This window comes from Pyrgilauda ruficollis, unplaced genomic scaffold, assembly GCF_017590135.1.
Source record: "Pyrgilauda ruficollis isolate IOZ18807 unplaced genomic scaffold, ASM1759013v1 scaffold5, whole genome shotgun sequence".
Lineage (NCBI taxonomy): Eukaryota > Metazoa > Chordata > Aves > Passeriformes > Passeridae > Pyrgilauda > Pyrgilauda ruficollis.
Window position 1 is genome coordinate 5,616,241 of NW_024526599.1, and position 144,179 is coordinate 5,760,419.

Here is a 144,179-nt window from a genome sequence, read left to right on the forward strand (position 1 = left end):
TGGTGTTACTGAGAATGAATAAGTCAGTGCCATGCTTGGAGCCAGGGCAGGAAGGTCCATTTGGATGCTTTGAGATCCCTTCTGAAGCCAGTGAGTCATTCCAGCGGTTGCTTTACAGACCCTCAAAGAGAGGCTGGTACCCAACTGCACAGCACAGCCTACTCTAGTAACCTATTTCAGAACTCTCCGCTGTATTTCTACAACAGGACACCAACCCCTGTTTTTCTGATATTAACAAGAGGCTCTTTCGTGTCACAAATGACAAAATCTGTGGGACAGCAGCAGTTTATGCATTAAGGTGATTCATGAAACTGAAACAGAATTAAAGCAGATGGAGGGAAGTTGACCCCTGCTTAGAATTCCTATGCCTATGAGTTGTCTAACCCTGAGATCTTTTTGTTATTGTCAGCTCTTTGACAACATTAAGATTGAAAGAAAGGAAGAAATGCAACAACACCTCCATTTTGGCAATTCTAAAGCTGTGTCTGCAAGGAAAAAAGGATGATTATGGTTAATGTTCAGATTTTCAGCTCATTCATGAATGCAGTAAGTAGATAATATTTTTACCCATGAACATTTAGAAGCTGTTATAAATAATCCATCCATTATGGACTTGTCCAGAAACTGGATTATCTATCTGTACATGTGAGTAAAGGAACAAGAGTTTGGCTAAGTGTATGCTACACAAACAGGGAGAGCAGATTTTGTCAAGCTTTTTCCCAAGAGTTGGTAAGTACTGGGAATATACTATTTAAATGGTAGTCTGATTGTAGACATGTTTCCATCACACACAATCGGGATGGCTTGTAGGGTTGCCTAGTTCAATCACGTTAACTAGGAAAATTCACAGAGTAGTTACAACTTAAAAATGCAACCAAAGAGTATAAATAAAGCACAGAGTACCTGGGTAAAAAAGAAATGGACAAAAATTCTCAAACTACTTTAGAACATCTTTTGTTTCAGCTATTTCAGTATACAATATAAACCCAACAATACAAAAACCTCTTTTGCAAGAGAACCAGGTCCAAACGTTTCAGACCAACAACATAAGTTGTGGCCATTCTGTATACCAAAACAAACACTTTTTTTTTTTTTTTATCAGAACAATCCCTTCTAGAAAGTCCAGAATTTTTTTATTATTTTGACTAATAGCATTCAAGACATATACATTTTTAGATTTCAATACAATGAAATGTATTTATGGCTTAATTCAATCTGTAATTCAGTTACATATTAAAACCAAAAAAATTAAAAATTAAATCACTGACAAGGTCATGCTGTTGCAGCTGTTCAAACACATGTACCATCACCTCCAGAACCTGTGAAGTTATGTTTCATTCCAAAGCTTACTAAATTAAGCAAATTTTTTAAGAAAGAATGGCAGGTAAGCAATCTTTTAAATCTTTTCTCCCTGGTCCTGAAGATTCTTCCTTATTTGGATGCATGTTGGACAGGCTTATTAACAAGGTCTATTTTAGTCTTTTGACTGAAAAATCAAACTGAAGGAGACCAGGACAGACAGACCAGGACCATAAAATGATTCTTATCTTGTTTTGTTTTTGTTTTTGTTTTTCCCTTAGCTTTTGGTTGTTTTGTGGGGTGTACTTGTGCTTTTCTTAATCAGGAAAAGTAATTAAATACACTTCTGAGGTTAGAAAAGCTTTTATAAAGAGAAAATCTTTAACATACCACCTACAAATGATACTAGTTAAGCTACAGTGATATTTAAATAGATCCTTTCTAACTGAAAAATCCATAGCAATGTAAATAACTTATTACACAGTGATGCTGCCCATGATGTCTTTGAAGCATGCTCATTTCCTTAGAGGGAATATTAGCAACTGGAAACAGAACAAACCTTTCCTGAATACCCATCAAAGGGTTTTTCCATCATCCACATTTTCACTTTTAAAACAGGTTTTAAAGTAAATAATTTTTGTTTGTTTGTTTTAAATTCGGACTCGTGGTAAAGGAGCTGTGGTTCTGTTACAGGAAATGTCATGGGTGATGCTGATGGCGGCACGTGGGTGTGTAGGACAGCGAACATTGGTGCATGTGTCTGCAAAACCATGCATGTGCTTTGTGGGTTTTTGATTGCTAGTGTAAAGTATGCAATTTGAAATTATTGCAAACATACTAAAATGTACATTAGACTGCTTTCTTAATATCTTCCCTAAGGAACTACCTCAAGAAAATCATGCTAGATCTAGTGATACTGAATAAGTCCCAGGGGAAGCGATGAGGCTAATAGGTGAATATGATCTTTACTGTTTGAGGAAGAATGCCTTTTGCTCTGCTGGCTGAAGGATATTTTTACTTCTGATTTAAGGATGTATGATCCAGCTGTGCAAAACTCCTCTGTCACAGAGCTCTAACTTTCAAGACCCTTTTCATAAACTAGTTGTTATAAGAATAGCAAAATCAAAAACCACTTTAGAAGCTTTTTTATTTCTCCCCATCAACTTTATGAGTGTTGGTTTGGACAGAACAAGCCTAGGCAGTGCAGGCACACAGTTATTAATGCCTATCTGGCAAGCAAGAGCAGTGGCACTTGGTGTAATCTAGCAGTGGAAATTTTCATAGAACAGCTAATATGTATGGACTTGGAAATTCAGGGGCAAAAGAATAAAATCACTTAGTGGCACTTCTCTTTTATGAAATTCACAAATTTTTTTATTCTTACATATATTTTTTTCTTTTGCCAGGTAGCGTTTTTGCTGGCTTTTCAGAACTTGGCTTCTTTTTGCTTTTTCTTATTCTGTTTCTAGTCATTGTATTAAGTCAACTTCAGATTTCATTCTTTTGTTGTCTTATTATCATATTTAGCTATTCAAAACTGAGAGCATGCTACTTTGTACTGATTTAATACAAAGAATCTACTCAAAGACTTATTCCATGGAAAGGTCTACAGAACAAAAGGAGTGTCAGGCTCATTATAGGACAATATGCTCTGCAAGGAACTAATTCTTTATTATGAATACAAGTGAGAGGTGAAGGGATAATGACAAATGTTCTCATTTAACATAAAATAGAAGGTTTCTGCCAAGATGTAGAAAAAAATTACTGTGGGAAGTTTAACAATGACGAAAAGACACCCATATATTTGGGGGGGAGGCAGTGAGAAATCAACATTTTATTTTGTAGGAAATCAATGCTAAATATGTTTAATATGTCAAATTCAGGTGATAATACACTTTATTTAAACCTATAGTCAGTCTTAAGCTAGTTAACATGTGATTGTTCTTACACCATCAGTGCTCAGCTGACACAATGCACTGACCTTCATGAAGATTATTGGAATACCTCTTTCCTGGTGTTATTTCCTAAGAAGTGCTCTACTTCTGTGGAGAGATGCGGGAGGGGCAGTCCCTGTGTCAGTTCTCTGCAAGCCAGTCCATTTCTATCTCCCCATAATAAATGTTTTATTCCTTACCAGGGAAGGGAGAAGGAAATGAAAAAGCAATAAAAGAAGAGGAAAGCTACCTGACAGTACCCCAGTACCCTTCACTATTGCTGAGAAGTACAAGAAAAAAAATGGAAAAAGAAATGGGGGTTGAGGAGCAGGAAAGTAAAAAGGAGAAAAAAAGAAAGATCTGACAGGGAGGAAGAATAAAAAAAAATATATAGGAAGCTCCTTAATAGTGTAGTTTCCATTGTTTGAGTGCTCCCAGAGAAGAAAATAGAACTGCCTGCATGTGTGTCGTCCTGCAAACCCTGTAAGAAAGAGGTTCCTTCTTTGGTATTTTTCTATTTTTTCCTAAAAAACCCCATGAACAAACAAACAAACAAAAACAAAACCAAAAAAACTACAACCCAAACAAAATCCCAACATGAAAAAGACAGAAATTTCTTTTTCATTCCTAGGAATTATGAGCTAGGTTTTCATTATCTAGTCATGATTTGTCTGACTAGATAACTTGAGACTAATGAGGTCACTGTAGCTTAATATTTATTTGCATTTACTAATATCAAACAACACAGTTTAATAGGGCAGTGGGTGGGAGGTATTGCAGGCTTTTTTATGATGAATTAGAAAGCCAACTCCAATCAGTTTTTAGTAGTATGATGAGCCTATTTAAAATTTCCAGAATTCAGTGGCAACTGCTGAGAACTAGATTCTGATGATGATAACACCTTTGCTCTGTAAGTAGCCCATTATATTTTAATTCTGTGCAGACCATGCTAAGAATTTGCCAACCAAAATGATCCAGGAATAAAAACTGAAAAGAAGAAACCCATACCTACAGTATTGGTTTGCCAGACATTAAGAATTTGTCATGGTAAGTAAGCAGAATAAAAGGGAAATATTTATCTATACAAACTAACATTTGCAAAACAGAGGTCAAACTAATTTTATTTGCAAATGTTCTTGCTTTTCCAGTGATGAAAATACAGTACTGTATTCCATTTTCTTTTGACACAATAGGATTTCCAGAATCTACTCACAATAGTCCCCCACAAAATCAAGGATAGATCCAAATGTTTGCATAACAGTATCTAAAAGAGGAACTTCCTGAGCTTGTTCAAGAATATTTTCATGAGCAATAATTTCTATAGAAAATTAAGAGAGAATATGTATAAGAACTAGGATGTTAGCATATATATATCCTCTCACAACATCCAAACAAGTAAAAAATGGCTGGAATCCATCATACTTAATACAATGCAAACAGAACCTTCTTAATAAAAAGAAAATGAGCAATTTTTATAACTACATAAGTACAAAACTTTATCTAATTTAGAAGATCAGACACTGAAATATTGAATGAGAACTACTTTTATGCACAAGAATTATACTTGAACTTTTTTCAATATTGCTAAAACAGCATATAATTTAAATGCCTCAAAGGTGACTGCCAATTTATGCAGAGGTTTTTTTCTTCTCACATCATTTTCACAGCCGAATTAAGCCCATATTCAGAGACTGTGAGGAAAGGGTAGCAAAGAAAGTCCACAGCAGTGGACTACAGTATATAAATCAAACATTTCCCAAAACTGGGAAATTTATAAAGAAATATTGAAACTTTTGCTAGATTTGAATTCTTATGCCTACAGGAATCAACTCCCTAATGTGATTATAAAATGTGAAAAAGGCTAAAATATGTTGCAGCATACATGCACTTTGTGATGTTTGCTCCCTGCACTCCTAATTCCCTGAGCTTCGTGCTCCCTTTCGAAGCACTCTGCAGCTGCTTTCCTGCTGCCAGCCTGCCGGCCTGCCTGCCTAGGCTTCCTTTAATGGAAATCAAGCCTCAGTGGGAAAGAATCCATTTGCAGAGCTCGTCCATGACAAAGTCAGGGTGTTGCCAGGCCATGCACCTGCAGCAGGGAACTGAAAAGTTATTCAGGATCATACATCATAAGCACAGCCAATGTTTAGTACAAGACAGGACAAAGATTTCATAACAACTCACTGAGGACAGGAAGGATGCCATAACAATTTAAGTTAGAGGAGGATGCAAAGATTTTTTCAATTACCCAAGGTGGAACTTGTATTTAAAATTGCTAGTTTCCTAAATATGACTTCATAAATGAAATAATTTTATCATCTGGCCAAATATCACTGCTTCCTTGCCTAAAAAGTGGTATTAATACTTGATCAGTACAAAAAAGCATTACACGCATCTTTCTACTAAAAATAACAATGCTGGGCAAGAAAGCAAATCCAGCTGGAAGATGTTTCCATAGGAAGTCTGACTGCCTCTATCTTCCAATGAAAATGAAAACCTAGAATCCCATTTATCTGTCACTGCTGTTACAACTTTTGTAACATCCCTGTGACTCTCCATGCTAATTTACTATGAGAACTTCACAAAATTGTACTTCTGTACACAGAAGTACTGTGATACAGTCATACTGTTAGAGCACACATAGTAAATCTAATCTGCCCTCCAGGAAACAGCAGTTTACCAAGAAAACTTGCAACAGAAACAAAAATCCGTTTTATCCTCAGAAAGTTTGTGTTCCAGGACAGCTTGCTTGCAGGTGTATGAAGTCCATGAAAGAAGACAGAACTTGTGCTTTTATTAATTCATTGAAAAAACCCTTCTTCAAGGCAGACTTGAAACTGTGCAAAACTTTCTGAAAATATAGACATTAAATCCTGGTAAATACTCAGATCTGACTGATCATGGCTGAATAACTGTGAGAAAATGACAGGTACTATTTGAAAAGGGAGACTTTCAGTGAAAAAAACTGAAGGTAAAACACCTAACATTGGTACCCTTTTGATATATTTTCAAACAGCATGAGACACATTCCTGAAGTAAGAATTTACGAGCCTTAATTAAGAGTGATTTCTAACTGAGAATTTAACATTGTCCAGAAAGGGACATATTGAGTTAGGTGTGTATAAATCAATGAAACCTCTTCTGAATTTGATGTAATTTGGTGTCTAAAGGTGTCAGTAGTAATGTATCTTCCACAGTGTTTTCAAGTTCCTGAAACAAGAACCAATAAGAGAATATTAACCAGATGGCAGAGATATCAAAATCCCACAATTAATCTCAGTTCAGATGTTTTTTAGATAGTACAAGACTAAATTAACTCTTCAGCTGGCATCACCTTTTGATAAATAGATTGATCTTAGAAAGCTCTTAAAAAGGCACAGTGAATGATACAGAGTTTTTTCAGTTTTTTAAATTTTCATCCATCTTCAAGCTTAATTCTCACCTCCTGTTGTGTAAACCCCGATTTGATTTCTAGTGCCACGGATTAGGTGACTGTCCCCCTTCTGTGCTGTGTGCACCTCCTCTGCACTGGAGTGGAAAGGTAATGTGTTTCTCATGGGAGACTCCAACAAATGCCATGACATGGCAATCCTAAAAATGCATCATTACACAGTGGGATAGAAATTACAATTACAAAAAAGAAGCATGATGCAAAAAAAATAGAAAAACCCAAACAGCAGAGAAAAATAAAAAGAATCAAAGCTACAAAGCCAAGCATTATAGTTAAGGCAAGAATTAAGTTTGTCCATGCCTTGAAAAAAGATGCACAGCACAGTCACATCACCCCTGGGTTCAATAATCCATGAATTAGAGTGAACTGAGGCAGGGAATCCATGAGAACTCTGATTGACCAGATTGACTTCACAAATGAAAACACAAAGGAGCACTACAGCCAAGCAGACTTCTACCTGGAGCACTGCGCATTTGCAGCAGTGCAATTTCTAATGTCAATGATAAATGCAAATAGGATCATTTTAGGCTGCCATAAACATAATATGGCCTACATTAGAGACAGCACAGCCAGCATGGCAGGAGGTAATGCTTCCCCTCTATCAGTACTGGCAAAGCACATCTGAATTTCTGGGTCTAAGCCTGGGCTCCCCAGTACGAGGGAGAGACATGGACTTACTGCAGCAAGTGCAGCAAAGGCTGCTAAAATGGTTAAGGGACAGCAGCATCTGATGTTCAAGGTGAGGAGGACACAGCTGTGACTGTTCAGACTAAGGAAAGGGAGGTTCTGGAGATCTTATCCACAAGTATAAATATCTAATGGAAGAGAAAAGAATGGGGACCTGGACTCTTCCCAGTGGCATCCTGTGTAAAGACAGGAGGATGTGTATTTCACAAACTGAAATACAGGAAATTCCTTTTAAATATGGAAATATAACTTTTTTATTTTTTTCTTGTTTTATTTTTTCTCTGTGAACATTGTCAACGTGATGTTTAAAGACGTTGTGGAGTCTTCATCCTTGAAGACCCTAGAAATTTGGCTGGACACCATGCTGAACAATGTGTTCTAGTTCACCCTGCTGGGAGCAGCAGGGTTGGATTAGCTCAGCTCCAGAGGTAACTTTCAACATCATTCTTTCTGCCATTCTGTTATCTGCCAGCATCTCCAGCCCCATGGTGCTGGTGCCTGAAGCCATCCAGGCTGAGCCATCGGCTGCTCAGCACCACAGGGCTGCAGCTTTCTGTATTTTCAGAAATTTCAGTTGCCATGGGGGAGATGATGCATTTGAGAGGTGCTTCTTTGAAGACATCTGACTTGAGAACTTGAATTAAATACAGCAGATGCCAGTAAATGGCAGTTTAGGAATGTTAATTATGCTCTGAATTATGATGCCCTTATATTTGATTATACATATATCTTTGCAGCATTACATATAATACAATCTTTCCATCTTATTGGTCAAAAATAATGAACTTTATTTTATAGAAGAAAATTAAGAAAATGTTGCCATTTTTAAGTGTGACATAAGTGTTCCTTAAATAAAACGTGATATCTTTTTTGGTATTTGTAGGATCTTATGGATCTTATGGAAGGAATTTATCTAATCTAATTTTGTTTGGAGAACTAACTTTCCAATGACTAAAGTAAAATGATTACTGCCCCGTATTAATATTTCAATTAGTATAACTTGAAATATTATTCTCTTCCTTCAAATACTAACTGCAAAAATCCTATTCAGAAGCATGTTCCTTGTTTTATTTGGTGCAAGTTTGCAAGTTATTGCTAGTACACACATAACAAGTGACAGGGATGAACAGTGGCTTTCCAAGAACTATGGGAGACCTCGGTGTGCTGATGATTCAGCTCCTCACCAAATGTCCAAATTCGCCGTTCTTGTCCAGCATTTGTTTGTCACCCTGGTCACAGAAGGTTTACACTGCAGTGATCATCATATTTAAATCCGCATGGCACACCCTGGAATAGGAATTCTCTGTGCAACAGAAGCTCTTACTCCTTTTGGTACAAAAACCTGATAATGGAATTCACTTATGTCAGTTGCTCAGAAGCTGTTTCTACTTTTTTTTTTTTTTCCAGAAATGTCTGGTTCCCTGAGGCAAGAAAAGTGAGACTGAAAAGTGAGAGTTAGGGCAGTTTGCAAATGAGGGCAAACATTAGCAGGGCCACACCTTGCCTTGAGACTAATTTTTGTTTTTGAAGGCAAAACACTGCATCAATGCATTATCTATTAATACAGTAGTTTTATGAGCTACACAAAGTCCTATGCTATTTATCACAAGTTTCATATTGCTTGTCAGTGACTTCAGAAATGGCAACAAATTGGGCTTTGGCAGATTATTTTTGGTTGACTAACTGGTGGCTGAAGGAATTAATCACTTTTTTAGCTGACAGATTTCTCTTCTTTTAACATGGCAGGCAGGGAAGCATGGTGTGAAGCAGATATATTTATTAAACCATCTTTCAGTTCTGACAGTGAGGGAGGCAACAAAACATTCACACCTTAAATTTGATACCCTCTCTTGTGTAAAGCTGGTCTGTTCAAAACCACTTGGAGATGTGCTACTTTTGTTTTGGTTAATTTTGACACTTGCTTCCACACAAGCCTATTAAGGTACAACAATCAGTGAGCCACAAGAAATAACACTCTCTTCTCTTGCTGTATAGTATGGTGCTCCTCCAAACTCATCCTTCAGCTTACAACAGCTGTTTTTCCTGGTGAAATTTTCTGTTTGCTTCCATGTGACTTGATAAGGTAACTGAACTCAGTCACTGTTAATTGTCCAAGCCCCACAAAATCATTTATCCTCCTGGGCTTCCAAAAACTATCCATTGGTTCCATCCAGTGAAAAAAACATGAAAATGCTTTGGTAATGATTTAAAATTTGTTAACTTATCATTCTGGTGGCATGCAAGAATTAAGAGCACAACTTCAGACCTGGGCAACTCTACAAGGAGCGTTTTATGAATTTGTGCTCTAAATTGAAGTTGGCCATCTGATATGCTGATGTTGTGTAAACGATTCTTTTATTCTGTGCTTATCTGGAAAGGCATTTCCCGTCTTTCATTGCTTAGGTATGAGTTAAATAATAGCATTCCAAGGCTACAGTAAAAAAGGTATATATCACATATTGCACGCAATATCACTAGCAACAAGTAAATATAAGCCGTGGTAGAGAAAATACGAATAAAACAAAAATGGCAGCACACGTTTTCGAACAGAAGGGTATGTGGAAGGATACTGGTGTGGAAAAGACGTCAGTAACCACAGCGCCTTGCCCCCAGTGACACAGGCTCCTACTGGCGCGGAAGCCGCAGACAGAAGCCCCCGACTGCGCACACTGATCTTTCTCGAAGCCTTAACTCGTGGGGGCCGCGAGGCGAGGGGGCACCGGCGGGGCGGGGGTACCGGGGAGCCCGCGCCCCGCTCGCAGCCCCCGGCCCTGATTGGGCCCGCGGGGAGGCCCCTCCCGCCGGGCCCCGCCGCCGCCGCGCCGCGCCCGCTCCCCAAATACACCTTGGCGGCGCCGGGAGCGGCAGCGGCGCCTGCCCAGAGCCCCTCGGCGGGGCTGCGGCCGCGGGCACCCCGCGCCATGGTGAGTGACGGAGGCAGGGAGGGAGCGAGCGAGAGAGCGAGCGGCGCCCGGGGCGCGGAGAGGGGCGGCGGGGACCCTGGACAGCGCTGGGACGGGGCGCCCGGCCGGGACCGCGGGGCGCGGCCGGGGCCGGGGCTCTCTCCGGCCGGGCGGCGATCGGTGCTGAGCCCCGGCAGCGGGCGGGGCGCGGGAAGCCCTCTCCCCTCAGCGCCCCGAGCCCCGTGTGCGCCCTGCTCCGAGCCAGACATGGGCGTGAGCGAAACAGGGATCGATTCGGGGCTGGAAGCGCTCGGGGAGCCCGCTGAGGGCTCCAGCCACGAGCGGTACTCCGGCGGCCTTTGTGCATTGTGAGGCTTTCTAAGAATTCGCGAATTGCTGATGCTCGTCAAGCTAATTAAAGCCATCCAGGCTGGTGTTACTGCGTTATGCTTAGGTAAGGTTTCTTACCCGGTTTTCAGAGCAATTTCTATCATTCCACCTCATGAATCAGACACCAGCCTGATATTTCATCACATACTTGATGCTCTAACAATAACTTCATCTCTGCGTCTGCTATTCCAGTTATTTCTGTCTCGTAGGAAGAATAAATGAACCCCCAAACTGTGTTGCATTCATGACGATTAGCAGTTTTTCAGTCAATTTTCTCCCTCTTTCCATTTCTTCAAGACTTCAGGCTCGTGATCCGTTTTCTGAGTGAATAGGTTTGTTTCTGTGGCTAAAGCTCAGTGGGCATTACTAGCCTACGTTCAGTATTCCCGTTATAAAATCATCACTATCTATAATAATGAGACACTTGAAAACTTTCTCTCATGTAGAAAGGAGTGCTTTTATACATCTTTTAAACGCCATATGTCATGTCTCAAGCTTGCTCTAATGCTGCTTCTAAAATGGTTCTATTTTCAGAGCTGGTCACTTATTCTGGGGATGTAGTAAGATGGCTTTCTAAGTTCGAAGGATGATTTAATAGGGAAAAAGTGATAAGCAAGGATGCAGTGTATCTATAATGCTGTATTTGGGCTTTTCACTTCCACTGGACTACAGGTTACCCTGTGCTGCATGTGGGTTGCTCTAAAGAGAGATGTTCAGACATTTGCTGTTTGGAATACTAGTAGGAAAACCAAGATTTTTATTCACTTGGATTCTCCATTATTAAGTCTGAGAATACAGAGCTACAGAATAATGTAACAGAGGATTTTTTTTCATAACAAGTGTAGGAGTTTAATTATATTTGTATGAATAGAACAAAGTGTTTTACTTATTTGGAAGTGGTCTAATCTTAGAATTTTTCCTAAGACAGAACTCCCAATGGAGCCACTCCCTTTTCTTGCAGTTAGAATTAAGATGATTTGTTTCCAAACTACAAAAAGTAGTCATAAGGAAACATACACTTTAAATCATAAATGGGTCTACTACTTTTCTAGGGTCAGGAACAAAAGGTGGTGACAGGCTGTACTGGGAAGAGATTCCTGTAAAAGACCATTTTACATAATTAATCAGAGAAGATAAGCAATTCAGGCATCCAGAGAATGTGTGCAAATGTGTTACAAATGTTCTCTTTGTAGGGAAGAGAATTGTAGAGAAGTTTTTTGCTTGGATTGTGTTGCTCTGGAGTGCTACATATGGCCATACGTTCTGATGACTGTTCTCTTTGCTTTGCCAGTAGCAAGAACCTCAAATGAACCAGGTGGTTGTAAGGAAGCACGAGGAGTATGTAGCAAAGATAAAAAAACTTTATGCTCCCATTCTTAAAAAAATAAAAAAAAACACCTTTGCTGAAATCATGCTGATCCAAAGCAGGCAGGAAAAGTATGGACGGAGAGAGAAGGAAAGCACATTTTCAGATTTCCTGGTTGTACTTCCTTTTTCTGTGGAAATATATAGCTTGCAGCTATTCTGAGTCATGACAATGCAAGATTATGAGGCAAACACTGGAGGAGAAGGTAAGGAATTTAGTTCTACAGTGGTTTTTTTCCAACTTTTTGACATCAATAAAATGGCTCACCGAGGTCTTGCTGCCCTCTCTTCCACTGGTTCACTTGCTGACTACTCAAATTAATCAAATTTTTAATAAAACACTAAAAATGAGAAGTCAGGGTCCATAAAAGTAAGTACTCAAGTTGAGTATATTGGTTTTGCTGGGATTAATGCTTTTTTAAAAAAAAATCTATCCTTAGCCTTCTATGACAGTCTGTTTCAAAACAGATCCCATAGTAAAATCAAAACATAAGTAAGAGTTGATAATAAAATCTAATATGCCAAATATCAGTAGCAGTCAAAACCTGGTTATGTCATGCTATAAAAGATAAAATATCAGTGCTCTTATGAGTATGAATGCCATCTGTTTAAAATTCTAAAAAAAAAAAAAAACAAAAAAAAAACCAAGACTTAAAATAAGTAGTCCAAGATAGAATTTGTAGCAAACACAACTATTTTCCTCTTAACTGAAATGAGCTGTTAACAAAAAATCCTGTAAATCATATTGTACTTTAAAAAATCCCCAAAAACTAAAAATCAAGCACCTCAGTAATCTAAGCAAGCATATGCTACATTCTGAATTATCCACAAGGAAATATGTGTAAGGAGGTACTGGCTGTATTTTGTATCTATTTTGTAGACTAGCAACAGGTTTTTATAAAGAAAAAGATATATTTTTTCTTTATAAAAGAAAAAAATATATTTTTTCTTTATAAAAGCTTAAGCATTTTAGAAAAGTTCTGTATAAGTAAAAAGAAATCTTATTTTAAAAAATTCTTAGAAACTACAGAACATGATTTAAAGTATTTTATTGTAATGTTATTTAGAAATCATTACATTTCAGATGGCACATTTTGTTAACAAATGAAATTTTGGCCATTGGAGAGCTGCCATTAGAGTTTCTTTTCTGGGATTCCTTGCACTTTTTGTACTATTTACTTTTTAAAGACCTTTATTGTCTATGTGTCTTAAAATCTACTGCATTTACGTAGATGTTTGCTATTGCAATTAAGACTTTTAGCATTTGAAATTAAATTAGGGCCAAATCTCATATTTGGCATTACCTTGATGATTCTTTCTAGCATGTCTTCACCATTTGAGATGGGGCTGTATGAAGTTTGTATATTGTATGGCTGTATGTATGATGCATATTCAGTGTGTCTTCCATGAATAGTTGTATGACAAGTAGAGATTCAAGTTTATCATTAAACATATTATATTTTTAAGTCAGTTCAAGGCATTGGTTTTTGTTCAACAAAGCAACACTGTTCAGGGCAGAATGTTAGTATCTATTTAATTTTAAAATTACAATAGGATTTAAGCATGTGCTTAAATTGGCTAGGGCTTCTAGCTATGGTGTAAACAACAAATTAATTTTTACTAATAAAGGCAGCAAAATTTGCTAGAAAAAGCAGATTTTGTATAAGGGTTTTGTTTATAGATTCACATGCTTTGAGACAACTGAAAAAAACCATTTTAATATCTATAGTTAAGCCTTTTACTTGTGCCATAGGTACTGACTGCAGCTCATTTGGTGCTGTGCTGTTCTTCCATTTTTTTGGTTGTCCTAATCGGGTGATGGCAGTTGTAGGTCAGTGCTAGGAAGTGGCTCACCACACAGGATATTTATTTTTGTAGATGTGGTGTTGAGAGCAAGCTGATATAAACTCCCTTTTTGTAGGAGTGCACGTTTCACTGTTCTGCTGCTTCATGACCTAAGCCAGAGCGAATACGATCCCTACAGATTAATTGTACTTCACCACAGAGAGGCCTCACCACGTCCTGTTCATTGATGCAGATCCAGGCACCTCTGTGAGCTTCAGGGCCTCCACAGGCCTTCAGGAGAATTCCACCCTATCAGAGCATTTTGTGATACTCACTTCCAGTTGTTTTTTATTAATGTTTCCTGTTATATGATGGTTTTGTTAAGTGGAATAGATGCCCTTACTAAGAATATTACTGCTTTCAGATTTAATTGAGATTAATTGTATTTTAACTGACATTCTCAAATGCTCCCTTCCATGGTTCAGGCCTTTACTGCTACTTTTAAGCACTCTCCCAGCTACTTGAACTTGGCAGTATTGTGCTACACATTATTCTTGATTTTACTGCTCTGACTCTTTAAATTAGTTCCTTTGTATTGCTTAAAGTCAATTTGTGAATTGATTTTCTTCTTGCATATTCACTGTTCACACTCGAAGTAGCTGTTCCAAGAGAACGGTGTCCTGCTAGCAGAAGCATTCAAATGAACCCCCTTGTGCAAGTCAAGCCCAGGAGGGTAATTCCTTTCAGGGAGGGCACTAAGCCCAGATGATAACCAAGCTGTGACCTTGTGTTATTTCTTAGAGGGCATTTCCTTCATTAGAGCCTCTGTCTCTACTTCCTACACATATGTATCTGCCTGTGAGCAGAGTGCTCTGCTGTTCCTGCTTGAGTGACAAGGCCACTTTGTCCTAAGGCAAGGGGAGAAATGCCTGGAGACTTGCACTCCTGTGAGGGGCTGTGGGGCGCAGAGCTGTCTGGAGCCCTCCCTTGGGATGGTTTGGCTATGCCTCGCACTTCACGCATGGCTATGCCCATTGATTGTTTCAGCTAAGTCCATATAGAAAATAGGTCAGCCATGCAGTGGCTCAGGAAGAGAGCTTCAATTGTGTAGTTGTAATCTAGAAACAGGACGTGTGTATCATCTTGGAGGAGACTGGAACCACTTCCAAAGATGTTATCAAGCATCGTGGAATCTAGCCTTTGGAGAGCTATTTGTATTAGTGAGCTGCAGGGAATATCCCATGCAAGCCATCCAATTGCCTGCCTGTGAATAAAGTTAAAATTTCTTGTTAGAGGGCCACATGCTAAAATTCTTTGATTATTTTCCCCTCCACAAATAGAAATTGAAAGAAACATACATTTATGAAGTGAATCTGTTCCTCAGCCCAGTTCTGAGTTATTCAGAACAAAAATATATCATGCTTTTGGGAAAAATGTATTTTGTGGGAATCTTGCTGGTGTAATTCTTGGATGTCACTGATTCCAGAGAGTGCAGTAAAACTTGTGGTTTCTGTGATGCCGTGCACAGTAGTTGCTGCTAAACTCTCCACTTTTAATAAATAATAGCACAAAATCAAGTTTCTCAATAGTATAGTAGGCAGTCATCACTGCACAACACACTTTTGTCTTTCTAATGCTGACCAAAGTAAATGTGTGTTTAATTTCATTTTAACCTTGCATTTCACTTGGCACTTGATACAGATGCAGACTGGCAAAAATTTTTCAGGGAAAGCTGATTGCCCTCCTCGGCAAATACACAAACTCTTCACACACAAAAGAGCATTAGTAAAAGCCTGAATACAGAGGAACACCTCAGCAATATTTCTAGTTCGTTATTGGGAAAAATTGGGATTTTATGTTTACTCATAATGATTTCTATGATTTGAAAACACAAGACAATATGCTCAGGTGCTGCCTTCTGGTTAATAGGGAGGGGCATCTGCTTACACGAATAGCTGTGTTTCTCCCTAGTCCAGACTGCTGGCATCCAGGACCCTAAAATACTCATTGCCGTTCCTGTTTTAAATAGAACTGCTAAAAATGGCAAAATTTCCATGTCTTTAGAGAAAGCATGTATCAATCTAACTTTAAATCTCCTTTTTTGTTGTTTTTACCAAAATTGTCTTCATAGTTGTCTCTTGTCTCTTTGCACTAGCAATCTGAAAGTGCAAAACCGTTTGCCTTCACGATGAGAAAAATCTTTGGCGGACTAATAAATTTCTGAAATTTTAGTGAAAATGGAGCCATTAGTCCACAGAGCTCACAAGGCATATTTAGAGGTAGGATTTTAGAATTTCCCCATAGGAAGAATGTTATGAAGGGAGAGAGTCTTGTGGCTTAAGTAACTTAGCAAGGCTTTTGGTCAATGGGGAACTGATTTTTTTCCACAAAAATTGTGACAGAAATAATTACAGTTAATTATAGTTTGAATGAAATGCTTCTTTTGATACAGTTAAAAGTTCCCAAACAAGTTGCATGATATTAAAAACCAGCCAAGGGGAAATGCATTTCCTTTAAGGAATTATGAAGCCTTCAGAAGTAACAGAATGACATTAAACCTGCTGTGTGTTAGCCGTGAAGATTTAGTGTAAGGATACCTTCCCTGTTCTCCATCTATATTTAGCACCTGCATTCTTTTATGAATCCTATCTGTAAAATCTGTTACAATTTTACTGTTTAAAGTGTTTTAATCCCACTGTTGCTTTTAAAATCTGGCTGTCAATTTTTATAAGGTCAAACATGACTTTTCTAAGTCACTCAGATCTACTAAACTGCCCAACAAACTTGTGCAAACTCTTAACTTGTGCTAAGACATCTGGATTCACTTCTTAGCTCGGCTGCTGTCTTCCTTTTGTGATCTCCAGCATGCCTTATTTCCCCACTTACAAAGGAGGCATTGTTATGCTCCTTTCATATCCCATTTTTCTGTCTTAGCCATTCAGTGGGCAAACCCTTCAGGTCAGACATCATCTTTTGCTGTATATTTCTGTATGGCCCTGCTCTTAATTGGATCCTTCTGGGTTAAAATAAGCAAGTAATAGGACTACCAACAGCAACAGAGAGAGAGAGAGCAGAATGCAGGGTATCAGTGGCACTATTTGTCTGCTAAGCAACCTGCCCAAGGATGACCTCACAGAAGGTTAAATACCAGTATTTAAGTGTAAACAAAAGTTCTGTAAGAATTTTCACAAGTTGTGATCTTGCTGACTAAATAGTGAGACCTTCATGAATTTTGGAAGGTAATGAAATATTTCCCATTGCAGACAAAAACATCTGGTTGTGTGGTGGCAATGAAATAACATAGAGGAGACCAGTCTTCATCTCAAGTTAGGCAGAGTTTGCAGAACCTTTTGATGTGCTCATGAGACAGAGACCACATTCGTAGTGTGGCACTGAAAATCTGTTGCTGATCTGAAAATTAGTATCAGCTTCGATCAGGTTCGGACTTAGCCCTGTATGTCACATGCTCCTGATCTGCGGGAGAGGCAGCAAGATTATCAGCTATATGTGGAAAAAGTCACTGACCATAGCAACAGTAAATCTGAGAACCAACAGAGGCATGGCTAGTCACAGTTTGAAGTGTGCAGCTATACCATGCATGAGAAAGAGGTGGGTGGGCATCATGTCACTGACTATTCTCGTAGCAGATTAGAGACAGGCACGCAGAAATGCCAGTAAAAACTGGCTTTGATGGTTGCTTAATATATGAAATGCGGTTTCATATCTTCCTTTGAGTTTCTCTTTGAAAATTATTTGCAGTTCTAAGTAATCAGAAGTTCTAAGCAAAAGAGGGTTCAAATGATAGAGAGGGGAATTAAAAGGAAAAAGTATCTTTTCAAATAGGCTTTGAAACAGTGAAAAACAAGGACTACTGATAGGATACAGGGGTATGATTTACCCATAGTAAAAACGAAAACAGGACATCTATCCCTGCCTGTGTTGTGGGCAGAATTTTCTTAGCAGGAAATTGATATATGGAAAAATAAGATGATAAATAAGAGAGTGGTAGTGGCAGAAGAACACCTAAAATAGTTAGATTTTATTGCCATTGTTGTAAGCTATTATATTGTAAATGGCTGACCTGTTTCATCTTGGAATAAATATGCCTGAAAAGGCAGTTATATGGGCTTATATGACAAATACTCAATGTTTTCTTTCCCAGCTGTTACACTACAGTAATGGAAAACACTCATGATCTTTAGTAAAATATTAATAAATCCATTCCAATCTTTAAACTTAGGTTTGGCACTCTGTCTTTTAGCAAAGAAGCTGCATTACTTAGGAATGCAATCCTAATGTAAATTTAACATAGCATGGGCATCGTGGGATTTAGATGCTTGTCATAAACAGAGTTGAAAACCCAGAGCAAAGGTTTACAACATGAATATGCTGTAATGATGCTTGTGATACTGTGAGAATTTTAATTTCTCCATTGTCACAACGTACTTGTAAAGTTAGTGCTTGTGTCTCGTTAAAGCTTGTCAGGTACAAGTATTTAAAAGAAATGTTTTGTATTTTCCACATCACCTAAAGTGTAAGCAGAAAAGTCAAATATTTCTGACCCCATATAAAGGAAGACTATACACAGTGCAGCAGCCTTTCTTTCCTCCCTGTGTTATTTTTACCTGTTTAGAGTGCACTCTGCAAGATTCGTGGTGCTTCAAAATGCTCTAGAATGCCAAGATGCTTAAAAAATGTTGTCTTCATCTTGGCAGGAAATTCCTTGTAAAGGAGATACTACCTTTCTTTATCCTTAACCTTAAGTTTCTGGTTTACATCCTCCAGGAACTGGTGCATCACATTCCCTCCCTCTGCCCCAGCTATTCTCATGGCTTCTCAGCCTTTAGTCCCTCAGAAAAGAGGGAACTTGCAATGTAGCATCCTCTTTCTGTGCACATAAACAAGTACAGAGGTGAAACCCATTATTTGTTACATGATTTCTTTTTTCAATAATTTTAACTGTCCAGGCAAAGGAGCATACCTCTTCAAGATAATATTCAAATAACATGCAAAACCTATTTGAAGTATTCCTCTGAGTACCTATGCACTTGATATTGCCAGAATTTGATTTTGGTTCATTTTTAACTTTTCTGCCACAGTTCACTAGCCAGTTGCTCTGCTCTTTCACCTCTGAAACAGCTGAACTGTGTTCTTTTCTGCTTGGAGCTGTTATTCACAGAACTAGTATGCAACACAGCAAGTTGGAGACATCCTGTTATATGGCTCCATTTTTGAAATGAACCTAGTTTCTTAATATAATGAAAGAAAACAGGTGTTCAGTGGTGGATTTCCATTTTACAGATTTAAAAAACAGCACATAAAGAATTCGTATGTTATTTGTTAATGTTTTGGTGGAAATTATGCTTGAAGAACCTTTGGTGTGGTACAGCCCCTACACTTCAAGTGAGCCTAAGGTCTCTGGGTGGCTGAAGTGTTGAGACAAAGATGTTTATCAATAACATTTGATTTTAGTTTGGGCTCTCGACAAAGTAATCTGAGATGACTCTGTTGCTGCTTTTCTTTGGCTGTTGCTCCTTTTTGGGAGCTCCTTCTGACCAAGATGTATGCTGATTTTGCCTGAGGACTGAAGCCCAAAGCCTCCCAGCACTGAATCATAAATTGCCACACCTTGAACTAAGAGCTGGATGCCAGTACAGTTCCTTACCTTCTGTGGTGGCAGCAGGAGGAAGGTCTGCTTGTGTTTATGGGTGATTGCTGACACCAGTGCACTTCCATCCTGCCACACTGGAATGCAGGTCAGGGCCTTGAAGGAAGCTGGGTAAGTAGTGCTTCCATCCTGGGATCTCAGATACATGTGCAGCACTAACTGGTATTTCAGAAGGCCTGATGGAGGGAGAAAAGAGGTTCCTTATAGGCATATTATAAAACATAAGTGAAATATCCTTAAAAAAAGAAAATGTAAAATTATGAAACTAAACCTTACATTGGTAACAGTGGACATCTAGTCTTTATGTTCCAAATCAATGCCACTTAAAACAAAATACTAGAAAATAACACAGGAAATTTTTACTTCTTTATGAACACAGGGCAGCCTCATTGAACAATGCTACAAAACAAGGTATGTCATTCCCAGCCCCTCAATAGGAGTTAGTGCAGCAAACCAGTGAAACTAGAAATTGAATCTTGACGGCCAAGTCAAGGTAATAAACACATATCCTTCCTGAACTGTGCATCAGAGGGTAATACATAGCCAGGAGAGTTGATTGAAACACAGAAACAACAAACAAAAAAATTATTCTAAAATCTAAAATACTGCTGGAAAGTTCCATGGAATTACCATGTCAACGTATTCTATAGCCTATACTGACAGATTACAGAAAATTATTTGCATAAGAAACTACCAAACTTCAGTGGATTTGTAGGAGAGAGAGAAAGCACTTTATCAGTAAGAGAACTGTCCATTCCATTACAAATAGTTTTGCTCTATTGGCCGTGTTTTCCTTATTTCCTATGTATTTTTGGATCCTCGTGTTCTTCTATAGGTTTTTTTTCTGTTCTTTCCTCCTTAATCCTCTATTCTGTCTGTATCTCCCTTTGTTTTATCTTTCACATCACAAAGAATAGCAAAATAAATTAGAAAAAAAAGGAAAACTGCAGTTGGAGAAATGGAGACAAGCTCTGATCTTTCAAACTTCAGTAAGAATACTGTGATGTTAACATTATTGCAGCCAGTGCAGTTATACAGGTTGTGAAGTGAGGAAATGTGGGCAATTCTAGGTGCCCTGCCTAGAATAACTCCAGGAAGACTATCCTGTGGTTCATGCAATGCATAATAGCTGTATTTACCCAATGAGAGGAAAGACCTGAGGACCTTGCACAAAAAGTCACAAAAAAGCAGCAGAAGAATTATGGTTAAAATACATTTAATTTGCCTCAGTAATTAAACCCTGAATTTGCACCTTGAATTAGAGGCTGGCAATTGATACATCTGATCAGAGTTTCTGAATTGTTCTTTGTTAACCTTTTATTGGATTTCCATTCTCCAGTATCTCTTAATCTGTCGAATCTCTGTTCGTCTGAAACACCTGCCACAGAAATTAGTGAATTTCAGTGGAATTTGCAAGCATTGCAAGCTAAGCATCTATTTCTGTGCCAGTCTGTAACCAGTACTTTGGCACAAAAATATCCAAAACTGAAACAGAGTTTTAAAATACTGGATGGTATTATTTTTGTTGTATTTGAATATTCAACTTTGGTATTGTTACAAGGGGCTGCAATTCAACAGCTAATGTACTTGAATCTGTATAATGCTTAGCTTGAAACATGCTAAATTTTTCTAAATGTATCTGTTCTGACTGGAGCAGCAGCACTGACCAAGGCTTCTACTATTTGATATGTTTTAGCTATAAGGATGTGTCTTTTTTTTTTTATTGTTTATCACTAGTGAAGATTTCAAAATGTAGCATTATAAATATTTTCTTTTCCTTGGTGTCATGATCAATACCTCAGTGATCCTCTGATTTTTACTGTGTCTATTATTAAAACCCGAAGTGACATTTTAATGACTTGAGAAGTTTCTTTATAAAGGAGCTCACATTTCTACATCTCAATAGCCTTGCTATGGTTTAGATATGTCAAAGCTGAATCTCCCATAAATATTTTCAGCTTACTTTTCCATAGGGCCACATTTTTTCCTCACTCTTCCCCTTAAACTGCCACCAGGGCCAAGGGGAAGATATTACAGAATACGTGGTGAACATGGCAGTTCTCTCTGAGTTAATCTTGCATTCTTTCTCCCTGCTGCTCTCATTTACATGTGCTGACTTTTCCTGTGCAAAAGTAATCTGAAAAACACTCTGTGCAATTTGATTTCATTCACATGCTTAAAAGAAGTGTTGAATAAATGGAACGGAAGGATTTGAAAGAGCAATAGCTGTGGTAACTTCAGCAATTGCACTGGAGACAATAACAAGCATCTCAGATTGAACATTCAACAGGAAGCCAGAATCTGCTTCTGGATTTATTTAATCTTTAGTTTTGTTACACACATGGTATACACTAACAACAGGCTAATGTTAGTCATTAAGTGCTTATTTGTTGTGATTAACAAGATTAATTTCTCTTAATACCACATGTAAGTATTTTACAGAAGCTCTCATCTTTACTTAGCTTCATCATTTTAGTGAAAAAGGAAGCCTGTGCTTTTAAGTGCAACATAAATCCGTATATTTACCTAGCTTTCTCTGCTTTAAATGCATATCTGCTGTATTTTGCAGAAGAGTATTAGAAAGCACCTAAACAAGATACTCAAAGTGGTATTGTAATGTATTCCTAGAGCATACAGTCTCTCTGGATGTGCTGATAGTCTTTTCAAAGGTAAGATGATCTGCTTTTGTGTACTCAAATCTTTTTTAGAAGAGCAGATTTTGAAAGAGGTGGGCTATGAATAACTATATGTGCCTGTACCATTGTGTGCAAAATGACAGGCCAATCAGTGAAATAAAAAAGGAAGGTGCTAATTTACAGTGCACATGGGCTAAATCAGCAATTCCAATTATTTTTAAACATGTTTTGTAGCAGAAACCATCTGTAGTCATTTAATCAAAAAGGAAGGTGCCTCTTGGTCCTGCTCTGCAAATACTGTGGAAGAGAACAATTGGGAACGTAGCTTGTTTCTCTGCTTCTTCAGAGGTGTTTTTTTTTTCCCCAGGGACCTGCCTAAAGCAGAATCAGTATCTGTATGATGGCTATGAAAACACCCCTTCAGCCATCTATTTGAGTTTATTACACATCTTAAATCAATATTTTTTTTAGGAAAAGTACAAGGACATAACCTCAATGCTGCAGGACAAACCATTTTTGCTAATTAGAAGTTCCTGTTATTACCTTCCCATGCATAGTTTTTAACCTTTCTGTAATCTCAAATAACCTCCGTTCTGTGATTATTGCATCTGCACACTAGCTGCAAAAACCCTACATTAAAAAGCCAAGGTCATATTTTGGTTCAAAAATAAGAAAACATGCAAATCATATTTCAGTGACAGCAGTGACAGACCTTTTAGGTTTAATCCTATTCCTGCTGTATCCAGAAACCTGCTGTTGACTTCAACGGGAGTTGGCATGAGTGCTTAGCTATGAATAAATATGAAAGGTAGTTGTTAGTGATTTCCAGCATGAAAATGATTCTGTAGACGTTGTAAACAGAAGTGACAGGTGGCAAATACCCAGTCAGAAAACTCTGCAACTGAAATCTGCTAATGAAACACTTTTCTTTTTCAGTCCTAGTTTTCAGACACTTCTCTAAGATCTGTGGAATCCATGGAAACTTTTAGTACTTTTATTTATAATACTTTTAGTACTTTTATTTATAAAACTTGCTGTTCATTATAATTTAAAGCTGTGAACACAAAGGGAATATTTAACTACATGCACTGTCTTTAGACACTACAATCAATGTTTTATATTGCTCTACCATGCTCCAGTGTATTTGGGAAAATAATATTTATGCAAACCTATATGTCAGTTGCATAAACTGTTACATCAGCTTCAGCAAGAATATGTGCAGGTACAAATCTCAGCAAGATAAGTGTCTTTCAAGAAGTAGGGGAAATTTTTTATCATCTCTGAAAGATGCTTCACAGTTAATCCAGACCATTGTACTCAAACAAGAAGTTACTTCATGCTTTAGACATTTGGAGTTGTTAAGCAGTTTGTTGTTTCATTTATTAAAAAAGAGATGCAGGCTAAGTCATGAATACTAGCTAAAGATTTCACTAATGGTGTGGGATAAAAGGTTACTAGATTTCACTTTTATCACAAAATAATTGCTATATTTTCTAGTTTATTTGCTCTTTAAAAGCATTTTTGGTCTATGAAATAAACAAAAATCAGATTTTGCAGACATGTAAAGTTAAAGGTCAAGTTAAATAGTAAAGTGCTATGCATTGCTAAATTTGAGAGATTGAGCTGTAAGTAGGTATTTGGAAGGAATCAGTAAGCACAACAATTAACAATGACTTCATGTTCTAGACTGTCAGTGCTTTTCCTTCTGTGGATTCTAATTAAATTCCCTTGGCTATGGGCAACACTTTGATCTTTACATTTAACTCCTGCAGACTGTCACGACCACTGCATGTCCTCAGGATGAGGTTTAATTCTTGAAAAGAAGACATAAATTTATTTTTCATAGCTTTTCTCTTACAAGTTTTATGGAAGCATTGTACTTAGAGAGACTGAAAATGTAGATTATGCTATATTTAAAAATACATTCCTTTAAAGTGTGAGAATAATTTCCAGATGCTTTGGATTGCTTGCCCTCACTGCAGCAGCTCCTCTCCTTCAAATGCTTCATCTGGGCACCCAGATCACTCGAGGAGGTCTCATCAGTTATGTCAGTTCAGTATTGGGATTTCTCAAAAAAGCAAAACCAAAATGCAAGTCCAAAACCTGAATAACGCGTCACGGTTACACACAGCAGGTCTCTAGTTTTTGCTGAGGTATCTTTATCTCTGCCTCAGTGAAAATGGCCGTGAGCAGTGCAGCTCCAGCGCTCCTGCAGTGCAGGGGGGCCGTGGCTCTCGGGGCTGTCTCCGTCGGGGATTGCTCAGCTGGGGTTCCAGCCATGCTGCGGGCCAGGGGTGCGGATGTGCCACAGTCCAGGGCTGCCTTCTCATCCTCAGCGTGTGGTGGAGGGAGCAGAGGGTCAGGTGCTGTGAGCCTGCCTGGTGGGCTTGCTGGGGAGTGTTTTCACAGAAGTTTTGACTCACAGGAAAATAATATTTTTCCCACGCTGCCTTCTCAGCGTGCCTCCCTGTTATTTGGTCCTAGCATAGGAAAATATTTACCCTATGAAAGTACTTAATGTGATACTTAAAATGGCAAATATGTATTTTATCAGCAGCATTTGGGAATCGGTCCTTCCTTTAGCTGCATGCCAAAACATGGATGTATTAATTAAGGTTCCCCCTGTGCTTTTAATTGAAACCAGAGATGTGGCTGCAATATAACTTTCACATCTGGAGTCTGGGCTTCTCCCAGGGGTATATTTGGATCTGGGGACTTGCTTCAGACCATTACAGGGAAATGAGTCAGCCACAAAACCAGTATAAGAAATTCAGTGATACTTTAAAATGAGGGTTTTGCCCTGTGTTCAAGAACATTAGTTTCAATACTAAGATGCAGTGTTTGGTGTTATTACACAAATGCTAATATTTTTAAGCAGCAGAAATGTCTGTCTCATGACCTTAAAATAAGAGATATTAGTAGTTTTGAAGTTGACATGTATTCTGTGAAACTTGTTTTCAAGATAGATGACAAGAAAAGTAGATAATTTGGTTTTTTCTCAGAAAACAAAGGTAATTATTTTCTTCATCTCCTTCTTGGTAGCTGTCTAATGTTGCAAATCGCAATCTATTCAACTTGGAGCACAGAGGAAACACTTGATTGTGTTTCTCTGCCTCTTAAAACAATTTATACAGAAAAAAAAAGGTAGAAAGGTGAGGAAATTCCACTTTATCTGGGGACAAAGATTTCTTGTAAGCAAGGTCTAGATTTTTAACTTGCCCTAAGCAGTCATATAGTCATAGAGGACAGTAGGCAGGATAAGTTACAACACTGAACTTGGATTTACTAAAATGTTTGGACTGTTAAAACAATGATTGATTGGTGTGATTTGTGTTATTTTATCATAGCTGCTTTACTATCTTTTACTTCGTTTGGTAATCACTGTAATTTCATTAATTCATTAAGTTGTGTGGTGTGCTGTGGTATTTCCTTATTACCAAAGCTATGCTGTGACTTACACAAAAATTTTGGCTCTACTTGTATTAGAATAGCCCTAAACAGAGGGTGAGAACACTGGAACTGGGTTTGCAGAGCACACAATGGCAGTTTTAGTGCTTTGAAGAAAAATGGTAAAAGACTACTCTTAAAGGGCTCTGAGGTAAAGACAGATTGGAACAAGGATTGACTGGAAAGAAAGGAGGGTGGAAATTTTGGCTGAACAAGCAAGAAAGTTAATGCCTGGCAAAGCATATTCATTTTGGGAGCTGGAGTGGAATTTGAGATTGCTGATTCTAGTAATTTCTTGGGCACCAGTAAATTATTGTGGAGTTCACTGTTCCATATCATGTCTGATCCTGATCTGTAGAGAGGATAACAACCTTTTCATCAGTTACTGCCTTTGCTCAGAAATACGTACTGTGAAAAAGCCTAGAATCTTTCAGGAAAGAAAAGTACTACTTTGTAAATTAAGTAAAGCCTGTGTCTACACAAGGTGGTAATGTACTGGAATTGTCTTCCTAGGGAGGTGGTAGAGTCACCATCTCCGGATGTGTTTAAAAAAAGACTGGACATGGCACTTGGTGCTATAGTCTAGTTAAGGTGTTAGGGCATAGGTTGGACTCAATGATCTTCGAGGTCTCTTCCAGCCTTATTATTCTGTGATTCTGTAATGATTTAGGATTGAATGGTCACATGTATTAAGGGGTTTCTAGACCAATATCCAAACAAATTAATGCTTTGAAGGTGTATGTACCCAGGACATTTAAACTAACAGTGAAGCAAACAATGAAAGGTTAACTTATTTGCACAGGATTTAATAAGACTAATAAATACTTGCTTTGACTTCTTAAAATATGAGCTTATATATTGATGTGGACTTGAGGTGTTTTCTTAGTATTTTAGAAACAATCTTAAGATCCTTGGAAATGGACCAATGTCCAGGGCTTTGATTTTGTTGCTACCCTCAGCAACTTGAAGTAGAAAAAATAATATGCATATATTTTACTTGATATTACTAAGACAAAATTATAAGATTTAGTTATTTTAGCTGTGTTTGTCAGCTGATAGACACAGCAGCTGAAACAGAAATGAACTGCTACTGGTAGGGAGGGTGCTGGCTCCTAACCTGTCCCACTAGAAGCTGGTTGTTTTTTGCCCGTGCATTAAAAGAACAGTCCTGCCTTGCTCTCTTCAGAGGCACTGATTGGCAAGGGGCAAAAGGCAATGATTTCTGAACCCCACAGAGGTTAGAGCTGAGTGGGAATAGCAAACCCCTTTCTTATATAAAGGCAGAAGTTAACAGCTGCTTCTGTAGAGGCAAAGGCTTCCACAGCACTCCGGCAAGTGCTGCAATCACTCTCATACCAGGGAAAGTTAGATTCAATCAGTGATATATTTTGACTCCTGCAAAACAGACTAATTTTTTTTTAATTATTGCTCAACATGCAGCAGTTCACCTAACAAAGAGATAGGTATGATTTAAAATTAAAAAATTATATACCATCATATCATATTCTGTCTTACTCTGAGTGAAGGACTCTGCTTGTCATAAGATAAAACTGTTTAATGTTGCTTTTAATTTTTTGTGCTGTGTCCATAAATTAAGATTATAAACTACCTTTAGCTACTGTTGGCAAGTGGTATTGCTTAATTTTTATAAATGGCTGTGTTAATATTAGGGATTTTAATGTATGATTGATTCATTGATCTGTATCGCATGACAATGTCAAGAAATGTTGTAATAAAGGAAATATTCAGAAGCAGATAGTAGAAATAAACATGGAGGAATGCATTTTTGACTACGAGACATGTATAGATGTAAACTTAGAAAGAAATGTTTGTACAGAGCATTTTCAGCACTGTTACGTTATTCTGCAGCTATGACTATACTATGTAAAGTCATCTTCATTTTTCTGAGTGGCACAGTGCCATGTTTTACTCAGTCAGACACTAAATAAATTGGTTGCTTGTAGTTTGATCTCACAGCAGAGTATTTAATTTTAATTTTCAATTTGTTTCCCAAGGTAACTACAACATCAATTACTATGGCAGAGATGGAGAATTCACATTAGACACTGCTACTCCCCTGGGATGAGCTCTCTCAAACCATGTTTGGAGAGGAATCAAAAACAGAAACTATTTTCATGGCCTGCAAAACAGACTAAGGTTTGTTTTTTGTTGTTGTTGTTATTGTTGTTGTTGTTGTTGTTGTTGTGGTCATAAAATGTCTAAAGACATGGTGAACAGTGGGAGGGTTGGTGTTCCTCATTCCTGAAACACATCTGCAGATGTTTGACTTAACCTGTGATGTGTGGTATCATCTTTCTCATACCTTTTTAAGGTCCATCATACTGCTGAAATTCCTTCTGTTATCTCTACACTGGGGATTCATTATCTTTCTCTGTCAGACCTTTAACATCACTATCTAATTATCATATGATAATGAGTGAGACAGATTTTCCTGAAATACAATAAACTTTTTTTCTGAACATTACTTAAATTAAGTGCAAGATGCACTTAGGATACCAGATGCAAACTTGATGCTTTAATTAAAGAAGACACAGAGGGGAGGTTTTTTTTTCAGTATTTGAATCCTTTAAAGTATCATGGAATCAGGTTTTCCACTTTGTTTATTTAAATATGTGATTTAGGGGGTTTTGTCATTGCAGAGGTCAGGAGGAGTTTTGAACTGACCACTGCTTGAAAATTGTTATGCCTGTTAAATTGGTAATGGTTCTGAACTGGGATCTCTGTTATCAAAGAGCCATACACTTTGTTTCTGGGAAAACAAGAACTTCAGGATGCTTAGAAAATGGTTCTTAAGAAAACTCTCTTGAGGATCTGTGTCTTCATTATTTGGATTTTAAAAATCTGATATTGGTTTTGTACAACAGTATAATTGCTAGAAACATCTTGGATATCCACCTTCTTCCACATCGATTATGATATGTTCATAAATATCAACTGGCAGGAGCCAAAGTAGTGTTCAGATCAAGGACAAAGATTCCAGGATTCCAGTCCCCACCAGGGCAGGATGAGGCTGAATGTGGGTGTCCTGCAGCACACAGGGTGGCATCACAAAAAGAAGCTGCAGACACAGTAGCTGCATGTCCAGCAGCTTTGTCAACTCAGGGATATTCACATTAGTGCCTGTTTTGCCCCTGAAAAAGTCTTGTTCCATCACCATCTTCTGGGACCTCTTTTTCCCACTTGGCAGCTTCTGGAGACTTTTCAGTTGTAAAACAATGGCATCACTTCCTTTTCTGAACTGATTCTACCTGCCTGGATATTTTTCCTAAGACAATAAATGTGATTTAGTTAAAATACAATATGCTAGCATGGAGGTGAACCCCAAATACTTCCAGATTATTGTTTTCTATAAACGGAGAAATAATCAGCAGGAGAAAAAAATCCAGAGACTGAAAACTCATTGGTAATTGATGAAGGTCATTCACTTTCTTTCTTCTTAGGTTAGTGCAAATGCAGTACATGTTTGTTACTGTCTAATTTAGCCATTAATTCACTCTTACATTCTTCACTGAGAAACTTTTTCTTAAGTCTGTTTAAATAGCAGCATATGCATTTGCAGTGTTGCATTCCCTGGGAGATGTTTAAAATGTTTAATTCTGCATTCTTTTACAAAAATATATTTCAGAGTCTTTTTTCCCTTTCACACTGCAGATATACTTAAGAAATTTTAGTAGTTATTTTATTAATTCAGAATTTATCTTGAAATTTAAGGCATAAATCCAGCAAAGCATGTGAATATAAATGTAAGATCCATCAAAGCCATAATTTTTTTTAGGTTTGACAATTGTGTATATATATATGTGTGTTTAACTTCAGTATACACATCAGTCCAACTGCAGAAAATATGCATATCTTTTCTGCTTTTCTTTTTTAGTGTAGTAATATTGGGTATGTAATGGCTTCTGAATAAAGATGTCTATCTATGTATGTATAACAATGCTTACAGTATAAAGTATTGTGTATATTTATGTATTTGGAGTATGGCTCTTGCTTTAAATTTTTCACTGCCTTATTTGCTACCCAGTGTTATTCAGCAATAAAAAAATGAAGTATTGCTGATGTCCATGCAGCAGAAACAAATGAGTTTCTGTGTAAAAACTGAAATCAGAAATATAAAATGCTATGTAAACATTCTTCAGCCTCTTGTTCTTAGCATTGTGTTTATTGATTCTTAAAATAAGTCATTAATTTTGATAGATGTCCCCTAGAGCCTGACCTGACACCATCAGTATTACAGCATACTTTAGAAGGGGCTTTTCTGCCAAATATTCTTCTCAGCAGCAGGTCCAATCAAAGTAGTTCCTGCCTATTTCTCCTTTTATCCGTGCCATTTATGCTGTGTTTGCAGCATTCCTCTGCTGTGCCATTCATTCCAGCTGTTTCAAAAGCAGCAGCTGATAACCTGTATCAGGGAATTAGTTATTTTTAACCCTGATACAGTTGCAGTGTGACCCCAAATGCCCTTAGGGTGTCTCAGGGGCAGAAACAAATGGTGTAGTGCACAGGCTTATTAAAGCTGTAGTGCCTTTGAGAGAAGTATTTGTTGTATCTCCAGAGAGAAAAATGTAATACTTAGCTGCTTCCAGAGTCACCAAAAGCTCTCGAGGATTATTTTTAAAGAGTATTATATGAGGATGAGAGGATCTGATTCAATGAGATACAGTCAATAGAAAATGAAAGAAAGAGACTTTTTCAGACTATCTAACTGAAATAAATCTTTACTATACCGTGTCCCTAAGTGCCACATCTACACGTCTTTTAAATACCTCCAAGGATGATGATTCTACTGATTCCCTGTGCAGCCTGTTCCAATTTTTGAGCACCCTTTCTTTGAAGAAATGTTTCTTAATACCTAGTCTAAACCTCCCTTGTTAAAACTGGAGGCTGGTTCTTCTCATTTTTAAACTTGCTACCTGACAACTTGCTACAGCCTCCTTTTAGAAGCAGTAACACTCTTGGCTGAGCGTCCTTTTCTTCAGGATAAACACTCTCAGCTTCCCCAGGCATTCCTCATAAAACTTGTACCCCAGATCCTTCCCCAGCTCCATTGCCCTTCTCTGGACATGCTTCAGCACCTTCTTCTGTCCTTCTTCTACTGAGGGTCCCAAAACTGGACACAGGTTTCAAGGTGTGATCTCACCAGTGCCGAGTACAGAGGGACAGTCACTGCCCTGCTCCTGCTGGCCACACTATTGCTGACCCAGGCCAGGATGGCACTGGCCTTCTTGGCCACCTGGGCATGCACTGGCTCATGTTCAGCTGCTGCTGACCAGCACCCCCAGCACCTGATCCTTTTCTGACAGGCAATTTTCCAGTCACTCTCCCTCAGCCTGTAGCACTGCATGGGGCTGTTGTGACCCCAGGGCAGGAACAATCACTTTGCTTGTTGAACCTCATATGATTGGCCTCAGTACATAGATCCATCCTGTCCAGATCCCTCTGCAGCAGACCAGCATTCCCACTCATCTTTATGCTGCCTGCAGACTGACTGAGGGTTCACTCAATTCCCTTATCCAGTTCATTGATAAAAATATTAACCAGGTCTGGCCCCAATACTGAGCCCTTGGGAGCCCCACTAGTTACTTGCTGCCAACTAGATGTAACTCCATTCACCAATAATTTCTGGGCTTGGTCATCCAGCCAGTTCTTTGTTTGGCAAAGGGTATGTTTGTGAAAGCCATGAGCAGCCAGTTTCTCCAGAATGTTGTGGGAAATAGTGTCAAAGGCTTTAATTGAGTGTGGGTAGACTTTATCTTTTTCCTTCATTCACTAAGCAGATCACCTTGTCATAGAAGGAGACCAGACTTGTCGGGCAGTGCCTAAACCCATGCTGGCTGTGCCTGATCCCCTGGTTGTCCTGCATGTGTGATGCTACTCAAGATGATCTGCTCCATGACCTTCCCTGGCTGACTGAGCCTGACTGAAGTCAGGCTGTCAGGTGGTATCCTCCCTCTGACTTCTTGTGGATGTGTGTTCTTACGTGACCTCCTGTCAGCTGGGACCTGCCCAATTAGGCTAGACTGCTGGTAAATAATGGAAGATGATTTGTTGAGCTCTTCTGCCCATTGCCTTTAGACCCTTGGGTGAATCCCATCCGGCCCCATGGCCTTGTGTATCATAAGTTCTGTAGCTGATCACTGACCATTTTCTCCTGGCATATAGGAGCGTCATTCTTCTCTCTCTCTTGTAATCCAGCACAGGGTCTTGGTGTCCTGAGAGCAACTGTTCTCACTATTAAAGACTGAGGCAAAGAAGGCACTGAGTTCCTCAGCCTTTTCCTCATCCATTGCCACTATGTATCCTCCTGCATCCAGTAAAGGATGGAGATTCTCCTTAGCCCGCCTTTTGTTGCTGACGTATTTGTAAAAACATTTTTGTGTTTTACAGCAATAGTCAGATTAAGTTCTAGCTGGGCTTTGGCCCTGTAACAAATGGAACCATTATTAAAATTAAAAGTTTAATGTGTTGTTTGGAAAATACCACCTTCAAAAGCATAAAAATCCCTTAGTGTTTCCAAGCAACTGCAGTTGTGTGGTCAAATTCCCAAGATGTGAGTTGTCACCAGTCAGTTGTTTTTACAAGAGACTCTAACCTTTGGTCTTGGATAGTTTACTGTTTAAGAAGTACACACACTAACTTAAGTCATACGTTTCTCTGTTACATAAAGGATATATTGGACATAAGTAAATTTAGATTTAAGTATTCATAACTGATCTGTTTCATTGTGCCATATGAGATAGTTTTTAATAGCTACTTATAAAGAATCAAAAAGATTTCCTCATTGGAATTCCACTCTTTCAGAAACCTCATCCATCAATGTGACCAAATATGTTTTGGGTAAGACAAGTCCTCTGCCTTAATCACTTGAGTCCCAGCTCATATAAAACTTAACCATACAGCTTGAGTTACCTGAAGCACTGAAGTTAATAGATATTACATGCTTAAAATGGGGCAAGAGTAAGTGCTTTCCTGAGCTAAGTCTTCAAAAAGCCATTATTTTAATGTACTTAAGATAAAACTGACACATCATGGGAATTTAAAAGAGAAAATAAATGTTTGTAATGCTTTTTTTTTCTTTCTTGTTTTGTAGGGGCAGAAAAATTTTTCTGTGGTGATTTATAGCTACCAATAACCTTCCACAGTGGTTGCCTTATCACCTTATTATTCTGGCATCTTCTGCTCTTGTTAGTAAACATCGAGCTAAGTACTCCTAATCTCAAGAGAGAGACTTCATACAGTATGTTCTGTACAAAATTGAAAGACTTGAAGATCACAGGAGAATGTCCTTTCTCCTTACTGACCCAAGGTCACATTACTGAGGAACATGACAAGGACTGCACAGAAAACAGCTCTAGAGCAGCTTTGCCCATCTGCAAAGAAGTCCATGAAAAAGATGGTCAAGGAAACCTTCCACAAAGGAAAACGAGCAGAAGTAGAGTGTACCTGCACACACTAACTGAAAGCATCTGCAAACTAATCTTTCCTGAGGTAAGTAGATATTAAGTAAAACTTTAATAGCATTTAACTATAAATGTTAAAAAAGCACTCTATGCCTGCCTTTAGATATAAACCCTTATAAAATTGCTTTGACTTAAAAGTTTGTGTTCTTATGTAGTTCTCCCTAGTTTAAATCCACTTCCATTCCTTCTGGACATAATTTTCCCACAATCTGTGTTGTACACACCATTCCTTCCACTGTATTTCCCTTACTTTTGCCTTGTATTTGCAACCTTCCACTGATCTTTTTAATTGCTCTTTTTAAATCCATCCTTTTTTTACCATTTTTTTAACATAGAGATATAGTAATAGAAATTCTGCCTTGTTACCTAATTATGTAAATTATGTGGTCATCTCGTCAGTACACCTAACTAAATCCAAACTGCTAAGTGCATTAATCATTATCACAAAAAAATTAAAATAGATGTTTCCATCTGCTGTGATACTAACCTCCTGTCATACTATTTTTAAAACCTTTACTGTTCGTATTTACCACAAAGATATTCTTATGTCTCTGCTCAACTTAACTGAAAACACACCCAGGCTTGCTTGAGTGGAGATGAATACCATGGTTTATCTCTGTAAAAAGAACATGAAAAATGGAGCTCTCTAATATCCAGCTCTTGGCCTTGTCTCAAATTCAGTGGGAGGTTTGAAAGAACTGACTGACATATTGGGACTACAAATAGCAAATGGACAATTCTGTACACTCATTTAATTACAAATCCATTACTTGGACATACAGTGTACCTTACTTAAAGTGCTGGAGTTTTGTTAAATCTATTTTCAGATCTGATTATGCAGATCTTTTTACCTCTGCTGCATTTATACAGACGGAATGCATCCCTTTAAACTGATCTCTAAATTTATAAAGGAAAAGACTTGCAACCCAAAAATGAACTGGCAAAGCAACCTTTCCAGGATGTCAGGATTGCTGTATTGCTTTTCTAGTATACAGTTGTTTGTGGGATTTTTAATAACTGGTATTTTTTTCCCCCTTTAAAGAGTGGTATAAATGTATGCAGTTGCCTATTACATAATTACGATAGGCTAGTCCATCATCTGGGACAAAGCCTGGTAATGAGAAGATATTATGACCACGTACCCTAGGAACCACTGAAATTCAAGGTTGTCATTGTTACTATTTATATTTATTCAAGTCATATGCATCACAACTTTGTTCAAGTCTGTTCTCATGCTGATTTGGGGTCAAGCCCTAAGCATCTTCCTAATCCTATTTTTCCATAAAAGGGCTTTGCTTGTTTAGAAGCATATTTTTCATTGCTTAGAACATTTACATTACTTAAATGTCATTGAGTAACATCATCTTCTTTCCAACTGGAAACTCCAAAACAGGGCTGCATCATGACCCCTATGGAACTGTGAACTTCTCATGGAGACAGGAAGTTATGCTTGGAAGTCCAGGACAAAGTGCTTCCAGACCACTTTTTGATTAAATTTGGGATATAATGTAGTGCATGTTGTTGTTTAACTTGCTTCTTTCTTTACAGAAATATGGAGAACATTGCTCATTTGTAAGTAATGGATTGAATGGCAATCCACTTACTGTATCAGTTTCTACACAGATGTAATTTATATTGTGTTCATATACATGATATATGGTATATACATAGATATTATATATGTATCTAATTCACTTTAGATTTTTTTCTTGGAAAACATTTCCAGAATGTGCCTTTCTTTCATGTGATATTTTCTTTGGCTGTGCAGACTTTCCTCCTGGAAATACAAAAAGTAAAAGATGCAGTAAAATCTGCATCTAAGATGCAGTAAAAGATGCAGTAAAAGCTGCCTCATTCCCTGCTTTCTTCAGGGAATGAGGACCAAAGAAATACCAGGCCACAGGAAGCCTCACAGCTGAATTCTGTCATGGCAGTATATGACCCTGTCTTCCTGTGTGGGAAGTTTGGGCATTGAATATCAGAGACTACATACATATGACAGCTTTACTGGCCCTAACAATTTGAAATACACATATTTGGAAAATGTTCCATCTGTTCCAATTAGGAACTGCAGAAGGGATATGGAATCATGGGATTGAAGTATTTTAAGGCAAATATTCGTTATGCTCTAAAGTTTCTTTTATTAGAGAATCCTTTCTCAAAGGCTGTCTACAATGACTAGATTTTCATCTGGCATACACAGCGAAATTATTTCCTTTAAAATAATTTTCTGTTCATGGTACTTTGTGGTTTTTTGGGGGGTGAGATTTGTAATAATAGAGAGCTGTGTTAGTTATACGTATTTCTTAGCAGCACTGTCTTTATTGCCATCTGAAAACTTGGAGCTGAAGAACATCACTGTTTTTAAAATACACTACCACCGGTGCACATGGACTGTGGGTATTAATTTCAGTGGTACTGGAGCTGAAGAGATGAACATAAAGTAAACCCCATAACCACAGAAGTGACATGCTGCTTCTAACAACAATACTGTCTTGGAAAAAAGTTGTTAGTCCCTAGGATGGCAAAGAAATTCTGTGTATAGAAATGTTACCTCATGATTAAATTTTCATCAATGAGATAGATACATATGACATACTTATTTTTTTTCCCCAGTTTGAAAGGCTAAATCTTGCACTGCAGAGAACACTTGCAAAACACAGAATAAAAGAAACCAGGTATGTAAGTGTTTGTAACTAATGGGTTTGTAACTAACTTCACTGCAATAATGTTTTTCATAGAGAAATGTGGTGGTGACCAGGAATCAAGACTTCTGGAATTTATATTCAATTATCTTGTCAAATTGGTGTGTAACATTTCATGTAATGTAAGCTAGTAATGATTTAGTTTATTTGAAAATATTCACAAATATTTACATCACTCACAAAGTTGACTTAATGGGCAAATTGTACAGAGAATCAAAGCAGGCAAGGTCTGTGGAGGAGCTTGGAGACTGCTTGGCATAGATGAAACAATAGATATGGTTGTATATGGATCTAGCCCAGTGTTTCTAAGATCCTGGGGAAAGAGTCTGAAATACAATCAGTAGTATACAAAAGAATTTGGTTTCTGATACAGTGAACACTCATATACTACAGATACTGACTTGGATGTTTTCCTGAGCTCATTTGGCTTCTGGTTTCTGTTTCTGAGGAACTCAGCTCAATTTTCAGCACTTCTTAGTACTAATCCAATATTAATCATTTGAGCCTTGTAGGGAGTTAGAATTTCTTTGCATGTCATGATACACTGAGGATTCAGTTTATTGAATGCATCTGAAAAAATAAGCCCATCAGTTTAAATCTGCTTTCTGAAGTGAAGAAAAATAATCAAGTTGGAAACTACACTCTGGCTCACCATGATAAGAATAGATAATTGCTGTGTATCTTTTAAATGATACTTGATATTTTTGAAGCACTTTACATACATTGGCTGAACCAAAGATAGCGGGTCAGATGTGCTTTGCAGTTGCTGACTGGCTTATTGCTATGAATGTTTTCCCATTCTTTAATTATGTGTTGCTTCCCTGGAGTATCAGTTGTAAAGAAAAAATTACTGTGATATTCTGAAGGAGGCAATAATGCCAATGTAAAACAAATCTAAATGTCTGTGTTGCTTTTGCCTATAAATATACCTATGATATTCCCAGTGAAGAAATTCAGAAGGCATGTATCAGGAGTTTATTGCTTATATGAAGATGAATCTAAGCTATGTCATTCTCATAACTTGGAGTCAAACATTCAGTTTGACATTTATGGTCCTCAGAGAACTCAGAGGGCTGCAGTTTTGTGTCAAATATCTACATTACTACCAATGAACAAGTAATTTTGTAGTTATTAGTTGTTATTTGTTTTTACTCTCAAAGCAGAAATACATGCTGACCTCTTTTGAATTAAATGTACTATAATTCCAAAAATGTTTGAATATAAATTCCAATTATATTTTACAATATATTAGGAAATGTAGTTTTGGCTTCAAGCAAAAAACACAAACCAAACAAAAAACCAGGACTGTTACAATGATAGGCAATAGCATTTGACTGAAATCCATAATCTGAGCTCAGACCACCAAAACTTGTAATTTACCAGAAATGCATAGGATAATCTAAGATCCTACCAAGACCCCCTTTTGAATTAATTAAGAACTCCCTATTTGATCAGCAGAACAGGGTCAAAAGACAAGGTTTAAAAACAGGGTTAAAAGACAAGGTAACTTCTGTACTTACTGTGTTTGCCACATTTATCTTGATAATTTAGGGGTTTTATTATATTTTTATGATCTTTGCAGAAAAACTGGTGATAGAGAAGATTTTGAAAAAATAATCAGTGATCATGCTAATGCAGCAGGTAATTTAAGCTTGTTTAATAATATATATAAATAAAAGAGTATCTATTCTATATGTATATATAATAACATATTTTTTATAAATTTGTCTTGTTACTAATATGTTACTTCATATTCTGAGGACTGTGTCTCAGAAGAGAACTCTGTAATATGTAACTCTGGCTACATCTGTAATAGTAAATTAACATTTCCTGAAGCTGCAATATGGTCTTCTGTACACTTAAACTGTTAAACGGTCCAGGCACACAGCTGGTCTGTGAGAGACAATACTTTTTCAAAGGATTCCCAGTAACAGTTTGAGAAATGGAACATTTCCAACAGTCAGTCTGCATGCAGCTATCTGGATAAAACAAATTTACTAGCAATGATGTGAACCATTCAGTGCCAACTGGCCTCAGTGCTCCAGAATATTCCCAGGGTCATTTGATGTACTGGACCACACATACTACTTATATCTACAGATCCCATGTTATTTGTATGTTAGTTTTTAAACTTCTCATTTTACTCCTTTAGATCAAAATAAGGGAGTTCAGTTAAATCTTGTGCCAAAACTTGCATCCATTTTTTCTACATCTCTACAAAGAACACTGAATCGCTGATCTTTCTAAACCACAACCAATTAATTGTCCCCCCATTTCCAGGCTTTGTTTCCAGGACTCCCAAATGAGAATCCCTTCAGGTGTCAATGCTGTATCAGGCCAGGATATTGATTGTTTGTTTTAGAAAAAAATGTGGAGGTTAGCCTGTGATTCAGGATGATGAGTGCAGTTCTGACTAAAATGTGGTTCTGTGCAGGTGTTCCCGTGGAGTCACTACGGGAATCTCTTGGTGAAGAGCTATTCAAAATATGCTATGAAGAGGATGAACACATATTAGGGGTTATTGGAGGCACCCTTAAGGACTTCTTGAATAGTTTCACTACTCTGCTGAAGCAGAGTAGCCACAGCCAAGAAGCAGGAAAAAAGGACAGACTTGAAGATGCCTCCATATTATGCCTGGAGAAAGATCAGGACTTCTTAAATGTTTATTATTTCTTTCCTAAGAAAATCACAAGTCTTATTCTACCTGGTATCATTAAAGCAGCAGCTCATATTTTGTATGAAACTGAGGTGGAAGTGATGCTCATGCCTCCTTGTTTCCATAATGACTGCACTGAGTTTGCTAATCAGCCTTATTTGCTGTATTCTATACAAGTCAAAAGTGCAAAACCTTCCTTATCTCCGTGTAAACCACAGTCTTCACTTGTGATTCCTGCCTCTGTGTTCTGTAAGACTTTCCCATTTCATTTTATGTTTGACAAGGATATGTCAGTTCTTCAAATTGGAAATGGGATAAGAAGACTTTTGACCAGGAGAGAATTTCAAGCTAAGCCAAATTTTGAAGAGTATTTTGAAATTCTTACCCCCAAAGTAAGCTGCACTTTTAGTGCAATAATGACCATGCTAAATATGCAGTTTACTGTACGAGTTAGAAGATGGGATAATACTGATATGAAGCCATCCATGGTAAGAGACTTTTTATCACCATTACTTCTACAAAGAATTTGTTTTCATCAGATGGACTTAAAATAGCCACAAAACATGGTGCATTTTGCATTCTCTACATCTGATACAACTGTATAATAATGATTTAATTAGGGTAGTCAAATGTTATTCAGATTCTTAAGCCAATGTTCAGTCAAAACTGCTTTAGGACTTACACAGAAGTAAAATCTGATTGCAAATTTGATTCATTTTAATAATTTGAAATACTGACATGAAGCCAGTGATATGCCATGCTGCTGAGAATAAGGACATCTTCAGCACAAAGACAGTGGCAGGAAAAGCTTTAACAAAGTGCCCCTGAGTTATTTGGGAACAGCTCTAGGTTTGGGGAAAATAAAAAGGTGTTTTCTGTGCTCATTCAACCTTTGGTGTTTTGGTATCTTTGATACTCTGATGTTTTCATCAGATACAATCACCAGAGGTTCCACTTAGTTTCATCTGATGGGATTACAACTATCTTTGCTGAAGCTGGGTCTGTGACAAATAACCTGGGACAGTAAAAAAACATTGAAGATGCAATGGCTGTTTTTATTAATTCCTGGTCCCAGTTTATATACATTCCAGTTTATATACACCTGAGGCACTCCAGGATGAATTACCAGCTCAGACTCAACACTCCAAAAACTTCAATGAGGAACAGTTAAGAACTTTTACCCAGTTGCTAATGTAGCTACTATTAAAAGCTGTAGCTACTTCATCTCAGATCCATTTCTGCACTACAATGATTACAAGGGTAGTAGAGTCAGGTTTGATTTTGCAGGTACTTGCATATGCAAATGTCTATTAGTAAAGAACTGATTTTATTTAAAAAGTGGTCTTTCAGAGCCATGTTAAGCTAAGCTCTGCAGCATCTTTCACATTGCACAACTGACTACAAAAGGGATGTAAAAACACTTCACACAAAATATTTTTCTTTTATAGACTATTAAAATTGGATATTCCTGCAATTTCTGCCTTTAATTTTAAATTTCAGTGAGTACTGAACATCCTATCATAAAACTGAAGCAGATTTTCTCACTTTATCTTATGGAGAAAGTGGTGCATGAACTAGTTATTAGTAGAAATTCAGAGGCCACTGTAGTAACACATTTTATCAACTGCTGATAATACACAAAATTATTCTTTTCAGTTTTCTTTTCTTCCTAAGATAAACTGACATTTAGACATAATTAGGTGTTTATCCTTAAGTTGGGGTCCTCTTGTACCAGAATAAAAATGATCTTACTTGATGGCTCTGTGATTCAGCACCCCATGTTTTCTCTAAGCAACTAAATGAAAATGTAAGGACTGTGGACCAGCCTTGATTTTCTTACATTTTAACAAAATGTATTTTCTCTAAAATTTCTTGCTTCTAGACCATTGCCATGCATGTTTTGCATGAATTCTTGTTTCTTTAACTGTTTCAGGTAATGGATCTTAAAGGCCAAATGATCTATATTTTTGAATCCAGTGCCATTCTCTTCTTGGGATCTCCCTGTGTGGACAGACTAGAAGATTTTACAGGACGTGGATTGTACCTCTCTGATATTCCCATTCACAATGCTTTAAGAGATGTTGTTCTGATAGGAGAGCAGGCCAGAGCCCAGGATGGACTGAAGAAGAGGTTAGGAAAGCTAAAAGCAACCCTTGAGCAGGCCCATCAAGCACTTGAAGAGGAGAAGAAGAAGACTGTAGATCTTCTGTTTTCAATTTTTCCTGGAGAGGTTGCTCAGCAGCTGTGGCAGGGACAAGTTGTACAAGCCAAGAAATTTAATAATGTCACAATGCTTTTTTCTGACATTGTTGGATTCACTGCCATCTGTTCCCAATGCTCACCTATGCAGGTTATCACCATGCTTAATGAGCTTTATACTCGCTTTGATTACCAATGTGGAGAGCTAGATGTCTACAAGGTACACCATTCATTGCTTTTCTTTGGGATTCTGGGGCAGAAAAGGAAATTAAGACTAAGTGGGACAGAAGATAATAGAGGCCCAAAAATTATTTTGCCATAAACCTTTTTTAAATGAAAGACAAAATAAATCACAAAACAAACAAACAAAAAAGTGAACTCAAACAGCTGTTCACTCAGCCAAGAAAGAAACCCATCAAAACTTAACAGTTAATTTTAAAAATTAATTTCAATGACACTGCTGTGACTCTGGAGTAAACAGGTGTTTAATGCAGCTGGGAATGCCTGACTGTAAATGAAAAAGGAAAACTATTTTAGAATTATGCCCAGCAATAAATAAAAGTTGTGGAATTTTTCCTTTTACATGATACTGCAGGATTTGTCCAGTACTTAATTTTGCAGGAAAACTAAAATCTAGTCAAGAATTGAATGTAGGTAAAATTCTTACTGAAGTTAGGCAGTTTTTTATGTTTATCAAACAGTCTAAGGAACAAATATGCTTGTTTTAGGTTGAGACTATTGGAGATGCCTACTGTGTTGCTGGAGGCTTACACAAAGAAAGTGAAACACATGCTGTTCAAATAGCACTGATGGCCCTGAAGATGATGGAACTGTCAGATGAGGTGGTGTCTCCCCATGGAGAACCTATCAAGGTCATATATTTTATTGTATTTTATTTGTTTAAACTGAGCTTTTTTGTTTGTTTTTTAGTTGCTTTCTGGGATTTTATCTCAAGGAAATTTCACATCATTGCATTAACATAGAGAATTTGGGGAATCAAGTGACTGTGGCTGGAGAAGCTGACCTTTTTAGATCTGATGGTGAGAGTTTCATGGAGTGGTAAAAGTGAAATAGAGATCTGAAAATCAACCCAAAAGACAAAGGCAGTGAAGTCAATAGATGCAATCTGACGTGCTGCAGTTCTTGTCTCAGTAGCAATAAAACTGTCAGTGGCATGGAATATTCTCTTTTCTAAGGAAATGACTAATCCTCTTTCCAAATTAGACTTCCAAGTCCTTTGACGCAGAAGCTATGAATATGAATGCCCAAAGACGTTCTGATTGTAGTAATCCACACATCTTTAGAGGATTCCATTGCTGTTCTTGTTTCACAGTCAGATACTGAACCACCATAAGATAATGGTGTTAATGCTGTCAAAGCAACTGTTAAATTCAGTGGTAATTATATTTATGGCTTTCTTTCAGTGAGAACTTACACATGTACTGAAATTTTCATATAGGATTATCTCTTACTGAGAAAGAAAAAGAAAGGCTTGTGTGCATGAAAAATGATGTGGACCTTCAATGTAGTTCAAATGGCCTGGAATGGCATCCTATTATTTTTAATAGAGGTGTCTCTGTTCATTATGCCTTTCATTTGTTAATTTTTAACATTTATCTGTTCATTTGTTCCTCCAGAAAGCTTAATGGTTTTGGGGTTTTTTAATTTTAGATTAAGGAATACTTGTATTCCAAGAAAAAGAAAATGGCTATTAAGAGGATTATATGTTCCACATTTATCACACAGAACAACAGTATTGTATTATAAATAAATGTTGTTATTTTTGTATTTTGCAGTATCAAATTAAGTTACACTTAAAAAATCTGGAAACATCCTGGCAATATTATAACAGGTGTATAATTTACATGCAAATACTACTACTACATTTTTTAAACTATTTTAAAATAAGGATAAAATGTAATATTGTGTAAGTACCTGACAGAAGCTTCTTAGAAGGAAACTATCTGTTTTTAATGAAAGCATGCATCTGTTTTAATTAAATGCTTCATGAAAACATTGACTATTGTGGAAAGCAATAAATTTGTCACACAATCTACTGTCATTGTACATATCAATTGCCAAGAAAAAAAGGTGTGACTGCAAATGGCGTACTTTGAATCAGGCTTGCATTTTGATGAACATATTTCAGGATTTTGGTTTTGTTGCAAGTTTTTATGCTTTTACACTCAAAGTTAGAATCTGCAACTTCTTCATAATGGTATGATACTGTCTTGATATGTAAAGAGTAGTATGCAGAGTAGACATACAAGCTTTCTGACATCATGCCATTATTTAGTCAGAATGCTGTTCTGAAGAAAACACCTCTACCTATGTATAATGCGCATGAGAAAAAGAACACAGCTCAAAAAAACACCCCACCAAAAAGAACCATGGAAAGCAGCAGCAGCTAAGTAAGAGTCGAAAATCTGAGTATGATCTATGTTCACAGCAGTTCACAGTCATCTTTTGATATGGTAGGATTATTGACTAAAAATGCAGCACAAGATAAACATCAGCTAGTTCCCTCTCCATGAGCAGTAATGACCAGAGTACAGCTATTTCAAGGAGACTCTGCTAACCCTGTTTATTTTAGCAGCTCATTCTTTCTTTCTTTCTTTTTTTAAATGAAGAATAATTTATAAAATTGACCTTACCAATTCTATTTTACCTAATAGTGCTGTTTTCTTTCTTTTGTTTAAAGATGCGTATTGGCCTTCATTCTGGATCTGTCTTTGCTGGAGTTGTTGGGGTTAAAATGCCTCGTTATTGCCTTTTTGGAAATAATGTGACCCTTGCCAATAAGTTTGAATCTTGCAGTATACCTAGAAAAATAAATGTCAGCCCAACAACTTACAGGTACAGTGCAGTCTGTAAAATGTCCACCTGCAGTAGTTACTGTAGTAGTCTGTTATCTTCCTGGGTTTTTTTTTTTTTTTTTTTTTTTTTCTGTCTGGGTAAAATAAGCAAAATTATTATTGCTTTTTAAGGGAGTTCTGGTACCCTCACTGTAGCCTGGACTGTGGTCTGTGGTTCCTACTCAGCTTGTACCCACTGCCACATATCTGATAATGCCTTGTGGCAAGGTTCTTCATCCAGCATCAGACAGAGAATTTGGCACAGGATCCTTCCTGACATCCCCTGCAGCATATGTTATGTGACATAGATGGTGCCAAGCTTTAGATGATCTTGGGTAGGTGATTTAGAAAAAGTAGCACAGGTGTTAGAGGACAGAGAAAGTAACCCTTTTGATCATGCACTCTTAAAACACAGAGAGAGCATTAGCATCACCAGTGCTTATGTCAACATAAGCAGTGCTGGCCAACTGATTGTTTTTCCATTCCACTCATATGGAAAATAATTTTGAATCATACCCCTAGAAAATAGGCAATTTGATTAATAGGTAAACTATAGTTGTTGTGGACTTGTTTTTGGTTTGTTTGTTTTTTTTTTTTTTTTCTGAGTGTATGAGGTGTTAACCTGCTTTTTTTTGGTGGTTTTCTTAAAAATTTTGATTCATTCACCAATTCTAAACACATATTGATAACGTTTTGGCATATTGCACAACTCCTGTATGTTGCAAATTGTTTGAAAGCTTTGGCAAGAGTTATCAACATTTATCCCTACAGACTACCAGTCTCAGTTTCAACCTGTGAAAAACCAAATAATATTAGAATTGATAAGAGGGTCTGAATAGTTTAATTAATAATGTTCACAGTATTCCCTTCTTTGAAATACTAATTACGATGCATTTGATGTGTGGATGGATGTGAGTTAGCTTTCAGCATTAAATAATTTTTGAAAATATTTACAACAAACATAGCATCTACATGCAAAACATTGACAAGATAAAATAAAAGAAGAGATACTGTTATTTGCATTGATGCACAAGTTAATAGGTTGTCAAGGTTACCACGTAAACATTATTTTTTTATATTTCCGGTAAATAACTGTAAAAATTAAGTTGGATTCTCCCTGCCATACATGAAGAATTATTGAATATCTGCAGTTCTTAGTGACTGATGGATTTTTAATTGATATGTTTAATTTTTGTTTTAGGTTGTTAAAGGAATACCCAGGTTTTGTGTTCACACCACGCTCAAGAGAGGAGCTTCCACCAAATTTTCCAAGTGATATCCCTGGAATTTGCTATTTTCTGGATGCTTATATTCAAGGAACAAACTCACAGACTTGGTTTCAAAAGAGAGATTTGGGAGATGGCAATGCCAATTTTTTTGGTGAGGAAACAGGAATAGACTAAGTTGTACATTCACAAATGTATAAAATAAATTTATAAATATTTGGAATTTTTTTTTTGGTATAAATTGAAAATTTTTAAAACAGTATGAAACATGAAAGCACTTTAGATTGTTAACACCTGAAAGCCAGTATTAAAATTTCAGGAAGTATGTCACTGACTACTTTTTATTTCTCCTTTGCATAAGGAACATAATCGCTAAAGTAATGTTGCAACGTCACTGTTGGAAATGCTACTATAAACTGTATTTTCCCTGTGGTAATTTGTAAGTGCTACAGTTCTCTCTATACTGAGAATTCTAGATGTATTGTATATGCAGTTTGTCAGGAAATGTAATGTGCAAGTGATGCAGCCACATGCAGTGTTGTGAGCTGGTGCTTATCAATGACTATGAAAATGTATTTTGTTAGAGATTCCATAAGAAAATGACCATTAAAATATTGTCATTGCCATCACATACTCCTTCCAGTGCATCATTTGGGCCCCATCCTAGAAGGCTGCTGACCATCTTCTCACACTGACTGGTCAAAGTATGAGGGTGCTCAGCATTTTCTGGATCAGGCTGCTAATTGTAGCTAATACACATGCATAGCAGAGTTGCTGCTTACTGTTTCATGAACTTTATTTTGTGTATAAAATGGATATAGATTAAAACACTGTATAATCACATACTAACATCTCTGTAATCATCAAACTGTTTTAGTTCTTAGGGTTTTTAAAGTACTTAAAAATAATAATATCCACTTGTTATTATGTATTACAGCAATAAATGTTTTCTTTTTGTTGTCATTTAAATTTGAAATGTTTTAACAGAAGTGTAATAAAATATGCTTTGGAATGTTTGCTTAGAAATGGAATTCCAGTCAGACTGTATGGAATGGAAGCACACCAGCTTAAAGCTCTGATCCTTATTTGAGGGTGCAATGTGGGTGTGAGGTGCTATGGAAATGCCCATCACATGCTCGCTCTGAAGTTGCCAGGGGAATTTTCAGGTGACAAAAGATGCTTTTAAACATCTGAACACGTTTACAAAGATTAATACTACTACAGTACAAGCTTTTCTGTTGTGGCTGATGGAATATGAGTGGACAATTCTAAAGGCTTTGCCTGTGGAACTGGCAGAATAGAGTTAGTTAGGAGTTCTGAGTTTAGGATTCCTCCTCTCTAACTAGCAGATCCATCTGCCCAGAAATTCCTCTGTGCTGTACAGTTTGATCCCAACTGCAGGCTGGAGAACTGCACTGCTTATACACATACTACTACTCCCATTTGTATCAGGTATTATTATTCTGACCTCTTCAGCTCCTGGGGTTTGGCATATCAAGTCATAAATGTCTCTTCAAACCACAGACCACTAAATCAGATTTGGTCTCTTAATATTTACAGGGAGAAATTACATTAGACTAAGGTGCTATTTTGTTAATTTTCTGATCTTGACTGGTATATTCTGAAGCTCAATAAACCATTTTATCCTACTAGTTTGGTAGAAACTCATACATGTAGCATCAGAATGTTGAGAAAAGACCTTAGAAGAGACTAGAATTAAGAATGTTTTAAAGCCATATTTCAATTCAGATTTCCTTTAAGGAGCATTTGAACAAAACTTGAACCATTAAATCCTTCTTCAGGTCTACTATATCCATCCAAGATGCTTAGAAATAGTTCTGTGGCACAAAAATGGAACCAGAAAAATCTGTGTATTATAAGTAAACAGATCTGTCTTGTACGGATCAGATACATATATACACATTTATATATACAGGCACATGTATTTGTAACACTTTAGACTGCAGTGTTTCAAGGAAACAAGAACTGTGCAAATCTTGGAGACTGATCTTTCCCGTGTTATATTGGTCAGACAGTTCTGTTCTATTGAGAGAAATAGCCAGAGACTGCTAGCAGTCCTATGTGGGTACCCCTGGATATAGAAAATGGGGGAGTGTTTGACTCCTGACAGTTCAGTAGGCTTATGTTATTAAACCAGATTACTGAGGTCAGTATGAATCTATCCATCCCTGTTAAGAAATAAATAGACTTTTAAATAAAAAGGATTTATTTCTCAGATCTACCAAATGGGAAGTACATTTGGGAGGGAATTTCCGTTTGTCCCTAGAAGACAGCTATTGCTGACTGGATGAGAACCACGCTCAAAGCCAAATTCCATATAAATCTGTCATTAGATGGGATGTTCATCATGGCAGTTCTTGATAACCTTCCTTAGGTGACAGCCTTCTGGGAAGAATTCTGATGAGGTGCACAGTGTACACAGAAAGCAACATGCTTGAGTCTAAGGGAAGTAGGCACATAGGATTCAGGCACATATTTAAGAAAAAGATTCATGAAAGTGCTTTAAAATGTACTCGTCTTCAGACCTGTTCTACCATAAATCCCTTATAAGTCGGTTTAGCTTTAAACATAATTTAAGAATTTAGGTCTCACTGAAACTGTTCCTCTGTTTAAATACTTTTGCTGAATAAATATGTATTTCATAAGGGACAAATATTTTAATTGATCTTTTCACTTAGATCTAAAATATTCCTTTCACCTTTTAATTAATCATTTCATTTAAACTGAAAAACAAGGAATCAGAAAGCTAATAAGCAAATTGTTGAGATAAACACAAGGAAGGCAATTTAACTCATGCAATACTGGGACATTTTGGAAGAAAATAATAGAACTGTTTTTAAGTTGATCTCTTCTGTAGTATAGTGTATGATATTGTGAAAATTTTCAGAGACTATGCAATGCTATTTACATGAATATAAAAATACCTTAGTATTATGTCCAGAAACAGTTTTGTTATGTGTGAAATTTTATTTCATTAGTTCATGAAGCATGGCTGATTCCTGTTCACACTTGCACTGTGTGATGGAAGATACATTTTTATCACTGCAGTTTCTTTGCCAAAGAAGTGTAAATGGCCCTTGAAATAAAAAGTGGGTCCTTTGAATCTTCACACTGACATAGCTAAAGTGAAAGCTATACCAAAGGAATCTAATTAATTTTATTTCATTCAGGCATGACCTGATAAGATTTCAGGGGGATGTCAGAAAAAATTTGCATTGCTGGTGTCAGAGGAAGTGCAATTAGTGTGGAGCTGATGCTTTCTTTCTCTCTGAACTACTGTGCAAAACCAGAGCAAAGGGAGTCACGGAAACTGACAGAACGGTGAAGCGCACGGATAATTGAGCCCCTGGGACAGATCTACTTCTTCCTGGGAAAACTTGTGAAGGCAGAATTCAGACTTCCCCCAAACCCAGTTTATTTCTCCTATCATTTTCTTTTGCAGTCTTTCCAGAAATAGCTGCAATTAGTAGTACAGGGGGCAAAATCAATATTTCCAACTAAAGGCCATCAGAATTAAGGGAATTGCTCTTGAATCTTGGCAAGGGGGCCCTTTTTCAAACCCCACCCATCCTACAACCTAGCAGGCCACTCCATCTGCTAACATTTTTTTTAATGCCTGCCCATTGTTCTGCAAAAGTGGTGGGAGATTTGCTTCCTGCAACAGCAATGACTTTCGTGGCTGTTTGCCATAGAGTGTATGAGGTACTGAGTTGCTTTCAAAGGTCTGCTCCAGTTTATCTTAAGTCAGCTTGGCAGGAACTAAAAAACTTTCTGAAATGAGAGCTAGGACTTGCTTTTCTGCCTCTAAAGTCTGCAAGGTGTGTGCCATAAGTCTTTAGAGACTTCTAAAACCACCTCAGTTGGTGTGCCTGCTTACAACTGCATAGGAAGAAAATAATCAGATGTAAGGTTTGTTTGATTTTGGCTTTATTTTAAATTTTCCAATCCTATTTGCAAATGTTCACTGGCAGTCCTTTTCTTCAGAGCATGGAGGAAGAGTAAAAGCCACTGTCTTAGGTTACTGACCATTGGTCTGATACTGAAACACAAATAAAAGAAGAGAGATAATCAATGATTCTGGAACCTTTGCTATGTCCAGATGCAGCAGTTTAAAGATACGTACTCTCCAGAGCACAAGCAGTAGGATCTGAATGTTAAATATGCAGTTAGGGTGGAACATAATCTGGAAAGCCAGTCAAAGAAATAATAAACTGTGAAAGAATCTGAAATGAAGTAAACAACCTTATAAAGTTGTGTGTCTCATCTGCTTCGGCAGACTTTTGATGCTGAAAGCAAAGTCAAGCCAGTGGTTTCCTAATATAAATGTAAATGAGCACATTGCTTTGCAGCCTTGTTATAAAATGGCCTTTGAAGATCTGGGCTAAAATTCCTTCTATTTTTTTAGCAGTACAAAATTGCAAATTTTTGTGCCACTACAGCAAATGCATATCCTGCACACACAGCAGCACATAGTAATTATTGGGAAATAACCAAGAGAATACATGCAGAAGCATCCCAAGGATGTGAAAAGAGCTGGATTCAAGCATAGAAACATTTCCACTCTTCTGATTTTTCAGTCCAAACAAAACCAGCCAAAGAAGTATCAAGGACAAAGGCATTCCCAGGGGCTTTGAACTACAAGCACGTGAAAACGAGCAGAAGTCTTTCCACTGATTGCAGATGACGTTGGGGAAAATTTGAACATATTATTAGTTCACTCTGCATGGCTAAGATTACATTCCTCTAACAGGAGGATGCAATGAAGCTCTCTGTTTCTCAAATGTACACATGTTAGTGCATTACAGAACTGCATGGGAACATTTAGGGCTGGCAAATCATAGCTTGTCAATACCAGGACTGAAAAATTAACATAATGGTATAGGAGAACACTGTATAGTGGTACAGTAGAAATAATGAATCTTGCTGAAGTGAACTTACACGGGTGTTTCTGAACCTGAGAAGTATTGTTATGACAATTCCAAATGTCAGGTCTCAGTCCACAACCAGAAAATACCTATAATACATGTCAGTAAAGTAACTCCATCTCCAGGAAGCGGGATCCAGCAATACCATATAAGGCAGTCTTTTTATTCAGGACTTCAGTAACCAAATAAACTGTAAAAGCAAAGTCCAAGTAAAAAAATGCAACTTATTAAAATGCTTCCTTTATTTTATTGTGCTTGTGCATTAACACAAACCATATTGAGCTGAATGCAGATGTTTTTGGCCAGCTAGCAGTTTTCCTGAAGTTACTGTCTCAGCAGCTGCGCTTTCACAGAGCATAAAAGGATCCTGTGCTACTTCTTACTTTCATGAATCTTACCAAGAATTGCCAGATGAAGTCAGCATCTCAAATCAGGAAGAAACTTGTTAAAACCTGTATAACATGTACCTAGTGCATGAGGGTCACCAAATGGGAATATGATTGTGTGCTACAGTGGAATAAGCTGAAGGCTTTGTGGAAGTGCCTCAGATACAGTCCAAATGTTTGTGTGATGTGCATAATGCATGTGGCACAACAGTCCTGGTACTGACTGGTTTGGCCTTGGAAACACAGCTCAGTATTAACAGCTTAGTTTGACATTTATCTTATTGACTTCAAGCTTCTCCTTCAGATGAAAGCAAATCTTCTTGCCTAAGACTTCCAGACAGTCTTGACTGAGCAGGTATCCGGAATGGAGGCATGTCCTTCTCAGCAAATCATTTGGGTGAATTCTTTATTTCAGCATCTTCCAAACTTTCAAAAGGAGACCCCTGTTTTAGAAAACAAAATCAATCACTGCCTGCTTTTACTCTGACCTTGCCATTTTCACTTCACATTTTACAAATCTAACCTTGGCTAGAACTTCCATTTGTATTATAATGGGTTAGTCACAAGAACAGTCTGCAAATGCAACCTACCAAGCCTGAACCAAATCAGAAGAAAGGCAATTTCATATTTATCTAAGGCAATTTTGACCCTTGTAGATGTCAGCACTTTTAAAAAAAAGTGTCACTCAGGTACACAAAATCAGCAGATAATCCACCTTCTGAAAACCATAACCAAAAATATTTTCATATAATCTCTCTAATACTTCATGGCCATGACGGCTTACCCCATATACAAAGTGGATTCCCTTGACCCCTGTGAAGAATCAGAATGGTTTTTTACACCTATTCTCCATACAGTCAACTTGTTTCCTGCCTGGGACGTTCTGCCAGGAATTCCTTGGCATTTGTATCCTCAAAACTTTTATAAATGCTTGAGGGAGAAGACTAACCACACTGGAGGCCAAAAGTCCCAGGTGTTGTCTTTTCATTACCAGCAGTAGGCACACAAAGATGTAACTACAACATTTGTATGGTAGGATCAGTTTTCCCATTTTCCCAAAATTTACTTCCTACCAAAAACGAAAAAGCAGATAGTGACCTGACGTGTTCAAATCATAGTTAATTGGTGACAACCCCTCTTTAGCTGCAGCAAAGCACAGCCCTTGGTCGGGTTCCAGCAGTGTGATTTATTACATTATCTCTGTCGCCAGTTTCCTGGAAAATGAAGAGATTTTTAGAGATTTGCATCTCTTCACTTTTTGTTTGGTTTTCTACACAGAGATATTCAGCCAGTAGTTTGGAATAGTTTGGTTAATTTTCTTTCTCCCTTCAAAATTAGCATATTACTTGTATGATTTTAACTGATTATACTGAAGCTTTTGTTCTTGGTCATTCTTTTAAAAAACCTAAAATTGGTTTTCCCAGTAGATTAGGGCTGTGTTAAGTAGAATTGATGACTATGCTTACATGACCTAAAACTAGAGTTTGCTTCTGCTGTTCTAGGAATGTCTACTGAGATGACTTTGCCAAATTTCTAATGCCCATCCATTTGTGTCCACACTTACTAGAATTTTTACAAGCTCTTAAAACAGATTTAAAAGTTCACCAGGCAGTAGGTGAAATTTCAAAAGATTTTACATGTCACCATTTTAAAACTTATTTACATAGAATATCCAACATCAATGCTTCATATTTTTTTTTCAAGAACTGTGTGAACAGTTCAAATGTTAAACCTATTCTGCACTATTTTACTAAGGTCTGAACTTCTGTAATTTTACCTACATTTAGAATCCATCTGGTCTGACTAGTGCAGCAAGGTATCTGCCCAAGAGCTACTACACTGGTAATCCACTAGGTACTCATCCCCTTGTCCTCCTAGATAAACTAATTATATTTTTAACATATTTTGATTCTTCTTAAACAACTTTTAAAAAGTTAGTGGTCTCCTTAGATTTTTTTATTTCACACACTGGGGCCAGGTCTTTTGATTGTACAAAAAGCTTTAAGCTATATTATCTTTTTTTATTCCTTGTATATGATAACATATGGTAGCGTGTGTTATTTCCAAACTGGCCTTGGCATATTGTCTCTGCTCAAAACCTCCTGTTGCAAGGGTCATATCTTACCTAGAGGACTGTCTAAGAATCCATGTTCAGGAGGTTAATGATACAGCACTGTTTATTCACACTGACACCTGGAAGGACTCAAAAACACACAAAAACCCAATTACTGAAAGCACTCAGTATTATGCTTTTAACTTCACTGGTCTTTGAGAAATGAATGCACAGGAGCAGAAATGTCTGGGATAATTTTATCGCTCAGATTCTTCCCTTTTTTGGGGACATTTTTCTTCCTAAAAACTAAGCGCTTGCATCGGTACAAGAAACAGCTGAAGCATTCTCGTGAAAGCAACCGCTGCACAGGGAACTGCCCTACAGGTTCCCACCCAAGCACTGCGTGCAGCACGGGAGCGAGCAGGGACGAGCCCCGGCTCCGGGCCGGGCACGGGCAGCAGCCGCCCCCCAGCCCCGGGCGGCGCCGGCCGCGGCCCCCGCGCGGCCTCGGCTCCCCGCAGCCCCGCCTCCGCCCCTGATTGGACGAGAGCGCGGCGGCCGCGCCCGCCATTGGCCCCTCGGGCAGCGGTCGCGCTCGCCATTGGCTGCCGGCGGGTGCCACTCGGGGCGGCGGCGGCCGGGGGAGGTGGTGAGGCAGCCGGGCCCATCCTCTGCTGGCGGCGGCGGCGGCGGCACCATGGTGAGCTCCGCCGGGCCGCCCGCCCTGCCCGCGGCCGGGGCGCGCCCGCTCTGCCCGGCACCGGGCCCGCGGGGGGAGGGAAGGGGCTGAATCCCCTAGGGAAGCGGGAAGCCGGGCCCCAGCCTTTTGTTTCGGGGGGAGATGGGTGATGTTTCGGTGGGGTCGCTTCCCGGCGGGGTGATGGGAAGGGTGGGGTGGGATGCTGCGGGGCGGGGGAAGGGGCTCCCCTGCCGCCCGGGGCCTGACCGTGCCACCGCATCGTCCTGCCCCGCAGTACGGCTTCGTCAATCACGCCCTGGAGCTGCTCGTCATCCGCAACTACGGCCCGGCCGTCTGGGAGGACATCAAGTAAGTGTGTGTGCGCGGGTGTGTGCGCGTCCGTCCGTGTGTCTGTCTGTGGATGCGTCTCTGCGTGCGCGCCTGTCCGCGGGGCCGCGCAGGGCCGGGCCCGGCCGGGTACCGCTACCAGAGCTCCGTGTGTCCGTGCCGGGCGGCTCTGCGGGCCGGCAGGGGCTGGCAGCGGCACCGCGGCTCTGCGGGCCGGCACAGGCACCCGGCACGGCTCCCGGCCGTGACAAGAGCAGAGGCTCCGGCCGCTCCTCGTCCCGCTCGCGGCCTCCCTGAATGCCTCCGAGAGCCGCCTCGTTCCATCTTTCCCGGTGTCCGGGAGCCGCAGCGGGGATGGCATGGATCCCTGCGGTTCCCTCGGTTACAGGGAGAGTGTGGCGGGAGTAATGTCCTTGCATCAAGCCAGCAGGTGAACCGTGCAACAGTTGCATCCCTTGGCATCCCTGAAGGAACTGAGATACAGTGTTTATTGAATAAACACTGTCTAAAAATAGTGTCAGATTTTGGTTATGTCCTCAGCTCGAAATCAAAACAGTCACTGATTATTAAAGAGAAATGACTATAAGAATGTAAGTAGAAGAATGGGTTTTGGCTTCATTTCTTGAACCTGGTTTCTTGTGCCCAACCATTGCTTTTCTGGTGGTATAATGTTTTTCTGAGGAGCTGACTGCCTTCACTTTAAGCCTTTGATCAGTTGTGAGATTGCACTAAAAGTTTTAAATGAGTGGGCAAACTACTTAAAAATAGTAGTATGAATCACTGGGCAAAACTACAACAAAAATTTTTAAAAGGACATGAAAGCTTACAGAGTTGTAGGCTTACTTCATCAGGCTTTAGGCAACATGTGGTCAGAATAAATGGTTTAATATGATCTCTTGATAAGGCAGAAGTCGATTATCCATCTTGGAGAAAGTGATCCTCTTTCAGCTGCATGCTCTGTATGCCTCTTCTGTATGCCACTAGCATATTTTAACATGCTAGTGTTGATGTTGATTTTATAATATATTGCTGTTGTCTTAATATAATTCAAAAGGCCAGTTTTGATTGTGAGGTTTTTTTTACCATGACCTATTTTTTTCATAAAATCATTTGTTAAGAATGTGGTAACCTTGCACAGTACCATGAAATCAGAGAATCATAGAAATGTTCTCTGTAAGGGTCTTCTGGAGGTCATCTAGTCCAGATTCTGTTCCAGCCTGGATTGCTACTGACACTGGATCAGGGCTCAGCTATGACTTTTGTCTGGCTGAGTCTTTAAAATGACCAAAGGTGAGTCCACAGTTGTGGTTCAGCAGGCATTCATTGTTCTGTTGATCCCTGACAGGTACTCTGTAAATTACTGTTTGCAAATACAGTTCTGTGCATACCACAGATGAACTTATAGTGTACGCCACAGAGTTTTGTGCTATAAGTGAGGCATTTATTTTCCTTACATACTGAACATTTCTAAACACAGTGATCTATTTTGAATTCCTGTTTTGATTTCTTTAATGACATATGTTAATTAAGAGGCGATAAAATAGTGACACATGCATAATTTCCCATGAAAATTAAAATAAATAAATAAAATAATGTATAAATATGATGTTCACTCTTTCTTGCCATGGCATCCCTTACCAAGATGCCTTTAAGTATCATGGACCACTTCTTGTCCAGATTACTCACTGAATATGTATTTGTATTTAAGATCAATCCATCAGAGAAGGTACAGAGTTTCATCTTCTAGGGTAAGACCATGCTGCAGACTGGCAGAACACAGCCATAATTCCTGATGCATCCTGTCTCTTTAGGTTTTGGAAACACCTAATAGAATACTGTAGATAACTAAAGCCCATGAGGAATACTACTCATATAACATTTTGGAGAAATTTAATAGAAATATACAAAATTCTTTTCTAAGGTCAGCTGTGAAAATACAGGAAGCTAGTACCTCCTGTTTCTGCTTTTCAAATGAGAAACATTTATGTCTTGTAGCGGCCCAGCAGGCAGGCTCTGCTGTTAGCTCACAAGAAGATGGCTCTCTGGAAGGAAACCAGCATGACACCACCCAGCAGAAGACTGGAATGGGATCTCCAAGAAGGAGCCAATGTGTTTGCAACAGCTGCCATAGCTCCTTATGTGGAATCGGTCACCATGGGGTCTTTATTCAGCAGGATTTCTCAGTTGTCTATCCTAGAGTTCAGAAAGCAGTAAAACAACCCTCACTGGAACACATTGTAGTGGTGCTGATGTAGGGAATCATAGTGTCAACTGGGAGCCAAGTGATGTTGAAGAAAAACTTGAATGTTTTATCTTTTATAAGCAGATACAAACTTCTTACAAAGGTTTTTTTTTGTTAGAACTGTTAATTGTTTAGGAAACAGCAAGGAAGTACAGAACAGTGTTGTGGCATGCTGAATTGAATCAGTTGAATCACAGATGACGGGAGAAATAATTATTGAAGTCAACAGTCCTTGGCTGTTTCAAAAAAACCCATGAGGAACTTTTCACTGTTAGTAAGGTTGAATTTGCAATAGAACTTCAGCATTTTTATGAAATAGAGAGGCCTCTGGGTAGTTCAGCAGAAAATTTCATATCTAAACGTTTTTGATTTTGTTTTTTTTTAATGTTGAGCTGATCACATACTGCTATTTTGTTCTCTCTGAAGTCACCACAGAAGATATGAATCAGCATTGCGGAGTGGTGGGTTATGATTGCTGAGTGATTCTCAAATGCCAGCAGGTGAATTTGTACTTAGTGTTGATAGAAGGGGAAAGAAAACATGGAACTAAATAAACTGAAGTAATGAAATATGGACATTCTTCAAATAAAGTGCATTTTAAAAAGTTAAATGCTAATTGAAAGGTTATTCTTCATATGAAACATGTAAACTGTTTTGTAGCTTGTTCAGTCAAAAGTACTGTTGAATGGAGTTCTTACATTGAGAATTTGGGTGCCCAAATAGTTGATTTTGATGCTCTTACTAGAGTGGTTTCAGTGCCATCACTTACTGTTACCTGAGTTAGCGTGATGATTTCAAGTCTCTGTGCCTGCTGTTTTTTTAATTTTTCAGCATTATTGTAAAACTATGATCTATCAGAAGAAGACTCACGCTGTTTTTTAATGGCCCAGAGTGGAATTCTTGGGAAAGTTAGCCTCCAGGTTATTTTCACCCACGTTAAAAAAAAGAATAACAGAACAACAGACTCTTTTACACATCATATAATCAGGCACTAAGTTAATGGAAAAATGACAGTATGTACTTTGATATAGGGCTTGGCTTTCCTGAAGAACTAGAATTAAAATGCTTGACACACAAAATGGTTCAAAGCCTTCTATTTCTGAACCAGCATTCTGGATCCCAAATCAGTTGAATTTAAAATAAGTCTAAGAAAGTCTGGCCCATAAGTAATGAAAGTTAATCTTGATTTATGAAGGCTTTGCTCATTTTCTCAACAGCAAAGTCTCAAAAATTTGCTTCTCCTTAAGATTTTCTCTGACTGCCACTTGCAGAGTGAGAATTTGAACTAATAAACAGGATTTTTATGATGAAACAAGCCCTAAAATCATTAAAAGGATTTAGCAAAGCTGGATGAGCAATAGGGAGTGAGAGGAAAGTCCTTCTGTAGTTGCTGAATTCTGCAGTAGCAGATTTTTCTTGGTGGAAGGCGATGATGATTGACCATAGTCCTTTCTTTTGCTTACTGGCAAAAGCTGCACGTGCACTGCTCATTGTCATTCCCTATTGCATCCTTGGAATGGAGACTTAGGACCTGCAGTACAATGGAGACAGACTCCTTTGATCAGCACTTCACTAGCTCTGCAAAGAGTTACCAGTGCAGAAACAGTTAACATAGACCTGTTAAGCTCACTGTTGCTGAGAGAACACTTTTCACTTGTTCCTTCCATACTTAAGAGAAAACCTCTTCTGCATCCTTTATTTTGTACTCGTTGCATCCAGAGGCTGGTTTAGGCTGTGTGGCCCCAGTTGCAATGGCTGGTTCTCAGGGGTGGTTCTCAAGATTCCTTTGGCATTAGATATCTTCAAGCCCTCTGCAGCCAACATAAACTCAAAGTTGTCGGGCCTGGCCATTCCCACATCCGTGCAGTTCTGTGCTCGTGTCTGTTTAAGGCCAAATTTGTACTGCTGGGTGATATGGTAGCGTGTGCACGTGACTGTAAGTAGTGCACATGGAATTACTGTCCGTGTACCTGTCCAAAACAACACAGAGACATTACTCATATTGTCAAAATAAATAAAAATTTCCAGGGCTTAAGAAATTGTATCCCTAGTATGTTTCTATGGTGGGCATATTTTTATGGTGTGTGATAGTACATTTTTAAAAGAGGCCTCTACCATAAAATCTGAGCTCTTCTGCAACAGGTATCACCTGTGGCTCAGCTGAACAGCCAGTGTATGTGAAATTCTGATCACTCCATTCAGCAGTTCTAAGGGTTTAATTGTGTAACAAGCTTTGACAAGGATGTCTTCTTGAAACAGCTCCAGGTCAATATGTGGGAGCTAGAGCAATGTTGTCAGCAGGGAATATGTACAGAGTCTTTTTCCTGTGTTTCCCAACACTGTTCCTCTGTGTTTGATTAAATGAATACAGGATTTTCCCACGGGCTCCTAAATCTGAACTGAGGCCAGGTTAGATGCTCAAACTGTGACACTTTCAAACATACTGCCAAGAAAATGAATGAGAACTCAAAAATCTAATAAATGCATTAAAATGCTTCATCACAAGCCCATATAGTTAATTAGTATTTTTCTCACACAGGTAAATGAAATGTCTGGATTTGGGAAATGAAATGGCACAGCCAGTCAGCCACAGTATTCATCTCCCTCTGTTTTTATGGTGGGAGTCCCCACAAAAACATGTAGCATGGAAAAACTAGAGAGGAAGTTGAAACTCTGTATTTGCTAAAATCAGCTACATAGAGGTGAAAACACTTTTTATTTGATGCTGGACGAGTGTTCAAACTTGGACAGTAGAAAAATAGGCATTTTTTTTGCCCCTTTGCTGTTTGGACCTTAGCATGGGGATATATTAATCAAGTAATAGCCTTATATCCCTGGTGCTCAGTGCTTAATGTAGAATGAAGGCATCTCCTCCTGCCTTTGCCCTGTTTTATCCTTTGGAGGGGTTAGGATGGCATGTGCTGTCCACACTTTTAAATGCCAAGACTCCAGGTGTGGGGAGCCTTCTGGCCAGCACAGACTCTACAGGGACCCAGTGGTCTGGAAGTGCACGCTATGGAAGAGCTAGGAGGAAGGAAACTTCAATTGCTTGTCCTAGGAGGAAGGAAACTTTCATTCCCTAAGTTTCACAGATTATCACCTACCAAGGCTCCAGACTCTTAAGAGCTTTTTTTTTTTTTTTTTCTGTAAATCTCCTGTTATGGTTAAAATGTGAAATTGAGGATTGAGAAACTGGCCTGGTGCAATGTGGAAAAGGAAAGTGGAAAGCTCTGCTCAGTTTGAAACTGGGTTCAGGTGAAGTGGGAGAAGACTGTACCATTTGGGGACGTGAAAGAAACTGCAGGGACTGAAAATGAAAACTGAACTAAACAGACAGAAACTTCTACATCCTGTTGGTGAAGGTTAACATGATGTCAGACTGTAGTGACTTGGTGTGGCTTAAGCAGTGAAATGTAGGTGATTTAAGAGTACATATTATGGGGTAAATTTTCAAAGGCATTCCGAGCAGTTAGGTTTATTAGTAGTGTTGTATGTTGCCTGCTTAAGTCAGGACAGGTAGATGCTTTTATTCATTTACCTATCTAAAAATGGTGCTCTGCTGATTTCCCTAACATTTAGATAATTAGGAACTCATTGACAGGATGTGCTGTTCTGATTAATTATATTTGTGATATATATATATATATATTTGTAATATATATATACCTAGAATTTACTATTCTAAAATAGTAAGTTATATAAATAAATAATATAAAATAAATATTAAATGCCTTTGAGAAAATATTTTCTAATTTTTTTCTGCAGGAGATGGACTTAGATTGCATTGTTTCTTGGGAATTTCTCACAGCAAAAATTGTCTATTTTTATGCTATTTAAACAAAGCAAATAATAAGAAACTTCTTTATCTGCAGAATGAAGGTCCTATCTTGGCTTTCTATGTCTGTATGCTGGGTTGAAAATGTCACTTTGTCAGAGATGTTTTTTTTTTTTTCTTTTTATTAATAGAGCAAAACACAACTTATATTTCTTGGCAAATCCTGTGAGAATCAAGATTTTGGCCTACTGCTATTGCTTAGCACAGTGTTTAGATGTAGTAATAGCTCCTACTATAGTGTAGTTTGCCTTTTCATAAACCTAGGAAAGTATGCACAACAGCTCTAGTGAAAGACTTATAAGTTGCAATAGTAAGCTCTTAAGATTAGATTTAGAATTTAGATACTTTGTAGGTCTGATGCTGGTAGGCTGTAAAGTCCATGAAAGTTGTGTTTTGAGCATAAAAAGTGCTTAGTATCTTAAAAAACCAGAACCGCTGGTCACATACTGGGCACCCTAAATGAATGAAACCTTTTTGATCTGTGGTGTTCCTGCCTATTTTAAATGGAAATGGTATAATTGGCCTCATGAGATTGTTGGAGACCTAATTAATGCTTCTGCATGCCATTAGTGGAGATCAATTCCACAGGAAAACTTATTAGAAAGGAATAATTCTCTCTACAGAAATGGATTTGAAAACTGCTGTAAATCAAGCCTGAGGTTATATATTGAGGAATGGGATAAAATAAAACACGAAATAGTTGTGCATTAGTGGAGTAGGATCTGGCTTCAGTACTGAGGGAGCTGGAAACCTGGAGGAAAAGAACAGGTTTTGAGGGCTCATGGGTGTGGCTGGGATGTTGTGTCATACAGGCTGGGAGGCAGACAGGGAAATGTTGCTTGGAGCAAACTGCTCTAATGTTGCTGAGTGGACCCAAGTCCATCTTTCCTGCTTTTACTAAACTACAAAAAAAAAAAACAAAACAAAACCAAACAAAAAAAAAAAAAAAAAAACAACCACCAAACAAAAAACAACAACAACAACAACAACAACAAAAATCCCAAAAAAAAACCAAACCAAAAACGCAGACATTTATGGCTCTTTATGAGAGATATTTCTTTGTAATTGTTCTGGAAAGTGTTTTTCAAGTTTTCAGTTCTATATATAGGGCAGCCCTTTAGAAAGCACGTAAAACAGTGCTGTAGTCTGTAACAGCCTGTCTGCAGCGATAACAGCATCACTGCTGGTAGGAGGGAAGTTGGATAATCATCAGCTTAGAATGTAAAGTTTTTGGAGAAAATCTATTTGTGTATGTAGGTACATATGCAAATAAATGTTGATGTGCATGCCTATGTGTATGTGCATATTATGTCTACATAATCACCATATGGCCTGGGCAATAAAAATGCAAACTAAACAGGAAATAAGAATCAAATATGTGTACAAATTGTGAGGTGAGGCACTTCAGTTAATAATCATCTGTAGTGGAAGCGAGTGAAAAGCCTTCCAGTTCTCTTTGGTATTTCTTGTTACGGGGTTGAGGAGAACCTGGATGCCAACCTCCTTGTGAATTTCTAAGTGTAGGTTTTGGTGTGTCTCAGACTTCTAAAATTGTATTTTATCCTATTAAAGCCTTTTTATTTATCCTATTAAAGCCTTTGGGATTTCTCCTATCAAAATGCTGGCTTTCCTGTTCCTTTCTTCTGTACTTCTCCCCCCAGGAACTGTAGAATTCTGGCTGGTGAACAGGTGAGCTATGGAGTTCACCACGTAGACACACATACATACCCGTGTGCTGCAGTGGTGGCAGTCAGTCCCTGTGAATCCTCTTTCCTTCCTTGTTAAACTGCTGGGAGTTTGCTCAGTATTTTCCTTTCCCAGCCCACAACTAATTATTGTAAAGAATTATTGCTTTACAGTTTACTTGAGCTTACTGATTCTTTCATGCTCAAAGGTGTTGCAGACATACTGTGTTAATTATTTTAACTGTCTTGTCACAATGAACACTGGTGAAAAAACTGAGGATTTCACTAGAGTTTAGATTGTGAATCCATTCTTATTTTGGATCATGGTGTTCTCAGTTGTAAATAGATCAGTGATCTGTTAAAAAGCAAGAAAATGGAGGTTTGGCTGCCACTTTCAGTACCATGTATTACCCAGTGCTGAAGGCAATGTTCTGTTTGACCAATCTCAGCAATTTTGAAAAAAAATACAGATTGCCTACAAATAGACATGAAAAAGACACTTTGGAAAGCCATTAGTGGTGAAATGGATGATTTCTTTTTAATCCATACCCCTTTTAACATTACTGAGATTTTGTCCAGAAAGTTTTCTTTCTGTTTTAAAGTCCTTATTTCATACTATTCCAAAGTTCTAATCAATATTTTTAAATTTTTTTTTAAGTGGTGCTGACTAAATGATTCTTCATGGGTAGGGAGGTTAATATTTACAAGCTTCATAGGGTCAGAGCACTGTAATTCCTGCTATTTCAGTTCCTCACAGCGGAAGGATCTGCTTGAAGGTCAGGAGTTAAACTGAGTGGATGCCAAATTATTTAATTCCTCTGGGTAAGGGTTGGCTAAAAGGAAATACTGGCATGTTATGAAACTTGGTGTGAGTGTTCTTGCAGTATCTCTCAGGTACTTTGCAGTTTTCCCAGAATTAAGAGCTTTTAAATGTGCCAGGATAACCGGTGTTAGAAACACATTGTTCACTCCTGTTAATAAAGTGCACGAAAGAGTATTTTGTAAATACCACTCTTTTTATTCCACTTACGTAAAAAGAAGCAAAATAATACTAGCTGTATATTTTTAATAATATTTTTAGTGTTTGTAGGAGCAGTAAGGAACTTGTACTTTTGTTAACTGTGTCTTCTAGTATTATCTTGTTTTGAAAACCTACATTAAACACTCCCGTATCCAGCCTGTAAAACTGGGAAATAGCACAGAACTGTGAAGTCTATAAATACACCTATTTATTTTACCCAGAACATCATTTTCCTGGACAGATTCCCATTTTTATTTAATCTTGTAACTTAATATAATTTATGTTCTTCCCAGCTGGGTATTTTAAAATATCCTTGGACCATCCAAAACATGTACAAGCCTATTTTCTTATTTTCCTTTTCGGAATACTGGCTCAATATTTTTTTAATAACTTTTAGTAAAGCGTCTTTGTGAAATACATGAAAAAAAGACAGGAAACATTTTGAAAAAAACAACTGTCTGTGAAGTAATATGAGCAGTGAGTTCGCCATTTTCATGTAAATGAGATGCAAAGGCAATGATTCGGAGTTCACAGATACCATCTTTTGGTCTGACCCATGTAATCCTCTTTAAGAGTGCTACTCTTGGAACGGAATTAATCTTGACTTGCTCCTATCAGTGCGATCAGAGCCATGCTGTGTTTCTAAGTGCAGTAGAGTTATTTTGTCATTAAGATTGTTTTGACTGATCTCTTCAATTTAACAAGCACTTTTCCATCCTTGGTACACCAAGAATACTGAAGCACAATGGTGGCAAAAGTCCCAACAGAAACAATACATATCATGGAAGAAGTCCTGGAGGTGGTCTTGGAACTAGCTGCTGTTTTTGGTGACAAGGTGACACACCCAGTGTGCACACTTTGGGCTGAGTTTTGGTAGGAAGAGATCCAGTTGTGCTTCTAGGACCCTGGATGATCTCTTGAAGTGACACCAGCAGCTTCTAAGTAATAATGTTATATCACAGAGAAGCCAGTGCATCTTCAGGATGCAAAGTAATTGTTCCATGCAGTCTTCTATCATATTCTTTGTCAATATTTGCTGCATGCAAATGGGAAAGGTTCTTCTTCTGTAAGAATTTCTTAAGATTCCAGCTTTTTGACTGGCTACAGAGGCAGGATAGCAAGCACAACTTTACAGGAAAAAAAAAGATTTGTCAGCAGCAATCTTCTTGAGTAGGATTTATGCAAATTCACTTTAAGTACTACAGTCTGACTGCAAGACTACATTAAAACTCACCTTGTGCAGAATAGGCTGTATATAAGTAAGACCAGCTTGATGTGGTGTCTTGTCCAGCTGTGTTGTCTGTAAAATCTCCAAAAATGGCAAAAGAAATTCTTTCTACATCAAACCTCTATGAGAAATAAAAATGTGTGCATCCTATGGTTCAAAAATCTGAAGTGCAGGATCTGTTCTGATTTTAAGAATAGTTTTTCTCAGAATGCTTGTCCACACATAGCATTTCAGCCATTTCTGTGAATTATTAACATCACCTTTGAACATTAGTAGTGTGTTTACAAATACTAAACTAGTTGCACAATGGGAAAGATTTTCAAAGGGACCATTGTACACAGATGTATCACCTGTAATGCTGTCCTGTGCTGCTAAATCAACAGCAGTTTTGGGGGTGTTAGCATGACTGATAGAGGAAAGGCTGCTTTAAGACTTGATCCTGCTTTGATCTATTCAATAGGAATTTTTCCAGTGATTTCAAGGCCAAATCTTTATGTGAAAAATATCCTTTGTATAGCTGTTATTTTCCATGGTGCAATGGTTTAAGTTCTTCTCTTGCCCAAGTAAACTGCCTCACATTAACCTGGATAATAGAAACATTCTGGAGGAAAACAAAAGCATTTTAGAAAAGTCTGTGCTGGAATCTTTGTTTCCCACAATTGAAATAGCTCTGTGTAATCATTCAGAATTAGTCTAGAGTAAATAAAAAGGGCTGCCAGACTGTAGAAGTTAGGGCAGGCATGTCATAGGATGTAAGTTTTGAACCATGAAATATCACATCTCATGTGGCAGGAATTAGTTTGGGAAGAGCATTAAAATCCAGGGGTGTTTTAACATTTTGAACATAAATTTATAGGGGAGCAAAACCCACACTTATTTTGTCACTATAAATATAAATGAGACATTAATTGTAAATTCTGTTCGATTTGACTTGAAACTTATTTTGAAAGAACAGCCATATAAAAGTTAGAAGTTTGCTACTGTAATACTGCTTCTTCACTAAAGAAATAAGCAGGGCTTGGGAATTTGCCAGAGTTTGTTGCTTTTGGCTCATTTCCAGTCAAGTTCTTAAGAAAGCTACCAACATGTTATTGCTGTTAATGTCTCTGTGATCAAACACCACAGTCTGCAGAAAACATTAAAACTATGCTAATTTCCTCCTCCTATTTTATCTGGTCAAAAACTGTAACTTAAGATTCCAGCAAAACATTTCAAGGGAAATGCCACAGTTTTTTTTTTTAAAGCTGTGGATTATGAAGTTTTCTTTAAAACGTGGTCAGCCAAATACAAATGTAAGGAATTACAGATGATGGACAGCTAACCACAGCAGCTCTGACAAAGCAGCCTCACTCTTAACATTAATTCTAATTATGACACTATCATACATTTCTTCCTATCACCCTTGTTATAAAACCACGTTCTCAGTGTAAGTGCAGGCAGCTTTGAGAAATCAGATAGGGTCAGGTAATTAGGTGGGAAAACTGCAGCCATGGGGAAACAGTTTTAGGTATTCACCTGAATGACACTGCCCTGTTTCCTGGGCTGCTGGAGGTCAGTCATGGTGCTGATAGCTGTGATGCTCTCTCAGACAAGTTCTTTAGAGGCCTTGCTCTTTTGTAGACTTGCTGAAGGACCAATGCCTCTGAAAAAATGGGATTGCTTTCATTTTGCAGTGGCCATTTTGGATAAGCTCGCAGCAGATTTTCCCATCACATATAGTCTGAAGAGTAGTATTTGAGAGAGAAAGAATTTGGAAGCTCTCTCTGCTGTTAGATTACTGAGGGAAGCAGAAGGGCTTTGGAAGCCTGTCCACAATCACTCTGCCTGCATGTTGTCTGTATGCAGAGCAACTTCTGTGAACTGGTGATGGAGCAGATAGGAAAATTCATCAAGCAGAAAAATAATAGAGAAAAACAGCTATCTAACTGAATTTTATTTCAGCTCAATACCTATCTAAATTGCTGGAATGCACCAGCACAACAGATCTCAGAAGTATGAAGGAATGGACTTGGAAAGGAAGAAGAAAGTTCTGAAATTTAATAATTTTCAAGCATGCATCTTAAAAAAGCAGTTTATCTTTTGAAACAGGCTTAGATTAGCCATTGTTGTGGTATTTGCCATATTTGTAGAACAAGCAAAGACATTTTTGCCTGCATGATTTTAACTGAGAAGTGTAATCCCCTGCAGGAGTAAATATTTACTTTGACAAATTTTCTAGAAAATTTTGCTCAACTTAAAAATATTTTTAATGGGAAATATATCAATAAGGCTACAGAGAAGATGGCTGCTGAGTGATCCAAAGCATCTAGAGTAAACTAGAAAAAAAACCAGTTAAAATAATTAAGTGGAATAGGATGAAATAACTGAAATAACCAGTGGTGATTTTAAAAAGTGGTAGCTCAGAGAAATTGCAGATATTGAAGAAAAACTTTGACAAAGTAAATTAAAGACAAATAAAATAAGAAAAAAAGAAGCATGGCTTGGCATAGAGAAGTAAACAGGAAAAGTTCCAGCCAATGTAGTTGGAAAGAAATGCAAGAAGTCTTGAAAAGAGATACCAACATCTTCAAACTGGGTCAGTTTTTCATAGGGGAAATTCTCACAGAAAAGCTGTGTCTACTGGACTGTGTAAGTATGCAGTATTTTTGAGGATGTTCATTGCTTTTCCAGATGTGTGTATTATCCTTTGTGGTTTGGCTCAGATCAGAGAGACTAAAAGAAAGCACAGCATGTATTTGAGATGTGGGAAAGTTTGTTCACCCTTTGCAAACATCCCTCGAAACTGTAACTGGCTTGTTGTTACATACCATGTTATGAGAACCAAAGAATCAAGATGGTTTTCTTTCCTCATATTCATTTCAGTTCTTTTCTTAGGAGATGTAAACTTTACCTTCTTGTCCCTGACTGATCTCTTATGTTTCAAGACATCATTTCCCACCTCTCCTCCTGCTTAAGACTCTGCTTAATTAAGGTTATTACAATATTTTTCATGTCATTGGATAGAGAGTGATGTTTCTTTTAGGTGGAGTTATGAGGCATATTTAGTCACACCTCCCTTATAGCCTTGTCACATTTCTTTAGGAAAATTGCAGTGCTTGTGTTCAATTCCTCATTCTTAGAGTGAGTGTAAAGATGTTTATGTCAAGTAACAGTTACAATACTTCCAGAATTAATAAATAATATATTTTTGAAATATAAAAACAGTGTTGTGTAATTTTTGGACAGTGGGAAGAATGTGAGGAGCAAGATAAAAGGAAGATGAAGAGGAAAAAGAAAATAATGGGTTCCAGATGTCCATTAAGTGAACAGATTACCAAAGACTGATGATTACAAACTGGAGGGTTACATGACAAGTAATTTCACTTAGGTCAATAAAATACTGCCATATGAGATGGGAAGCAGTTCTTCCCAGCAGTACCATTTGCCATCCAGCAGTTTTAAGATCAATGAGAGTACTTAATTCTCACACCTCTCCCCTTTGAGTACCTCAGGAAATGTTTCTGTTCCATGAATGAATAATTCTACTACATCTGTAAATGCTTGAATTGTTCTGCAGGCATTATTATTTTGTATTAATTAACTTTTAAAATCAATGACACCACTTTAGGAAATTAAAACCTGAGTTACAGTCAAATAATTTGGTTTTAATTTATGGGGGATTATGTTATGATAATGGAAAGTGTTTGATGTAAAAGGGGATGCAGGGTTTTACATAACAGATTTAGAATTTTTCTTTTTGTAGATCTTTATTATTCTTCTGGTATCCAAGAAAAATTCAGAAGTTAGAAATATTGGCTCTGTAGGCTTGAGCCATATCTCAAAGAGCATTTCTTTGTATTTACTCAATTTACCAGTCATACTCTGTTAAAAGCACTTCATTACCAAGGTACTAGTAAATAATTGTTTACTCACTGTCCTCTTTAATTTGTACATTAGAAAAATAATTATACTACTACCAAGTTGAGTAATGTCTTGATTTGCATCCCTTGTCCATAGAATTTAAGAATCTACCTCATAATCTGCCTTTTTAATAGTTTTTTTCTAAATCTAAGGGTGTTTTTCTGAAGAACCACATCGTATACCTATTTTTTTTTTTGTTTGGTGTGATGCAAGATGTGATTCAGTAATTCACTTCAAGGCTTTCCTGTCTCTTGGCCTTTCTTTTGACTTCCTGAAATGAACTGCAGCATGGAGATACATTTAGATGAAAGGGTATAATTTCTTTTTAATGAGGTAGCTGTGACCCTCCACCTGCAAATATACTAATGATGCCATAATCATATTAGCTTTGCTGAGGCAAAATATATTCTAAGTACATCAATTAAAGCATGAGTACTTACAAATGTCTCCTCTTTCATCGTTATTTCTGCAAAGCACACTGTCTCTATAGAGAGTCATAGTAGGCAACACCACAGGAGGTGAGCACCTATTTTCAAAAACATACTGAGAAAGGAGGCTGTGCTCATTTTCCAGATGAGGACTTCAACAAACAGGGCACGGCTTCATCAGAGAACACAGCAGGCCCCTCTGCACATCTCCTCATTTGCTGAAGGAAAATTTGCAAGGCAAATAAGAGCAAATACAGACTACTGCTTTACATGAAACTGGGCAGAGACAGGGCTATGTCCATTGGCATGCTCTGTGCACAGCAGGACCAACCCCATGGGCAGCTGCCTCTTCAGTGTCCTGGGCTCTGCCTGCCCATGGGGTGCTCCCTGTCCCCTCCCAAGAGCTGGGACTCACCGGTGCTGCGCACTCCTGCCTGCTGTGCTGTGCAGACAGGGTAAAACAGGCAGGAAGGCACTTGTGGGTCCTCCCTAGTAACTCACCTGTGCCAAATGCAAAGCTTGGAAGGCACGACAGTTCCTTCATTGTCTGGGGGATCAGCTTGTTTTCCTCAGTGAAAAAAAAAAGAGCCTACAGATTTGTGCTGCCTTTTGGACAAGCTGCTGACTTGATGTTCAAGTTGAAGAGAACAGTAAAGGACCCGAAAAACAAAGCAGTCATTTTGTTTTGGTTTTTACTTAGTGTAAGTGTGCACAGGACATATATATCTTGTCTTAAACCTGGGGTAGAGTTGTTTCCTTTAGTGAAGAACTGTATATTTTTATTGTGCTTTAGCTAAGTGGTGACACTTTCCACATGAGAATCAATGTGCGATGTGAGAACAAGGCCTTGCAAAATCCTAGCATCCTTTTTCTTCCTATCTGCTTGGCATGTGCACAGTTCTGAAAAAAGATATTTGATTTGGTACCTGCATCTGTATTTTAAATTCCTCTTTGGACATATGTGCAAATGGTTGTTAGAAACATCCCATGCCTTTTGTAAATAAAGTGTAATTAAAATGTGATGGAATGAAAAAACAAAAAGTGTTTAAAGAGCCCATCGTGGGCTGCATTATTGGATAGTCTTTTATTTTAAAATGCAAATTGTGTCTTTATTAGCATAGCAACTTATTTTTGAGCCTCTGTGCTGAAAAATCATGTTTGTTTTCTTGTAGCTAATTATTATTTTCAGAACACTTGTGGTCTGAAATATTTGTATTGTACACTAATGACTGGGATATGGAACGAATTTATTTCTAATTTTTTGTCTTAAATAACTATACAAACTTATTTGTTTTAAAAGACTTTTATCCATATGGTGCTTTTTCCTCAAGCAAAAAGATTTTATTCTATTTTCTTTTTAGGAAGGAGGCTCAGCTGGATGAAGAGGGACAGTTTCTGGTCAGAATAATTTACGATGATTCCAAAACCTATGACCTCGTTGCAGCTGCAAGCAAGGTCCTTAGTAAGTAATGCAGATATCTTCTTTACCCATTCATCACAAAAAAGGTAATGTCCTCCTGCCCCCCAGATCTGTGCAGCAGAGAGGAACAGGATTTAGTACGGAGGAAGTGAAAACGGAGTATTGGTTAGAGAATTTTTTTAAATCTTAGGAGAGAGAATTGCCTTTATTTCTCTAAGAAAAAATTACTTCTTTTATTGCTTGAAATGATTTTTATTATTTCCAAAGTATTCCATCTTAAACTGAAGAAGTATACCTCATCCACACAACATGGGCAGTGCAACAAGCAGTCGTGAAGTAACAACATCCTGCTGCAACTGCAAGTTTTAACCACTGCTGCAAGAGCAGTGAATGAATAAATGAATGAATGAATGAATCCGTGATCTCTGCTGAAGAACAGTGCTGAGTCACAGAAATGCTTGTGGCATGGACACATTTCATTTAATTGCATATCAGCCATTGATTTGGGTTGCATTCATTTTCAATCATTGCAGCTCTGGTCTGGAATTTAAAAGGTAGAATTATGCCCATCAGCATTATTTTATCTGCAGACCCAAGTGCGGTATGAAATTGTTCTGCATCAGTAATTAGCCAAAAATCTGTAAGACTGATGACTGTAGTAATGTTGAATTGGAGCAGCTGATGTGGTTTCATGCTATTGTAAATTGGAATTAACTCTGCTGAGGCGAGCACTACTAACAACCAAGTTCCTCTATTTTCAAGAAGTGATTCATTTTTCTGTATCAAAATCTGAATGCTATACATGTGTGAAATGCACAATGTGGTGAAATAATAGTAGTAATTGGTAAATCTTAATGAAATTCCTGTATTGGATACTCTCTATTTGCCATATGAGCCCTGAATCTTGCTTTGTTCTTGACCTACTGGATCTGGGTAGTGTTTAGGTACTATCTTTCTTGTTTATGAGTACAAGAGTAAGGAAATAAGTAAGTGCATGAAATACAGTGTTTGGACTGAATCATATTTTCCTGTTTTAACTAGATTTAAATGCTGGGGAAATTCTTCAAATGTTTGGGAAGATGTTTTTTGTGTTTTGTCAAGAATCTGGTTATGATACAATTCTACGTGTCTTGGGCTCAAATGTCAGAGAGTTTTTGCAGGTAAGAATTTTGTGCAAAATTGTTCCAGATATCAGACAGAATTGTGGCCTAGTCAACAGAAATTTAATTTTAGATTCCAAAGAGAAATTTGGAACAGGAGTATTCATATGCAACAGATTGCAGGGGTGGTCTGTGTTAAGTGGACTTACCTTATTTATCATAACAGAAAATGTGATCTTCAGGTTTTATGATATTTCTTCTATTATCTCTGACTAATTATAGATATTGGATATTTCTAATAGTTATGTACAGAGGTAGGGATCATAACAGCTTATCTCTTAAGATGTTACCCTTCATCCATGAGCTGAGGGTGGGATACTGCAGAACAGCATGATACTGCACTGTAAGCACAAACAAAATGAAAATGATTCTTTAATAGCATGGAAGAAATGTGGGGTCTTCTCTAGAGTGTTATTTCTAGGTGTAGAAAAATGTCCTTTTTTGTCACCTGAAAATTGCTCACTTCTGTAAGCACTTTGTATTTAAGATTTGTGATCTACATCACTCTTGGAGAGAACTGTGTACTGTAATGAGGTTAAAAGAATTGAACTGGAGAGTGCCCAAAATCTGACTATGAAAACTTTTAATTGTCTCTGAATATATAGCAGCCCCTTGTCATCTGTACCCTTAAAATTTCTCCAGCATTAAGGGAAAAAGCAGAATCATAATTTGCTAGATTAGTTGAGTATTTACTTGGGTGTCTTGCTGTCCCAAAACCTGCATCATTCCAGAGCATCCTAGATACAGTCAACCCAGACTTCTTGTACAAATCCCACAAACTGTAGTTGCTGGGCAGAACAGGGTATGTGGATGTTCCCACTTGTGCGTATCATGAGCAATCTGTAAACCACTATGTGATGTGCCACCCTTTATATTTCATAGCTTCATTCACAGCCTGCTCTCAAAGCAAGCCTTCAGATACTTTGGTTTTATACAGGAGTGACTTTGGTTACTCATGTATGGGCCAGAAATACAGTTTCTATTTGCTTTCCCTCATGCACTTTTCCATATAATATACTTCTCTTTTCCTTCCTTACCACATGTGCTGGTGGAAGGACTGGACATGTTTGTTATACAGACAAAACATTATAAAAGTGAAACAGCTTACATTTATATTCTTCTAAGGGCAGTATTTTAAGTTGCTTTGTTTGAATTTCAGTGTTAACAGATGACATTGGCTATTATATACTTCTCTAAATGTTAACAGGACTAACATATTAGTAGCTGTGCCAGAAGAGTACTTTTAAGCTTTTTATTGCAATGGAAAATCAACATTACCTGTTATTTATTAGTTTTGCATCTTGCAGCAGTCATGTTAGGTCAGGAGACTACTTTATATACCTGTTACAAAAATAGGTGCAGATTGGGTTTAATGTCCCAAACTTCTCTCAGATTCTTAACATAACAGAGTTCCAAAAGGTGCTTCTTGAGATGTATACTGAGTACAGGATATATCCAAAATATTTGAGAACTGCAGCTTTTTAAAATATATAAAAATAAATCTCACATTTATATTCCATTTCCTTTGACATCTCAAGAAAATTTAGTTTATTCATAGTTGAAACACACGTACTTCAAGCTTCATGAAAGAGGAAAATAAAAAGGGCAACTAAATCAAATATTTATACTTTACGTGAAAAACTCAAGTGTGGAAAATTTGCAAATCATGTTGAAAGACACTGTACCAAAGAGAAGGAATGTGAAAAGAGGTACCTCCTAAGAAACCCAAAGTGTGCTTTTATGTTCAGTTTAGTAGCTTTCTATTGAATGAAAATCAAAGTGGTTAGTTCTCTCATTTAAGGAATTGTTTACATTGCTATTTAGACTTTCATACTTGCAGTGCATTAAAATTCAGGGGATTAACTCCTCTTTTAGATGTCTCCAGGTGCTGTGTACCACATAGCAATGTTTGTGGTACATATGTTTGTATTTCATGTGCCAACCACAACTCTCACTTTTAGACAGACCAGGATCAGCCCCATTTAAGGACAGACTTTAAGACTGCTTGTTATTTCAAGGAGATTCTCTTGTGTTTCTCCATGGAGCTGATCACTGTTCCTCATAGCTCTGGAATAATTCTTTGGTCCCAGCACAAGCTCTGGCATACATCTGAGCAGTCTAGGAGCCAAGAATTCAGGGAGAGAGCTTAGCCTATGACAAACTGTACCTGACCTCACCTCTGGCTCACAGCAGGTGAACATACAAGAAAAAAAACACTCGTTCTTTCAGAATCTGCAATATCAATTTGGAATGGATCGAACACAACAAAGAAATAGGAGTAGGAGTAACAATGACAATGTCTAGGCCTAGGAGTGATTTCAGCGCCATGATCTGGAAAAAAACATGTCTACTCCTTGACTGTGTGTCAGAGTGAGGTTTTGAATACAGTGAGCTGTAAGTCCCCCACTCTGGAAGATTAGAGAGTAAAAGCTGAAGGACATTTCACATGGACTTCACCTGTGACACTGTTTTGACAGAGTTGGCCATAAAGGAGTGGAACGGTGCCAAAGTGGTTTTGCAGAATGGGGCTACCACCAGTTGGTAGTCACCATTGTGCCAGACTTAAATGTTAATACTTAGACAACCATTTTACAAAAATGCTGTCCTTGACATTGGCTGTTCCCTGTTTGAAATTCTTCAGCTGGTGACTGTGTGACTGAAAGATGATCATCTTTTCCCATGTATCTCCCTGAGAGTTTTTCTCCAAAAGGTCAATATATCCCAGCTGTTTCTGAGGCATATCTACTGAAACTGCAGTTCTGCATCCATTGAAGGAGATGGTGGGGCAATCTTTCTGAGGCAGTCATCTCTCTTGCTCTTTTCTCATCCACACTCTTTCAAAGCAGTCTCCTCCAATTTCATTGTCTTGAACCCTGCAAAGTTCTTACAGAATTTGCCTTCTAGCATTACAGTTTTTTTGTCAATGCCCACTAACAGCTGGAATGAATTGACACCCAGATTGTTGCCTCTTCATGTTCTAATTTGGAGATGTTGATATAGCAACAAAAACATGAATTGGAAACAAGCTGAAAAACTGAAGGAGGAAATTCCAGGCTAAGTGCATCCCACAGAATTCATTGCTAAGTGTCATTTTGTCTGGAGGTCTCCAAGAGAAAAGGCAGCTGTTCAAGCACTTCACAGCTCACATGAAATCAAGTTCAATATGTGTGCACAAATCTGATGATCGACAGATGCTCATGAAAGGTGGAGATTTTCCCAGACAGCACACTGAAAATATTTTCACTTCACTTCCTATGTTGGCAGTAAACAATATGCAAAGCCTGGTGGTAGCAGTCACTTGCAGGGCAGTGAGAGAACAACATTTAAAACATGCAGTAATGTTCTGGACTTAAGATGTAAGGCGTTATATGAATTTTACAGCATAAATAAAAAATTGTGGCTTGCAACTCTATCCTGCAAACTAGGTTTCTCCTTCTATGTTAAATTTGCAGTAAATAGCAACTTGGATCCTTGATAATTGCTTCACAATCAAAGTTGAATCTACTGTTTTGCTTTAAGTGTGATTTTGATCTCACTGTTCTCTTTAAGCCTGTCAGTTTATAATTTAGCTTACCTGTCCAGATCACAATTTGTCTGGTTAAAATTTAAAGTTAGAAAAGATCTCTTCCCTTTCTTGAACAACTTTTTCTGATAAATTATTATAGCAGCTGTGCTACTTCTGTTTATTTTGTGGGTTTTTTCAGTTATTGTCAAAAGAAAAGATATATTTGAGTTTGGTCTTTCAAGCATTTAAATCTTTAAAAATTAGAACTTTGTCAGGCCCTGTAAACTTTATGTTGTCAGAACTAGGCTTTTTCACTGATAGTAAGGACAAAGATTTATGTTTATTCAGACATTCTTATTTGTATTTGGCTCCTGAATTAATATTTGAAGAGGAGATTATAGAGACTGTAATTGGAAGGAATGAAACTGGCTGTGGTACCAGACTGAGAAGCACACAGAAGGTCTTTAATCATCTGAGTGTTTCAAAATACAGCATAATGAAGCACGACTTCTTACTATCTGGAGTAATTTATAATAGTCCTTATTTGTATGCCATTCATTGTTCAAATGTTGCCATGGTAGATAGAACATTTCAGGCTACCTGAACAACCTGCTGTGATGGCAGTTCTACAGAGAATAAGGCAAGTGTGTAGAAGTATGAGCAGTAAGAGAAAGGGGATGTTCAGATTAGACAAAATATGTGCTTACTTTCTTCATAAATTGTAAGTGAATGCCTTATAATCATGTTTTTAATTTCTTCTTCCAGAACCTGGATGCTTTGCACGACCACCTCGCTACTATTTACCCGGGTATGCGAGCCCCTTCCTTCAGATGCACTGATGCAGAGAAGGGAAAGGGACTCATTCTGCATTACTATTCAGAAAGAGAAGGTCTGCAGGATATTGTCATTGGCATCATCAAAACAGTAGCTCAACAGATCCATGGTACAGAAATAGACATGAAGGTAATGTCTGAAGCAATATACTCATTGAAAATTTATGTCAATAGAAAAAAACCAAGAAAATCAAAAGTGAAGTGATGGCAAACAGTAATTTTCACTGTTGCTGTCTTCTGTGAAGAAGTGGCATCAGTACTGGCTCTCAGGAAGAGCCATGATCATTTGTGTTGCTTGAAGGACACAGCCATGTGCTGAGAAGGTCAGCTCTAATTGGCAGCAGACCTGACTAGGAACAGTACAAAACAATATCCCTTTATTCAGAAAAGGATTGTAAAGAGCACATGTAAAGAAATTTATACTGGCTCATTTGGGGTGCTTTTTCCCCCCTTTATTTTATGTTTGACATATATCTCTTACTGTCTACTGTGTTCTCTGAAAACACAGGCATTTCCTCTTTGTCCTGTATTCTTCATCTCTGTGCAGACTGTGTGGCTGATGTGCATTGATGAGGCCTGGGCAGCAAGAGCTGTTTTCCTCCCAGCCAGCATGCCAGGTTCATCTCAGAAATAAGATCTGTTTGTGGGTTTCTTGCTGTCATTGCATGGAAGTGTGATTGGCACCTAGAGCCCCAGAAGTTCCTCAGTGAATGAATGAATGTGAACAAGAATGTTCCTCAGTGACAGAGTTTATGTAATGACATGATTGCTCAGTCGCTTGTGAAATGGCAAAGAGATTTCTTTGCTCATACAGAGCAACATAAAGATTTAATTGATCAGGTCTTGTATATGTAATAGTATAAAATCAGAGTTTGGTCTAAGGTGTGGGGAGAGAAACAAAAAATGAAAGCTTTTTTCTATTAGAAATATTGCAACTAACATAAATTTTTTTCATCAAGTAGAAAAGAATCTAAGCAGATACCCCAGTCATTCTTTGGGTTTTTGAAATATTCCCTATTCATACTACATTTCTAGCATGGTTTCATTCTATGCTTGCTGAGGAAATGCTTTCTTTATTTTATCACAAAAACATGATCTTGCTCAGGTAAGAGATTTGCAAGCAATCCAGTCACAAAGATATTTTTACTGCTGAATTGGAGTATTTGCCATTTAGGTTTCCTGTTCTAAGCTAGCTCAGGTTTATAGTAGATGTCTAGTTGTGTATAGTGTGGTGATATACTTGTGTCCTTGTTTAGATTCTATTTTGTAGAAAACCACAGTTCAAACTTTTGCAGCAGGTGTTAGTAATCAGATACAGAAGGATACAACACAATCAAAACAATCCTCTTTTTAGATCCCTGTTTATGTGAGGTGTTGAGACAGACAAGGAGGACCGTGTTGGAAAGTTGGCTGCAAAAGTGCTGAAGCTGTTGCTTGGCAAGTATTTCTTTTGGTAGCAGCTTAAGCAGTCCCTGTTCTCTCAATGCTCAGGTTTGTCCTTCAGCAGGTTCTTCAGCTCTGCCTTCCAGGTACTGAGGAAGTGAACTGGGTTCAAAACAACAGGGTTGGTTTTTTTTTTTTTTGTTTTTTTTTTTTTTTTTTTTTTTGGTTTTTTTTTTTTTTTTTTTTTTGTTTTTTTTGGGTTTTTTTTAACTTATTTTTTTATCTTCATATGTTCCTTTACATGGTTTGGTGTTCTGTCTCTCAGAGGTCCACACAGAGGCAAAAGTGTTCCATAGGGCATATGAGAAATCTGGGTTGTCCAAAGCAGATAGCAGCACAAACTTTTCATAAACTGCCCTCTCAATCTGAAGGTTACATTGCTGAGAAAATTGTATTAATATCCACCTAGAACTTCTCACAAATATTATATGTTCTAAGGAGGTTTAAATATTTATAATGTATTTACTTCTTATTTTAATTTGACTGTTTTAGGCTTTTCTGGAAACTTTACAGTTCTACTGTATGTAAGTAGATACTTAATAGTATTAGTCAAACCTAAATGAATGCAAAGTCTAATTTAAATCTACACTATTCTTCTAGACTGTCTGAGGTAGAAGCACATAGGTGCCTAAAAATAATATTAACCTCTAAACTGAAGAAAGTGTATATTGTCTTATTTTGTCTGTTACCCCAGTATTAACCTTTTCCCTGTTAGAAAGTCATGTACCCTTAACCCTGAAGTTTTTCATGTCTCTCCTGCTTAATAAAGCCTATGTCTTGACATCTCTAAGACATTACACGCTGCTGTACTCCCCAGGTACTCAGAAATTTCAGTGGTAGATAAGGAGAGAATTTATTCTCTAAAAATGAAAAAAAAGCTGAAATTTGCAGCTTATCCACAGACACTGAAAGTCTTCCTCCATTCCTCCACAGGTCAGATATTAATCACGAATGGTATGGAGTAAAGGTTTTAAAGTAAAGTCTGGCATTGTTATAACTAGGTAGCTTTACTGCTCAAAATATTGCAAATAGAAGAAAAAATAGATGAACTTCTTTCATCTCCATTCTTTGCCTCTTAATTTAGTGAATCAGTGCTTTTGTGTTTTAGTCTGTTAGCAATGCATTGTTTGAAACAGCACAGCACAGAAAAACAGTGGAATTGCTTTTAATTCTTTCAGGTTTTGTGGACCAATCAGTGCCTCTACTGTAAAATTTTTGGTTTGAACCTCGGTTAGAATTTTGCTTAAGGAAGAATGTTTTTTGGTTTTTTTTTTTAATCTGATAAAAACCTCAGTGCTTAGCTCAAAGTTTCCAGTGTTATTACAGGAGTTTTCTGACCTGCAAAAAGAGATTCTGATGTGTCTTTCAAATTTCTTTATCCAAACCACTTACATGACAGTTCAACACAGGACTAACTTACTAAGTCCTGCAGTTCTCTTTATATTAGTATAATGTTTATATCTGCAATTTGATGCAATGTCTACTCCATCTGTTTTGAACAAATGCTTATATAACTCTGCTTGAGAGAATACATGCTTCGAATTCTGTATTTTCATGAAACTTTGGTTGAATTTGTCTAATATATTACAAGTCTCTGTATAGGTGGTAGCAGAGATTAATTGTTTTGATAATGCTGGTTTTGTTTCATTAAGTGGTTAGATTTTGTTTCATGGATTACAGAATGGCCGAGGTTGGAAGGAACTTCTGGAGGTCATTTTGTTCAACCTCACCTGCTCATGCCTGCCTACCTAGGGCCAGTTGTTCTGGGCCAAGCTCAGACATATTTCAGCTGTCTGTAGGGATGGAGACTCTGAAAATTCTTTGAGCAGGTGCCAGTGCTCCATCTTTCTCATAGTAGAAAAGTATTTCTTGATGTCCAGACAACAGGTTCTGTGTTTCAGTTTGTGCCCATTGCCTCTTCTTTGTGCACAGGACACCACTGAAGAGAGCCTGGCTCCATCCTCTTTTCACCCTCCCTTCAGGTATTTGTGTGCATGGATGAGATCCTGCTGAGCCATCTGTTCTCCAGGCTGAGCAGTGCTGGCTGTCTCAACCTTTCCTCTTCTGAGAGATGCTCCAGTGCCTTGATCATCTTAGCAGCTCTCCATAGAGGGAGTGGACTCTGTCTCGTAGCTCTGTGTCTCTCTTGTACTGAGGAGCCCACAGCTGGACACAGCACTCCAGGTGTGGTCTTTCCAGTGCTGAGGAGAGGGGAAGGATCACCTTCCTCAACCTGCAGAGAAAACCAGCTAATGATCACAAGAGGAAACTAAAACTAAATATAAAGAAATATTGTTCTTGTTTTGTCTCACATTGTTTCTTTTGGTGGAAAAATAGCTGAATAGAAAAAAAGTTTTAATTTTGTCACCTTTCTTCAGTCTCACACAGAACAATTTTGTGTGCGTATATATATGTATATATATGTGTGTGTGTGTGTGTGTGTCTGTGTGTCTGAAACCATACATCTTCTTCTGAAATAAAGTAGGGCTTCCTTTTTTACAGAATGGTGTCCTTCAGGAAGTGTTCATTCTCTTTTAACACCTAGAGTGTGTATGTGCAGAAGGAAAGGGGAGACAAGGTCGGGGTGGGGAAGTGTAATTTTGATGCTGTTAGATGTTGTTAGCACTGAAAGGAAACCAATTTGTTTTGAACTTGGATTCAAAATTCCAGTTGAATAGTTCAGGAAAGCCCAAGTTGACATTAACTGATTAATTAGTTCAAATCCAATTTGTGTTATCTTCTCTGATATGGTAATCCATTTTTAGCAAATAGAGCTAAGACTAAATAATTTTTGCAGCAGGTATTGTCTCAGAAATTGTTGCTGACTTTTTGTATACACTAAGAATGTTCATGTTCTGCCAGTCTCAGTATGAGAACTAAAAAAGCAATGTCACAATGCTGGTGACAAACTTTGTCATGAGATCTCTGTTAGCAGCCTACTGGCTATGCTTTCTCTTGCTTCACTTGTCAGAGGTTGTTTGTATATAAATGAGGGTGACCTGTGAAGGTGAAGTCAAGACAGGGATTCCCTCAAGGCTACTAATGGTATGGGTCAACAAAGAGTGTTTGTACATAATCCAGCAAAGCCCAAAAATCTGTTGGGAGAGCAGACTTCTGCAGTTCTGTTATTTGAGAGCAGACTATCAAAATCTTTTACGTAGGGAAGATGTTTTACAATAAAAAAAGAGAAAAGAACAGGGGAAGTCCTTGACAAGGTGGTAATTTCAGGCTTACTAATGGCAGTATGAAAAAACAAAGTGAAGATGTGACCAGCTGGAGAGCTGATCTAAAAACTACTTGGGTACTTGTCACGGAAGACAAGCAGTACTGGTGCACACATTACAATGCTTACTGTGTGTGAAGATAAGTCGGTCATGGAGCATGATCAGTCTCTAATTTTGGCACTGGGGCAGCTGTAAACTTCATTATCTCCAAGCACAGTGGTTTGGTGAAGTGAGACAGTCTGCTCTGAAGCCAGCTGCCAGGGACAGATATCCCCATGGTTCTGTCTTTGGGTATGCAAAACTGAAAGTTTTCCGCTGCCATTTCCGCAGTGAACTCCTTTGTCTTGGGATCATTCTGAAGCAGCTACAGTGAACTTTGTTAAGCAGCATTGCACAGTCAGTTTTGATCAGAAGAGATCAAAAATTTCATGCTGTATTGGTCTTTAAAGGGCAAAACCCCCTGGTTTTGTATTAATTTTCACAATCTCATCAAAAAAGAGCCCTGTCTAAGGACATTCTATCCTGCCATGCTGAAATATGAATGTGTCCTGGGGATATGCTCACATCTACAGAACTGAGTCTTGTAGACACATAGTGACAGCTTAACAGATAGCATGTGCTCATTATATATTCTGTATCACAGAAATACTTCTTGATTTAATATCTTGTGTGAAGCTCACCAAATACATTAAACCACATTCATTTTGAAATAACTTCTCTGAATTATCATTCCCTGAAATATTGGTGTGACTTTTCATTTGATTAGGCAAGGACAAACTCTGAAGCTACATCTCCTGGAAGGCACAAGCAGGTTAGCAGTTAGATGTTGTATATTCTCTTTGAAACCAAGAGAGTGATTTCTCCCTTCAGTTTTAACTGCAGTTGCTATGGTGATTGAGCTCTTAGACATTGTGAACTGATGTCACTTCACCAGCAAAGACTGCAGGGGGAGGAAGAATTAGACTTGATTGCTGGCTTTGTTGCTTTGTGACTGAACTTTGATTTGTCAAGCATTTATCAGAGGCTTCTTCAATAATATTTAAATGATACTGAAATTGTGTGGCTTGCAAACTTTGCTTGCAGAATGAAACAGTAGATAAGTTCTATTCTACTTAAGCTTAGCAGAGTATCCAGGGCAGGTCCTTATGCCAGACAAATATCTGGCCAGTTAGGTTGGATCTATAGGTGCAAGGTTGAAGGAACAGAATTTAACATCTTATCTTAACAGTCAAAAGTGCTTATTTTAAATTTGCTGACAAGGCGGATGATGTAATGAGATAGGAAGATTAGATAGTTCATAAGTTGTGTGAGCAGAAAAGGCATCATGAAATTGTATATCCATTGGGAAGTTAATTAGGGATGCATCAGTAGATGTCATAGCCTGGAGAGGGGTGTGATTAAAGCAACTGTTAATAAGTGTCTGTGCATGGATGATCAGAATAAAATTGCATAAACCAGCCATGTCCACAGCATATCATGTTCACCAGGAATGTGCTGCTGGCACTGTGTCTGTCTTGTAGGTCTGACACATGTCCATGTGTTTGGCCTGGTGTTTATTTCCTGCACTGGCATGTTGCACTAATACAGCAAGCATTTCTAGATGCCCTGGAGTCTGGTCAAAAATAGTGTTTCAAATGAACCTGAAGATGCTTGGGAAATTTGCAGCTTTTCACATTTACTGGCACAGTTCTAATCTGTAAAGGTTAGGAAAATAGCACAGCATGTGTGAGGACTGACTTTGTCACTGTGTGAGCTTGCAGAGGGTCATGGCTCAAACTAGCTAGAGTCTTGAAGCATGTAGCAGTTCTATTTTTATATATAGTTTCCTTAATCTAAGCCTGAGTTTTGTTTACTGATGCATCATTCATTTATAATAAATGAAATTTTACAAAAAGCAACCTGTTAAATGCTGCATTGTAACAGGAAAAAGTCTGTAAGTTGGTAACAGAATACTAGTGTGCAGTGAGTAAGATAGCTATAAGGAGATAATATATCTGGACGGTGATGTGTTGTTAATATGAACATTTTCTTAAAAATTATTAGCTTATTTAAAATCAGCTTCGCTTCGTTTTCATCCAAAATATGCAGGTTTTTTTTTTTCCACTTGTGGCAAGAGCATAACTTTAAAGTAACATCCAAGACTGGAAATAATCTGGAAGCCTATATCTGTTATAGAGATAAATCTTCACAATTTGAAAAAGATTTCTGTGCATAATCTCAGATGTCTCTGGCCACAATAATGGTACTGTTAAAATAAAACCTGTGGGAGTGTGCATGAGTGATAGAAAGTAAGAACTAAGACTCTTGACTATCTTCTGATAATCTTCAATATTACCACAGTCTCTCACAATTTCAGGGATAATGATTTAAAGGAAGATGTGGAAAACCTTTAAATTCTGAATTCAGAGGAAAGCTAGGTGTTCATCTACTATGTTCCATTCTCCTAGACAAACCCATTTAATGTGTTTCCCTCAGATGACCACCATTTATTTTTTCTGAGGCTTACCCCTTATTAGGTCATAATTGCCCACTTACCTTTGTCATACACTGGCATGTGGATTACCAGTACAGTTTTTGAGGCAGTTAGCTTATCTCATCATCAACATTTGAATTTATTTGTTCATCCAGCTTTGGGTACCTACATTAGCTGGTAAATTTAGTAGGCTGATCTTTCTCTAAGTTACTTACATAAGCAATAGAAAGAGGAGAATAATGCAGCACACAGCTACAGAGCACCTAAATTGGGCTCTTCCTCTAAACTGTCCTCCAGAAAAGCCTCTCTTTTCTTGAAATGAGCAATTTGTAGATCAAAGAACAATGCCACCTTAAATTAATAATCATTCAACAATAAAATACTGTTTTGTTGTTTTATACTCCTTCATTTGTTTAGAAGCAAATAAAGGCATCAGCACTCCCTAGCCCATCAAGTACTATTTTTGGCAGTTTTGGAGATGAAATATTTAATAAACTTAACATTTTAGGGATCACTTGCAGTGTTTGTGCATATCTGTTCTGTTTTCAAATTGTAATTGTTAATCTCTGTTAAGACTACATGTAAAGGGCAAAATCAGGATGCTTTAGAAATTTTAAGAAATCTTTTTTTTTTTTGCTTCAGTGACTTTAGGATCAGAGTCAACATGAAAGTAGAGTCAGGTGGAACATGTTCCAGAAAATCGCTGCTAAACAATACCATGTAAATAGAATTGTTCTTTTCCAATCATTAAGTCTAATTAAATTTGAAAAGAACTGAATTTGGATTCTCATGGTAAATGATGTTATTCTGCTAGTTATTAGCTTAAATTATATTGCCATACACGACTCTCGCTGCAAACAAAATAATCCCTATTAATTTCATATTTTTTACTAACTTGGAGTAATATTACTGAAGAGTGTAATGGTGTGTTAAGGACACCTTTTTGATATTCCCCTGATGCAGATGATTCTGGTTTTGCTGTCATTTCCTTTAATACGGAATATAGCCCAGAGGAGATTGCTTTTAGTTTTGTCTTTTGGCCCTGATCTTGCAGTCTGCTGGAATGTATAAGGACTGTATATCCTAAAATGTGCTCCATGCACTTTCCTTCTTGCTGTCAGAGACATGCCCACCCTTTCAGCACTGTTTAGTCATCACTAAACAGTCAGCACTATTTGCTGTTGTTATAGACCTTGCAAACAGCTTTGATCAAAATAAGGATTCAAGGGTTCTGTGGGATTCCAAGTTCACACAGGTTCATTTCAGGGGAAGGGACCACCCTATTTCTGGCAAGAAAAAAAAGCAAGCACAACCTCAGCCTTGACCCCTTATTTCAGGATTTGCATTTCATTCAGGCTTTAATAAATTGTATTTGGGTGATCTTCAACATGTTGCTCTTGCAGAGAGCAGCTGTGGCTAAGCAAAGGCGTAATTATTCACCTGTAATTACAAAGACTATGAAATAAGAAATTCTTATTAGAATACGGTATTTTTCACGTTGTGAATATAATTCTTGAATTTATCTTTCTCCTTTAAATACATTCCTGTCTCCATAGTAGCACTCCAGTTACTAATGAGTAGCAGAGATTTCAGTTTTTCCTTTTTTCTTCATTTCTCTAGGTTATTCAACAGAGAAATGAGGAGTGTGACCACATTCAATTTTTAATTGAAGAAAAAGAATCTAAAGAAGAGGACTACTATGAGGACCTTGACAGATTTGAAGAAAATGGTACCCAAGAGTCTCGCATCAGTCCCTACACTTTCTGCAAGGCATTTCCTTTCCACATCATATTTGACAGAGATCTGGTGGTCACACAATGTGGCAATGCTATATACAGAGTCCTTCCACAGGTGAGATGGCTCTTATGCATGGATAGCCATAGAAAATTCATATTGATAGATGCTTCACAGGTTAATTATAAAGATGAATAAAACAGATTTAGGATTCTCTGTCTTAAGAGCGTTCCAATGTAAGTGTATAATATTTACTAAATTGTGCTTCTATTGTTAGGAAAATAACTTGAAAATAACCTAATTCTACAACAGCTTTGTTCCTTATGGTCATGTCTATATGCAGTAAGAGAATAATTCAAAAACCTTGTGATTCAATGGAGAGATGCATAAAGTATATATTCTCTTCTATTCAGTATTGTCATCTAAGATAATGGAATATAATTGCTCTGTGTATATTTTTATTATAAAGCATAACAGTTGGGGTTTTTTTCTTTTTTGTTTTTTAATATTCTAGCTGCAGCCAGGAAATTGCAGTCTGCTGTCAGTTTTCTCCTTGGTCCGGCCTCATATTGATATTAGCTTCCATGGGATCCTCTCCCATATCAATACAGTCTTTGTACTGAGGACTAAGGTAACTAGAGAATATTTTCCAGTTTTTCTTTAAGGAAGTGTGTTTTGGAGAGATAAGAAGTGCAGAAAGCTCAGAAGTCTTCAGAGAAAATTCTCTGTAGTATGCTCAGACCTTTTTGAGTCTTGAGCCAAGCGAGAGTCACAGGTTTGAATTTGTGAGTAGCTGTTAAGCAGAATGTTTTATAGGAATGATGAAGTAAACGCACTGATGCTTTCTCTGCAAGGGGCCAGTCTAGTTTATGGTGTTGTTTCAAAGCAAATGTAGAGATGTAATTACATTTATCTTACTTTATAAGTGTGGGAGACAAATATGGAATATGTTCTTGCTTGGGCTCATATATTCATACAAAAGTCTGTGTCCTGTTGTCTAAAGAGGGCAGGAGACAAGGCAGGTGATACATACAGATTCAGTGTGTAGAGTAACACCTACTACATCAAGGAGCCTGTTTATTTAAAGAAAACTGTACCTGAGAGAAACCAGATGATTTCTTAGAGATGGTCCCAGGCACAGATAGAACTTCACGGAACGGGCAATACTATTATCAAAACTATTGTTAAGGAGCAAGGTGGAAGAAAACAAGAAGTTATAAACATGAATGTAAAGAAAGATACCATGCTTTGTGTCTTCAAGGTAGGAAATTCAAAGGTAGTATTAAAATACAGCCAGTGCATGGTGTTCAAATGAGAAATTAATCAGGGTTTAATGTAAGCTGTACGTCTATTCCAAATATCCTGACTGCCTTTGTAGTGAATGCACTTATATACTAGGCCTGGTGCATAACACACCATTGCCCTCACACAGTGGTGGCTTTTCATCACCAGGAGGGGCTGTTGGATGTGGAAAAGTTGGAGTGTGAAGATGAACTGACTGGCACAGAAATCAGCTGCTTACGCCTGAAAGGGCAAATGATCTACTTGCCTGAAGCAGACAGCATTCTCTTTCTTTGTTCACCAAGGTACTTCAAACCTAGGGAGTTCTATAATATTGATTTTCATTTTACAGTTACTAATTTTAAGAACACTTATGAGAGTAGTACTACAGAGACTAATTGGTTTGAATATTGATTTAATTGGTTTTGATGTGTTTATACTAAAAGAGATAGGAGCACTTAAACATTGGAACTTGACTGAGTATTAAACACTCAATATAAATATTGTCTTGCTCTGGCCCAGTTTGTACAAGTGGTTATTCCTCATATTCCATTTTTTTAGCAAGTTTTATCTTTTGTTTTTTACTCAGAGAGGGCTAAGAAATGTGACAATGATTTGGTGTGTTTATACTAAAAGAGATAGGAGCATTTAAACATTGGAACTTGACTGAGTATTAAACACTCAATATAAATATTGTCTTGCTCTGGCCCAGTTTGTACAAGTGGTTATTCCTCATATTCCATTTTTTTTAGCAAGTTTTATCTTTTGTTTTTTACTCAGAGAGGGCTAAAAAATGTGACAATGATTTCTATGTGGATTTATGTATTTTTGCAGTAGTTTTAGTGTAATAGATTGGTGATGAGGAAGTGGTCGGAATGGAGGATGGAATAGAAAGATTCTTTACATAATTTCACTTTGTGTGCTGAAGCACATACATTTGATATATTCATGGAACTCTTTGTGAGAATTCTGTATTTAAACACAAGAATCAAGAGCTGTGGGTTAAAATGAATGATCACAAATTAGGTGTTTCCTAGAAGGGATATGTTGTACAGCTCATCAGAAGTTCAGAAGCTTCATCTGTCTACTGTTATTCAGAAGACTGCTGTTTATTTGAGTTTTAAGTGCTCCTTTGGCAAGTTTAATTTTACCCATATTATTGTATATTTCTCTGCTTTGCAGTGTGATGAACTTGGATGATTTAACCAGGAGAGGATTATATCTGAGTGATATTCCATTGCATGATGCTACCCGTGATCTGGTTCTTCTGGGAGAGCAGTTCCGAGAGGAATATAAACTGACCCAGGAGCTTGAGATCCTCACTGACAGACTGCAGCACACACTGCGTGCTCTGGAAGATGAAAAGAAAAAGACAGACACGTAAGATCCAAATCCCAATTTTGGGCTGAAACACTCAAAGCAATATATTATTTATAGCTACCTTCTTTAAAGAATAACAGAATCTTGTAAGGAATATCAGAGATAATCAGGACTGGTAATTTTGGAGTCGAGAAAGAACATTTAATAGGGTATTTCTTTATTTAGATTGTCAAATGTCACCCACAGTCTAGGCCATTGTATGCCTAGATGTTTTGATGGCTCCCTGCCTGACAAGAAAAGTTACAAAAAATGAGCTGACAATTCATTTTCACTTGTGAATTACCTAAAATTTTGGAAACTAATATGCAGTTACTGTAGCGAAGGTGAATTTGATGAATGCCCAAGTGCTGTTATTTGACAGAGTTCAGTAAACCAACTTTTGTCTTTCTGGCACAGGATAATAGAACAGAAAAGCATATCTTACAAACCTTGAAAACAGTTTCTGTAAAGCTGAAACTTTGCAATAGCTTAATGCTATGAATTTGATGTAATAGTTACTTGTAGAAATGGATTGGGGTTTATCTAGATAAAAGTACATAAAAATAACACATAACAGTAAGTGTGCATTGGGCCCCAAATCCAGTACTACAGATAACTATAAAGTCAAATTCAAATGTCATTAGTCTATGGCATTTCAGGTCAACAGTGACTGGCAAATTGAACAAAAGCTTGTGTGAAAAGTAGCATGGAGTTCATGACTGACTCTTATTTATAAAACACAGTCCCATCTCTGTATTAATTCTATTGACAGATAAGTTTTTTCTGTAATGGAGTAATGGAAATTTCTTTAAAAATACTTGAAAGGGATGGACAGGAGAACCAGAGAAAATAAAGCCTAAGAAGTATTTTTTCTCTTCATTCCTGTTGGCTTACTTTATAAAGTCATTTTATCTTCAGGAATTCTAGCCTTCATGGCAGCTGCTGGAACAGATAGTGTCAGTTACTGTGTGATGTGCCAAAAGTATTCACTAATTATAACTCAAGTAGTGAACTTGCCAAAAATGCAACTAATGAGGGTTTGTGCAGGAAGCTGTGTACAAGATGATGTTCAAGATTTGTGAAACAGTCAGAGGTCTTCAGGAGGGAAATGGACTTCAAGATAGGAGTTAGAAAGTTGAAGGAAGACACATGAGAATAGGGTGGATTTCTGTGTGTGATTGGATTTTATTTGCATAATTTATAATATGAACAAGTGTTAATACATCATATAGACTATTAATTAAAAAAAGGCACTCTAGACCCTGAAAGCAGCATGCTCAACAGAGAGGAAGCATCTAGAAATGCATGAATTGATCAAAGATGGAAAACTGTTTGATCTCTTCATGGTCTTTTTTGCAGTTTTTATGGTTCTGTGAGCAAAACCGTATTATATGAGCTGAGGATGTGGCAGAAAGAAGTAAAAATGATCCAAGACACTATTAACAAATCATGTCAGAAGAATTAATAATACATGTCTCATTTTGTTGATAATTTAGATGTATTAATGTGTTTGAAATGGTATGCTGGTGTAGATCAATTCCTGTTTTCCAGATATTCTTCAGTAAACACCTTTTCTATTGCTTTTTGATGGTGGGAGTACTTCCTACCTGTGGGGGGTAGGAAGTTAATATATGAAGAGTGCTGCTGTAAACACCTTCCTCCAGATTGTCTGTTTTGCTTTTGCCTTTCTTTCCTTACCTGTGTAGGCTGCTGTACTCTGTTCTGCCACCATCAGTGGCAAATGAGCTGAGACACAAGCGTCCTGTTCCAGCCAAGCGCTACGACAATGTCACCATTCTTTTCAGTGGCATTGTGGGATTCAATGCCTTTTGCAGCAAACATGCCTCTGGAGAGGGAGCCATGAAAATTGTCAATCTTTTAAATGATCTTTACACAAGATTTGATATTCTGACTGATTCACGAAGGAATCCATTTGTTTATAAGGTAAGCATAAGATTTTTAAAGTTATCTAATTTGTTACTTTTCTATAATTTACTGTGGTGTCATTCTTTTCCAAAAAAACCCAAAAAACTTATGTTCTCAGTCTGAACTGCTGAACTGTGTTACCTGATATTAGATAGCTACAGAAGAGTATGTTGGTTACCTCTGAATGTTTGAAGGAACATAAAATGCTAAGTTCTCATCTCTTATGCTTTAAGTTTTTCAATTCTATTTCTGGGTCTCCTAGTTGTAAATTATATAACTTACTATTCAGTTACTCAATGTGAATTTCATTCCTTCATACACTTCAGGAGTGAGGTGCAATTGCAAATGTGGCTGGTAGCAGGAAGGTACAGAGATAGATACATATGCATCCCATGTATGTTTATATCTTTGAAGTTCTTTATATCTTGTGTGTTTATATCTATGAAGTTCATTCCTAGGCTTTGCTAGAACTGAATTTTGTGTCCTGTACCATGTGAATTAAGGGAGTGAGTCAGAACAAACATAGAGCTCAGTTTCATTCAGAAGACACCAGAAGAAAGACTCAGGTTTACACAATCACAGTCCTTGTAAGTGCTACATTGTGGGTTTACAATAAATTGTCTTCAATAACAAGCAGAGATGACAGTAATTAGGGTGATTTGAATGAAAGGGAAAGGGAACTCTTTAAAGGAGAAGCAGTGTTGAAGAATTACATCAATTCTAGTTCTGTAAAAACCATAATAATGAAGTAATTGAAAAATATCTATCTTGATAGGTGGAAACAGTTGGGGACAAATATATGACAGTGAGTGGTCTGCCAGAGCCTTGCATGCATCATGCACGATCTATCTGCCACCTGGCTTTGGATATGATGGAAATAGCAGGCCAGGTTCAAGTAGATGGTGAGCCTGTACAGGTTAGTAAATGTGGGCTTGAATGAAAACCCATTCTTTGACAGCATGATAATGTTTTGAAATAAGATAATGCTCTAGCCCCAGTCCATGCAAGGGATGGGCCTTGTTATTGTTAGATTTTGAGACTGATGTATACAAATAATATGAGAAGTCACATGTAGCTGTGATATGTGCAGTTTCCAGACCTTAAAATGCTTATTGTGCTTTAAAAGGTAAAGGACTCTAGGTCCACATAATTTATGGCTGTTTCTGATAATTTCAGTATAATAAATGAATTCCTATTGTGCATCAAGTATAATCTGTTAACTCTTCTTCAACTCAAGAAGCAGAAAAATAGTATTCCCTCCCTGATATTTTTGATCATGGCTCAGATCCTCATGTCAGAATGAGACATTATTGCATTAAAAAGAGAATTACAGTTCCACAGACATGTACAACAATGATTACTGACACCAGTGTATATTAGTGGAATTTCACTCATTGTGGGAATTTCTGGAGATGTTGTAGCACTGATACAGAACTGGGCAAGCAGCAGTGACTGTTCTCATGAGGAGGCTGTGAGCAGAAAATGATTAACAAGTGCAATGCATATTTCTGTTTACATCAGTGTTGCTACTCTATCACCTGGCTTAGAGCTGTGTACTTCACTTTATCATGGAGAAAAGCAGTGAGAAGGTTTGATTTGGGGCTTTACAGTAACTGTAATGTGCTACAAGAATGAGCTTCTCCAAAACTCTGTCCTATCTCTTGACCTTCTGAATACAAAATACCATGATTTTTCCTTTGAGAAACATCTCTTTTCTTGAGCTCTGCCATCCTTTTCTGCACCTTCTGAGCACTCATTAAACACAGACCTGCAGAGGATGCCTCTCTGCCCACCTCTTTTTTTATTTTCACAGTACATAATAATGGCAGGGTGCATGCTGGAAAATTACAGAGTTTGATTATTCATGTGGAGGGCAGAGGCATGACACTGTACCAAAGTGAAAAACCAACGAAGTCACAAAACCCGCAAAATGCAAGGCTTTGAAGAAGCAGGAGTAGCACTTTGGAAAAATAAACTCTAGTAGATATAAGTGGCATGTTGCCTGTGTTTTGTCAGAGGCATCAGATTAGTTACATTACTTTTGGATATTCAAACTTATTTTTTTTTCTCTCTAAAGATAACCATAGGAATCCATACTGGTGAGGTAGTCACAGGTGTCATAGGTCAAAGGATGCCACGGTACTGTCTCTTTGGAAATACAGTCAATCTTACAAGCAGAACAGAAACTACTGGAGAAAAGGGAAAGATCAATGTATCTGAATATACTTACAGGTGAGTGATGTGTTATTTTTATTGGTATTGGCATCTTAAAATATATCACTTTGTCAGCATACCATAGAGGTTTTTTTGCAGTTTAAAGTGACAGTCCTCCTGCAACCATTACATGAGTTCTCATGAAACTGTGTGACAAACTGCCTTGTGATACAGTTATTGGTCTGCACATATAGTAATGATGTAGAGATAGATTTGAATCTTTTGATAGTCTGCTCACGTACATGTAGCATGTTTAATATCTTACATAGTGTGTGGCATGCATGCAAAGTCCATTCATTTACCTGTTTTCTCTTTCAATTTTAGGTGTCTTATGACACCAGAAAATTCAGATCCTCAGTTCAACCTGGAGTATAGAGGTCCAGTTTCTATGAAGGGCAAAAAAGAGCCAATGCAGGTTTGGTTTTTGTCCAGAAAAAGTACAGAGACAGAGGTATGAGTAACTAGAGTGTAATTTTGTTTTTTTCCAAACATAAACATTAAAAATTTTATTTAAACCATGGAGATCCATTTACATTTGCAAAACTAAATGTTCCATAGAAAAAAATGGAAGAGTTTTGTGCAACACTCTTTCATTAACACATTTATTATCTTGACAGTACTTGAAAATCCTTGATTATTTTTCTCTGCAGTTTGTGCAGTCCCTGAAAGAGTACTTCTGATTTCAAAAAGTCCTTGAGGGAATGCCAAGTGTTTAAATATTTATATCTCCCTCTTACAGATTTCTACACTGTACTAGATTTTGCAATATAATGTCAGTTTCTGTTTAGCTGACATGTCTGGTTATCAGCACTTCAAAATTTGCCATTTGCTTTCTTGCAGTGAGTGAAAAAATGTGCTTTCAAATATTTAGGCAGCAGTCAAGCAGCTATTTGCAAGCAGGTTCACACGTGATGTGTATGGTGGTCTCTCAACCCCAGATGGCACCTGCTTGTTCAGAGACTGGTGCATGGCAGAGGTCCTGCTTTAGAGATACACAGGGTGAAAACTACTTCTTGTAAATGACACATCAGCCTAAGGTGTATTCTCAAAATGAGGTGGGGTAAAGCTCTTCAAGCACTGAGGGACCTTTAAGCTTATGCCTCAGTTTCAGAATTCCAGGCATGTATTATCCAGAATTTCAGTAAAAGCCAATGAGATCTAGACTCAAAGTGTGCCACAAACTTAGACAATGAGGTTACAGTATGCCAGATGATTTGCCATAGCTGAGCAGGCACATAAGTTCCATCCAACATGTCAACAAGAAAAAAAAAAAAAAAAGATAAAAGTAATTTACACACATTGAATTTTGCCCCTAAGCAATATAAAAAGAATGAGTTTTCTGCTATGTATTTAATCTTAAAAACACCCTTGACTAAAATAATGAAAGTCATCAGTATATGTCTGAATGCTCATGTATTTCTGAAAGTGTAATTTAGGGTGTTAAACTGTTTAGGCGTTTTAGGAGATCTAATCCAGATTTATTACCACTGGTACCCAAGTATATGAACTTTAACTTTTTAGTGGTAACCCCCAGTATTAACCCTCTGTACTTTAGCTCTGCATTTTAATTCTGTATTTGAATATATATTGCTTACAATTATATTCTGGGTGCCACTTTTGAGAATACTTTTCTATTCTTATTCTGCAGTAAGATAACTATAACTTCACATAGCTACCATTATTTCAAATCTATTGTTGTATTTAAAATACATTTTAATTAAACACCTTTCACTTTTTTTCTGCCTTATAAATGTCCTATCATTTGTTTCAAGACACATTATAATTTTAAATGTAAATTTCAGAGAGGTACTGAGTCAGATGGGTATTTTCCTTGTTTCAGCCTAACACATGTTTAGTATGAATATAAGGTTCAGGTAGTTTAAGACTTTCAGAGATATTGTACAACAGCTGGTTTTGTTAATCTTCACAGCAGTCCTGAGAGACACTTGCTGATACTATTATTCAGTGATTGAGCTTTGTAGAGGGAGACATGGGGGCAGGAATAAACCTGACTGAGAAATATTGTGAGCCTGGTTTTCAGGAGCATTTAAAACTCACAGTTCAAGCACACTGAAAAAGCCTTTCTAATTTTGTTAGTTTTTGTTAATTCTGAAATTCAGATATCGATGTAATTCCTAGAGACAGAAGGACTTTACCCAAGACAGGTCTCTCTTCTAAATTGTAATAAGTTGGGGAGCATAGGAGAATAGAAAAATACACTGATGTGATGATGTGAACTGATAATCATTTTGTCAGAAGTGATTTTGAAAAGTGAAAGGATATGGTCTTCTAACCTTTTTTATTCTTTTCCACTGCCTGCACAATTTCATCTGTCCATATACAAAAAATGCACAGAATTTTATTCCTTTAAGATTTTCTGAACTATTTCTTCTGTGAATGTACTCTTCATGTTTTTTTCTGGCACTTTATAGGTTGTGCATAATTGTTTTAATCCAAAAGCAGAAATCAGATAACCAAATTTTAATGTTTGATCACTTTAAAGTAATCACTTTGCTTTATGCACACATGTAGTCTTGTTTTTCTTTCCAGAATTTTTTTCAGAATGCTAATGTATTATTTTGTGCAGTGCCATTTATTGTTAAGTACAGGGGGACTGTACATGACGATAAAAAAGGGCATATTTAAATATATTCAGAAGCTATATGGTAAACTTCCTGAAAGGTTACTGCAGAATATTGCTAGAAGTAGCATGTAGAAGTAAGCACGAAAATATTTCTTAAATCATCCTGAAGACACTTCTGCTAATTATGCTTTTACTGTATTTTCTATCTCCAATAACTTCAATCTAGGATCAGTGCACATTAGTGATCTATTTTTGTTTTCATTATATCCATTGGAGAGTTACTAGCTCAGCATTTGCAAATCTATCAGCATATTTTACTCTGAAGACCAGTAATAAGGACATGGTGAGGAAAAAGGGCAAAATATTTACAGATGCCATAAGACATGTGAAACCAAGGCTAAAAATATGCTGTTTCTGTACTAGGCCAGTAGAAAATGATAGGGCTGAAGCAGCTCAGCATGCCTCAAACTTGATTCCTGGGTTGACATCTCTGGTATCAGTCCCCATGAGCAGCAGTTACTTCTGAGAAAGACCTAATTTGCAAGAATAAGTGTTGGTTTGGAGTGCTGCTCCTTCACCTTTTTTCTCTGGTATCTGTTCCATGATACCAGTACAGCAATAAGTAGAATTGCATCAGAAATGCACGTAGAACAAAACAACTGTGACCGATTATTCACTTTGCATCTGCTTGTTTGCATAAAATTAATTATTACTGTCTTCATTATTTTAATGGAGGTTCAGCTGAAGTTTCTCTCTTAAGAAACAGATTTATTGTAAAAAATAAATCTTGCCAAGAGCCTCAGATGTATGACTGCAATTTTACTCCCTCTCCAGCTTTTAATATCTTTCTCTTCTGCCCTGTTCCCACATTACTGGTGGGACCAAATTGAAATATCTCAGGCAGACCTGGTAGTTCACCAGGGCATGTAGGAATTATTTCCTTCCTACATATAATACATATGAAAGAAATACATGCACTATCTATACTTTCTGGGGTTTTTTTTAGTTTTTACTATTTACTGATACTGGTTGCAAGTTGTAAAATGTATTTTGTCACTGCATTAACCCACCATGTTGTTGCTTCAAAGAAAATTCCTTACTTCTCAAATTCTGCTTGCATGCTCTCAAGGAAACAAAGCAAGATGCTTTCTGAGCTGAGGGAAGAGGAAGAGGACGCTGAATAGGGTGCAATACTGTCTCCAAATAGGGTGCCAGGCAGTAAGGTTATGTTATGGATGTTCTTTCACATTGTATCTCCCACTGCCATGTGCAATACCATTGTCTTTTGCCCTACTCCTGAGGTCATACTTACCATTTTTCTCCATGATTGCTTGCTAATTTTTTGTCCTTATTATTTGATACTGTTATATCTCTGCTATGAGCATGTATTTCAAGCTTTCCTTTTTTTGATATGCATTTTTGCATGTCAGTTGTGTGACCATTCCTACCACCAGATAATATTGAATGAAACCATGTAGTATGCACGCCACAACTAACCACTTCAATCTGATGCTTCACATCTTCATCTTCATCTCTGAAGTACTGTGGTTATGTGAATTGATGACATTTCTTGAAAGATAGGTATTTCAGTTGATAGGCAGAACAATGAACCTAGGGAACTATATTTAAAAAAAAAAACTAAAGCAGTATTATGGAAATTATTGCATATATGGTATCACATTTAGTTCTGCTATTACCATGCTTCTCATTCATTTTGTGAATAACACTTGATGCTCTGTAAATTCCTGGTTAAGAAAAAGGTTTCTCACTTGTTATCATCCTGTATTTTCCCTTTGTGGACACTGTAAACATCTGTATTGGAAGGGGGGCAGCTGTTTTTCTGATACTGCCATTTGAAGCATGTGCCAATGTACTTCTGCTGAAATGCTGTTCACTTGCAATGTATTTCTCATTGACTCATGTGAACTAAATTAAATTGTCATGTTAATAATAGATTGCTGGACAGTTTTAGACCACTCGTAGTGCATTGATTCTCATCTGATATAGCCCCTGGAGTTGGAAGGCATGCTGCTAGGACATGGTTGATACAGTTGCCTTTTGATTTGGTCTCTCTAGTTTCAGAAATGATCTTATTTTATTCCTTGAGAGGACCTGGTAATATTCTGGGCATCATGACATAATTAAGGGATGTGAAGCTTGGAAAGGGACATAGTGTGTTTCATCAGCAGATACAGTTAGTAAAAGTGGACAAGTTTTCAGATGCATAGACCTTCCATAACTTTAATATATTGTGCATTTTTATGTGAATAGTATCTGTTCTTATCTGATTGATCATTTCTGAATATTTGCATTATAAAATAGAATAGTGCAATTACTTTGTCTATAAAAATTGTCTATATCAAGTATATCTTATTAGCACAGAATATATATGTATAAATGTTTCATGTTAATGTGCAAAAGAAATTGCAATAAATTATTTTTTCCACGGACTTCCAGAAATCTTGTGATTTTCTTTTGGTAGAAAACTTTATTTCATTGTTTGATACTAAAAAAGTATTTTCTCCATTAAATAATTTGCATTTCATATTTAAATAAATTGTTGAGGCATTGTTCCAATGTTTGTAAATGTCCAAGTGTCTCATATTCAGGTTAATGAATCACATCCTCAAATTAAAGTAGTGTTCAAAATGTTGAGGTTAGTGCTTCAAAAATAGTAGATGAGGTGACAAAAATGCATAAAACCTTCCTTTGAAACCCTTGGGCAATGTTTAACAATCAAACATTATTAGCTGTGCGCTTTGAGCAGGATATGCATTAGCAACCCAAGCTTTAGCAATGGGAAGTGAAGAGAGGAAACCTCATATTTTCTTCCTCATTGTCTCACTGCCAGACACATTACACATCCCAAGACATCATCAGAGGTTTCCCTCTCTCAGATAGGTACACAGCAGCAATTTGGATTGATCAAGTTGTTCAACCTTACAAAAACTTTATGGTTACTTCAGAAGACATGGAATTTGTGACAGCTGTGGTTGTGTATTGATATAATTCCTGTGCAAATGGTTCTAAAGAAACTGAAGTTCTGTATCACACTTCAAGTTGATGGAAGATGGCATGCCAGAAGACTTAAGTAATGCTCTGGGTTTATATTGTGTCTTCTTAATAATTTCAAAATATTAAAGCTCCCATTAAGCTACTTTGTAATGTAACCAGTTCCTTAAGGCATAGAATAATAGCTCATATTGTGTTCATGTAAGAGCTTTTTATCTCAGTACAATTTAGGCACTTAACCACTTCTGTTACTAAAACTGGTCTTCACTTAAATGCTGCATTCAACTACTAAATTTATGGTTTGGTTAAATATTACTCTCAGCTAACAGTTAAACACTTCTGCAGGTATTTAGTTCTTTTATGTGTGTTCTACTGCCTCTTTTATTTAACTGTAATGATTTGCTTTTTCAATAGAAGCTCTCTAGCTGAAACATGAGGCAGAGTAATCATCAAAGTCTGTTTCAAAGATCTTTATAAATGGATGTATTTTATTCTGGTATTTTTTGTTTAAAAAAGAAAAACTGGAACAAGGAGAGAAAAAAGGGAAGATCAGCCATGAAATTGCAAATTATGGAATGCTTAGTTGTTTGGAATCACCAGGATCACATGCATTCCTTTGAAATCACACAGGCAAGGGAAATTGATTTTTGGTGGTGTTTGTGCTTTGGCTGTGCAGGGGACTCTGTGACTGTGCTGCTGTCTTAACGTGGGCACTGCAGTTGGCTTTCAAACTGCTGGGCCAGTCCTTGGTAGGAACAATCTCTGGGGACATAACTTTATGTTTGATTTTTTTTTTTTTTAACAGAATGATAAACAATTGATGAGATGCTCATTTGGATATCTGCTTACAGGATTATCACAAAAATATCTTTACTGAAAGGGTAGTCAGGCACTGGAACAGGCTGCCCAGGGATGTGATGGAATCACCATCCCTGGAAGTGTTCAAAAGGCACATAGATGCAGCACATGGGAATGTGGTTTAGCAGTGAACACAGAAGTGCTAAGTTAACAGTTGGACTCGATGGTCTTAAGAGTTGTTTTGCAAACCATGATTCTCTGTAAAGGACTTCCTCCAGGAGGGACACATGAAGACAAAACCAATAAGATTGTGTGAGATTAGGTAGTAGTGGAAATCATATCTGGTTGGTTCCAAGCTCACTTTTGCAAGACAAACATGGGCACAAGAAGGAAATAGGAAGGGATGTGCTAGCATCTGATATGAATAAAAACTGGGTGGTGCTGGAGGCCCCAGACAGAACCTTTGCTTTGAACAAACCTCTAGTAAAATCTAAAGCTAATCAATGAGTGTGCTGCAGGCAGTTGTGCCCTACAATGTACTCTGCAATGACTACGACGTTGTCAGCAACACCTCTCTCCGTGGAGCCAGAGCAAGGCCTGAGGCATCTGTATTCTAAAATGTGTTTTTCATTCACCGTGTAGACAGGCCAACACTTTGCTGTATTGTCACAAACTGTTAAATGGTTATTCCATGCATTTCTAGAGCCATAAAATATAATTAAAAAAAAAAAACAAAAAAAACAAAAAAAACCCCAACAAGTTGGGTCATCAGATTCTAGCACTATGAGAACTTGAAGAGAATTTAGTATTCAGGTCCTCCAGGCAGTCAGCATACTGGTACAAATGGAATCTTTTGGGCAATTATAAATGAATCCTGCCAGTCACTGTGTTGGCTTGTCATATCCAAGTAAAGGGAAGTTACTGGACTTATAGTCCTGTTTTATTTTAACAAGATTTTATTTTTTATTATAACAAGATGCTTTCTTTTCTGGAGAGAGTCTGAAACTCTTGTTATTTCATGCACCAACCTAACCATGAGTGCGGGGAGCAAGTAATAAACCAATAAACAGAGCTGTGCTAATGTAAGGGGAAAAAAAAAAAAAAAAAAAAAAAAAAGAAAAAAACCAACCAAAACCCAAAAAATAAACCGAAAAAAGAGGTTCCATTCCCTGATCTATAGCTGCACATAGAAGGGACTGAGGTTTTTTCTACTGTTCTTTAGATGTCTGTCTGACTTTGGGTGACACTTTGGAAAAACTGCAACAACACATGCTGTCTCTACCAATTAGTTCTTTGTTATTAACAGGAAAAGGCTAATGTTCAGTTTCATCATAATCAACGGGACTTTTTGCCAGTATAACTGTTTTGGAGATAATTACAAGAGTGGAATGTGAAACAATATTGTGATTGTTATTCTGGGATAAAGATGTGTGATCTCTGTTACGAAGGTTTTGTCCCAGACTATTTCCCATATCCAGCATTCAGATTGGCATTGTTTTCCAGAGGTGATTATGCACCTAATACAGATTCAACATCACAGGACACATGTGCTTTCAAGGGCAGCAGTTTTGTGTGCTGAGGTTCTATCTGTTCATATGCTAGGCAGCTCTGGCAGGAAACCTGTGTGCCTTTTCATATTGTAGGTTGTCAGGGTCATTCTAGCCTTTAAAAACTGATTTTACACTTTGATAAATGTGCTGTCCTGTCTAGTGCTCTAAAAACTGACTTGTGATTAAAATGACAGAACTTAGCTGAGCTCCAGCAAAAGGCTGAAAATGTTCACAGTTTCTAGCTGGTGTTAATCATAATCCTGAACTGCAGACCAATTAAGCCAATAGTCCTTGAGCCTTTGTTTAAAAATAAAATCAAACAAAACCTCCCACAAAAACTACAAGGCCATAGTTTTCAGATGAGGAGTAAAACCCTGCATTCAGTGTTAGCTGCCTTCAGCCCCTGTGTCAGTATAAGCGTAGTGCTCTAATGTGTATGAAAAATAAACCACCTTCATAAATCACAGTGAAATATGCAGTGTATTAAGTGAAGAAATGCACGTCTGTTTCTTACAAGTCCTAAACACTGGGTGTAACGTTCCTGGAAAGAAAAGACAGCTTGTTATGCCTTGTTATTTTCAGATATTTTGTGCAAGTCAACTTAATAAATGTAAGCTTTCCTATACAAAGTGCTCAGAAACAACCTAATTTCAAGAAAAATCCAAAACCTTCATATAAGGGTTTGAAGTGTAAGTATTCTTTTTCCACAGAGGCCATAGCGAAGCATTCAGAGCTTCAACTACCTGTACAAGAAATCCAAGCCTCGCTTTCTTGTCACATTATATATGTGTTTCTGGGCAATTTTGTAATGATTTAGGGGACAAGAAACTTGCCCACAAAATAAGGATTCATGCCTTTTCACACAGCCTTTCCCACACCATCCTACCCTTCAGGCTTTATAGATGCATGTGTATATATATACACACGCATATTTGAGTGCTGCATGCTCTTGCATAGAGTGTCATGAGTGGTGTACAGACTGCAAATTCTAAACTCAGCAGCTGTTGGAAGAACTTGCTTTCCTGAGGTTCTCAATTCTCCAGAGGAAGACTATGGAAATAACTACAGTTTCGCTTTCATCACTGGAAGAAAAGAAAGATCAATTTTATTTATACAGATAAGTATTTCATTTTGAAAGCGATTGCTTTTCTCCGTTGCTCATTTTATAAGTCTTAAATGAGAGGTTTTATGGCTTAACCCTCACATTAAAAGTGCTGGGTTAATGGTAACATTTCTACCTCCATGAGAGACGAAATCTCAATTTTCACTTGAACCTTATTTTCCAAACCATGCTGCATAGCTGTCAAGGAACATTGTCCATCCTTTTAGTTAATTGGTTTTGTTTTTAACAAGTGGTAAATTTTCACCTTAGACTTGACTGCCCCTGGCACCCTGAAGAAAATCAAAAGCCTTTTACTTGACTCTGCTGACTCTGCTTTGGACTTCAGAAGTCAGTCCAATATTTGTGGTTGTTTCATGTATTACTGGTGCTATTGATGCTATCCAAAACCCATACATCATGTAGCTCATTACATTTTAGTTCAGGAATACACAAATCAGATGTTTTGTCTCTGATGGATGTGTCAGTATTTTGTATTGTAACATCTCTCATGTGTAAAAGCAGGTAACATAAACTACAATTTTAAATGAAGATAAAATATTCCAACATCTAACATAAGACATGATCACAATGGCATGGATCTTTGGTAACATTTTGGTAAGGGTTATGTAACAACAGTGCTGTTTCTTCAGTTCAAGAAATGAAGTTCAACTTTGCACAAGCAGCACCCAGCATTCCTATAGCTACATTTACATGAGGCTCTTACAAGGAAAGCATCCTAGAAATAACTAAAGGTTGTTCCATTGTAGGAGGTCATATTTGAAGAGATAGTTTGTTTTAACCATTTAAGAATTACAAAGCAAACATACTACACTGACTGGTCTTTCTAAACGTTCAAATTCATCATTCATGTGTAGTTTCTCATACAAAGATTTTTGGGTCATTTCTGCTTGCAAAACTGATTTTATTGCCCCATGAAGGTGAAGGCCCATGGCAAGTGTAATACTGCTGCAAAAAATATGTATCTGGTCTGTTAATTACTTGTTTGAAAGAGCTCATCAGCACTTTAGGAGTTGCTTCTGTTGTAGAGTGCTCACTTTTCTGCTAGGAGTTTCTGCTGACCAACAGTATCACTCCTGATGCAGAGTAGTCCATTTTACACATCTCTTTCTGTACCTTATGTTCATTTTCTCTTCAGCTGTCTGGTAAACACACAGGCAAAGTTCTGTTGAGACAAGCGCTACTGAAAGTGTCTCTGAATTGAAGACAGGAACTAAAAATACTTGCAAGTCAGGAGGAACTAATATATTATTTCCAGTCTGTTGCTCATACCTGGACTATGCCAAAATTCCCAAAAAATGCTTTTATTCTGTTCTGCAGTTCTGCAGCCTTCAAACTACTTCCACTGTTAGTTATGAGGATGTGGACGAACTGGAGAGACTGATCTTAAGAAGTCTTTGCTTCTTTCCCTCATCTGTTTCTGTAACAATTTCCCTTCTATGCATCTCAGTGATGCAGATTTGAACTTTGGGTTGCATTTATCAGAGCTGTTTTACTTGCTCAGTCATGTGCTTGAAAACATCCACAGGTCATTAGAGTTACTAATTGCAGTCACTAGGTCAGGTTGGAACATCTCCTGCTCCTAAACAAAAAATATGTGCTGAAAAGCTCCCAGCTTGTGGAAAAACAAAAGGCAGCTTTATTCTGGCTGATATGCAAGTGGATGAATTCTATCAGTGCACAGCTTGGTGCAAAAAAAAAAATTAGTAGTAATCAGTGGAACAGGATTCTAAGTGGGAAATTAGGCTGTGAAAGGAATTGTCCCCACCCACCAGCACACATATTAATTGAGCTTTAAGCACTGCCATGGCTTTTCAACTCTGCTTCTTCCCTTCCTGCAGGGGCAGGTGGAGTAGATGATCAGGAGGGTGAAGAAAAAGAGACTTGTTCCTTCCTGAGCACCAGGCCTCATTTGGGCTTTTCCCATTGTCTGAACACTTGCACGAGCAGCAGCATTTGGGATGCACCTGCCTTGCCCTGGAGCACGGGCAGAGTGGCTCTGTTGGGTGCAGGGGACCTGGGCAAGGTGCTGGAGGCTCAAGTCCTTGCTGAGGACTTTATCTTCCATTAGCATCCGAAGAAACAACAGTACAATGTTGCTGCTTTTCCACTTTTAACAAGAAAAAGAGGGGCAGAATTTGGGCACTAACAGATTCTATAAGCATGGCCAAAAGAATTGTTTTGGTTTATGGATCTGAGAGCTGCCTGCCATATGTTTTCTGTTCTGCTGTCCTTCACCTGCTTAGGGCAAATACTGATCTATTAATTCATGTGAACTGTGTGTTCATTTTAATTATGAAGTCCTGTATGCGCTTTATTTCATCAACCTGCTCCTAGTAATACAAAACCAAATGCATGCATTCAGAAGTCGTGATAGAAATCCATTCCACTTGTAGCTTTCTCAGCAGGAGAGCCATTCTGTTCAGCTGATTGCTGAACATTCTCAGAAATTAACCCTCAACCTCTTTCTGCTGATTATTTGAAGGTAGAAAGCTTTTGAGTAACATAGTATTTATAAGTCAAGACAGGGAGACTGGAAAAAAAAAGTAGTCAAACTTTGTCCTTGATGTAATTCTGGAGAATTTTGCTAGCTTTAACCACTATTGCATAGAGTTTGTTGTTAATGACATTCATATTGGTAAGTAGCTGTTGCATATATTCCTTACAGAACATCCTGGGTCTGGTCTTGATATCATGTAAATTACTGATCAGTTTGTGGAATCGTTTATATTCTTTATTAAGGCAAAAATGTCAGAATTATGCATGAATTCAGAACTAAATTTGTTGACTTTACACTGTGAAAATGTGATGAGTGTTTTATGTAGGGGTTAATTAATGAAGCTGAAGAGCTGAATTCCATTGCTGGGTGCAAACTCAGTAGAAGTTTATACCTTTAGGAGGTTTATTTCCTGTTTGGCATTATGAAAGACACAGAAGCTGAGAAAGCAAAACTCTAGTGTTTCCCTCAGTGCAGCAACTGTTTGGATCCTCAACCCTCCTGATTTTCCTCAGAGATATGAACTGTACCATCACGAGAAATACTCTCTTCTTCAATTGGAACCTACCCCTTCCTCTTCCCTAAGGAGATGGTTTTCACCCTTGGATGCATCTTTGGAATTGAATACCATTATTAATTTGCTAATAATGTTCTTGATTTTCAGACAGAGTTTTCTGGCAGAAGTTTCTTACTGGCTTATTGTACCAAAAGCCTCCTATGGAGTCTGCAGAAACTGGCAATGCCAGCCAGTGAGAATTCAGCCATGTGTCAGCAATAAAGAATAAATAGATTGTTTCCAAATATAGATAAAAACCTCATAATGCAGTATTTGCTAGTGTCACTGGCAGAGCTTATGTGGGTGAGTATTTGCTGGAGCAAAGCCAAAGATGTCATCAAAACAACTGGGTGGCAGGGAGTTGTTCTGTCCACATAACTCAAAACCATCGTTTCTCCACCCTTCTACATACACCAGGTGCAAAACATGTTTGCCTTCACAAGGGAGGCTCAGGAAGAGTCCTGTCTATCCCATGACAGTGCTCTTGCTGTTCTCTGCTTACTATTAAGGCCGTTTGTTCTGAGACATCAAAAACTTTTCTGTGCAAGAAGTAAGAATGAGAGAAAAGATAGTTGCCGTTGCCTACGTAACCACACTTTCTTATCTGACCATGTAAAGTGGCTTCTCAAACACACAGGTGTTTTGAATTGAGGAGCAAACCAGGTGCCTTAGAGTTTTCTAAAGCTGAAGAACCTTTGGAACAGGGTCTGTGAGATACTTCACACAGCAGAGTTTTTGTCTTAATTGGAACACTGGAAAAAAAAGAACAAGGAGCAACTTACGCTTCAGGACAAATGAATTCTCTAAAATCTGGTGCTGTACTGCACTCTATGACTTCACTTCCCTCAGGTATTTTTTTTAGAATTGTGTAGGTCTCTTAGTAGCAGTATTGCCTTTAAAAAAATGTTCCTCCTACTTGTTACTGTTTGCTTGATTTCCATGTTTAAACAATGAGCAGCTTCTTATAATTAGTTTTAAAACAGACTTTTGTGATGTTTCTTCAGTCAGATAGGGCTTTTTTCTCATACCTGGTTTGTTTCATATGGGACATTGTTTGCCATTTTTATTCATACATTGCTTAGATGTTTGGAGTAAAACAACGCCAGAAAATTCCATTTATTCAGATTGCAGGAGAAGATTAAGATATGATGCATCACTTCCAAACTAGAGCATGCACAATCTATAAGTGAAGTGTATATTTACATGGGCATGGTCTGAAGTTGTTGGCATTTTAAGGTTGGAAAATCTCTGCTGAACTCTGGATGAAAGTGTGTAGCAGGTAATATGAGTCCTACGCAATGGAGCTAGAAACGTTTGGGTGTAATTCAGGATTAAAAATGTAGCAGGCCAGGTGACCAACAGGAAAATATTCCTGGGCTAGTCCTATAGGGACTATTCACAGTAGGTCTTCTAAGTTTTAATGTTTTCTTTGTAGCTACTGTACACAAAGACCTGTTGGTTACCCCAGGAAAATGGGTTATATTAAAATTCTTAGCTAAAGTTATTGGGAGTATCAGTTATGGAAACTGCATAAGAATTGAGTCATTGTTGTGGGAGGCTTATGGGTTCAGTTGAAAAACACGAGAAGAAAATTTTCATTTTTTAATGAACTGTTTTTGCATATTCTGTGGTATGTGTGCAGCCCTGACAAGCCCACGTTTTTTACAGCTTGTGCATGAAAGCATTCCTTGCTGTAACTGTTCCTATTTGTTATCTTCAGCTGATTCACAGTAGTGAGGGGTACATCAGGAATGGTCAAGTGTATAATCATCAATCCTGCCTTGCACACCTGTCTGCCAAGTCTTAAATAGGTACAAGTAGATAAGGGAACCCAATGATCTGCTGAGACTGAGACCCACAAGGGACACAACCTGTGTTTATTTAGTGTTTTTCTCTTTAACCTAAAATGACTGGCTAAGGGAAGGGTGGCTTTGAGTGTCACAAAATAGGCAGAAACACTAACAATTATAATGTGGGCTATCATCCTTTCCATTAAAGACCTTGAAGTGTTACTAAATTTTCTAAGGCTCAGGGATATTTCTTTGACAGTAATCCCCAAGAATTAGCAAGACACAACTAGATGTGCACTTAACCAGGCTTCCTGTTGCAAAATGGCATTTTTCTTTGGAGATAGAAGCATTTTAGAATTTTACTCAGGAAAGAATAGCTACATGTGTGAACCTCTTTCTCCTAGTTTTGTGGAAGTAGTCCTGATCCCAAAAGATGCTAAAAAATAATCAAACCAAGAACCACTAAAATCCCACTACCTTGTGCATTTCTGTCCTGAGACAAGAGATAGGTGGGGATTCCCTGTTTAAACTTCAGTTGTATGTGTAGTGAGAAGAGCCATTTGGAAGTTTTTGTGTTCTAAAGAAACTTTCCTTCTTGTGGTGACTGCCTTTAGTGAGGAGTGAACAGAGGTGAGCATCTGCTGCTGGATAAAGGGACAGAGTGCAAGAGGGTTAACAGTGCAGGATGGCCATAAGCAGCATGAACAAGATGTGATGCTAACCCTGCAGCAGTATCCTCGCCATACAGAATTTATCATTTATAACCCTGTCATGTTTCAACGTTGCGCTAAGTAATTAATATGGTGTGAAGCTGGAAATATTTCCTGTATCCTGAGTTTATTAAGCACACTGACTGCCAACACAAGAATGTGTTTAACTCTGGATACAGTTAGTATAACAAGATGTACTAATGTTTATAGCCTAATAAGGGATACTCACTTCTGTGTACAGAATTATGAAGTTCTGGAAACACTTCATACTTTGAGAGACAGTGTGAGTGAAACAATATGGTTTATGTTGGTCTGGGAGTTTTTAGAATTGCATGATCGTGTTTAAATTTCCAAAATACTGAGCAATTGTGAGGCAATGTTTGTTTGTAAGAAACTTGGCTGTTTTGTGCTGCCATGAGGTACTGCTCAGGTGAGGAAGAGTTCTTTTCTGAAGTTTTGCCAGCACCTGATTCATACACAGTGCAAACACTTGTATTTGGGCTAGGGTGTGGGCACAGCTAAGTACTTTCAAACTTGAGTGATTATATATGGAAATACTTCCCCCCCTGCATAGTTTTGGCTTAAATAGTTGGTGATGATAATTATTTTACCTTAACCAACACTTCCTTAAGCAACATTAGATCAGCTGTCTTGTATAAGCTCCTTTAGAAATGCTTTGGTAGTTTATTTTGATGCAGAGTGGGCATGGCTGTATACTTTTGTTTGTTTGTTTTCCTCAGAAATCTATCTAAACATCATGCTGCAAAGATGATGTCTCTTAGTTCAGTCTAAATAATGGCAGGTTTGTCAGGAGCTCCTTTGAAATATTTCCCCAGCTGATACCTCATTAACCAGAGGGAAACAATCTGACTTCAGTTACACTGAGAAATTCTCTAAGGAGTGCTGAGAAATCAACTGTGCAAGAGAAGCCTTGTGAACAGCAGCCTAAGGTAAGTGGGGCATCTACTGGTGAAATGTTGCAGTGAATTCATTTACGCCATGAGAGTCTGCTCCAAATCCTTCTGTACCAGGCCATTCTGTACATTCTACATTTTGCTTTGCCAAAAAAGCAAGTGCCAGACCTATTTCCTGAACTCTTTGGGAAAAAATGCAATTACTTCTTGAATAATTCTTTACTTCCTGGCATTCCTTTACATTGCAATGGTAGTATTGTGAGACAGTTAGAAGAAGGGAAATGAGCTAAAGAAACTTGTCAAAAGGTGTGATTCGTGTCTTTAGCTATCTCCAGCTTTCCCCCACCCCATTCTCTCATGGCAAGTTCTCTGATGGTATTAAGTCTGTCTTCCTTGTACCAGGAGCTCAGTTGAAAATTAATACTATGTATAAATAATACTCTATGTATAAACAATACTCTATGAAAAATACTTATAAAATCCATAAGTGAATGCAACACTGCTCTATAAAATCCAGAGCTCCCAAAACCAGGTCATTATCCACACAACTAAATTGCCTTCCTCTGTTCTTGAGAAAATATATGCAACAGTGTGAGATTCTCAACAGCATTAAAGTTTAATGACTTCTACAGAATGCATTTAAAAATGTATTTTAATTTTTTTTACAAAATTCTATGTTGTGTCTCTTTTGGCACATTAGACAAAGACTTGGGAGAAGCCTAAGGGAGCTTTCCCTTAGGTGAGGAAGAAGGATCTACCATTTTAGAATCAATTGCTATGGGGAAAGCTTGCCAATATGTTTACTTGGAGCATGGATGTGCACTTGTGAAAAGGAAAACTGAATAAATAAGTGACAAAGTAATGCTAAACTAGGAGATGATCTGTTCAAACTGTTAAAATACCTTGCTTCTGCCATCCTTATAGATATGACATTGTCACCCAGTCAGTAAAGCCAGACATTTCCTTAACACTTTTAAAAATTCTATTGCCATAATAGAGGAGCTGTCATACATCAAAATACAAAAGAACCCTTACTTCTGCTCTGCTGCACAGCACAACTACTAAATTTAGCGGTGCTGGGGAATCAATTGCTTTATGTAATCTTATCACAAACCATTGCTGAAAAAAAACCATCCAAGTCTGTCTCTTGACCTTGGGCAAAACAAGTCTTTGTGCTTTCTTCAGAACTCCTTCTGCCACGTATGTTAAAAGAATCTGTAACCAAGCTGTGATTTCAGCTGTCCTTGAACAAAGTCAGTGGAGTAAGCAAAAGTCATTTTAGTCTTGTTAAATAATGCAAAGATTTCAGTACGTTCCCTTTCTGGGGACTGGTGCTTTTTTGACTAATTTTTTAGCATGTTCTGTTCTTCATTTCACGTGAACCTTTGGACAGAAACAATACCAGTTTTGTTTTCTTTAGTCTTTGCAATACTAATATTATTTTATTCAGCTCTTATTAATAGAAGCAAACAAAACAAATCATTGTGATTGATAGCTACAAAACACTTTGATCTTTGAAATACAAGGTGTGCTTGATTACTATGTTTAAACTTTACCCTGCTTTTCTTTTTATCCAGAAGTCAGATAATACCTGGTTCCTTCTTCCAAACCTGTAATTTCTTTTGGCTTGAGAATTCCACAGTTAGAAACTGTTCGAGGCTGGGAGAAGTCTTTGGAGAAATATTGCAGTATGTTTGCTCTGTTTTTTGCATTCTTCCTTTTTGTTGGCTAATGCAGAACAACCTTTTTGTAGGGCTGCTGAGCCAAATGTGCCTGGGCTTGGTAATGGTGAGGGGGAAAAGTCCCAGCAGAAGTGGAGTGACCAATAAATGAGAATTGAGAAAAAAGATCTTTGAGTTACGCTTAAGGTTAGAGGACAAAAATCAAGGCGTCTCTTTCTAGGTAGCAAAAACATTTCCTGTGTTTCCTGAATTGCAAATCCTAGGGCTTATGCTGAAGGGAAGCTGTTGCCAATGATGGCCAAATGGTAGCATTTTCATTACTTTATATCTGACCTTAAGGACTTGGCTCTTCAGTAAATACGCTTATTACTTTATTTAATCACTGCAGTCTTCTTAAAAAAACATAAGACTAAACCACTACTGCTCTCTAAGCCCAAACAGATGCAGGAAACCACAGAAGCTTTTCTGAGCACTGAAATAATGTTCAGGAAGCCTGAATCAGTACCAAAGCCACAAAACTCTTACACTGACTCATATTTAGTAGGACTTAGATGAAGCCTTTATTATCATCTTTCATGACATTAAACACTGAACTGGACCCATGTTTGCCCACTTGCCATCCACTTGCATGCCCTGTGGCTCTCTATAGTAGCTGGCAGACTGATGAGATTTTTTTGATGTGTTTCAGACAGATAGTACTGTAAATTTTATTGCTATTAGGCACATTCCTAATTGTTCTAGGTGACGTTACCATATTCTTCACTGGAATATGGTACAATGATAACCTACTAGAAGAGTTGTTAATAAGGAACCAGCATTTTAAGAATAGCAATGCTCCATATTTATGGTAGTCAAGAAATTTCTGTGAGATAATTTGGCATGTGTATTGCTTCTCATCACTCAAAACACAGAAGATAAAATCTGGGTTATGAATGCTAAATTGTATCATATGTCGGCATCACTTGTTATGCTATTTAAAAAAAATTAATTTATTAAAATAAAAGTTAAAGATTGCATTTTTCTTTATATGAGAAGGAGAGTTTGTGAAATGCACTCTTTAAGGTTACTTAGCACAGTTAAATCACTTTAGGGAATAATAGGGAGAATAAGGACAGCAGAGAAGGGAGCAGTGTAAAATATTCCAGTATCCTTTGTATCTTAAAAAGAAAGGGAATTTGCAAAACCAATTAGTTCTGGCCTTCCACAAGCCATTAGCATTCTTGTATTCCCCTCTTTTCTCCCTTATGTGTTGGTTGGTTCTGGGATGGATTGTTCCATTGAGGCATTTCAGGAGCTTTCAAAAGAAGAAAGATGCACATCCAACAGAAGTTAGTAAAAATATACTCTAGCAGTTCTATGATTGTAATCATACTGGCACCACAAAACAATCCAAGCTGGCCACCTACATCGGCTGTAATAGAAGGAAATAAACACGTGTCATACAAAGCATCTGGTTTAGTCTAGCAAGCAAACAAAACCCTGCCAGGCTCAAGTGTTACATAAATTCAATATACATAATCCATCACTTTAGGAAAACAGAATTAATATTCTTAAGAAAGTCTACTGAAGACTAATGTGTTTTTGAGAATTCTAAGTAAAGCAAAGTACAACACAAGACATCCTACTGTGAAACAGATACTTAAAATATTTACTACTTCTATGTCTTTGTAGCTGTTCCCTTACTTCTCATTCCCATGTTCTTCCTCTCCTCTCGCAATCCCCAAAATGTCATTGTTCTTACAGTCCTGTCTGTGACAGAGCCATAAACTAGTGCCAGACTTAATTCTTCCTCTCAGCTGCTGTCCATAGCATGGCTTCTTTAAAGGAATTACAGGAGACCGCATCAAAAATTACCACGAGACAGACATGATTATTACTATTATATATAAAAATTATGGCTTCTTGTTCAGAAGCCCACACATAGTTTTTTATTCAGGAGGTGAGAGAATTAAAAAAACTTTTTTTTTTTTTTTTTTTTTTTTGTCTCGTGGGTTTTTAAAATTACTATTTTTAGATTAATTATTAACCAATAATATATATTAAGCATTCACTTACCAAGTAACTCAGAGATAGTCAAAGCCTTCTGCTGCTGTGTTATTTTGTAGCTCAGATCGTGATATTTAATCTCAATACGCACCAGGTTTTGCCTAATGACACATACATAGAGTTTACTTGAGACAGTCAAGAGTGCTGCTCATTTTTACCAACATCTGTCAGCATGGTCTGAGTTCAGGGAGAGGGATGGTGTCTTTAACAAAAAGTTAGATGAGTTTTATCAAAATCAGTTACACGAGAGAAGGAGAAAACCCTAAATCCAAATAACAACAGCAGTTTAGCAGGAGTAGATTTTCCCTCTGTGTTGAAAAGGTAGCTCTAGATCTGTACTGTGGGGTAGACTCATATTTTTTAAGGATCACTGAGAAAAACTTGAATGGAAATGTCAAGTAAAGTGTAGCCTACCACTCTTGCAAGTGGATTACATGCTACTGCATATTTAATTGTGCTTATTTCAATTGGCATGTTTGTGCAGAGCAGTGCTTGTCCTAAACTTGGATGTTCAGTTCTACCCTCTGCTAGTAGCTTCACTTACCTAATTATATTCTTGCCTGCTGCAAAAGTGGAAGAGTAGGTAAATCTCAGCTAGATTTAGCTGAGATCTAGCTGTGTGATGACTGAGTGAAGAGCTCCTCTTTACGGTATCTTGTCTACAGAAAGACTCTGCCTAGGTCTTAAATGGAATATAAAAATAATGGGTTTGGAAGAAAACCGACTGCACAGATAATGTCAGTGGCTCAATGTCCAAGTATTTTGACCAGAGCTGTTTAACACCTTTTTAGTGACATGGACAGTGGTACTGAGGGCTCATTCAGCAAGTTTGTCCTGACACCAAGCTGTGTGGTGTGACTGACATGCTGGAGAAGGGATGCCATCCCAGGACCTGAGACCTGGACAGGCTTGAGAGGTGAGCCTGTGCAAACCTCACATAGTTCAGTGAGGCCAGGTGCTAAGTACTGAACCTGGGTCAGGGCACGCACAAGCACAAGTGGAGGTTGAACAGAGAATAGAATGAGAGCAGCCCTAGGTGGAGGGACTTGGGGTGTTCATTGAGGAGAAGCTCAACGCAAACCAGAAATATGCACTCGCAGCCCTTAGAGTCAGCCTGGACTGCATGGAAGGAAGAGTGACCAGAATACGGAGGGAAGGTCCGCAAGAGTGAAGTAGAGGGGCAGAATGGAACACCTGGAGTGTTTTGTCCGGTTCTAGGGCTCCCATCATAAAAAGAGAGAGTCCAGAAAGACCATGAAGATGATCAGAGGGCTGGAGCACCTCACCTCTGAGGACAGGCTGAGAGACTTATGGCTGTTCAGCCTGGAAAAGAGAACCCTCTGGAGAGAAATTACAGCAGCCTTCCAGTACCTGAAGGGGGTTCACAAAAAACGTAGAATGGGACTTTTTACAAGGACATGTAGGGACAGGACAAGGGGAATGGCTTTAAACCGAAACAGGGTAGGTTTAGATTAGATATTGGGAAGTCTTTACTGTGAGGGTGATGAGGCGCTAGAACAGGTTGTCCAGAGAAGCTGTGGATACCCCATCCCTAGCAGTGTTCAAGGCCATGTTGGATGGGGCTTTGAGCAACCTGATGTAGAGGGTGGTGTCCCTGTCCACATGGGTTGGAACCATCCAGGGGTTGGATGATCATTAAGGTCCCTTCCAATCCAAACCCTCCTATGATTCCTTGGAAGTGTTAACAGCTACAGGTTTTTGCTTTGATAGTGACAATGAGCTCATTAACAATATTCATGAAAATAAGTATTTTCTATACAAAATCATCACTTCTATCTCTTTGGGTGAAAATTCTAAAGTTCAGGTAGCGCTAATGTGTAAAAATAATCTTATTCTCCTAAATTCTGTTAGAGTCTGCCCTTGTAATGGATTTGCTGGCAGAATTATCCAATAAATATTTAACTTTTTCCTCATAACATCTTCAGAAATAATTACATCTCTATGTTTTATAGTCTGAAATGTGTACTCATTAATGTGTTGGCAGGATTCCTATTGGTTAAGGCCTGGTAACAGGGGAATTTCTTGTATGTTCCCTTGTGTAATTGAATAATTACTGAGTTGTGCATGATGTTTGCAGACAATAAAATAATCAACAAAGATAAAATGTCCCGAAGGGATTAATATTTTTTGTATATAACAGGTTTAATTTTCATAATGTTCATTTGGAACAGACTTTTTAATAGGGCCTGTAGATACAGGACAAGAGGTAATGGTTGTAAACTCAGGGTAGATTCAGACTAGGTGCAAGGAAGGCATTTTTCACAAGTGTGGTGAAACACTGGAACAAGTTGCCCCGAGAGGTGGTGAACAGCCCATGCCTGGAAACATTCAAGGTCAGGTTGGACTGGGCTCTGGGCAACGTGATGTGGGTGATGATGTCCCAGCTCATTGCAGGGGAATTGGACTAGTTGACCATTAAAGGTCCCATCCAACCCAACCATTTTATGATTTGTGTAGTTCCTGTGCATGTATAAACATATGCCAGCATTTGCAGACTGATGGCTTCAAAAGTGAGAAAACCAAAGTCACTGAGAAAATGAAACTCATAGATATTTCATGAATCCAATGTTCTACAGTTGTCTATAAACATACTTTACTATGAGTTCATGTAGCACCTGCCTTAATACTTCTTTGCACTACTGACATCTCTGGCTATGAGAAAGAGACAATTCAGTGGATGAAACTGTATCAAATTTTCTACCTCCTTTTTCTGAGTGGTGCTTTCAATCACACACAACCATCCTGTTTCTCTATTCTGCTACCTCTTGAGAATTGATGTGGTACCAAAGATTTTCTAAATAACTTTTATAATGTAGTGTTAGGGAATTCTACTAACAACAGAAAATATTATTAAATCCTTGGCATTGCTGCTATAGTAAAACCCAGGTCTTCAGTATTTACAAAACTTCCTTTGGGTATAAGCTAAAAGGAGAAAAACTTTATACAGCATCTGTGTTTTTTCATTGCCTTAATTTGTGGAAGCGTAAAGATTGGTTTTCTCTACTGAATCAATTGTGAATGGGTTTGATAACCCCGCTTTTTTATTCCTAATTGAAACAATGATCAGAAAACTTTGTCATCAGAGACTAGTGAGAGAGAAGGTAATTGAGAATATTACTTTGTAATTGCATTATCTATTCTTTGTTATCCAGTCTTTGGTGTATCTAAGTACATCATATACATTTATATGTATATGTACCTGTGTGTATAATACAAACATACATCAATATAGATATGAATTTGTATAAATCTTAACCAGTTTTGTCCAAAAGATTATTTTATCTCACAGACAATGTTATTAATACCACATGAAATAATATCTTTTTAAGGTCAGATTTTCATCATACACTCTGCTAACATGGGAAAAAGGAATCTATAATTTCTTTGTTAGACAAGGTGTTAAGAAAGATTACCTGATGTATTCTGAGCTTTTCTTCAGTTTTGTAGAAAAATATTTTATGGCTTTTTCTCCTCCAAAGTTTGAGTAGGTGACAGTGGTAGGATAATCTGTTTCTTCACATGGGACAGGGCAAGTGGAATTGTGTGTTCCTACTGTACATAATCCTTTTATCTCTATATCATCTGAAATTTCAGAAGAAATAATTTTATATAATATTTTTTAAAAAGCAAACAGTTTAAAAACTTTAGAAAAATACTTACTAAATTACTTTTAATTGGCTTTGATAATGTGTGGAGTAATTATCCCAGGAAAACTGGGTACTTACCGGTGTTGAAGGATCAAATAAGTATTTGCAACTCTCATTTGGGAAACTGCTGCACAAAAACGAGAGTTGAGATATTTTTCTCATTTTTTCCAAAGAAATACAGCACCTCCAAGTCTTTCTGCCTTCACTGGGGCTTTATGTGCTTATTATTTCTCACCCGCAGTTAAACAAAAAGACAACAGAAGACTTTCCATGTTCTGTGCTAGCTTTTTAATTAAATACTTAGGTATATATCCTTGGTCTTGATGCCTTAGTGCCTACCCAGCTCTTTTCAGTGCACAGAAACACTTCCAGAGCAATTCCATCTGTAGTTTGCTACCATCTGATAACTATGAAAACCTTGCTTAGCTAAGTTCACTTTACCTTAACCCCTGCCTGCCCTTTCATAATTGGGCTCAAGACAGCTAAGAAGGCTTAGGGAAAGCTTTGTCTCTTCAAATACTGAAGAGAAGTCATGAAATTCTGCAGGTCTGGCTGCCATGAAACTGGGGAGCCATTTGTTTTAACAAGGAATTACAGAAAGGATTACAGAAATCTGGCAAAGCTAGATTAAAAAAAAAAATTGTGGATTAAAAATTAAAAATTTGTGGATTAAAAATTGTAAGGCATAAATGTTTCCTAAATCATAAGCCATCACTGTGAGATGAGTACTGTGATCTCCTGCTTGTGATGCTCTATTTGTCCTGTTTGTGGGGTGGCAGAGGCTGTGTCTGTTCACTCTGCTTGTGGGCTTCTCACTTTTGCAAAGCGCAGAGAAGGAGATATCTCAGCTTGCTAGCTGATGATTTGAAATACTCTCTAGGGATGTTGGGATTGTGGATTTTATTCTGGAGAGGCAGCCTTTATTGCTCCTAAAATAGTGTTCTTAGTGGGTCCTGCAAATACTGGATAAGTGTGCTGTCACTTGAGATTTTGTTACCATATGTCTCCAACACTGTCAAAGGAGAGTCAGCCCCTAAAATGAGATCTCAGGGACCATATATCTACAAACCTTCTGGGATCCAGCTCTGAATCCTGTTCATCCTTCAGAGGAATTTGGGGTCATTTTTGCTTATTGCTCTGTGGTTTCTTTGACATTCAGTCACTGAATATCTATTAAGTAAAATAATATGCATCTTCCCTCATGACAGGCTTTTAAGGATCATGGTTATATAAGAATGTGAACTTAGTGGAATCCATTTTAAAATAGCTTACAGGGAAAAAAAAAAAAGGAATTGTTCACAGTAGTAGATCTGGCCTGAATGTTGCACACACCTTATCAAAACAGTCCCCCCCACCAACTTCTGAGTCTACTAATCACTCGGAGAGAGTCACATTACACAATAGAAACCAAACCAATTTAAAAAGAAAGCTTTCTGAAGTTCAGGAAAAGTTACTTCTCAGATTACCATTTTGAGTATTTTCCAGTCTGTTGCAGTGACTTACAAATTTCATACCCACTGTGCATAGATTATTTGTTTCTGGAAAAGAATTGCATTTCGAGCGCTTTCAAAATTTATAATTTACTTGTAAATTTATAAAACCTTAAAGCCAGCGATTTATGTTTTACCTGTTAACAAACCTGTTATTACTGTACTGTTCATTCTGCTTGCACAAAGAATACAACATTGCATCTAGAAGGTTACCGTGAAGATGTGAAAATGCTAGCCAGAGGCTGGTAATTGAAAACAGATTAGTTGTATATGTATATATATATATATATACACACACAAACACATATTTTTGGAGTATTGTTTTGTGTGGTTTGTTTGTTTTTTAATGGGCTTACATTTCATGCTCTGTCTGGTCTCTGTTTTCAGAATATTAAATGAACTGGGATGTACTCCATTTCAGATTACTTTCAGTATTTAGATTTAATTGATAGATATTGTCTACTATTTGGAGATCATGAATATGAAGTTATTACTTACAGACTGCAGGATAAACACATTTGTAAAACTTCAGCAAGTCACATTCTGTTCCATTTCCTAAAAATAAATAAAAATATTTAGGAGCCTCAATTACCTTCTAACCCTTAGCTCTATTTGTACTAAACTGAAATGTAATGTCATCAAAGCCTGCTCACCGCTTCACGTTAATGATTACACAACTGAGAAATCAATTCAGGTGGGCACAGTGCAGTTGCCAACACCAGGAGGGGTACAGGCTGAAGAGACACAACAGACCAAGCCAGGAGGCTGCTGCTGGAGCAAGCACCTTCATTATGTGTACCAGCCTGAACTGCCTTTAAGCTTAAGAGTGGCACACTCTTTGTGTTAGCATGCTAAAGACAGGAATTTCTGCTCTTCCTAGTGAAAATGAACAAAAATCTCCAAAGTAAGATAGATATGAGATTACATCCCATGTGTTTCTGCAGAAATTTTAAACTCCATGCAGGAGTTTTTTGGGGATGCAGGGGATAAGATAGTATGCTGAGCTAGAGCAAAATTTTCAGTTGGCCTCAGTTTCACCCCATTTTAAAATTTTTTTCCATCACACGGAAATTTTGTGTAGCAGTTTAGCACACAGTTCCAGAAGGCATTGCTCTCCTTTATCTAACTGTCCTCGTATAAAGTTGTATAAAGCTGTCACCCCAGGCATGGGAGACCCAGACTTAGCTGTCTTGGCAACCCCTTTTCCATGAGAGTTTGCAGAAGACTGCCAACCTCCTTTCCCAGGGGTTCTCAAACTAACAGGCTAGAGATTACACATTGATGGGTCTACTTTAGTAAGGGTATTCTGCCTTGCTTGAGCATATTTAAAAAATACAATGAGACAGTACAGGCATTCTTCTGGCTTTTCTTGTGATCTAGTGGCTTTCTTGCCCACCAGTTGTGAAAAGAGGTGCAAGAACAGAGATCTGGGTTCCAGGGTTGCTTTAGGTGACAGTATTGTCATTCATGCTGAAAAGGTGTGAGAGCTCAGTGTTACTGCTTGACATTTCTAGAGTAATTAAGAAGCCTGGATACTTTAGGGGAGTATTACAGCATGCACCTGGTGCTCCACATTTGCAGCTGATTAGAAGGCTTCATGCAGCATTTTTGGCTTTTATAGAGCCTTTGCTGCTGCCAGGCTCCTTCTGTGGCTCATGTAGGAGTCCTGAGATTCTGTCTTCAAGCAAGCTCTTCTGCTGTGGCTGCTGAGCACCTGCCTGCAAAGTAAGCTGCCTGGATTATGTGTGAAAATGTATGCCTTCTTATGGATTTAGTTCCAGCTCTTTAGGAAGTCAGGTTGAAGACTACAGACCTGTCTCACACTCCTGAGGCATAATTGTTTCTTTCTATTTTTTGAACTGTATCCTAAGAATAGACAATGATCCAGATGCTAAGTCTAGGCTTGACCAAATATCTTGCTTGTTTCCTTGGAATTTCAATTAATATCAACTGGCGATTTCCCTCAAATATATGCTCTATCTCCTTGGCTATTCAGTAACGTGAGGTCTCCAGGAAGATGATCAGTGTGTGGTATGATGATACTCCTGAGAAATACCTGGAAGAATGAATGGCAAACAGCCACACCAGTCCTGTATGTACCGGGCTTTGCATTCCAACAAACATCCATTAGTGCTATAAATCTTGTGGTACTGAAGCTTCATATCAGGCTTGCACTCTCCCCATGGGTATTCTTGGATAATTGACTGTAGGGTAATAATAACAAAACATACAGGTTTTTTGGGTCTGTTTTAAACCTTGGTATTGTTTTTCCACATTTTGAAGTGCTGCAGGAAGCCTGTTGAAGACATAAGCTGTAACATTGTGATTTAATTAGAGGCGATTACAGTTCATACTCTTGGGATTAAAAGTTCATCTCCCCTCTCTCAAAGCAAAAGTAGGGCCTGATTAGACAGCTTAGTGCAAAATGGTACTCCACTCTACTTGAATTCCACTAGGAATGTGAGACCCCCTTAATGGTAGCAGAATGTATTAGGGAAATTCTGTGGTGTCTTTTTATCATTGTCTATCAATGATGTTGTAAAGTTACAGGAAATAAAGGCTGACTTTGATAGAAGCAATTGATAGAGGCAATTTGATAGAGAAATTAGGAAAACCAGTGATATTCTCCCAAAGAGCAGTAATTTCATTTATGTCTGGAGGGAATGTTATCTTTTGGAGTCACTAAGTCATAATAAATGTTTTACATTACACAATGGTTGATTCATTGTTAGTGCTTCAGAAGAGAATTGGAGACAGTAAAAGCCACTACTAGCAGTCCATGGGCAAAGCCCTTACCTTCAGCTGGCGGATGGCAACCTGTGCATGCGTCCCCACTGGTGTCAGTAAACCTAAACCATCAAAGCGTGGAAGCTCTTGGGGTGAATGGATAACGAAAGTTATTCCAGCATCAGTATAACCAAGAGTAGGTTCGTCAGTGAATTTGTCCTGATACAAAAAGAATTGTTTAAAGTAGTTTTGGCTTTGCTCGCCATCTGAACTTTTAGCTATATTTATTGTGATACTATGCTCTTTAGTAGCATTTTTGGCAATTTACAGGAAAGTGTAAAAGCAAACTGACTTGAATTTCCTTTGTTCATTAGCTCTGTGGGTTTCCTTCCAGTTGCTATAAGCTTTTAACCTTTCTATTCTTTTTGTCATCCCCCAATTTTAAACATATGAAGTCATAGATGAACATTACTTATAACTTGGGGATTTATTCCTTTTACTTGCAACTACCCATCACATTTCACTAAACTTTCCATTATTCTCTTCAGAACCTTTCACTCCTGACTCATAATTCCTAGAGAACAAAAGCCAATGTCTAAGTAATTTATCAATCTGTTAGTTTTCTTCCCTGTTCTCACAAGGTGACATTCCCTGTACTCCGCTTTTTTGTTGGTCAAAGACGATTCTAATGTCAGAAACAATTTACTGTGCAAAGGTCTTGGATGGCATTGAGCTGCTGCAGCTGCTGTAACTAAAATTTGGTGCTACTTAGAAACTGGCACCAGGTGACCTTCTCTTCTGGGTCTTTTATTAAGCTGAAGAGCTTGTATAAAATTAATCACTCTTCTGATGACATGTTTCAGTTCTGGGTGAACAGTGCATGTGCATGCTCACTCACAATCTTCTTCCTCTCAGCTGGGGACAGAGTCACTAATAATTTTGTCTTTTTAGATATCTGTTTGGGTCTTTCCTTTAAAACAAAACAAAACAAAAAACAAAAAACAAAACAAAAACAAACAAAAAATAAAAAAAAAAAAAGAAAAAACAAAACAAAACAAAAAAAGCCTCCACTAATTTATAAGTTAGTATGTGATTCATTACTTATAATCCTTAGGATAACTGTACCTGCTGGACATCAAAAAGCAAATGTAAGCCTCTTCCAGACAAACTCACTCTTCTTGCTGAAAGATCATTGTGATTAAAAGTAAAGCAGTTTCCATATTCAGTGAAAACATGTTCAAAATCCTTCAATAAAGGAAAATAGGGAAGAGTGAAATGAAAGAAAGAACACTTGCAGTTTCCTTAGTTAATTACAATGCAAGAAAGGGGCTACTGGGGTTGGTGTTGGGTTATTTTGTTTTATTTTTTCCTCCAAAGTACTCAATATTACAATGAGAAAAGTGGTTTTTAATGAAATATTTGAAAGTATTTCAGCCCTTTCTATAGCAAATGAAGTTTAAAGGAAAAATTTCACATTGTTCATTAATACTTATGAGCTGCTCAGAATAATTTAATGAGGTCCTGTGTTATTTCTATACCTGTTACATTATATAGAAATTATATATTCAGAAATAACTTTTATTTTTTGCCCATTAGCTGTTAGTGAAGACTGTTTCAAAACTGACATGTTATATATGAAATTGCATTTTTTCCTGAAACCACCTTGTAATTTAATATGACTGCATCTCACTGCTTTAGTTTTAGTTCTTAGCACTAGTGTCTTCCAGTTAAGAGAAGTCTCTAATGCCTAATTTTAGAAACTACAGCAAATCTAAAGGTTACATTAAACTGAAAGGGTATAGACCTGTCTTCTTTGTTCACATTTTCTGTCTAAGTCATTCCTTTACAGAAGAATTGGCATTAAAATGGAGTGATCATATTTTTTGGCTGTTGTCTCAAATTCCCAAAGATGGGCTATTTTGTTTTCAATAGTAAAATTCCTGTTACCCTGGCTGTCTATATTCTTAACCTCAAGAACAAAACCACAGAATCACGTCATACAAAAAAACTTGGTACAAACTGTCCTTCATTATAGGCCACTGATGGAAAAGGTTGTTAGATACAGCCTGGAGGTACGACAGCTTTCAAAGGCTGCTCTCCGTGCAGAAGTGGCACAGAGAGCAATTTAAACTGAAATCCATCCCATCTTCCAGCTCAGAGAGTCCAGCAGGCTGCCTCTGTAGTCAGTGGGAGAATTGAGACCCTCAGGGTAATTTCGAGCAGGACTTTTCTTCTCTATTTTCTGACTGTAAAAGAGCATAGGGGAGCAGCTGGCAAAGCTAGATGTCTTAAGTTAAGAATATATCCCCTTCTTCTCTGAGCTATTGTTTTAATAAAATAAGCATATTTACCTGTGGGTAACATGGCTTTCCAAAAAAATCACATTCTAGCAATGTGCTGCTGTTCAGATAAAAACCATTTTTCCTTGTAAAGTCTTTGATGCTGAAGTTCTGGTTCCCAAGAAGGAAATCATTTAACTCCTGGGAATATTTGTCTTCCATAGCAAATTTTTGGAGAATTGCAGATACAATGTTCCAAATTAAAAAAATTACTTTCAGGTTGCTCACAGCATGAGCTTGAAACCTGTCAGTGAGAAGGAGAAAGAATTGCTTGGGATTCTGTAGTTATAGGACTGATCTCAAGGCTGCTTTTGACAAAACTGTGACACAAGTTGCTGTCTGCTCACAAACTATAACTGATTCTTGCCCAACAGGTTGCAGTTTGATCCCTACAACATGAATAAACAATATAGTCCCTATCTCTAGGATTGTATCTTCCACATCTGGAAACAGCAAATAGACACCTTCCCGTGGCTATTCTGGTCAGTCATACTGGAAACAATTCCGTTGTGTGTGATTGTTTACTAAGCATTAAAAACTAAATCCCCTGAGTAGATGAACCATTCACATAAACCAACAACAAGATTAGTAGAACTGATGACAAGCTGAACAATTGTGTTTACATGTGGGAAACTATCTGAGAGGAACTGTCCCATTCAGTGGGAAAAAAAAAAAAAAAAGCTGTTTTCCTTAATTTAGAAAATTGAATTCTAAGCACATTTGCTTAGTCTCATGTACCTGCTTTACTAAGGCACTGCACCCCACTGTAGACAGTGTACCTTCCTATGAGCTGGTGGCACAGTGGTTAAAATCAAAGGTGACCTTTACTCTTTGAATCTACTTGAAAAGTCTCAAAAATGTGATGAGACTTTGGTGGTGCTTTCCTTATGTACAGCATTGAAGTTCTTTATTGAAGTAAAGTAAGGCTTTACAGAAGTTATAAAGTTATTTTTTAAACAGTATTAATGTAACATATTTGTGTAATAGATCTAAATGCCTCAATTTAAGGAAGGTTAGTAGGAACAGCTCTTCACCACTAAATTTGAGTCAAAAAATAAAGGAAGTGCTGTGCCTCTTTGTCCTGCTGATGAAAAAAGCCCAGTTAATAAAAACAGGAGGGGAGGATAAGCACAGCATGACTGGCAGATGGATATGGCCGCAAACTGTTATTTAGATGGAAAAGTGCCGTGCTCAGTAGCTGACTCCTTACAGAGTGCTGCTGCTATAGTTACAAGAGGTGAGGCACGTTTATAACAGCCAGAGGGATTTCTGTCTGCAGTGCATGTCGTGTGATATAACCCAGGGTAGCTTTATGCAGGAAATAGGGAGATGGCAGAATGACTCCAGGTCTTTGAGATTTGGACTTCTGGCTGATTCTGCCAGCAAAAGGTGGAAAATGAGAAAACTTACTAATTTTTGAGGGAAAAAAATGTGGATAAACTTTCTGTGTTTCTAAAACTGTTCCTAAATTATGTTTTTGCTCTAAAAATCAGGCCAAAATTCATTAAATTATTTTTGAAGTGGCTGTGCTGAATGTTAGCCACTGTCTTCAAATGTAGAAATCTATAATGAAGTTCTTGTTTAGGCACATGATTTCCAAACAAAGCAAATGATTTCTTACAGACATCAGCTGGTGTTGTAAAGGCCGAGTACCTCTGAAAAAAGGTATTTTACCTGAGGTGTTTTACGTAAAAAAATCTGTTTTACCTAAGATTCTTACCTTTGCATGAAGCTTCTATTTAAAATCATTTGTTAATCTTGTCTTTTATTTTTAGCTTGGATGTGGCTGATGGCTGTCCCTTAGTTACACTGAAAAGCAACACTCATATGTAGAACACTTACTACCAGAGATTTTCTATTCCAACTTCTGTTGTGAAACTTAAAAACCATGTCATCTGAAGGAAGGGGAAGATTATAAAAGCAACATTCTTTTCTTGATTCTCATATTTTCATCTTCTTTTAAGTATTGTGTGGTGGTGTGGAAGACATGCCCCTCATAGCCATATTTTCCTTGGTTTATGTGATTTGTCCAGTCAAGTTGTGGAACCTGACTGCTTTCAGATGAAGATGTGTTGTGTCTCAAGAGCAAACACCAAGCGTAATCTTTACCTGTTCAAGTTGCAGAAGGTCACAGCGGGGAATTTGACTTTTTCCACGTACTGAACCACCACTGTAGTTGTGGTTGGCCAGCTGAAGTAGTAGATGAGGCGACTGCAGATCTGCCAGACAACAATGGCAAGGCAGCCTGCGACTATCAGCAGCCACAGTGCCCTGCGAACCTTGCTCTGCCTGTGGACAATGTTATGCACGCCATGAAATGAAGTGGATGAGGCAAACTCCTCGTGATATTTCCTTCTGTCTTCCAAATCTGGCAGCAGTTTCTTTATTAAACACAATCGTATCTTTCCCAGTATTCCTGAATGTGAAAGAAAGTTAAAATTAAAAAAAAAAATAGTGTTTAGCCATCACTTAAAAAAAGGAATCCACATAATTCTGATGTAAATTTTCCCTTGAATTGTAAATTATCTCTTTAAGTAATGAACTTGCTTCTGAGGATGGAAGAGTTGTGTGCTAAGAGGTGGGCTCAGTGTTGCCCTGAATATAAAGTATATCTTGCAGTATTTCAAGTCCACAAGTGCATTTAAGCACTTTAATTTAAAAAAGCATAGCTCCACGTCTGGGGGAAAGATAGGATTTTGACATACCTCAGGGCTCTAAAACCATACATTGCTGTAAGCTTATGTGAAAAGTTAAACATCTCATTTTTACAGTAACAACTCCATAAAGAACTGGTTCTTCACACATGCTGTGACAAATTAAGTTTAAAATGAATGATATGGAATGATATGAAAGGAAATTTCACTCTTTGACTATTAAAATTTTCAAGATAAGAATTGGAAGGTTGCAGGTTCAAAAGAATATCTAATCTCATTTTCTTAGGTTCACACTTGTCTGATTCCATAACTTTGAAATGGGATGGGTTTAGTTTTCATTTGCATCATGTTTTCTATAAACTGATAATAAAATAAACCAAACCAAACAATTTTTAAAGCTAAGTTGAAGGGCTACACCAATAATGAATGTAGTCAATACCTGGAACTGCAGTAACTTTCCTATGCTTAATGCTGAATAATCTTTTGGACATGGATTTAAATATTATTTTCTCTCCCAAAATATCCAAAGAAGGGAAACTTCATGAGAACTTTTTTGTATCTTCTCAGAATTGGATCACACTTTTTGGTAAGTTCTTCTTTTGTGGATTGCCATCCACTACTTTTTTTTGGCATTAAGTCCATAAGAACAGTAAATCAAAGACAGTTTGTAAAACAGTTTTTAATATCTGAAAATGTATTATGTAGCTCAGTGTTTAACAGCAATTAAATGCTTCCCTTCTGTTTTTATCCAAAAATTAGGTTTAATTGTTTGCATGTGTGGTAGGAAGAGAATATAGCCTTTTTAAGACTGGGTTACTTGAGGCTATTACAGCTGGGCAAAGGAACAAAGGGATGTGAGAGTCATCTGCCAGAGCCACATCAGCCACATGGTGACCACATCAGTACTCTGGGGCGTTTCTTTGGTCCACAGTCTCTGGACCATGATAACAAAATCCCAGATGGTGCTGGATTTCAAAATGTTTCTGAAGGGAAAGAATTTATTTTATGCTGCTCTTTTAAGGTCTGTGTAAGTACTTTGATCAATGTTATGTAATTTACTATGACCTCGTTTTATCATCAGAGAATTTTCCTCTACAAAACTGTTCAAAAGTTTCTCTCCTAGCTCTAGTGACTGTTGGAGCCCACTGCAAATCTGTTCAGCCATGTGTGGTTTTGTACATCTTGCTGGAATGGAGAAGATTTCTGGTTTTGCTGTAGGCTTCTCTCTCACTAGCACGTGGGCAATGGGACAAGCTCTTTGCATGTTCCCTGAAAAAGAGCAGAGGGAGATGTTCCTAACATGTCTACATCTGCTGCCTGTAGACTCCAACAGGAGATCACAGGCAATTCAGATCCTTTTCTTCAAGACAGTGCTGTGGGTGTTCATTTCTCCTGTATGCACTGTGCTAGGTATGAGAATGACAACATGTCCCTACTTAGAAGTCCAGTGCCATAAAAACCACTAGTTACCTTAATCAGCAGAGATGTAACTTTGAATCTAAGCAAACAGGAAGCTAAGCTGTATTTCAGCTCTTATGCATAGCTAGTACAGTAAATACTAGTAAGTAAAAATGATGTTTCACCTGAGAAAAACATTAAAAGTTTTGTTAAAATTTTGGTTTTAATGTATAGGATTGTCTAATAATAGCATGCTGCTGTTTTCATTAGCACTACTTTGTGAATGTCTTAAAGAATCCTTACTCTACTTTCAGATTTCTTTAGAAAATGCTATTTAGCAATTCCCTAGTTAAAAATGTATTGCTTTATTCTAAATACACAGAGGGCCAATAGCTAAAGGCTTTTTAAATTTCTTAAATAAGCTTACACATTTTTTCCTACAAGCTTTTTTGAGCTCTCCCTTCTTTGCTCTCTCTTGAAAAGGTACATTATTGCTACTTTTGGACAAGATGACAAATAACAAAGCTCTTGGTAAAGTACTCTAATATACCTAGTTACATACCTTTGGCATCCAATTGAATGAATCTCCTGAGCTGTTCCATGAGGCCGTGCTTATTTCAGTAGGGAAGGGATGGATAAGAAGCTGCCTTACCACTGTGATCACTGCTAGGTAATGGCTTTTATAGAACACTAAGTGGGAGGTGATTCTCAGTGACACCTGGGAGTGGGTAATTTACCTGCTGGGGTTGCTATGTTTTGCCTTTTATTAACATTGTCTGCAATGTGAAGGAGATAATTTTGATTACAGGATCAGATGTACACATTTACATACATTTTAGTTACTTATTATGCTAATAGTAGTACAAGTGCATTGTGTATTGCATCACCTTACAAATTTCTTTCATATATTTTCCTTTGGTTTTAGAAAGGCCTATGATCTTTGCTAAAATACTGTGCTGTTCAGAACTGAATAGCTTCTCTTGAAATAAATAAGGAGCCCCTTGCTGGTCTGGAGAGCAGTAAATGTCTCTCTCTAGGTTCCTAGCAGGAACAGGATGCAGTTTATCCACACTTTGAATAGCTGTCTTCATAACCAGCTCCAGATTTCATGTTCTTGTGCACATTTCAGCAAAAATGAGCTGTTACTCCTAAGACTTAACCCTGTAGGCAAGGATGAATATACATGCAGGTCAATCATTCCAGCAAGGCCTTATGCAAAAGGCTTATGCAGAGGCTGCTTTTTTGCTAATGTGCAAAATTATCTAGTTTGAAATTTATTTCAAGAAAAGAGCTGAACATCTAATAAAAGTGCATAAAAATACTAGAAGTTTCAAACCTGGGATGTACTTGATTAATGCTTTAGGAAAAATAAGAAAAGAGCTCCCTCACATTCTCTTTCTGATCACTTCTTTCCCTCTGTTAGTAATAGTCCCATTGGTCACCTACAGAGTTCTTGGGTTGCCAGGTGCATCAGCTTGGGTCCTTGGTGCCTCACTGCCCGGTTGTTTGCTATTTTCTGGCTGTGTTCTTAACACTACAAGCAACGAGGTAAAGCACTGAACTCCATTTAATTATTCCTGGCTGAAATATTCTGTATTCTACTGCTTGGAATTCCCAGCTCCATTTGTCACTGTTGCCTCACTGGTGGGATTTTCTGCCAGGGCAAGTTTTGCACAGCACTTGTGTTGACACAAGCAGTTTTTAAAGATGTTTGTAACTTGAGCCCAACTGGTGCTCTGCTGAGCAGTTTCTGAGCCCTGCAGATCCATTGACTCCTATTAATGCAAACCACTGTAATTCACAGAACACAGACAACACCTCTTGCCTGAGTTGCTTGAGTTCATAAAACAAGTTATGTAAATCTTTTATACTGTTATGTGTATAGAATTAAGAAGTACACACTGTAAGTTACTTGGCTCTATATACAGCAAGTGATTAAACTTTTTTTTAAATTGTGTTACAAAGAATTGTTATGCTTATGCAATACTTTAGATGAACAAGGCTTATGTTGTCCCCTTGTGTTTTACATAAGAAATTGATTTTGAAAAATTTGAAAAATTTCTTTCTTTTACAGTTGTTTTATATTAATTCTTAAGCAAACACTAAGGGGCGAAGACCAACCATCTTATGTTTGTTCATCCTTCCCAAATGGTTTGGACAAACAGGTTCCAGGTTATAGACTGGTCACAGGCAGCCTGCTCTGGCCACTCACTCCTAGCATATGTATCTAGTTATTAAAACCACACATTCCCTAATACCTAATGCAGTAAAGATAGGAAAACCAACTGTTGACTGAGGCGGTCGCTGTTTTTTGCATTCACGCATAATGCAAATTTTGTACTCAAATTACTTGAAGTCAATCTTAAGTTTTGTTCAGTTCTTATGTTATGGTGCTAAATTAAAAAGTAATGCTGCAGCCAGTGTAACTACTTAGTTATTTCCTGAGACAAATAGATAACATGTTTCTGATAAAGTTAATTCTTTATAGCCTAGTTACAGCAAAATGTCTTCTGAGAATTCTTATGGGTTGCTGAGATAAAATGCATGCGTACACAAGTATGTATTTGGTGTATATTTAGCTTTCATTGGACAATATTGTATTTTTTAGAATATATTAAAGTGTTTCTTTCCAATGCCTGTTACATTGCATGACCCTCTATAAGTGCTTTTTTGAGATTAATGCTTCTGATGTTTTGCTTAGCTCTCTCTTTTAATAGAAGCATCTCAAATATTATCTAGTTTTAAGACAGAAGTAATGCATTTGCTAATATGGCAGACTTCAAATACTTTTACTCAATTAGTGCAAAAATATTAGCAGAAAAAGGCAAAACAGGAAAAAACCAATGGAGTGATCCACTACCTGGATTCTTATAAAGTATTGTCATTGCCATTTCATGGAATGCTGGTAACTAATAGTATATGCAAGCATCTGTCTTGCTCCTTCCTTTAAGCTTGTGCTGAAAGTGGATTCAGCAATGGGGGGCAGGAGGGGCTGCAGCAGGAGGTGCTCAAGGAGAGTTTGAGGACTCATTGAGTCTCTCTCTACACTGATGAGGAATCAGCTATGACTGGATAAATCATGAGCTCTCATCATTGTTTTCTAATGCATGAAGATGCTAGAATTTCCTTATTTTTTGTTTTCTTATGTCTTTGTTATCCTGCCGTAATTTAAACTGGTTACTCCTTTTCCCATCCTGCGGTGCACTGGAAGTTGCTTATTGCCCTTCCTTTTGAAAAGAAATTATTTCTCACTTTTCCATCCATAATCTTCTCCTAGTTATACAGGTCAATTTTTTCCATCTTTCTTAAGGGGCCATATTTTCTACATCAAATACTCATTGTTCTTGACATCCTCTTCTGAACCCTTTCCACATTGTCTTCATCTGTCTTGAAGAGTGGTGCCCAGGACATAATATAACAGATAAAGTCTTTCTGATGTTGGATAGAAATGAGGGGTTCCATGCCATGTAGACAGTTGCTATTTAAAAATTTCAGTATAAGATTTTCCCTAAAGAACTTCTTATTTGTAAGTTTGTTTATCATGGCTGAAGTTCAAAAGTATTGCTCTTTGCATCACAGAAGCTGCACATTATTAATTTCAGTGCATTAAGGTAATTCTGAATTCCAGCTCCTACCTGCCAGCATGCTATCAGACTTTCCAGGCTGCTCTTATTTGTCAGTTTAAGAAGAGCACAACCTATTCCATCACCCCATCAGTTAATGATATTGCTGAATAGGATGAGATGAGCACATTTTTGTCAACGTTTGTCCTAAACCAGCCCTTTGCACTTGCCAGAGAGCTGTACCATGGAGTAAACAGCAACACGAGCTGAGCCACGTGGAGGCATGGGAGTAGCTTATGGTTCCAGGTTTGTGCTTCACTGGACCTGACAGGTAACCAGGATTGGGGTGTTCAGGAGGGGAAAAACAGCCTAAAGAATGATATATGTTATATACTAAAGCACTGCACCCTGCAATGTATGCCTGCAAGGCATTAGTAGAGGATAGGTCTGCCTTGGGACAACACTGTGGAATGTGTTCAAGATATTTTATTTCTCCTAAGTTTGCAGTTCCAGCTGGCATTGATCCACTTACATTGATGAAAGCAGGGTGTTTGGGCAATAGAAGTGAAAGAACATTTTTTCCATACATGGGGAATAATTATCAGTCAAGAATTATCAGCATGTGAAAGAAATACTGCTGCATTCTGCTGAGCCACAAATGAGAGACGATGGGGGGAAGCTTGTGCTGGGATGTGTGAAACATAAATGTAAGTTAAAGGTATTCTGGGAAGTGATGACACAGTTCTTTGTGTTTAAGAATTTGAACAAATGCAGTATTTAGAAAGAAAAAAAAAATCTTTCCAGCACTATCTCCTCTCTTTGTTTGCAGTTTGCAAGACCTTGATCTCTGTTCCTCCCCCAGGTACAAATGTCTGATTGGATTATTAATATTGCATCAACTTTAAGCTTGTTTGTTTTAGCCTGGAGTCACCAAATTTTAGTTTTGTTAAAACCAACTGTTAATTTCAAGTGCCAGTTAGATAGTAAGTCCAGTTTGGAAAATCACAAAACACGCAGAGGATACATTTCATTTCCAAGTTTATCTTCTGCTCTTCACTTTTATTTTATGTGTCTTTATTCACATATATCTTGCTATGTTATTATTGGGTGAGGAAGTGATTTTTGTTCAGTGCTGGCAGAATAGCTAGCACAGTGAAGTTCTGGCTTGGGACACTGGAGGCCTCACCTCTACAATTTGAGTTGCACTTTGTCAGCCACAACAGTAGCTGCTGTACTGTATTTCACTATTATAGTTGTGTGTTTGTTATCAAATTATTTCATCACTATAATTTTATGAAATTACAATGCAACATCTGTATGTAGAAAAGATATTTTCCTTCTGAGTGCTTTGTCTTACAAAGGTCCCAGCAGAATCTGCACAAATGCAGAACAGGGTGACTGGGACTACAAAGTTTAGTGCACCTATTTCTCATTAGCCATGAATTAATACCAAACAGAAATGAAAATTACTTGATTATTTGGCAGGGAGTTTGAAACTTGCACATGGAAACACTCCTTCACATGATATGTACTTCAGTTATGGAACTCATTGCTGCAGGTTGTGAATTCACAGAATCCACAAAAAGGTTGTTAAATGCAAGAATAAAGATATTTTAGGAAGTCCTGGGCTATCAAAATTGGAAAATTACATGAATATTCTGGGGAAATGATTGCACTGTAAGCTTGCTTGTAAGCTTGCTTTTTAGTTTGTTTGGGTCGTGTTTTGGTTTGTTTTGGTTTGTTTTTTTGCTGATGGTGTTTTGTTTTGTTTTTTAATTTGTTTGTTTCCTTTGTTCTAATAGCCCTTCCCAAAAAATCTTTTACTTTCTCTTCGAAATTTCTCAGCATGGCATGACCTACTTGGCTCTTTGACTCGCTGCAAGCATTGTTACATAGGTAGAAGCCATGTGTGCTGGGTAGCTCCTAGTCTGCAATTGTTAACAAGAGTGTTGGGAAGCTTCAAGCGTCATTTGTTTGCAGTCAGAAGCTCTCTGAGCTCTTTCTTCAAGTTAGCAAACACTAGACAAACAAATTGATTTGTAGTGATTTTGTAATCAGGATGAGAGTTTGAGCAGTGGAATGGGTGACACTGTTCAAACCACTTGTGTGTGTACTTTTTCTGCTCCATAAGTGATTTCATGTAGGAAAACTTGAGATTTGGCTTGGGTGAACAGGTCACTCCCAATTCATGCTTTTTTTGGATTCATGACAGTATGTTGAAGGTCAGTCTTACTTACCTGTCCTCATCAGACCATAATGTTTCAGACAGAGAGCCCCACAGTGAGAACATGCAAACTCCTGGCTCTGGCTGTATCCATAAATCCCATAAATGATGCTGCAGGCCACCTCTGCCTTACAGTGAACCTGCCTCGGCCAGGCTGGAGAGAGGCTCCCTGTTTGCCCATATGAATCCCTTCTCTCAGTCCAAGTAAATTCAGTTTTTCTCTGCTTTGCAGCCCTATTGCAGCCAGTCCATCCACCCTGCATCCACCTGGGGAAGGGGAGGTAAATGGAAAGGGGGCCAGGGTGAATTAAGAGGGGTGCTTAATAATTCCCATGCTTTGTCATGAAGACCATGACAGTTCATTTGAAGGGGAGATAATAAAATTCTGAGAAGCTGTGGGGTTTTTTTTTTTTTTTTTTTTTTTTTTTGTTGTTGTTGTTGTTTTTTTAACTGTTGTATGTAACTGTTTGTCTTGTATTCGACCCAGTCACAGAACAGAACATTCTCACTGTCTGCTGAAGATTAGAGTCCTCTGTGATGAAAAGAAGGCTTTTTATCTGCCTTTCGTGTGTTAAATTAACAAATAACTAAATAAAAGCTCAAGGGCACAAACACTCTTGGTTTTCACAGCCTTGCTCAGTCATCTGCAGCATGAACAGCAAGTTATGTGTGTGGTTAGATCTGCTTCTTTGTGGTTCTGAGAGTTCAACATGAAAAAGGGAAATGAAGGTACGTTTTGAGAGATACCATAATTTAAAATTAAGGTTATGTTTTGCTTTCAGATACATTCACATTGAAAAGCTATTTTCAGCAAGACTTGCTTATGATTAGGCTAATAAGGAGAGATATAAAAGTGGCTATAAATCTCTGTCAGGATATAAAGGACACTCAAATAAAAATCAGGTCCCTACAGTGAGCCCCAAATTTGAGCAGCATGGCAGAAGTACATTTATTTCTAAAGGTATCTGCAGCCATGCCAGAGTTCAAGGCTCTGAGTTGATCCAAACCTGAGGGCTCTTGTAAGCTGTGCTGTCATCTACACTGCCAACAGACAGTTTCATAATCAGGTCATACAAGCCACTTAAATTATTTTACTACCAAGTTCATTACATGCTTTGAAGCCTTATCGAGATCAGATGAAGGCAGCCAGTAAGAGGAATGACCTTGTCTATGTCTGAAAACCATTGTGTATGGTTTTATTTCAGGGGTTTTCAAGTCCTCATCAAGATATCTTTTTCCACTGATCTTGGAGAGTTTGAGTTCTATTGTAGGTGCAATGGTTAGAGAGCTGAATTCAGCTAGTGTGAGATTAAATTTTCTTAAATGAATGGATGCAAATATTATCCATAATATTACCCATTTTTTTAGGAATTGGTCAGTCTACAGCTTTGGGACCAATCAGCTATGAGGTCCTTAAACAAGGATTTTGGCACGTTGAAAACACCGGAAAAAACTTTCTAAATTCCTCTTGTCTGGCTGATTTACTTGATTGACTGAAGCCTGTCTGTTGCTGAATTGGAAGGGGTGTTTGTATAGTTGTTGATTAGACAATATCCCCAGCTAGATTTCAAATGAGTTTGATAACCCTGAGTGAATTAATGGTACTATTACTTCCCAAATAGGGAGTTAATGTTTTGTTAACTTCAGTGTGTAAAAGGGCTCTGATACTTCAAAGTCCTTTGCCTGCTGGGTAGTCAATGTAAAGGTTGCTTGTCAGAAATCACTGCACCAGAAGTTTATAATTCTCTGTATTTCACAGAAGAAAATAAAACTGCACAAGAAAACACACATTAACATATTTTGTGATATTTTCCAACTGCCCTTATTTTCACTAGTTTCACATTTTTTCTTTCTTTGTGCCATGAGAAAAGATAACAGCTTGATTTCATTATGCAGTCTGGATGTTTCAGGTGAAGATACACAGGAATGACAAGATAAACCTTTTTCTTTTGAGATATAAGGACGTGCAAGATTTCCACAATTGTAAATCAAGCTGTTTGAGTGCAAATATGTGAAAAGTGGCTTTCAACATTTGATTTCTGATGTCCTCACTTTCATCTCTAGTTGTCCTCATCGGTGAGCACATGTGTAGGTGTGTGTAAGGAGAGGATTATTTTCTTCTGTCAGGTTTTATATCATGAAGGAAGAACTCCTTGACCTTGCTTGGTGAGTTGCTTCAGTGAAGTCTTACATTTCTTGTGGCTCAACTTAATTTTAAGCTGATTTGTGTAAAGCCTGACAAATGACATCTGGCTGAACAGGGTATCTATCCCATCACCACATCCTACATCTGCATTTTTTTAATGAGAAAACTACTCTTAAGTGACTGGAACAGCTGAAACCACCACACAGACACCACTAAGCAGAGTAAGTCTTGCAGAGAGCAAATGATCCAGGGTCACAGAGGTCCTGTAGTTTTGTTTGCAGTGAAACTGAGCATTAACTTTTTTTTTCAGAAAGGGCTGGCAGGCAAAAAGAAGTGTGTGCTAGTTACATGTTACTTCATTGTGTGTTAAGCTTATGACCAGATAGAATTGAGTAACATTTGTCAATAAATGAGACTGAAACTTTTGTGCAAGGAGGTAAAATTAAGAAATTATTCTGAGTTAAATACTTGGAAAATCAGCACGAGAGTTTCATGATGCTTTTAGTACTTTACTTAATGTGTGTACGTTTTTAAAAATTATATATATTATGTCAAATCTCTTTGAATAAGCACTGTTTAGTCTGCCATGGAAACACGTTTTCCCACTTCTCTCCCCAGCCCTCTTTTCTCTTCCCATGTATCTGATTTTTTTAAACTTAATAGTATTCTGATAGAAAAGGCTGCAGGTTGAAAACCTACTCTAACACTTCGTGCTTTTATTAAATATTGCCTTTTTATCACACACAGACCTCTCATTGACTTATACCTTAAACACTACACCATACAACTGCATCCAAAGGAGCAACTGGTGGAAACCTCACAGTAAAAAGCACAAAAATCTTGTGCCATAGGACAAAACAAGCATGTCATCCATTCATTTTTTAACTGGCAGAGAAAAAACACAGTCCTGGAGAGCCAACACCACATGAACTTCCTGACCTTTGTGCTGTGATAGTTTCTGTCATTATTGAATAGTGGGGATGGGCTGAGGGCTAAGGAGGGGAATTTGGGGGTTGGCCTTGGCAGTGAGATAAGGCTACATATAAGGGAGCTGCAGCAGGTTTGGGAACACTAACAGGGTATTTTCCAGTGTGCAGCTCAGCGAGTTTGGATCCTGAAATCATGAGCCAGTGCCCCTTTGCGGGGAAGAATTACCTGTGAGTCTTTCCTCTTTCTGTTTTGCTTTATAAATTCAATTCCAATGATAAGGTGTTAGTGCAAAATATGAAATCTCAGAGAGGAATTACTTATTATCAACAAGTAGACAGCTGTAGCTGTAGTTATCATTTAGCTGTTGCTAAATGAGTAGAGATCATACAAGGACTTGTCTGAGCACTTGTTATTTTATGTGATGTTACCAGCTGTTACTGTGGCAAGAGGAATTTCAGTTTTTATCAAAAGCCTGCTTTACTGGTTCAGTTTATCAAAATAAAGCATTGTTTGAATTGTAGATGCATCTGTTAGTAAAAAGGCAGGTATATTCATAATTCTTTAATTAAACAGTTTACATATTTACTTCATTTTCTTAGATTTAATTTTAGCAAGCTATCTTTGGAAGATGACAATGATGACAAATCTCAAGAAGGAGTAAATAAAGCCAGCAAAGGTGGGCTTATCTATGGAGAATACCTACAAGTAAGTTTAATGATTTCATGTTTGCTGTCTTGGTTGCTCTTGAGGCAGCCCCTGAGGCTGACACTTCTCCCAGTCAGTTACTGGGACAGGTATCCAGGCACAGGTGCCCATCTCAGCTGGGACCTCAAGGTGTGCTGTGGGAACACCTCTCAAACTGCAAGGAATATGGATATTTTGGGGGGGTTGGTAGGGAATTATCCATGTTGGTAAGCCTAAACTGTAAAGTGACCCACCACTAAAAGCTTTCTCTGGTCTGACAATAATCACTCAGCAATTTCTGAATGTCAGCAGGCTCTGTGCGATGTCCTTGAAAGTGCAGAATACTTGGCTGGAAAAATCTATTTCAGAAATCTAGGGGGTAGGATGATGACTAGGTGGCAACATAAAAAAAAAACAAAAAACAAAAAAACAAAAAAAAACAAAAAAAACAAAACAAAACAAAACAAAACAAAAAACCAAACAAAAGCTGCAAAAGCTAGAAGTAATTAAGAAATAAGTAAAAATAAAATACCATAGGTAGTAAAAGAAACCAGAAGTTATTTTGGGGTTTTTTTTTCAGACAGCATGAACTGAAGGGAATTACTCTGCTTTTGAACTAAGAGTATGTCAACTTTGATTTGTTGACATACTCTTTAAAATTTTGTAAAGATTAATTTGAAAACAACTATGATTAGATTACTAAATTTTTTTTCTTAGTAAAATTTACAATGTCAGAACTGAAATTATTGTCATTGCCTCAACTCAGAGCTCTTATGCTGATATTGTTGTATGATTACTCAGAATTTTACTACAGGAACTCTGTTTTCATGGGACACGACAGTATTGATCTAAAATCTGGAAAAAATGCTGGATATTTTGTTTCTTTTTTTTTTTTAACTATACATATTTATATAATTTAAATAACCCTTAAAATTATTTTCAAAACTTTATTACTTGAGGTACCTAAATGTTCCATTTCAGGCAAGATTTTTTCCTAATTAAAAAGTAGAAGTCTTACCTGAGAAAATTTAGTCAAACTTCTCATATAACCTAGAGTGTGTGGTCTGTATGTGTATTTTTTAAAAATATTATTCTTAAAAATTAGCTGTATGCAGTGAGAGTGCCATTACTAATAGTAGAATTGAGAGCTTTACAGAACAGTTCTCACCTTTATTTTTAAGCTGAACAAAATATTGAATGCTCAAGAACTTGAGAGTGAGAAGAAAGGGAAAAAAATCCATGATGAGCATCTTTTCATTGTGACACATCAAGGTAAGTGGAGGAGTGCAGTGGTGGTTGACTAACATATTTGCCACATTTGGTGCTAACACATGCAGTACACTATTTGTTTTCATTTTAGACACTAGCACAGCAATATCTGTGTCTTTTATCTGTTTTTATGTATGCATATATTCATATATAAATTGTAAGGCAGCAATCAACTCTTTGCTTGTGAAGCTGTAAGTGTAACCTTTGGATTTGGTAAACCAAGATATGGATGGTTCTATTAGTAGAGAAATTAAGGTGGTGAAAACCTTGGTGTGTTCCAAGCAACAGGCTGCTATGCAGGTTATTGTAGGCAAATTTTGTGTGTTGCCTTGTGCCTTTCTGAAATTCCAGTTTTAGCCATCTATGATCTGTCTAGAAATCAACACACCAGCTAGGCACTCCCTAATGCCCATATCTTCCTGTTTTCCACACCCTGGCCTGATGATATCTTCTGTTATTGACAGAAAACACTTGGCTTGTAAGCAGATGTGGAGTTAGATTTTATTGAAGTATCAGATCTGGATTTTCTCTTTCCTCCTTTTGGAATGAACAATCTGCAGATCAAACAGCTGATGTGTAAAACATATTTTAAAAAATTCTGTCAGTATTCTTGACTCTAGATTATTTTGTCTAATACTTTAGGTAAAGGACAGAATGCTGTAACAAGTAATAAGTTCATGTGTCAGTATCTTCTTTTGCACTGACAGTGTCAATGTAAGCTACTAATTTCAAATCAACATGTAAGAATTTTTCTTTCTTGGTGCTAAGAAGAACAAAGTAACCTTGAAGTTGATGCTAACAGTGTCTTTCTTGTTGTAGCATATGAACTTTGGTTTAAGCAGATTTTGTGGGAAATGGACTCTGTGCGAGTGATCTTTCAAAATGGTCATGTAAGTTAAAACAAATATTAATTTTGGGAAAATTCAGTCCTGATTTTCTCTTGCTTCCTGTCTCTCAGTCTGATATAGTTGGGTTTACTAAAGCAACATATGCTCTTTTTAGAAACATCATCAAAAGACCAAATAAAATTTGGCTGAGTGGCGCTTATATCCCAATAATACAGTTTTTTGATCAGCAAAATCTTACTTCGTCCTGAAGTATGCCTTTTGTGTGGATCACCTTCCAAGGCCAATTTCATTGGCCAAAATCTCTCATACTCTCCTGCTAGTGCTGGGTAACTGCATAAACTTAAGTTGGAAATATCTACTGCAGAAAAAGCAGGCTCAGAGGCAAAAATGAAAAGCAGAAGGCTCACAGGTATTTTTATGTTGAAAAGTAATTTCTGCCTTTATTCAGTTTCTGAAGTCTACATACTATCTCCTTCCATCCAATATCTGCTGTGAGGAGAACTCATTTTTGTGATTGTGTAGTGGTAAATCCAACAGAGAAGCAAGAATTCAAGCAGTGTAATACCGTGCAAGAATTTCTGAAAATTAAAAATATAAGCACATCTTCACATTTGTCCAAAGCTAAACACACATTATAATGGTAGGTAAGAATGGAAAACTCTTGAATTGATACTACATCCACAGAAAAATCTGACTTCGTGCAGTTTGAGAAATACCTTGAGTACGTCATTAGCATGTGTCGAAGCAGCAAATTTGAAACTAGACCAGATGGAAAAAAGGAACTTTGTTTTCATAAGGTCCAATGAAAATGTTCTCTGTTGTACACTATATTCCTAATTATTTGCTTTTTATTTTAATATTTTATCAAATTATAACTAACCCTAATCAGTTCTTAAGAATAATTTTTTTTCTTTTTTTTTTTTTATGAAAAATGAAGCTTTGCTTGTAATCAGAATTTGAAATGTCAATGTTAAGGTCAAATACACAGCCAAGCAATTAGGGACATGCATATCATCTGCCATTTTTGTGGTCTGATATTTCCTGGTTGCATACCCGACTTTACAGAGAAGTTTAATCCCATTGAAACTGAAAGGAATTGTAGCAGACTCCTCTGCAGGCAGAGTGTTTAATTTAGTGAAAAAAAAACCCACTTCTGTGTTTTCCATTTAGTATTATCTATTATTCCATTTAATATTATCTATTTCCCACCAGATGGAGTATTTTCTCTTCTTCTCTGCTTGCTAATGCACATTTCTAATGAACATGTTTTAGATGTGCTATCCTGATGTAGCTGTCAGATTATTTTCTTCTCAATTTCTAAGTAATTTCCTTACCTGCCTTATGGCTTGCAGAATGGAGCAAAAATAGAAATTGTTCCAGAAGTAATTATAACAGAAAGTATGTAATTTTCATATATATAATATTTAAGTTACAATAATATTGTAATTATTGGAAATGATAAATTATTTTTATAATTTAATTTCTTTGACTTCTATTTTAATCAAAAACATAGAAAAGAAAAAAAACCCCAACAACCTGTATGATAGGCCTACCTATAATGTAGCATCAGTCAGAATAAAATGGATTTCAATCTTTGAAATGCAGAGTTTCAGTTTTAAGTTAAAACCAGAGTGCTCTATTCCATATGAGATTCTGCCTCTATGGATTTCACATGGGAAGGACTTGGGTACTATAGTGATGTACAACAGTGAAAAGACATGAAATAACTAGGTAGGATCTAGAGAAAACACCATTCTGGTTATGATCTTTATTTTTTTTTATAGGTAAGAGATGAGAGGAACATGCTGAAGGTTATTACTCGAATGAACAGAATTTCACTGATTCTGAAATTACTTGTGGAACAGTTCTCAGTTTTGGAAACTATGACTGCATTGGACTTCTTTGATTTCAGGTAAAGACTTATTATTCCTCCACAGCAATCCACGAGCTGGTAATTCCCACCCTTAGAACTGATTGTGAATTTTGCATGTGTGCTGGTGTCTGTCAGCAAGCTGAGGGCTCACCTAGGAGGAGCAAACATGACATTAAAGTGCAAGGGTCAGTTATGAAACTGACCCTGACTGCGGGTCCAGCGTGTTCTGCAAAGAAGTACAAGTGAATTGCTGACTCTTTTGTGTAGGGTGCTGCTCACTGCTTTCAGGGTCAAAAGTTAAAACAGCAGAAACAACAGAACTAGCTCATGGTTCTGCTAGCAATTTAGCTGGAACTTGGCACTGCAGATTGAAGCCTTGTTCTGTGGCAAATCATAGGAGTGCTTGGGGGAGAGACAGGCACTCTCTCTAGATTATCAAACAGGTATTTCAGCTGTCTTGGTTTGCATGGTGTTGCCTTGGGCCTGCAGTGCTGGAGGCTGAAGGAAGCATTGCTGTCTCTTGTCCTTTTTCCCCAACAACTTCTGCTGCCCAGTAGGAGCTCGGTGCATTGCTGGGCTGGAAGGTTGTAACTCTTCTGCCTTCTGCTCAGGCTTTCTCTGGATTATCTCACCTCTCACATTTCTTTCTCTTCCCTCTCTACCCTGTCCAGGCCCTTCCACCACACTCGCACGTGTTACAGCTTCATCCACTGTCTTCCTTCCCTGTTCTTCTCCTGCTTGTGTCACTTGTGCATCTCTGTCTGTCTTGTGGCCTCAGTGCCATCCAGCATCCCTTCCACTTTTGTATTTTGGTACCCTTTCCCTTCTAACTTTTAATATTCCCTATTGAAAAGAGCAGGAAACTACGATTTTTCTTCACTTGTTTGAATTGAGCATTACCCTACAGCAGGGGAAATCCATGGGCTAATCATACATTTTGATCCATACCTGCTTCAGCTTTTCAACCACATACTCATTTGATAAGTAAACATAAGATTAAATCCATTATGCGTCTCTGTCAAATCTTGTGCTCGCAATTCAAAATGCATTATAATTACCTAGCAATGTGGGATTTTCAGGCTTTTACTAATAATTGTTTTTCAGCATGGTCAGATGATTTAACTCTTAAGATTCCCATTAATGAATCCCTAAAAAAAAAAAAAAAAAGAATTAATTAATGAATCCCTAAAAAAAAGCCCAAACCACTGGAGTTTTTCTGAGCATTATTCTATTCTATAGAATAAGGCAATATACAATATTGCATGTATATATTATAATAATTAAATATTATATATATATATATTATATTATATATTATAATAATTACATATTGTTATATATAATAATATATAAGAATTATGATGTGGATCAAGACTATTTAAAATGCATTCATTGGCATGTTATTGCTGTAAAAATTTTGGTATCAGCTGTTTAGGGTGCAGCTGCTTAATCTGTTTGGAAAGGAAATTATATTCACTAACACTGCCTCCTGTACATCACAAGCACAAAGCTGCCCTTTTGAAGCACAAATTCACACGTTTACATTTGCACTAGCTGTGTATGCACAAACAATACAGAACTAGCAAATGAGATTATATGTACACTATAATTGCGCTAAAATTACGTGGTTTTTTTTTCCTTTTCCTATGTGCAGTCATATAAAAAAGTCCCCAGATCAGATAGCTATTTGATATTCTTCAGATGTGAAAAAGTCCCCAGATCAAATAGCTACTTGATATTCTCCAGGTGTGAACTATGGCAGGTTTTTAGAGAACACGAGAAATCCACCATTGTAAAATAATATCCTGCATTTTTGTATCTTTTCTTCTGTTCCCAAAGATACTACCTAAGCCCAGCCTCAGGTTTTCAGAGCCTGCAGTTTCGCTTGCTAGAGAACAAGATTGGTGTTCCCCAAAGCCTGAGAGTCCCTTATAACAGAAGGCATTACCGTGATAACTTCAAGGGACAGGATCATGAACTACTGCTTCAATCAGAGCAAGAACCAACACTGCTGCAACTTGTGGAGGTAACAAAGTCTGTCTTGGACCTTGGATCATTTTCCCCATTTGCCAAGAATGTCCTTCATTAGTGTCAGTGACATATTCTCCTACCTCAAGAGGAATCTGCATGTTGGCAAATTCTCTCTCAATTGTGTTTTGGATTCTTGACAAATTTGACATGAGAGTCAGTCATTAGCAAACCAACTGATTTTTCACAGCATCTCCCTTTCATCTGAAAATTCTGGCTGTTTAACTGGTAAATAGCTTTGTGGAAGTGTGAACTAAGAATGTAAATGCACTGTTTCATTTGTAATGTTTTCATGACTGTAAGCCCTTCTGGGAAGAAAACTTTAAAAATATTCCCACTGTTAGGTGGCTGTTAGAGAGGCTAAAGACTATAGATGGCTCTGTGTCTTCCTTCTGAGATTTATCATTATTCTTATCCTATATATATGTGGAATAAGATTTGTCCTTCTGTAGTTTGTTTTAAAGACATCCTTAGAACGAGACAGCTTCTGTCTTCCAACATTGGCCATGCAACCTGGAACCTGAGTGGGTTGGTGTGGCACTATTATGCAGGTGTAAATCATCCACATGGACATGCTGAACATAGTAATGAGCACTTCTACAGGATACTAAACCAGAATTGTAGAAGTAGAATTTATGTTGCTATAACTTGTACTTCCAGGATAATGCAGTTGCATTACTATTGTTTGAACATATTGTTACTACTACTACTACTACTGCTGCTGCTATTATTATTATTAAAGGCATGGCTGGAAAGAACTCCAGGACTTGATTCAGAAGAATTTGATTTCTGGGGACAATTTGAAGAGAATGTTTTAAAAGGCCTAGAAGAGGAGTTTGCCTTGATACAGGTATATAGTTTACTCTTGAACTACCTATAAGCAAAGACATCTGGCAAAATGATATTCTGACATAAATTTAACTTTTGGCTTACTCAAAGTTTCTCACTCACTTCACTTAATCTTCATAAGTCTTTGTCTGCAAGAAGCAGAAAAAATTGCAAATTCTTCAGGAAATAGGAATATTTTTTTTATTTGACATCTAAGACTACTTAAAGCATGAGATACATGGGTGATTTGGATTGCAGAAGGCATGGAATAGTACCAATGGAAGGGCTGAAGTTGATTTTACTGAAACTACAACTTCACCATTAGTATTTGCATCTACAATCTAGAGCAAATATGAAGTTTGGGCTCTTGAGCTGTGGACATGGAATGTCATTATTAACAGCCCATTTCTGTTTAACAGTATATGGCAATTTGCTGCTATGTGATCATTTGAATTGCACTGGCAAATAAGCACCAGAAAATCCCTGACTATTTTAAGACCTGTAGCTTTAAATAATATTTTTTAATATTTTAATTTTTAATGAAAAAATAATAAGAATTTATAAGCTTCCTAAGAATATCTGTTTATGACTTTCTAACTTATCTAAACTTTTTTATTTACAATTTTCTTGCCCTCTGCAAGGATGTAATTTTTTTGCCTTGAAAACAAATAAATCAGATTTCTAACAAAGGATGATGATTAACTTTTTAAGGCCAAGAAATGTGATAAATTGCCAGTTTGTTTGAATATTCATTTATCTGAGTTGTGCTGGAATCTATTTAATTGTACTTTTCAAAGGGCAGTGACTCATATACCTTATTTGAAAATACAGTTCTTACATCTAAGATTCAAACTTCAGAGTATTTATTTAAATAAAAATTGCAAAATGAGTCATTCAAGTGCTTAATTTTCCCAGTTGAATTCTAAAGCTTGTCTTTATTTTAAATACCAAAGGCCAAAGCAGAATCAGAAGAAAAAGATGACTTATTGTCTGAATTCCAAAAACAGAGAGACGTATTACTTTCATTATTTGATGAAAAACGCCATGAACATCTGCTCAGTAAAGGTAGATTTTATTACCACATGTGAATACGTACTTTGTATGTTTTGTACATGTTGTTTATAAATGTTTGTTATAGCATTAAAGTTGCAGGAGAATGAGCAGCAAACTGAGGACACTTGTATTTTGCAGGAGAGAGACGGCTGTCCTACAAAGCACTGAAGGGGGCCTTGATGATCTACTTCTACAGGTGATGTTGTAAGATGTGTCTTTGATGGAGACTGGCAGGAGGAGAGGTTAAGAACAGCAGCACAGGTTTAGTTAGGCTGGAATGAGCTGTGGGAATCCATCTATTTCAGCCCTCCACAGGAACCCTGATTAGTCAGACACAGCTCGAAGGTCAGACCAGGCTGCTCAGCACCATGTCCTGATGAGTTCTGAGTATCTTCAAGGATGGGAGGTTGCACATCCCCTCTGGGCAGCTTGACCAGATGCTGCTTCTCAGATTGTAACTAGTAAATGCCTTGTTCTACCTGTCCTAGAAAGATCTTTTTCAAGTTAAAAAATAAAGGGGCAGATCAAGACTTATACAGCAGAAGCATTTGTTGAAGTATCTAGTGATATTCCAGTACCAATTTAGGAAAAGCATGCTTTAAGTCACTAAGCACTGATGAAATGCAACTTTGAAAAATACAGCTTATGCTGAGAGGTCTCACTGTCTTCTCTTTCATTTTCCAAGGGAGGAGCCTCGTTTCCAGGTTCCCTTTCAGCTCCTCACCTCCCTTATGGATCTCGATGTGCTCATGACTAAATGGAGATGTAAGTTTGACTTTTTTGACTGTGACGCTCCCTCTTCTAGATGCAAATAAATTGTTCTGTCTCTGAGTTACACCCAGTCTTAGAATTGAGCTTTGGAGTTCATGCTTTAGGAATGACTCTTTTTGTACTTCAGCCAAGAGGAAAGATAAAGAGCTGCTTCTGTGATCATTAGGTACATGGGTATAGCTACCACCTCTCTGACCTGCTTTAAGTGTACTATCTTATTTAAGGGACAGGTATCTATTTTTCAATGTATCCCAAAAAGTCATAATGTCATGTCTTTACACAGAAACATTCCTTCTGCCTCCTTCCCTGTCTAGACATATGTGAGTGCGTAATTCTGTATTAACAGAGCACAATAATACGTAATAATTAGTGTGTTCATTCTGAATTAACAATACTTTTATATTAATTGACTGAAGAATGGCAGAATTAACTCCTGCATTGCTGAAGACCTAATTGTTCTGTATCCCTGTAAAGATCTCTGAATGACCTTCAATAAGCGTGAACCTTTAGTTATATTTAAATACTGAACATGTGCTATTTTCTCCTGTTGTATCATTTAGATAACCATGTCTGTTTGGTGCACAGAATGATTGGTGGCAAGGCTGGCACTGGAGGCTCATCAGGCTACCACTACTTGCGCTCAACAGTGAGGTAGAAATAATGTGTTTCCCCTGTTACCTGCAACATGCAGTTCATAAATACTCTGATACTGGGAGATATAATTCAGATGGCTCACGGGAGGCTAAAGGGCTGCTGACTCTCTTCTGGGACTCTATCTCCTCTTGGTTGTTGTACATTTATTTATCAGTGACATATAAATTCCAAGCTTTCTAGGGCAAAAAGAACTCCTTTTGATCATTCATGCAAAGTGCTGTCTGTAATTCTCAGTCAGGGGGTGCAGGCGTTACAGTGATAGCAGTAATATGAACCCTGCATTGTTCAGTTGATGTGCCAGCTATCCCAAGTTACATTAAAGTTACATTAAATTATCCAAGTGACACAGGCTGGAAGTGAGCCCCAGCTACTGTGTGATAGAGTTTCTTTATTCCCTAGCATGACCTCTAACTGCACAACATCCTTAAAAGAGGATATTTTTCGAGGTTTGCTCTCAAAGAGCCGTGAACCACCATGCAGTGCTGTGAGCAGCTACTATCACAACTAATGGAACAGAGGGCAGAGCAGAAAGCAGACGGTTAGACTGATGTTGAGGATGGAATGCACACTGTCTTTCTCAGAAAGCTCTCCCACTCTACCTTAATGTCAGGTTAACATTATTGCTCCTAGATAAATTCTGCTAGAGATCACACCCTATGGACTCTGCATTTTCAGAAGAAAGATGTTTCTATAGATCCCTATTAAGCCTAATCTGCTATGCCCTAGGAAGTCAGGAGTGGATTCTTGCTCTGCAATACTCAGAAGAGTTAGTGCAAGGAATCTTGTTATTTGCATGAGAAGGAATGATTACTGAGGATTTAGAAATGATGGCCTTCTATGCTGATGGAATTATTGTTCCAATTGTCTTTTTCAGTGACAGATACAAGGTTTTTGTGGATTTGTTCAATCTTTCAACATTTTTAGTCCCAAGACATTGGATACCAAAGATGAACCCAAGCATTCATAAATTCCTTTACACAGCAGAATACTGTGACAGCTCCTACTTCAGCAGTGATGACTCTGACTAGCATGCCTTTCTAGGCTGTTGCTGTAAAGAACTTTCTGACTTTCACCTTCAGTGGTGCTCCCAGCAAAGAGTGTGGGTGTGTAAATATGTATTTATGTATGACAGCCTTGTGAATAGTACAATTGGCCTGTGGAAGAAATTAACTGCTTGTAGAAAAAATAAATCTGGATTGAGTTAGTCTATGTTAAGAGTAAAATGATACCCCAATTCAATCCAATGACCAATTTAACTCTTGGCTGGCTTCTTAAAGCCCGCACCTAGAGAAAAGGACAAAATTACTTGCAGTTATGATCACAACTTATTTGTACATATTTTTATATTTGCTTGTTTGCCTAATGGTTGTTACTAATTTATGTCTAGTTGAGGATATAATTAGTCTCATCACCTTCAGAAGAATATTAGTTTCTGAGCTCTAGTGCAATTTCAAAAGGATTTTAGGGTTAAAAGTTTTGAAAGCTGGATTCAAAAATTAAGTCCTGAATCTACAGAAACCAAACCATCCTGAACTTACAATACATCAAGAATCATGTTGCTATCCCGTTACATGTGAATGTAAATCCCTTATGTATAAATACTGTTAAAAATAGCAGATATAAGTACTTACTTGGCATTCCAAATAAAGCAGTATTAAAGCTCATCTTTTGTTAAATCTTCTAAAGCAAATGATAAAGTTCAAACAAGAGTATGATAGGTATTTAAAGTGATTTTTATTCATATTGGTATACAATAAAAGGCAACT

At 37.6% G+C, this 144,179-nt stretch overlaps 5 protein-coding genes across 8 annotated transcripts in view; 3 read left to right on the plus strand and 2 right to left on the minus strand.

The window, feature by feature from the left end:
• Nucleotides 1-10,186: 10,186 nt before the first annotated feature.
• Nucleotides 10,187-46,333, plus strand: GUCY1A1 (guanylate cyclase 1 soluble subunit alpha 1). 2 transcript variants are annotated; one of them, XM_041479933.1, is made up of 9 exons: nt 10,187-10,292; nt 32,674-33,071; nt 35,660-35,721; nt 37,331-37,389; nt 38,183-38,892; nt 40,338-40,823; nt 41,332-41,475; nt 43,305-43,459; nt 44,660-46,333. In XM_041479933.1, the coding sequence occupies exons 2-9, from the start codon at nt 32,823-32,825 to the stop codon at nt 44,859-44,861; spliced, it is 2,067 nt and encodes a 688-aa protein (XP_041335867.1). In that variant the 5' UTR covers nt 10,187-10,292; nt 32,674-32,822; the 3' UTR covers nt 44,862-46,333. The 2 variants fall into 2 exon arrangements, with proteins under 2 accessions (XP_041335867.1, XP_041335868.1); XM_041479934.1 differs by lacking the exon at nt 10,187-10,292 and adding an exon at nt 10,351-10,725.
• A 6,353-nt stretch (nt 46,334-52,686) lies between these two features.
• On the plus strand, nt 52,687-95,035 carry GUCY1B1 (guanylate cyclase 1 soluble subunit beta 1). 3 transcript variants are annotated; one of them, XM_041479871.1, is made up of 14 exons: nt 52,687-52,769; nt 53,044-53,117; nt 68,797-68,897; nt 69,897-70,015; nt 74,286-74,483; nt 83,114-83,344; nt 83,742-83,858; nt 84,680-84,813; nt 85,691-85,888; nt 87,574-87,811; nt 88,569-88,709; nt 89,871-90,025; nt 90,332-90,458; nt 93,721-95,035. In XM_041479871.1, the coding sequence occupies exons 1-14, from the start codon at nt 52,767-52,769 to the stop codon at nt 93,742-93,744; spliced, it is 1,860 nt and encodes a 619-aa protein (XP_041335805.1). In that variant the 5' UTR covers nt 52,687-52,766; the 3' UTR covers nt 93,745-95,035. The 3 variants fall into 3 exon arrangements, with proteins under 3 accessions (XP_041335805.1, XP_041335806.1, XP_041335804.1); XM_041479872.1 differs by lacking the exon at nt 69,897-70,015 and having other exon boundaries at nt 52,711-52,769; XM_041479870.1 differs by lacking the exon at nt 52,687-52,769 and having other exon boundaries at nt 52,854-53,117.
• Nucleotides 95,036-108,431: 13,396 nt separating this feature from the next.
• On the minus strand, nt 108,432-124,144 carry ASIC5 (acid sensing ion channel subunit family member 5). Its single transcript, XM_041480155.1, has 10 exons — nt 124,105-124,144; nt 121,600-121,906; nt 119,503-119,734; nt 118,277-118,396; nt 117,221-117,370; nt 116,481-116,628; nt 114,923-114,979; nt 112,701-112,869; nt 109,276-109,367; nt 108,432-108,631 (listed from the first exon to the last, which is right to left on the minus strand). Exons 1-10 carry the CDS (start codon nt 124,142-124,144, stop codon nt 108,432-108,434), a joined length of 1,515 nt encoding a protein of 504 aa, XP_041336089.1.
• Nucleotides 124,145-132,560: 8,416 nt separating this feature from the next.
• Nucleotides 132,561-144,179, plus strand: part of TDO2 (tryptophan 2,3-dioxygenase) — an 11,911-nt gene continuing 292 nt past the window's right edge. Inside the window, exons 1-12 of the mRNA XM_041480152.1 lie at nt 132,561-132,632; nt 133,005-133,110; nt 134,271-134,361; nt 135,178-135,248; nt 136,991-137,118; nt 138,919-139,105; nt 139,850-139,957; nt 140,889-141,000; nt 141,127-141,184; nt 141,674-141,753; nt 142,320-142,410; nt 143,288-144,179. The exon at nt 143,288-144,179 is cut by the window's right edge and continues 292 nt beyond it. Of these exons, the coding sequence (XP_041336086.1) occupies nt 132,598-132,632; nt 133,005-133,110; nt 134,271-134,361; nt 135,178-135,248; nt 136,991-137,118; nt 138,919-139,105; nt 139,850-139,957; nt 140,889-141,000; nt 141,127-141,184; nt 141,674-141,753; nt 142,320-142,410; nt 143,288-143,441 (1,221 nt within the window). The 5' untranslated portion in view covers nt 132,561-132,597 and the 3' untranslated portion in view covers nt 143,442-144,179. The remainder of the gene's footprint in view (nt 132,633-133,004; nt 133,111-134,270; nt 134,362-135,177; nt 135,249-136,990; nt 137,119-138,918; nt 139,106-139,849; nt 139,958-140,888; nt 141,001-141,126; nt 141,185-141,673; nt 141,754-142,319; nt 142,411-143,287) is intronic.
• Nucleotides 143,798-144,179, minus strand: part of CTSO (cathepsin O) — a 9,762-nt gene continuing 9,380 nt past the window's right edge. Inside the window, exon 8 of the mRNA XM_041480153.1 lies at nt 143,798-144,179. This exon is cut by the window's right edge and continues 1,285 nt beyond it. The gene's annotated coding sequence lies outside the window, so the exon portion shown is untranslated.

What these genes read in the sequence shown, in the direction of transcription:
- GUCY1A1 (XM_041479933.1), top strand. Translation starts at nt 32,823, where the DNA reads ATGTTCTGTACAAAATTGAAAGACTTGAAGATCACAGGAGAATGTCCT. An exon ending in GCAAACTAATCTTTCCTGAG is followed by an intron (nt 33,072 to 35,659) that starts GTAAGTAGATAT and finishes TTTTTTCCCCAG; the next exon opens with TTTGAAAGGCTAAATCTTGC. An exon ending in GAGAGCTAGATGTCTACAAG is followed by an intron (nt 40,824 to 41,331) that starts GTACACCATTCA and finishes TGCTTGTTTTAG; the next exon opens with GTTGAGACTATTGGAGATGC.
- GUCY1B1 (XM_041479870.1), top strand. Translation starts at nt 52,969, where the DNA reads ATGCTGCGGGGCGGGGGAAGGGGCTCCCCTGCCGCCCGGGGCCTGACC. An exon ending in AGCTGCAAGCAAGGTCCTTA is followed by an intron (nt 68,898 to 69,896) that starts GTAAGTAATGCA and finishes TGTTTTAACTAG; the next exon opens with ATTTAAATGCTGGGGAAATT. An exon ending in GAAAAAGTACAGAGACAGAG is followed by an intron (nt 90,459 to 93,720) that starts GTATGAGTAACT and finishes CATGCTCTCAAG; the next exon opens with GAAACAAAGCAAGATGCTTT.
- ASIC5 (XM_041480155.1), bottom strand. Translation starts at nt 124,144, where the DNA reads ATGGAACAGCTCAGGAGATTCATTCAATTGGATGCCAAAG. An exon ending in ACCTTCTGCAACTTGAACAG is followed by an intron (nt 119,735 to 121,599) that starts GTAAAGATTACG and finishes TCTCACTGACAG; the next exon opens with GTTTCAAGCTCATGCTGTGA. An exon ending in TGCTTTTTGATGTCCAGCAG is followed by an intron (nt 117,371 to 118,276) that starts GTACAGTTATCC and finishes TTTTTGTATCAG; the next exon opens with GACAAATTCACTGACGAACC.